This window comes from Simochromis diagramma, unplaced genomic scaffold (genome assembly GCF_900408965.1).
Source record: "Simochromis diagramma unplaced genomic scaffold, fSimDia1.1 OVJJ01000717.1, whole genome shotgun sequence".
Lineage (NCBI taxonomy): Eukaryota > Metazoa > Chordata > Actinopteri > Cichliformes > Cichlidae > Simochromis > Simochromis diagramma.
This window is the reverse complement of record NW_024387503.1, coordinates 422,411-536,113: the sequence shown is the minus strand read 5'-3', so window position 1 is coordinate 536,113 and position 113,703 is coordinate 422,411. Positions and strand designations below refer to the sequence as shown.

Genomic DNA, 113,703 nt, shown 5'->3' with positions numbered 1-113,703 from the left:
CTGGGACCAAAGTAACAAAGGTCACCATCAGTAACACACTACAACGGCAGGGAATCAAATCCCGCAGTGCCAGACGTGTTCCGCTGCTGAAGCCAGTGCATGTCCAGGCCCGCCTGAAGTTTGCCAGAGAGCACATGGATGATACAGCAGAGGATTGGGAGAATGTCATGTGGTCAGATGAAACCAAAGTAGAACTTTTTGGTATAAACTCAACTCGTCGTGTTTGGAGGAAGAAGAATACTGAGTTGCATCCCAAGAACACCATACCTACTGTGAAGCATGGGGGTGGAAACATCATGCTATGGGGCTGTTTTTCTGCCAAGGGGACAGGACGACTGATCCGTGTTAAGGACAGAATGAATGGGGCCATGTATCGTGAGATTTTGAGCCAAAACCTCCTTCCATCAGTGAGAACTTTGAAGATGAAACGAGGCTGGGTCTTCCAACATGACAATGATCCAAAACACACTGCCCGGGCAACAAAGGAGTGACTCCGTAAGAAGCATTTGAAAGTCCTGGAGTGGCCTAGCCAGTCTCCAGACCTCAACCCCATAGAAAATCTGTGGCGGGAGTTGAAAGTCCGTGTTGCTCGGCGACAGCCCCAAAACATCACTGCTCTCGAGAAGATCTGCATGGAGGAATGGGCCAAAATACCAGCTACTGTGTGTGCAAACCTGGTAAAGACCTATAGTAAACGTTTGACCTCTGTTATTGCCAACAAAGGTTATGTTACAAAGTATTGAGTTGTATTTTTGTTATTGACCAAATACTTATTTTCCACCCTGATTTACGAATAAATTCTTTACAAATCCTACCATGTGAATTCATGGATTTTTTTTTTTTTCACATTCTGTCTCTCACAGTTGAAGTGTACCTCTGGTGCAAATTACTGACCTCTGTCATCATTTTAGGTGGGGGAACTTGCACAATCGGTGGCTGACTAAATACTTTTTTGCCCCACTGTATGTAACTCACGCTAATGATAAAAATGACTCTTTTGTTATCTGTCCACTTCAAAAAGGAATGAACACTTTTATGTTTGTATTTTTGTCAGGAAAATGAAAAAATAAATAATAATAATAATAATAATAATAATAATAAAGGCAAATAAACTTCCTCTACACTTGTTTTTCTTTTTTTTGCGAGGGGCAGCACTGATGACTGTCTTCATTTTGGTCCGGCCAGAGTTTGGGCTGAATGTGAGCTGTTGTTACAGCTGACCTCTGGATTAGCTCACATGTTGTCTTGTCTCAGCAAGTTTAACGTTAACTGCTTCATGTCTATCTGAATTGAATGGATTTTAAAAAGTCAATTTTCAAAAAGGTTTTGCATTCGTCCTTGGCTAACCTCATTTCTACCTGGTTCATTCTTTTTGGAAGTAGTCAATCAGCGATAGCTAGATGAGATTGAGAAAAACTACTAACCTCAGCATTGCAGGGCAGGAAGGGGCAGGTGAAATATGTGAAATAACAAATATACCCAAGATTTTCTTTGCTTCTTTTCCCCTTTTGCCTCTTGGATGAGTCCCAGACTATGCGTGAGCCCCTGCGCATGTTTCTTGAATGTCCATTACATAATCTGGCCAATGCAGAAAGTCACCCTTCAAACTGAACAGTAAACTCTTTAACTGTCTTTTAGTACAACTGAACTCCAGGAAAGACAAAACTGGATCCACTTGGACTCTCACTAAGAATGACATTTCTCCTCATACATGAAAGCCGTTAATGTAAAAATTCACACAAGCTGATGTCTTTCGTAAACTGAAGAATGAGCCAGAGACCAAAATGGTTTTAAAAATGTCCACGTTTGCCCTCACACTGGATGCTTTAACATGAGCACAATTTTAAGAGCTGCAGGTCCTGGCACTTTGAGCAAGCTGCCATAGGAGCACATCATGGCATTCATCTTGATCCACCACCTGCTGGGACCCACTGGAACAGATTTCAACATAAGAAGCCTTTTGAAAAAACCAAAACACAAAAAGACTATATAAGATGCCTTGTGTTCAGATCCATCCAGTGTTTACTGAAAGCAACCTGTTTCTAATCAGAGAGAACTAAGAAATCATCTGATATCAGCAGTGACAGCAGAAGGTCACTTGGCAGCCTTTGCTCTATCTGTCTGTCTTCTGTGTGTCTGATTTACAGCTTTTATATAGCTGGTGGCATTTATGGAATGCTCCATTGAACATCATAACTGTAGTCCTTTTCAGCAGCGTGAAACATCTTTGGTAGCGTTTCAGCATCAACAGAAGCTTTATGTATGAGTCCTCCTTTGTAAACAAAGAATCTTTTCTCTTTCATGGTTAGCACATAACTGCAACAATAAGACAGAGAACTGCAACCACAATTCTGCATAACTGGGAATATTATCCTACACTGCAACCAGCAGCTCAGTGTTTTCCATATGACTGCTGGAGAGTTTCATGTTTACTACAGGCTCATCAGCAATTCTGACTGCGGTTGGGGATCATTTGTTTGCCATTGGCCTGTTTCCCGTAGCAACGTCCCTCAAAACCTGCTGCTGCGCAGACCATTCAAAGGAGGCAACGCGAACAAAGAGCAGAGGTGACAAGTCAGTCAAACAAAGTCACATGGTTATCTTTCCACCTCAGCAACTCACATCTGATGGAACACTTTAAACCTCCAAATAATGTATCCTCTCTTTCAGTGGCAGCAAGTAAAAAAAAAAAACCCACACAGACCTATTCACCTTCAGCACTTTGCATTTTACAAGGCTGTTAAAGGATGGAGTCACAGAGATAGCAGCGGCTCAAACTGTGGTCACGCTGAATGTTGATCTGGCCTTGTTTTTAATGGAGGGGACATGTGGACAGTTAACTCTGCCATTAGAGCAGAATGGTAATTGATTGTCCTTTGATCTCTTAAGTGCTTTGCTTTGTGTTTCTGTGCATGTGTGTGTGTTAGAGAGATTGCTGGCATACAGGCCAAGCAATGCTTCATGGAGAATGAGGAGGAAGTAGCGGCTTCACTTTTAAACACAGGCGCACCAGCGACAGATGGCATGCACTTTCACATTGATTCTGAAGAGAAAAGTAAATGTGCTGTTTGAAAAAGAACATTCAGAGTCAAGTCATACTGTAGAGCTTAACCAAGATACTGAGTTCAGCACTAATGGGATGTTGCCTTCAGAATAAAGTCCAAAATGCATTGTTTATACTGTTGTGCTAAGAGTGACAATAAGTGACAGTATAACAGTGAAAACAAATACAAAAGAAAATAGAAGTCAAGAAATAAATATTTTTTGTTTGTTGCTTATTTATTTCATGTACAAAATACATTTACTACACAAGGGAAAATATGCTTTGTACCAGATTTAGCTAGTAGCGAAATTCCACCTGTAGTCTCTGGATATGACCCCCCTGTGAGATACGGCTTAAATCTATTAACAGAGACACACGTGCACACAAGTACACAGACACAACTAATTGAAAAAATACAAATATGAAAATTTGTATCTTATATATAGAAAATTATATTCAAATTCAGCTTATTGCATAGCAGAAAGCACTTATCAGAATTAAATGAATGCCAACAAAACTACTAAACCACTAAAACCCCTTTTTTTCACTTTCCGAGGCGTTTTCAAATTACTTGAAAACATATTTCAGGCAATAATTGCTTTAATCGCTGCGTAAAAGCGGTGCTACAGTCTGCCTTTTATGGTTCCTATCAACAAAATATTTGAGTACAATACCTAAACGCTAATCAAATATAATGTTCAGAAGAAGAACTGTTTTAGAAGAACTGAAATATGAAAGCAAACAGACGCTTTGTTATAAGTGTATGTTTGGTTGGCCAGTGTTGGCTTTTCCTAGTTTCAACTGTTTCAATTAAGCTTTATTTTGAAAATACCCTGCCGGCAGCTCTCCTTGTAGATGCAGTGGGCTTGAAGTGAAGGCGTTTACAGAGGGCGGCGGATTTATGCGTGTGAGTGACAGTCTGTGCGCGTGCGTGTCTCCGGGATATTAACAGAGTTTGCGTTTGGTGGTGCTCTCACAGCCCTTTAGAAACAAGCTCTTCCACCCGGGACAGCGTCGGTAAGTGAATGCGACTGAGTGTTTGTGCGTGTAAACTGAGCTCGTGCGGCTTTCTAGCTCGAAGAACTTAAAACATCGTTTGAACTTGGCCGTTTTTTCTCAGAGCTGCAGAATAAGTGGAGTTTAAGAAGTTTGAAGGCTGTCAGCGCGATACCTTGTATCAAGACGCGATTGGAGCTAACGTTTGATATCAGTTCTTGAGCGTCGGTGCTTTAGTTATTATTGTAGCTCTTTATATAATGTATTTAAATGTGGGTGTATTTTAAACATAAAGCGGTGTGGCATTTATCACGTGAGCCTTGAAACACTGGGTCGCGCGCGGTACGTACATCCAGGTGAGCCCATCCTCTCTACAGGTGGAGGAGGCTGCTTACATTAGGCGTCACCATCCACACATCATTACAGGACGGCAATGAGGCTTGGTTTAGACAGCTAGTGAAACTAAAGACCCGAAGCTTATGTCACGGTAGACATTTTTCTTTTATGTTGCCATGTACTATGACACATAGATCGCTGCAGGGAGGCCGACACTTCTGTATGGAAGGACAGCAAAGCCAAGCTGCGTTGAAAACTCGTATACTTCTGTGTTGGTAACTTGTACATAGCCTGCTGGATGGACCTTTAGGTTTTGCACCAACCAGTACACCCCTGACTTTCATGCAGCATGTATGTGCTTACATTTAGAGAAATGGAAAAAGAAACATTTTCTCTTCTAAACAGTGTCATCCATCATTGGACTGCAGGGTAGTAACAAATGTGCTTACACACTTGGATAAATGCACATTTAGTCAAATTATATTACACACTTTAGACAAACCCACACCCACATGCATACACAGAGTAGCGTCCAAGTGTATTTTATCCTTTCCTCCTTCTTTGGCCCATAGTCTGCTGCTAGGAGTCTGCCAAAATAAATAACCTGCAGGTAATTAGGAAGGCTACTTCTGTGTTCTGTTTTCACTGTTGGAAATGGAAGTTAATCAGCAGCATTTCCACTTCACCAAACTGATGTGAGATCAGCAAACGCAGAGGGATCGTGACAACCCTGTGCTTACTCTAATAGCCACAGAGTGGACTGACTGTAGACTGAGGTGTGAATTTTGAGCTTTCCCTGTGCCAAATTTTGGTGCTTCCCTCCCTCTGTGGATCACATTTAATGTGACCTTTTGTTGATCCTTTTAAACAACAAAAGAGTTTGTCATGGCCCTGAACAGGAAGCTTTTCCCTTTGTTCATGTTGCCCTGTCTCCATATTGATGTGTAGCTTGAAGAAGGTAAGATCCATCTCAGTTTTGTTGCTGTTTTTTGGGACACTGGCTTCATAATCTTAATAATCTTCAAGTGGTGGCTCATAGCTTTTGTACATGCTTCTGTTAAACTGGCTCTAAGTCCACTTAAAAGCTCGGCCTTCAGGGCCCCTTGCCTTTAGCCTGCAAAAGAAACAATGTCCTAAAAGTATAAGGAGAAATAACTCTTGATCACTGGTGACGATACCTGGGCATGTGTAGCTAGTGATTATTATCCAGAGACTTATAGAGAGACTCATATCAATGAGTGATCACGGTGGTGATGATTAAGCCTCCGACCTGTTGGAGGACTTAATAATAATCTGTGGTGATTAGCTGTGTAACCAAGGTGTTAATGCATGGGTCCTGTCTCCACCTCAGACTGCTATTCAGGTGACTCATGTCACCATAAGATGTTAGAGTTTAACTTTTATTATTGTTGTTGGGTAATATTGTATGTGTTGAACTATTTGTTCAATTATTTGAAGAAGTCATTGTACAATTAATGCACAATATATTTCCAATTTAGATATTGGAGTGGATCTGCAAAGGCATAAATCCTCTGCATGGAGTCTATCCTGGATCTAAACTAGTCTTTTTTTCATTAGTCAAACAAATTTTAAAGATTTAGAAATCTTTTTATTTTTGTGGTCTTTTGTATTCCATGTTAATAGTGCTGACATCACTACACCAGCTATAAAAGTGTTTTGTTTTGTTTTTTTTCTTTTGAAAAATTGGAAATAGTAATAACTTTACTGCAGTGGTAACACTTTGCAAATCCATCCAGGGGAATAAAATGCACCCTTTGGTGCCGCTGCTGGCCCATGATGTAGGCCAGTGGTGTTAAACATTACATCTAGGTTAGATCTGAGTGAGTGTACAACCCAGTTTGGCCTAGATCTTACCTGGATGTGTGGACTGTGAGTTTCACAAGCCTGATCTAATGTTTGTTTTGTTTTTTTACCCATCCTCTAAGATTTCACGCAACTGTATTACACCAGTTGTTCTAAATCCATGATCCATTTGTTTTAGCTAGTGAAGTCTGTGGTGTTGTGTGTATGGGATAAACAGCATCCAGTCTGAAAACCTTAAACAATGTAAACATCATCTGTTGGAAAGGTCACAATGTTTCAACTTTTTTATTGGTAATCCTAATTTCTTAAAAAAAGTTTGTGTGATATTCATGACTAATATTAAAAAGAGAGAAACAGAATGCATGTTTGAACAGCTTTATGATGACCTATAATTATGTTTGGTTGTCACTTCACCCTCTAGTGGCCATAGTTATGTCGGAAACAAAGGAGGAAGTAAAAGCCGTGGAACTGAGTATATGTGTGGGGAAGAGTTTGGGTTGGATGGACTGATGATGATGGTCCTTTCAAGCTTTGACTCGTGACTTGTGGTCAGTCTCTGGCATAAACAGTGTTTTTATGTTCACAACCATGCCTTTCCTACTGACTTTCCAAGTTTGTGCTAATTGCAGCCTTGACTACGTTTCTGTTATTGTTATCTTGATCGTGAAATTCCTTCTTTTTCTCTTCCTTTTTTTTTTTTTTTTTTAAATCCCAAACCCATTCCCCTCCCATCAGACTTGCAGATGTTTGGGAGTGGTTATTGCAGCCTAGCGAGTTATCAGCTCAAGTTACGCAGTCTTCTCTTCTCCAATGTGGTTTACTTGTGGAACAGCTATGTTTGACTCTTGATGCTGATCAGGAGGATGGTGTGGTTTTTCTCCTCACAGCTCAGTTGGGTCATGTAGGCATTTTGGAAGGGCAGTGTACCTTGCTTTGCTCATTTTTCCTCCTCATAATAACTGAGCTCTAGCATGAGAACTAGTTTTTGCAGTGCAGCTTTATTTATTTACACAGTTAAGTGCAAATGATGACCTATGTGAACTTGCTTTTAGGCTAAGTTTTAATTTCCAAACAGCTGGTATGACTGGGCTCCAAAGGAGATGTGGTTGAGAAGAACGCTCCTCTGGGTCATTGTATGCAAGCACAAGCGCATGTGTGCTCTCAGTTACAGTGTAGTGTTCCCAGGGTCTCCACCTTCTGTGTTTCAGAGTGAGAAGCTGCTAGAGGAGGTTAGTTACATAAGCCTGTTGGGTGTTGCGTCATTGTTTTGGGGGCCCCAGTTCAGAGAGCTGGGGCTGAGACTTCAGTTGGGTCTGATGGACCACTGCCTCCCACAGATCCAACCACCCCCCCTCCATTGAAAGCAGATGCTCAATGACTCTCCTGCTGGGAGACATGGCTCAGTATTGGCAATGAAATGAGGCTCCACCTGTAGCATGGATGGACCTTATGCATTTGTCTATCAGTGTCTGTTGATTAGCTGATGTGGAAATCTGTTTCGGGTGGGCTCGGTTGCCATGACATCAAAGAGGAAAACATGCAAAACAGCAATGATTTATAGATCTACAATCCTCCAAACATCCCCACCTCTTTAGCCTCGGTACCAGTAAATCAACCTCCCAAACTCTCATAATTATTCATAAAAACGTTGTGGGTCTGAGTTGGTTTCTAGTTAAATACAGTGGTGTTTGAAAAACAAAACCAAAAGCAATACCCTCTGATTGTCCTCATCAAACGATCGGGAGTGGACGTTTTTGCTTTTTTAGTGTTTCTGTGAACTGGATCTTGGGAACAAACTGCACAGAAAACCCAAAAAGAAAAAGTCTGGAATCGTGTGTTTTTAAGTGGCTGAGTGACCTTTTGGGTCTGCACGCATATTATGTTCCACATCAGTGCTCTTTGAAAACAAGCTTGTAAGTAACCCAGAGTTTCCCTCTGCGTGCTAGAAATTCCCCAGACCTGCAAATGTAAGAGCCTCAGGTGTGTCCCAAGTAAGTGAACTGTACTGCAGAGTCTTTGGTGTCCCTCTCCTGCTTTATCTTGTAGTCTGGTTAATTTCTCTTGTCATAAAAATAAAAATCAGTTCTAAAAGCTGGCTCTCATTACAGTACCCACACCCTGTCTGTCGCCAAGTAACAAATGTAGAGTGTTGAGCAAGAAAAAATGAGCATGGCTGCCTTTATTGGGTGGAAATGTAAATGGTTTGGGAGGATGAAGTGTTAGTTGAGTCAGTTTTTAGCACATTTAGCAAATTCATGCAAAACACAAATTGACCAAAGTGCTGCAAATGTTTGATTAAAGGCATCATTTAAACCATTCTAAGAAGTTACATTGAATAACGGAGAGGGGTGGATGACCTGATCTGGAGGGCGAGGATGGTCCAGAGTTCCAGAACTGAGAATCCCAGCAGGCTGAAAGCTCGCAACTATTAAAAACTGCTGGACAGCAAAGCTAAGCCGAAAGTGTGGCTGATTTTAAAAATGGATGGATAACCTGAGGAAAGCTCCTGCAAGTGAGCATTTTTATTTTAAACATAATCATACACTTCCCAGGAAGGTAAGGAACAATGCAGAGAGAGATAAAAATGTGTCAGTGTTTGCAGTTTAATAGTCCAAAAATGATGCAGCGTGCACTCACATTAGACTGCTTTACAGTGTAATGGCAGATAGTGATGTTGTATATCTGCCCTGTTGAAACTACAGCGTCCTGAAGATCAACTACAAAAAGTGCCTCTTAGACACTTATCGTTTGTTTGTGGGAATAAAACGTTGTTAACTTGATAATATGCAGATATATTTTATCAGATAAGATGGGAGGTGCAGCAGAAAATAACCTGGTGATCTGTGTCCCTCCTCACTTCTGTTGACTGTTTACTAATGGGGGTAATAATAAAGGGACTACTGAAGCACCTTTCCTTAATATTTAGCTTTCATTTTTGCTGCCACTCAACCGTGCCGCATCACTCAATTAGGAACTTTCTAAAGTAAAACTGACTGCAACCTGCGTTCATGTCTACTAATCAGAAGTCCAGCTGTGACAGTTTGATCTGAATGCAATGCTGAAAGGTGCTTCATTGAATCAAGCATTTAAAATAAAAAAAACAACAACAAAACTGCAGGAATCTTGTCTTGATACGATGAAAGCATAAATGGCCTTCTCAAGACCATTAAAAGGAAGAATGTATTGGGCTGTTCAGGCTGGACGGTGTCTGCTTTGATCCTGACAAATCTTGAAACAACATAAATTTCATTTCACCCATTGTGTACTGGAAACTGCTGAGATGCTGTCATTAAGTGCTGTCAGGCACCGAAGCCTGTTCCTCCATATTGGCTGATGTAGGTCATGGAGACAGTGTTGCACAGGCATGTCAGTAGCTTTTGTAATAGTTCATCAGTTCATCTCTTCAAATTCATACTTTTTCTTTTGTCCACAGCATTATGACCTGTTATGTTGTGGAGAATAACCAGATATTTTCACACTTTGTTATAAATATGAAGCTATACTACTTGTTTTCATTTATGTCCGTGCAGTCACAAGAACAGAACACAATGTTAATTTGTATTTGTTCTCTGTACTTGCTCTGATATAAAGTTGAAATTTCCAGCATGCCTAGTGACTGAGTTAATGATTTGTTGTTTCAGGATCAAGTGGCATTGAGAGGTGTGGACGATAGAGGAAGAAAATTGAACTCTTAAGTATTCATCCTGTAAGTATTTAAGTTGGGTCCATTTGCACTTCTTGTAAAAAGCGACTCCTCTCTGAAACTTTGAATGTTTTGTACGATAGAAAGAAATAAGAGGACAATCATGTCCTATATTTCCTGCGATCACCCATGCATGAACCCCTGTGTGTTTGGCTGACCAGTTATTGGTAACCATTTGTCAGGGACATAATAATGTGCAGCGATAATGAGGCGAATGAACGTTGGGCCCTGGCTGTGCATACAATAGACAACTTCTCACTGGTGGCTGCTGTTATGTTATGTTTCCAATTTTCCATCAGTTGATATTTTCCTCTCAAACTCTCTTCCTTTTAATGAGCTTCCAGTTTTTGATGTAGTCTGCAACCATGTACTTTATATTAAGTAATGTTTAATCAGCACAATGTTTGTGATATAATGGGGGGAAAAAAGCTGAGATTGGTAAAGTCCTTTGAAATATTTGTATTCACATTAATTATGCTGTGTTTTTAAAGTTGCCAGAACTTTTGTTTTTACATAATTTATCTATGCAAAAATAATTCATTAAGGGTTATTTTGTGGCAATACTATATTGTGTATTCAGATTTAAAAATAAAAATAAAAAAAAATTAAAATGCCCTGGAAATGCAAATAATTGCTGTTTAATTTATAAATGCAGACAGTTTGCCGTCAGTCTGAATGTGTCTTTGTTAACGAGCACAGCTCAACTGGCTGCCAGCTCGTTATATTCTGGTTATATTCCTATAGTGCAGAGACTAAGACCAAATGTAATGGTTAAATATGAATTTCTGTCTATGTAGACAACTGCAGATGTTTGATTTTATTTTTTATTTTTGTTTTTCATAAGTAATTGCTGTCCTATCACAAACGAATTGCATGTAATTGCCAGCCTGACCCCATTTAATAGCTGGCAGTCTGTCTTACTGCAGGTTTTAGTGGCAGTATTGGTGTGTTTGACAGCCTCCTTTGCAGCTAGAAAATTAAAAAAGTGATCTCACTGGATAAAATTGATATTTGTAGATGCAAAAGGTGAAAAATTGCAGTATATATTATTAAAATACTCAACCACAGTACTGCAACATGTTAAAAGTCACAATAATGTATCGTCAGTGAAGTATTGTTATAATACTGTGTCGTATTCCTGGCTCTAATTTATTGTAAAAGACAAAATATTTTATGTTTTTTAAATATCAAAATAAAAACCAGCTCAGTTTGTTTCCCTAACATCCCTCTTCCTCACTGCTTTAGTTTACTGTTGCCACCTTGATGCTTTTGTCACTGGATAGATCCTCTTTATACCCATAAAGAAGGGTTTTACAATGTTGCTTTACAATGACAGCTTGCTCTTCTTGCACAGGAGCCGTCTTTGCCTCTCTCTGCTGTTTCTCTGCTGTTTTAATTGGATGAATGAGCAGTGAGGCAGAGCAGCATGTGATCAGTGCACATTGTGGTGGTGTGGGGAGGATGAGAACCCTTGTGCTGCGTCTAACTTTTTCTCTCAGCCATCATTTTGCATGTAAAAACAGCTGAAATCCCACCATAGCCTTTCTTCATGGTTTTGTTCATATTTGCTGCATTTAGAAAATCTGACCTGATTTGTTCTTTTGCTGGCACTTGCCGGCTTTATTTGCCATTGATTACCACTTAAGCTCTAAAGCTCCGAGAATGGTATTTGGGTCGGCCCTTTTGTTTATAGAAGTTTCTAGAAACTGACCAGATTTTATTTACACCTTGGACTACTTCAGATTTCTCTGAAATGAATAATAATAATAATAATAATAAACTTTATTTATAAAGCACATTAAAAAAAAAAACAAGGTGCTTGACAAAAAAATAAAATAAAATAGGAAAAAGGAGATGGGAGGGAAAAGAGAAAGGACCTGGCACGTATCAATCATAAAACCATGACAATCATAAAACCATGACAATCATAATACATAAAAGTAGTTAACAAAGCATAACGGATAAAAATGTATCAACGCACACCAAATATTAGCTAGGTGGAAAAGCAAGATTAATTAATAAGTCTTCAGCCGTGATTTAAGCAGTGGCATAGAGTCAGACGCCCGGATAGCAACAGGAAGATTGTTCCATAAGACTGGGGCAGCTACAGCAAATGCACGGTCGCCCCGAGACTTCAGCCGAGAACGAGGTTGCTCCAGAAGAAGTTGGGTAGCAGATCTAAGTGCTCTGACAGGAGTGTGTAACCTACGAGGAGGACAGGCCAATGTAAAGAGAGTTGCAGTAGTCCAACCTGGAAGTCACGAATGCGTGAATAAGTTTTCCAGGTCATTATGCGGAATATAGCTCTTAGCCTTAGAAATGAGGCGCAGCTGATTAAAACTAGACCTCACTACGGCAGACGCTTGCCAAATTTAAACGAGCTATCCAGTAATATGCCCAAATTACTTCCATAATCAGAAGGGGAGCTAGCAAAAGGCATCAGAGCAGCACACAATTGGTCGCGGGGGATTTTACTATCGAACACCACGATCTCAGTTTTCTTTTCGTTCAGGACAAGAGCATTACTCTTGAACCAATCTTTAACCTCACGCATGCATTCACAAAAATAGTGAAAAGACATAGCAAGATCGTCAGTAATGTTTAAATAAATCTGCATATCATCAGCATAGCAATGAAGAAATGAAGCAAGCTCATTTAATGGCCCCAATGACACAACCTGCTCAAAGACTTGTAGCACTGAGGCTCTTTTCTCATTGTTGCCTGTTTTCTCATTGCTCATTTTACTGAAGCTGAGTTAAAGGTGAAGAAGAAGAATGGGTTACTGAAAAGCTTCATATTTCTCTGCTAGTCTTTAACAACCTGGAGGAACTGGCCCTGGCAGCCTGTTCGGTTTTTATTGTTGGCTTCCGGCTGGCCTCGTGTCTGTTTCTCCCCATTGCTTTGTACCTCTGAGGGGAGCCTGGCACATACAAACAGTTCCTCCTCTGGGCAGCTGGCGTTCTCTCCTGTCCACATGGATACCTGTAGGATTTAAATCACATCAACCAGTTCGGATTTATAGTGTCTCATCCTGCTGTTGTAGCAATCATGGTTGTGAGGGTAGGCAGAGCTTATAGTTTCTTATTGGTTCTTCCAAAGCAGTTATCTAGGTAGTTTACGCTGATAATTCAATATTTTATTATTAATTAGCTAGCATCGTCACTGCCATTAATGGCCAAACTTTCTGCTGTTTATGTTGTGCGTCTTTGTAGATGTTACAAAGATTGGACCTCAGTAGCTGTTGTGTTGCCATAATAGGGTAGTATGTTGCCAAATACACACACACGGGCTTAAGTGGCCTAAATGTGACACTGAGTGCTTATATAGAGACCCTCATTGAGTCACACCAATGTTTTATTTTTATTTTTGTTGTTACAAATAATCAAATATATTACAGTTCTTTTTTTTTTTTTTTCTTAAGCGTGATCAGTGGTCCTGTAATCTAGTGTAGTTGGAGAAAAGGTCAAAGTTATTAATTGTACAATATTTTATTATGAATATCAATTTGAAAATCATTTAAAGAGAACTTTTAAAAAGTTTACAGTGTATGCTGCCAGAGGTCTTAGAAAATAAATTGCGTCAGAGTAAATGGGTAATTTTTAAATCACACACGGCAGTAAAGCGGCAGTAAAGGTTGGTGTTCCATTTTGATCACTTGTGTAGTTTTATTTGGTTAATGTTTATATATTCAGACAGCTGGAATTTGAATGCTGGCAAGTTTTAAAGGTGGGAATCTTCAGATTACAACCTTCCTTCCCACAGAAAGTGAACCTGGCTTTAACCTGAGATCTGCAGTAACAATCCAGAGTTTTTCAGAGGCTAAGAAAACACGTGTAACCCTTTAAAACCCTGTGTTTATTATCCAACCAGTCACTCATTCATTTTCTCCCACTCATCCAGTTCAAGGTTGTGGAGGGATTAGAGCCTACCTCCTTTATTGTAGGCCAAGAGATGGGCCAGACTATTGCACAGCTAAAACAGATAAACCACGCGCACTTCTATTCACTCCTACGGCCAATTTAGAATTAACAATTAACTTAACATGTGCATGCCTTTAGTCTGTGGGAGGAAGTCGGAGTACATGGATACAAGCAGGGAGGACTTGCAGACTTCACACAGTCTCTAGTCGACCAGTGGGTTTGAATCTGGAACCTTCTTGTTGCAATCTTTTGTACCACTTAGAGGCTAATTGTGGTGAATTTTCCCACACGTCTAATGAAGGGTGTAATTTTTATTATCAATCTTGACTATATACAGTATAAAATATGGGTCCTATCTAGTAAGTCATACTTGTTCCTGGGGAGCAACTCCCAGGCTGCCCTTTGTCACCCATAATTTTTATGGACAGAATTTCCTGGCATAGTCAAGTGGCATAACTCTTGTTCACGAGTGAGGTGAGAAGGGAGCGGGAGGTCGACAGATGGATTGGTGCTGCAGCTGCAGTGATGTGAACACTTTACCAGTCTGTTGTGGTGAAGAGAAAGCTGAGTGAATAAGTGAAGCTCTCGATTTACCTGATGAGCTGAAGGAGGTGGCCTGAGGGAGAGGGTCTGGGCTTCTTTGATTAGACTGCTGCCCCCGTGACCCAGCCCTGGATAAGTGGAAGAGGGTGGATGGATTCCTTCCTTCCTATCTTTTTATATTGCCTGCTGGCATGTTGTTGATATTACATTCTCATCCATATAAGGTAAAGTGCTAACGTATCAGCTAACAATAGCTAGCTTGGTTAGTAAGTCTTATTCATAAAGTGTAAAGGAAGAATACACAGAGACACATGGACTTCTTAGTGCTAACTAACACATTAATAAAACACTGGACTTCAGTCAACAGAACTGAAGTTTCTGGAGCTTTCCATACGACACAGTCAGAATAATCAACTGAAAAAAGGCTTTAACAGTGTTTGTGCACATACAGTTTAATCGTGGATGTGGCCTTTTCAGAGACTGGGTGTCTGGCTCCAGTACACCTGTGGCTATGATGATGCCTTACAGCTGGACGTTTGGAAGCTTATGGGTAATGACTCAGATTTTGAGTACCTACTGGATTCACTTCATGTTTCAGCTCTGGAGGTTGTCCACTGGTCTTGACATTCACTGTGTTTTGCAGCTTGCCTGGTTTGGTGGAGGTATACATTATTTTTCCCCTCTCTTTCTGAAACAAAACCTTTCGGTTTAAGCCTTTGGATGAAGTTGTTCTTTGAACTGGAAGAAACATTGTGGAGTTGGCCTTGTGAACCTGAATCTGTGCATATTTGAGTAGCAGAGGAGTCTTTGCTGACAGGTTTGTTACAGCTTCCTGCTGTTTGCTTAAACCATAATTTAGTCCTCGTTTTCCTGAGTTCCTTCAGTGTCCATACATACACGGACCCACCTCCAGTACAAATAAACACTCTCTCCAAATCCACCCACACGGTTCTCTCCATAAATTAGGAGTATGTGTATGTTATGTGTCTACTGTACATTCTTATTACGAAACCTTTTTTTTTTTTTTTTTTTTTTTTTGACATTCACCCATCAATTTAACTTCTCTCTCTTTCTCACATATATAAAATCTGTGTGTATGTGTGTGTGAAACTTGTAGCTCGCAGTGCTGTGTGAGATAAATATGACTCATGCCGAAACAGGACACTCTCTATGACAGCAGGCCTGAAACAAGAAAGAGGTTGCAGTTAGATCATGTCAGTTGTGTCAGTTCAAATATTTGAAATTAGTTATACTTAGTCAGAAACGAGAGACCAGACGCAGCTGAGTGAGGTCATGATGTGTGATGTTACCAGGTGCTTCCAGGTGCTCCCATCATCACCCCTCCTCCTGTCACGTCTAGGCAGTTAGGGCTGATCAGAAGTAGGTGATGACTTAAAGACGGAGTCATCACTAAGTGCCACAGGCTGACAGACAATATAATCATATGGCACATTGACGTCTGGGGAAATTTTAGATGGCACTCGTCATCAGAAAGGTTGCCTACCCCTGTTTTATAGGAAAGCATTTGTGCAGAATGCCTGAGATGGCACGGCCACGTGGCTGTATGTGTAACCTTGATGCACAATTGCAGAGCTGCTGAAGACTTCTGAACCCACCAGTGATACTTGTTTATCCATATTAATCTGATGATGCATTTCCTGCTGGTTATGTTGAAAACCAGTTAGGTTACCAAGAGCTATAAGAATCAGCAGCAGTAGTAGATTTTATTTGTTTTCCTTTCCACATCTACACACTCTCTTGTTGTTTGATTGCCCTAAACCAGTCTTTACTTGGTTTGTCAGCTTAGTCTGAGATGGTTACACCACTTTTTCACAATATTCATTCTCCCTTAATGCTCTTAAGTCAGATTTATTTGGGTTTGCTGCTCTTGTTGCTCGCTGTTTGGCTCACTTTCTGTTCCAAGCAGCAGGCAGCTGCTAAACCCTCTGTTCTCCGCCCAGTGAAAGTGGAACATTCAACCTTAACATAGACAGATGACACTGCATTGAAAACCAAACCGAAGGTCCAAATAAAAAATGTTCGTTTATGTCTGCTGATTGCTAACTTTGTAAGACTTTGATGATTACTAACACCATGCTCTTTAAACTGACAGCTACACTTATAGAAGAAGCGATATTTTGTTTTTATTTTTCACTTCTACAGATTTTATTTTATCTTTTAAAGTTCAGGATAATGTAAAAGATGCTTGTAATCATATTTAAAATTCAGTACTCTGAGGCTCTCTGGTTATTACTTTTTTCACAGCAGATCTTTTGAGTCCTTGCGTCATAAGGTGGTTTGGTGGCATCCAGAGGACCAACAACACAGGGTTTTCACTCATCCTAAGATAACGTGGGTTTAGGTTATTCTGCTGATTTTCCAAGTAGGCAACAGCTTATAAAAGTCTTCATAAAAAGTATTTGGGAATCTAAGGAAAAGCTGAAGCTTCCATAACCTTTGCTTCCATAATTGCTTTTCATAATCTGTAAAATGGTAGTAAATCTCAAAACTTCAGAAACTTCTTTGAAAGCAAACAGTCTATTCAGGTCTCACTTATTGGCTTTATGTGGTTAGCTTAGTTAGTAACTAAAGATTGAAGATTATTAAGATTCATATTTTTCATATTTTTAGACCTGCTAAACACTGCCACAACATGTAACGTAGAACCTGAATCCTGCTTGTGCCTGCGTTTGTTGCTTATGGCTGTTGGGCTGCGGCCATATGGGAAAGTAGCGGCCTCTGAGCTGTTGCTTTTTCTGGTTTATTGTTCCCCTGTTTGAGTCATCAGGGCCGCTGGAAGGAATGGAAAGGGATTCCTCCCCTTCCTATCTTTGCCGGGTGACTTGGTCTCTCCCCCCCCCCCCCCCCCATTTAATTCTCGTTCTTTGTTGGAGCTGATTAGGACAGATTCCCATTTCTGTTTATCACCAGCATGATGTCAGGCACACACTCCTGGTTGTACTTCCCCTGACTGGTTTCATAGTGATCCCTTCCCAGAAGTCTCGCTTATTTGCTAACTGTTGCTGCCTAAACAGGTCAGCACTCGTCACCGCCAAAAACCCACCCTGTTTTGATTTGTAAGCTGTGGTTACTGGTGAGCCACCATTTGATTCCACACTAGTCCGTCCAGTCCTAACCTTCTGACAGTCTGACACTGTCCTGCTTCTTTTGTTTTCTTCTGACTGGATATTTTTCCTGGAGACAATCTGTTCATAAAGAAAAACTGGAAGCAGGGGAGCTATGAAAGGTACAGCCCACTCATCATGCTCTGGCCAATCATTTACTTGTTATAGCTGCTCTCTTTTTTTTCATTTTTGTCCCATTTGAGCTGTATGATTGCTCTTGTGTGTTAATGTCCTTTGAAAGCCCGTTAGTCTAACTGGGGGCCCAAGCGGCAGGCTTTGGTGAAAGAGGGGTCTGGTTAGTGTAATGTCATTTCTGCTGCTGCCAAGTAGACATGTAGGTCAGTGGCAGTGTAGGATGATGAAGGCGAGATGGGGAGAGAAGACTGGAGTACAGCTGATAGACACAGAGGGAGCAGAGGGCCTGGAACTGTCATCGACGGGTGCTGTCAAGATAAGATGTCTGCTGTGTAAATACAGCTTCGGGGGAAAAATGCATCTTTTTATGGTCATCTCTTTGCTTTTCTTTGCAATTTTAACTTTTAATCAGACATCTTTTTTTACCCCCACTTTTTTCCTTTTTGTTTGACCCTCTAACTCCTTTATCTGCCCTCTTTGAAGCTCTTATCAGCTCTTTGACTGGCTATTTATGGCCACTTAGTGACACCTTGAAATCTTGTGCTGCAGTATAAGGTGCTCATGGAAGGTCTGGACCTAATGCACATTGCACTAGAAGCTGAAAGTAGAGACTGTGAACTGTTTAACAAGAGAAAGAAACTTTGAGTGTGCCGACTCATCTGGATGCTTACTGTGTAGTTTGAGAGAACAGAGCTGTGTTGAATGAAGGTTCAAGCTGGGCTCTGATGGGCATAAACAAGCAGCAAAATCGAGGTGAGGTTTGAAGTTTTGCCGTGTTACTGAACATGTGAATAGTACATGTCCACCCACTTAATTTTTGTAGACGGAGCATTTGGTTGCAAAATATTTGGTGTACTTTTTATTCAGTTAATGTTTTAGATGAATTCACTGGATATTATGTATTTAAAAGCTAGACGTCTAGGTTAAAATGGATTTTGAAACTTGTCACTTTTCTGGAAAATTAGCAAACATTTGGGCGATCCAGCTTTTGCTGGTTGTTCTCATTTTATTGACTTGTTATATTTGCTCATTACAAAAGTGAGACAGTGACTTTTCTTTCCTTAAAGTCTGAATGATATTCAGTCATGGAAAACAGTTGATTCTTTAGTTACTTTATTTATTTGCAGTTTATTTCTTGTGACTGTTTACACGTTATCTCCATGCAACTCGTCTCCTAAAGATTTAAACGATCATCCAGGTTTATTTAAACACATATTTTTGCTTAATGCTTTGGTTTTGTGCATAAAACCTGGTACAGGGATTCTGCAAAATGATCTATGACAAGAAGAAATGCCCTTCATCAATGTAATATAGAAGTAATGAATGCATTAGAGAATTTGTTTTTCAGCATCACATTGAGACAGGGTATTTCTTGAGCTTGGCATGGGTCAGAGCTTTGCTCTTAACAACAAGGGTAACAGGAGCAACTGAGAAATTCAACTGGCAACAACACGAAACATCTTATTTCTACAGTTGTAACATGGTAGGACATGCCCACAATACCTCACCTAAAAGGCGTCCAGAAGGCTTGATGCCCAAACCACTTCAACTGGCTCCTTTCGATGTGGAGGAGCTACTGTGCTTAAAGTCCCCCTTGAATGACTGAGCTTCTATCTGTAAGGCAGAGCCCAGCCACTCTTGGAAGGAGACTCCTTTCCGCTGCTTGTATCCGCAACCTCATTCTTTTGGTCACTATCCATAGCTCGGGACCATAGGTGAGAGTAGGAATGTTAATTTCTTTTATACTCAGCTCTTTTCACCACAACAGATCTGTTCTGCTGCCCCCATCTGTCAGTCTTGCAGACTTGTGGACAAGACCCCAAGACACCTAAAGTCCCTCATGTAGGACAGTAACTTGTCTTTGACCCAGAGTAGACACTCCACCCTCTTCCAGCTGAGAATCATGGTCTTGGATTTGATTGTGCTGATTCCAGAATCTTCCTTTAAAACAGGAGCTGCTGAGTATGCTCAGACTGCCTGCATGGCTGATCCTCATCAAAGGACATCAGCCAATGAGGGGAGCGGGTTTAATAGTACTCATAGTTCCAGTTTTTCTACATCCTGGGGCATTGTTGTGGTCTGTTTGCAACTGTTTATGGAAAAACAGGAGTGGAGTGCTTTTTGCCCTGATTTTTCTGTTTTGCTGACAGTTCAGTGTGGTCGGGGCATGTTTGCAATCAGCATTCAGTTCTGACTTAACAAGGGGCTAAATTGAAATCACATTTGCTCCCACAGTTCTCTGCTGGCTTTGGAAGAGCTAATGTTTCTCCAACTGCTTTGCTCTGCTAATTAGCTCTGGAGCAGCTGAACCCCATCGCTCTCAAAGCTCAGAGCACAATACTACAGAAGCTCAAAGCTTGGCCCTGTGCCCGCAGCTGCTTTTTATACCAGCTGAAAAAACTTTGAATTACTTTTACGGTTTACCTTTTCACACAGCCATAAACAAGCCAGAAATTCTGGAGAACGAGGTGATGTCAGGAATTAGAAAGCTACTGAGGCCTGTATTTATACTGTGGTTATGCTGCATGACCAGCACTAGATGGTGCTGTTTGCTGTAAAGCTTCAAACCACAGTGGAAGTATTTGTCTCTGATTCTGTACTCCAAAATATGTATAGTTGTTGTTGTTGTTGTTGTTGTTATTATTATTAAAAAAAAAAACAAAAGACATGTAATGTTTTCTCTGCCTACCTACTACATGAGGCTGCCTGTCACGTTGTGCGTTGCAGAGCCCCCACCCTTATCTTTGAGTCTTTGAGTTCCTTCCTTCCTCTAAGTCTGTCCAAAGAGTGGACGGACTGAAAGGAAGGTGTAATAGAAAGATGAAGGTTTCTCTGCGTCTTGAACAGACTGTTTACAGACCTAAGCTCATTACTAAGTCCATAGTTTATGTGTTTGGAGACCAGTAAGATGACCTGAGCTTTTTGTGCGAGACAGACAAAATGCAAATGCATTTGTCTGTTTAGTTTGTGTACACTGGAAGGATTACTGGCCTGACAGCTGAAATTGATCCAAGAGACCAGCAGAGGTCTATTTTAGGGAGATTGAGTGCTGTCAGAACCTCAATGTCAAAGTTCTTAAACCAGTTTTGCCAATGAGTTTATTTTTAGACACTTTCCATTAAAAGCAAGTTAATTTTATGTCCAAGGCACAAGCAAGGAAGAACAACTCCCAACTATTCCATACAGTTTTCTTGACCTCTGCAGCACTATACTGTCTGTAAGAGGAGTGGTACTATTAACTATTATTCATAGTACTATTAAGTGGGAATGTTTTGGAATCAGCAAATTCCTGCATAGATAACTGATGTTTATCAAAGTCACAAACTAATTTGGCTAATAACTCCAGATTTTCTGTCAGGTTTTTATTTATTTTTTAAAACTTAGGTCTTATCTTAGTTACCATAAGAAAAAAAGCACTTACTGCATTAATCTTTTTTTCTTCTCTTTACGCTCAAAAGAATATGTGCTTACAATTTCTCCAAGAACTACTTGGATTTGGATGTTCCAGTTAAAGTGATGAGGGTTGTAAAGATGCCCTTTCTCATAAAGACTCTAAATCTGTTCTTCTGAAGACAGACTGGTTGTTGTGAACCACATTATTCAAAGGGAACAGATTGAATTCAGTTCCTGCAAAGATTGCATCTGACCTTAAAGAAGTTTAATAGAAGCAAAGATAAACTGCAAAGCACACTCAGTAACTCTAAAATGGTAAATGGTCTTTTATTTATAAAGTTTATAAACCAGCTGCTTTGTTTTCACAGTGAGCAATGAATTCAAAATTTTATCAATAAATTTTAGAGTGTCATGACAGCAGTCCATAACCTTTTTGCTTAGGTTTTTTTTTTTTTTTTAAAAAAGAAGGGAATTCAGGTTTGGGATGGTCAAATCAGGCCTTACTACAACTATGAGCTTTTTTTAAGTTCCTAAATTCATCCCAAGTTTATAAATGCAAATTTCAATTACAGTTTTTGAGTGCAGCGTTTTCCTTTGATTTGACTTCCCACTGTCCTCGGTTTAATTGGCCTCATGACTAGTACTTGTGATTTTCATCATTTGATTGATCTGGCCTGCCGCTGTTGGACTGGGAAAGCACCGTTCTAAATTTGTCACCCACCTACCCACCTCTCGAGTTCACGCCTGCTGTAGATCTGGCCACCGCACATGCGTCCCTAAAGGAGGCTTGTAGATAGAAGGTGGGTGGGGGGTATCTGGGCCTGTCAGTCTATCTTTATGCCCCAGTAGTCCTATCCCACAAGCCTCCAGAGCGCTGACCTTCCACAAGGCTTAGAACTGTTAGACCCCAATATCCTGGAAAGACTTCTGTATCCACCAGAAACACTTACTAAGGATCATTGGCTCTTTGATTACCTACATTATTAAGGTATGTTCTCTACGGCTAGTGAGATAATGTGCTTAAGTTACTTTTTAAAAAAAAAAAAAAAAAAGATTTTAATAATGCAGCCAAATATTAGATGATTTTGAGATTGAAAAAATATGGTGTTGATAGGAAACAGACTTGCTGTTCTAAAATGTCGTTTTTAAGTGGTGTCGTTGAAATACATTTTAGATTATAATACAGAGGCTTTAATAATAAGCCGGTGTATTTGAATGTTTATGTGTATTTGAACTTTAACAGCTTTAAATTGCACCAGTCTATATATGCCTTCTTTTAACAGCGACTTGTTGCATATTTTATCTATGATTTTTGTAGAAAATATGTCGGGTGGGAGTTATTCAGTGATTTGTTTTATCTGTGTACGTTTCAAGCAAACTAATGGCCTGAGTGAGATTTGGAATCTGGGGGGCTGGTGAGCTCCTCCATGTGTGATTCATTCAGTGGTGAGTGACTGGTTGGGGAGACTACAGTTGCTCATTGTGCTGCACCTGCTCTCGCTCCGTCAGGACACACAGACAGAAATAGAGCCCTGCCTAACAGGGCAACACACACAAAACATTTTACACAAGCTTTTCCGTTTATACAAACCCCATCTTTAATTATTACTCATGACGAGCTTTAGCAGTGTTCTTGAGCCAGCTACAGTCAAACTGCCTGCAGGTGGTGTGTGAGGAAGTCTTTCTTAAAAATAATTTTCATGGAGGAAAAAAAACAAAATAAAGAAAACACCCAAACTATTTGGAATGAAATATTCAGGCTTCATATACAAACACTCCTGTATACATCATTTAGTCAGAAAACCCAGAGCAAAGGGAGTTATTTTTACCTCTGCTCCAAAAATACACGAGCCCTGGTTCACAGTCACTTAATTGGCTGAGGTCTGATCTGGTTTCCGACTTTGAGGAATAAGGGAAAGCAGAGTGGTGACGTTGTGACCGTCTTTGGTTACACATTGTCAGTGGTTGACTGTCATTTACTTTTCTCAGCTGTTTGTCGTGATGTCAGACTTTCTATGATTTCACTGGCTGAGATCCAAAGCACCTAATCCAGGGTGTGTGCGTGTGCGTGCGTATGTGTGTGAGAGAGAGTATTAATGTATGTCTTCTCTCATCTGGAGAACTTGAGGCAGTGTGATTGTCTATCATTTCCTTCCAGCGACTTGAGTTCAGGATCTGATGGCTGGTTTATCTGTCAGGATGGATAGTTAGGTCCTGTGCTGTTCTATCAGAGGACATGATAAATTTGACTTGGACCTTTATTTAAGGAACAGGACGAGCCTTTATGAAGGGTTAGTGTTGTTCACAGCTTTATTTTAGCCTGGACATCCTCTTGTCATTAGCCGGGGTTCACTAAACCACAGGAGTGATGTATTAAATAGTACTTAGAATAGCTTAAGCTTTGTTTTGTTTACTGTTCTGTCATTACAGATCAGCCTTTAACCTTGTAAGGTTCCTTCGTTTGATATACTTTGCCTTTGTCAAATCACTGGATCAGCATGACACTTGGCTTCACAGGTCATAGCTTTACCTTTCCATTGTCTGGTTAGCCATTGAATATTTTTAAGGAAAGTGATGATAAAATTGTGTAAAATGCCACTAGGAGTACACTGGCTTCCTGTGGTTTGTTTATAGCTCCTTCCGATCTTTCTGTGACTTTAAAAACTTTTTAAACACTGAATTAGCACTGTGCTAATGTGTCCATGTAACAAAGCTGTGTTGGCACAGCACAAAAAGTATCTCTACCTTTTTAATGTTTTAGTCAAACACTGGATAATCAAAATGCATAGATTGCATCTAAAGGATGGGCTTAGCACCAGTTGGTTAGTGAAGACTTACCGGGCGTTAATCCTCCTGACCAAAATTTACTAACTGACCTTCCTTCAGTATGATTGAGCCCATAAAATCATCAGGGAAGTGTTTGCTGGGCTCACAGAGTGAGGGATCCACAGACTGTACAATTCTTTTTGTAACCCAAGCAGTCGCCCCCTACTGGTCTTTATAAGAATGCTTATTGAAGGCACTTCGGCACTGGCTTCACTTTATGGAACCACGAGCTTAGTCCATGTTTGTATATTGTCTATGGTACAAAGGATTGAAATTTGGAGAAAGTCCTCTGGATTTGTGTTTATGCTTGCATTTTTTTTTAACCATGTCTCTGTAACATCTCACAAGGTGTTCTGGAATCCTGGACTTTTTGTAAGGAAGTACATAGAAAATTCAACGAGCCACAGATATTCAGAAAGAGAAAACTTAAAAAAATATATACTAAGGACAATATGCAGAATTTGGAGAGATTAGAAAGTTTTGCGGTGCTGAAAGCTTGTTGGGTTTTTTTTTTTTTTTGCCATGAAGCCACTTAGATGCATATACACCATTCTTTATGTAGCAGCCAGAGTCTTGCAGGACGCTTATTAGTCTTTGTGATCCCTTGTGGTGACTCTTGTTCATTTTTACTCCTACATGACAGCTTTTCTTTTATTTTAAAACCGCAAGCTCTGGGTCTGATATCTTATGAATGGTGATTTATGGAGCGCAAGTAATAGCATGTAGGAGGTAAAGTATTTGTCCTTGGCACTGACCTCAAATTTTGGTTTTGGATTTGTTCTCCAGCTGAAAGCATAGTCATTTGTGATTTTTGTTACAGTCGTGTGTGGTTCAAATGTTCAAATCAGATTGTGTCATTGAATCCATGTCCCATTTTGGCATGAAGTCTGCCTGGATTATCTTGAAACATTAAGTGTTAGCTGCAGCATTGAGCTGTGGTGTTGGATTTAGTAGATGAGATGTAGCTGATGTAAAGTGAGGGTGAACTAACTCTATGAGAATGTACTGCCAGCACTGTATTGACAGTCTATCCACAAGTCTATATGTTAATGAAGCTCAAGAACTCCTCTTAAACTGATGTGAATGTTGAAAAACTGGAATCATCAGGTTTGACACTAAGAGAAGACATAATTCCCTATGTTCTGTAAACTAGGGACGGATTGATCCGATATCTTTGCGATCCTGGATTGGATCAGTGAGCCCACTGATTGAGCCAGTCAGTGGGGCTTGGACTCTGTTAATTATATTTTCTGTTTACTCCAAAAGTGTGCAGGTTGCTAGCAGGGAAGCTAACACATAATGGAGGAATGCAGGAAGTTTGTAGCAAAGGTTCAGCGGAAATATTTGACATGTGCAATAACTTTTCTTTGAATGTTTGCAATAGTTTTTAACTGGACTGCAAACTGTTGTCAAGCAAGTTGATGAAAACCTTGGACACGTTTTTTAAACGTCTTCATTTAACTTTAACTTAACCCTGTTACTCTCTAACAATTTCTAATAAATTCCAGTAATGGTATATATTTGTTCGATGTATTTATTTTTTACATTCTGTTATAAAAAGTTAGATCAATTCTCTTCCTCAGAGATATAAAAATGAATGTAAACCTACTATTGGATCTGTACTTGGTATTGGCAGATACCTTTATGCTTCGTGTATCTGCCAATCTTAATGAATCTGGAAAAAGTTGGGACTTTGCATCTGTGCTTGAAATGCTTTCAAGGTAAAGCGTTGTTCTTTTTTTTTTTTTTATAAATCACCATGTAGAAGTCAAACACGGGGGCTGACTTGCCACGTCTGCTTTTGCTGGCCAAGACATGACGATCACTGTTAGGAGAGACTATTTAGCAAAATAGTTGAGTTTATTTAGGTATTTCATTGCTCTTAGCTGAGTACCTGTGCCATTGATAATGTTTATTCGGACATAGCAGAGCTGGACTACCAAGCCCATAGTTCACTGAGTTCCCAGCTCTTAACTCTGGAAATAATTGCATCTTGCCAGGCACTGATCATTGTAGCTACATTTGGTTCCCTTTACCAGTGGCAGCCTCCACTCTGCTGGCTCGCCTCACTCTGGGTCGAGACATGAGCTTTCCTCCAGTATCTCTATCCATACCCTTAAGCGTTCCCATCCTCCAGGATGACAGTTCCTGGGAAGGTGTCCGTGGCGCTTGAGGGTGGAAACAAATTCTCTGGCAAGCAGAGTTGATAAAGAATCTTGGTTCTGTAGCGCTCTCTCCTCTCACCAGATGTGCAGTGTTTATCACTCTAAAGCACACACGTGTTTATTTAAGAGCTCAAAGCTGTGTGTGCGGACGCGTGTATGCGTGTACACACGCTGACTTGGGTATAGATGTTTCCCCAGGGCTCAGTTGGAATCGGGTAGTTTAGACTTGTTTCAGCTTTGCAGGTGCATCACATGCCTCGTGGGTCACATAATCATTGAGGAGCAGATGGCTTATATAATTACATATTAATCCTAATTGCAGTTACAGGTATGGAAAGCGTGTTGTCCACTGACTGTTAATATTTTAGGTACTTAATCACGGGAGGAAATAATTCATCAAAATTTGTTGAGGTTCTTTTTTTTTTTTTTTTTTTTTTTTTTTGAGTTATGTTATTTTCTGGATAATTTATTCAAAGTAGACTTCAGATAAGCTCACATTTATTTGCAGGTATTGGATCTGCATTTGGTATTGGCAGAAAGAGAGAGCATATTTTCATATTTCTATACTGGCTTCTCTACATTGGCTCCTTGTTAAAAATCAGAATTAAATCTAAAATCCTTCCCCTCGCATATAAGGTCTTAAATAATCAGGCGTTATCTTATCTTACTGTATCACCCCAGTAGAGCACTTTGCTCTCAGACTGCTGCCGTACATTTAATTCCTATGGCATGGAAAAGTACAATGGGAGGCAGAGCCTTCAGCTTTCAGGCCCCCTTTGATAAAGCTTATAGTTAGGGCTGGTTCAGGTGACCCCAAAACCTCCCTGAGTTACACTGCAATGGATCAAGGCTCCTGGGGGCTACCCATGATGCACTGAGTATTTCTTTTTCATTCACCTTTTTATTTATTAATTTATTTGTTTGTTTGTTTGTTTGTTTGTTTAAACAAAGATAATTAAAAACCAAAATGCAGAGGAAAAAACAAACAAGATTAACAAAAATAAGGGATGACATTTTTCTAATGGCTTTATGGGAAATTAAGGTGATTAAATTATTTTCCACCTCCGTCCCTCTAAAAAAGTAATACAATATTAGAACATTAGTTAGCTCATGTTTTAGCTCTGTGTTGGGCCTAGAGTTGAGTTGCTGGAGCACTTCAGAGACAATGAAGTCTGCTTAAGACCTCTTATCTGTGTTATTCTGGGAAAGCTATGCTGAGGTGTTTGTGGGGGGTTTTCTGGGGGTTAATAGAGCACTATTGCCAGAGAAGGTCAGCGTTGCAGGATCTATTTTCAGTATAACTGTAAAGTTTCAAAGACCGTTCAGAAAGCAAGTTGATAACGAAGTTTTAAGGTCTTGTCCAGGAACGTCTTTTGAAGTTTGAGGTCTGATATATCTGACCTGAACGGCTTTTCAAAGCTCAGGCATCCCATAAAGTTTCATATTTGAGTCAGCTAGCCAACTTATGTTAACACTAGCCCTTTTAATAGGAATACATATGTTGGGCTTTTTTATTGGGTGAAAAATGTTTAGAAACGGTTCTTCAGTTCAGTCCTTTTATTTCACACAACCCACCCACCTTTAGGGAGCAGTTGTCACTTCTATACAATTTATGAATGTAACTTGCTAAGCGTGCTAGCATTGGATGATAAATTGGTACACCACCATCTGGTCTAACTATTTTCACTTCTGGATGGGGTAGACAGCCTAGCTTCAAAGTTGCATCACAATTATTATTTTTTTTTTAAATATCTGCATATGTTGAAAATACTATACCTTGTTGAAGGTTGTTCAAGTACCTCCCTTTTTAGGAAGTAAATCATAAACAGAGGGGGCATGGAGCTCTCACACTCATTGCTCATACTATGGAACTTGGATGCAAGACATTGCAATGACCTAACAATGTGACATTTTCATATTGCATAGAAATGTGTGCAGATGCTATGAAATGGCACAGCCCTACTTCTCCATAAAACTGACGTGAGGCTAATGTTAATGATGCAAAATGAGTCCAGAAACCATGATGGGACAGCAGCTGTGTCTTTCATATATATTATAAAATATAACATTTCTAGGCACTCCTGTGTTTTAGTTGAAGAGAAGACTTTAAACCTTGTTTTATCATATTTGGGTGGGTTTGGCATTTTATTTTAGATACAGAGCTGTTCTAAGAAGGGTCGGCAGACCCAGAATCACTGTGGGGTTACATTTATAAGAACAAAAAATTAGTGATCATGGAGATGGGGATATTGGCATCAGTTCATGAGTGTGAAGTTCGTCTGATGATTTAAAATGGTCCAAATTAAAGTAGTCATAAGTTCAAAAACCTCCAATAAATTCAGCATCCAGACTGGGAGAGGAACCAAACCTCTTTTAAAGTAATCGCTCTATATTGAGATCAAGTTGTCAGTGACATGTTGCAAAAACCTTCTGTCTTAACACACTATTTGAAGGTCAAAGGGCACCTAGAAGAATCTGTTTGCATCATACTGAAAACCCATCATGCCCAGTAAAAGACATTTAACAACATGGCAAATGGAGTTTTATCCTCAGCCTCCCCTCCTCTAACTCCCTTCACGTGTGCATATGAATATCTTTACCTTTCATTCGGCAGCCCCCCTATATGGAATTTATGACTGTGATGCCGGGGTTTGAGCTCTGTTATGTATCTGCAGAGACAGCATGGCCACATGCACTGGAACCGTGCACTGCTCTCTGGCCAGACAAAACGGATATCTTTCCTCGGGGATGCTATAAATCTGGACTTTATTTCTAGGAGCACTGCAAAAGAGCCCAGAGAAAGAGAGTGCCTTGGAAAAGCTCGCTCTTTTCCCTCTTTCTCCACATTCTCTGTCTTTAGAGAGGTTTTCCAACCGGGAATGTGATGCAGCCATTAGGCACTTCTCTCCTCGCAGACACGTTGTGATGCCTCTCCACACAGGGGGTCATTCTAAGTGCAAACATGTCCTATCTGGAAGTGTTTATCTAATAATGACCCCATGACTGGCTGCACATGTGAGCTTGTCCAGACTGAAACAACGTCCACCTTGAATGTGAACATCTGGGGAATGATGAGTGGTGAGGTGTGTCTCTGCTATTATGATATTAAGCACAAACTTCTTCACTCTCAGTCATGCTAAACTTCAAAAACGTAAAGTGTCTTTCTCACAGTGTTTAACGCCTTAACCTACCCATACATCCTCGCATTTTAACAACCGACTGCTTACGTACCAAATGACACTGTTTGTAGTACATATTTAAAGTATCTTGGGTAACGCAGCTTCATCTGAAATATTACTTTCATAACTTTAACAGTTAAGCTACTTTTCTTTTCATGCTAGTTACATTTCATTTGTTTTCATGGCTTAAGCTATGAATTGATTAGCTGACAATTTAGTTGTTTTCAGTTTTTATTGCTTAGGCTTTAATTGAACGCAAACTAGCAGAATGACTGCATGTGACAATTCAACTTATTTTAATACTTGCCCTTAAAGAAAACACACTCTGACCATACCAAAAGCTTTGCACTCACACTGAATGCATGCTTATTTTGGCATAAACCCATCATCCCTAAGCTTTGACCATCAGAACAACTTCTCACTTCTCTCATATAATAGATGAGTTTTGATACTTTAGTGGTTTCCTCAAAAAGCTCTCGTTCAATAGAAACACAGTTGTAGTCAGAAATTTACATACCCTCATCATGGGCGTCAATGTTTTTCTGTGTGACAGCAAAGATGTCTTAAATTTCTATGTTCACTGCCATTTGTTCCAGTTTATGGTCTCTATTCAACCATTCGTTTACGTGTTGTAGGCTGGTTTATAGTCTGCATGTGAGCATTTACAGGAGCAAACGCAAGCTCCCACAGAGTTTCTAAGGAGAGTAAATGGGAATTGTTTTCTGTGTTTCATTATAACATGGATTTAAAAAGAGTTTAAAAGAAGTAAACACAGTGAAATTAAGCTTAAACACATTGATTTTTAAATTAGGTAATCAGTAGCAGGCTTAGGTCGGCTGATTTGTTTGAAGTATTAAACAATACTCTGTTCACATTCCCCATATTTGATGAAATAGTTTTTAAAAATCCTTTTCTTTTAAAATTATTTTGTGTGCGCTTGTTTATACAGTACTGCGTCATCCTGTAATCCTGCCAAGTAAAATCTGATTATCCACCACAAAGACGAAGAAAACAAGAACAGTGCATCATTGCAGCAACCTGTAAAGTCTTGCCCATCCTTGGCACTGAAGACTCATGATTGATAATAACAGGGCAGAAGCAGTCTAGTGGTTTTGTTGAACTGATGTCATTCCTAAAGCCGATGAGTCAAAATCAAACATTACATACAAGGCAGACATCCAGATGGGAGGTAAAAGTTTTTCTTCGTCATTAGTACAGTTGCCACACACATTTAGAAATATGTGTGGGTGGTGTGTATGTGGTTTTGTTTTGTTTTCTTTTTTTCTTTTTTGGGGGGTGGGCGTGGGGGGGGGGGGGTGTTTGATATGTTGACATTAACGGCAAGACAAATGGCTAAATGCACATAATTAAAGTGGCTGGTTGACTTAAATTAAAAGTGCAAATTAAATAAATTTCCGCATGTTTTCAACAATTTATTGAGAAGTTGCTTAAAGAGGATTTTGGTTAATTATTCAAACCCTCTGACCTTAACTTCTGTAAACAGATATGAACATACAGAGACTGTAGGCAAGGACAATATTGAGTGATATTGGTGATTAATCAGATTTAAGCAGGCTTTGGTTGCACGCATTTGTAAACGCTGAATGGTGGATGGAAACGGATAACTGCCTGATGCTGTAAGCAGACCCACGGTGAGTGGATGAGACTAAAAGACGATGCTTCTGTTAACATATTCTTATAACCTTTTCAAAAGGGAAAAAAACATCCTCAGACCATTGATGGTTAAATAATTTGTTTTTCAGCACGAATCATTGCATAGTTTATCTCCAGCCTTCATACCCTGTTACTGAAAGTAGGTATTTTTGGTCATGCCATGTCAAAGCTTTGAGAGTGCATGAAAGGCCCACTGATATGTAAAAGGCTGAGGGTTAATTGAAACTTAGGACCTGAAATCTCACTTGAACAGGGAAGTTGCAGAGTGGCCTCTAGTTAAACAGCAACACTCATAATATTGTCGATGGGTGTTTCTTGCATTTTGAAATTCCCATTTATCAGCAGTTGTGATTATCAGTAGCTAAAGGTCAGCTAACCGCCAGCTTTGGCTGATAGTATTGGTGTCCTCTAGCTCCTTTATCTCCTTAGGTAAAATTCACTTCTATGCAAACTCATTCATTTTATGAATACACTGCATCAGTTGTCAGGTGTCTGTCAGTCTGCGAAACTACTGACATTGAAAGTAACACTTTGAGCGTTGCATGCAGGTAGCGCTTTCTCCACCCACTCAGCCACGGTGTGAACTGGCAGCTCTGTGATGGATGTGCGCCACTCACACGCTGAGCCAGATGAGCTCATCCTGGAGAGGGATCCAGACATGCCACCTCTACAGTTTACACACCATCGTCAGACAGTCCTGTTACATCTTAGCACACCTTTATAGTCCAAGGTGGTGGGAAAAGGCTGATTTATGTTCTTTGACAAATGTTATGATGGATGCATGTTTGTGCTTTTGATACAGTCCAATAACCTAGTTTAGATTTGCAGGAAGTTCAAAAGAGCTCCATTGAGATGAATATATTTTAAAGAAGGTGGTTTTTATTCCCCCCCCCCCCCTTGACACCTTTCAGCCACTGAATTGAGAAACTGACATTTGTGGCTGGTTCCATCCAAAAGATCTGCTTTATGTTGACTGCTGTGTGTTTGGCGCTGACAGCTTTCTCTCTGTGTGCTGCAGAAAGATAAGATGCATCACTTTTTTTCCCCCACAGTATCTTCTTAAAGGCACCATCAGGCACTGTGCCAGCCTCCCTGTAGTGCCCTCTCACTACAGTGATAAGCATGTCGTTGTCACATTGACGTATAGGTGAGGTGTGTGAGTGCAAGCACATTTGTCTTGTTCTTGGCAATCACGTAAAGCATATTCATACAATAGAAAAGAATGGGTTTCTACATGCCATGACTCACTGTGTAACATTGGTTTATGTGGGCTTGAGTCACACAAACACGTTTGATTAGTGTGTTAAAAGGAGAATTGTGGGGATATCAATAAATCAACCTAGTTCTCTTCCCTTTGCACCTCTTATTAGTTGTTCTAGGAAGAAGCAAACTGTTGGTGTAATGGTAACATTAGTCACGAGCAGACACATTTCTGTTTCCCCCATTACAGCTCACACGCTCCTTCGTTCTTTTCCTGACTTTGTTTCGCTCTTTCTTTCGTACCTTCTCTTTGCCCTTCCCAGCTTTTTTTTTTTTTTCTGCCTAGCTCCATGCTGTTCCTTTTATTTTGTCCCTGCTGAGAGATGACTGGAATTTCTCATCAGACTGAGAGGGTCATTTGAACTTTCTCGTCTTCTCTTCCTGCCCTCATTATTTCCACTCTCGTTCTCCAGACTCCGCACTATTTCTCTTCCCTCCCTTTTCTGACGCTCTGCACCGGTTTCTTTGGCATCCCACTCGAGTGTGTGAGCCAAGGGAAGGCAGTGCTCTCGTGGGACTCGCATAACTATCTCTCTCTCTCGTGCATGCACAGTTTTTTTTTTTTTTTTTTCTCTCTCTCTCTTTTTCTCTTCTCTGAGGCTCACTCTGAAGCATGCAGGACACTTTGCTCCAGTCTGCAGTAGAGAAGGGGCCTAATTTTGCTCCCTTGGCTAATGAGCTTAGCCCATGCTGAGCAGCTTTTAGACCTGCAGGTTGTTGTTATTGCGGGCACCGGTTAGTCCACATTGGTTGGTGAGAGGAGCCAGAGCAGAGGAGTGAATCTGAGAAGAGGTGTAGTGCAGCAAAAGCTTGAGCACTCCTCTGTTTGCCTGTCAGGACCACCACTGCTTATGCTGGTACTGCGGCTGGGACATCTTTCTCTCTCCCCCTCCCTCCCTCTATCCTGCTTCTCTCTAATACTACCTGACTCGCCTCTCCCTCCCTCTCTGCCTGTCCCGGAGCACTGACGGAGTACTTTTGTAGTCGCATCACTTCTCGGTCAGCTGTTCTGTCTTCCCGTGTCTTTCACTTCTTTTCTGTCTTAAACTCTCACCTGACTCTGTTGCCAAAATGTACCGGAATCCATGGATCTCGAATTACCTGAGTCACGTCAAGTTCTGCAGCCAAGGTAAGTGCAGTGACTTAGGGCTCTGCAGCTCAGATTTTGTAGCTCAGGCAGTGAGCTTGGGGACAGGTTACTCTGGTTTGGGCTGTTGGGACTCTAAGCTCGTAGAAGTTGGCAGGCAACAAACCGCAGACTCCCTTCCTCTCTGTTCACTGTCCTGCTTTCCAGCCAGCTGTCCTTGCACTGCAGCTGTAGCCTCCAAGGACACTATGTAAAGATGAGGGATTCTTAATACTGCAGGGGGCTGTTTTATGTAGGAAGCTATTTCAAGGCTCCATACCTACTTGGACGTTTAAAAAAGTGCTTTTATGGATGTGTTGTGAAGGTGTATATGGTTTTGCACTGAATTAAACAAAATTTACTGACTTTGGAACATTTGGGTCATTAGGAGTATTCAGTAGGTTTTTTTTTTCTTCTTTTTCTTCAGTCTAGATACAGAGATAGATATAGAGAAATAGAGATGGATAGAGAGATAGACACAGAGATGCTGTATGGATATGATCTGTTGCACAGCACTTAAGCACTGTGTCATAAGAGAGCAGTGAATAGCTGAGCTCAGTAAGCTGTTAAAGACGGTCTCCATGTGCAGGGAAAAAGTAGAACCTGGTAATCAGGACAAAGTAACTATTTTTAAGCAAGACATGTTGTTGCAGAAATATCTACTTTCAACATATTTTTGTACTTGACACAATTTATTTGACTAAATGTTTTCACTACACATGTCCTTCATTTATAACATCGAATTGTCAGAGAAGCTAGTAGTGTCTGATCTGTCAGTATTGTCATTTATAAAAGCTGAAAAATGAAAGGGTCATTGCATAGGTTGACCAACAGAGGGCACACTGCAACTTCACTGCTGGCAAAAACTTTGTTAAAATTTTTGCTTCAGAACTTGAGTTTCTTGTTTAAGGTCAGCTCTTTCAGATGAAATTTGTGAACTGGACAAGAACAGCATTCAGTGAAAAGCCAGCAAATATGTCGCAAAACGCCATTTCAAAACGACAACCTCCTTAAAACTTGTATCATTGACTTTAAACTGCAGAACGATGGTATTTAAAGACAAACTTTAGCAGCAATGATTGATTTCATGTCAATCATCCATCCATCCATTCGCTACCGCTTATCCTTTTCAGGGTCGCGGGGGGTGCTGGAGCCAATCCCAGCTGTCATAGGGCGAGAGGCGGGGTACACCCTGGACAGGTCGCCAGTCTGTCGCAGGGCTAACACACAAGGACAGACAACCATTCACATTCACTCACACATTCACACCTAGTGGCAATTTGGATTATCCAATTAACCTATCCCCACAAGCTGCATGTCTTTGGATGGTGGGAGGAAGCCGGAGTACCCGGAGGGAACCCACGCAGACACGGGGAGAACATGCAAACTCCACACAGAAAGACCCTGGCCTGATGGTGGAATTGAACTCAGGACCTTCTTGCTGTGCGGCAACAGTGCTAGCCACCGTGCCGTCAATCATTAATCAACAATTTTGAATTCGAAAGGTTTGAATAGAACGCAAAGCTTGGTCTAGTGCTCTAAATGTCCCAATTATTCATGTGTTTGTAATATATAAATGTCATATTGTGTATATCAGAAGCACTGGCTGACGTCCTGACAGGTACAAACACGTGAGAAGTACTGACATGTTTGTACCTGTCAGTACTCAGCATTAGAGACAATGTGGCATCACAGATTAATATTATCAGTGTTGAGGTCTACGTTACAGTTTTTGCATTATTTCCTTCACCCCTGTTTATATACCCACTGATTGGCCACTAGTTGATACCTGTGTTTGTCTGAATGCATCTCATTATATTTTCTAACTGACACCTGAGTGTTTAGATCTGCTTGTCTGTGTTAAGATGGATGTGAATCTGCAGCAGGTGGCCCTCAGTGTCAGGCTTTTATGTGAGCATACAGAATAGTCTTGTGTTGTTCGGAGGAGGATGTGCTTTGAAGCTTGTTTGAGGAGTTTAGGTTGTAGAAGTACGCTTTCATTCAACTTTGCAGCTGAACTGCTTTTATAACCACTAATACTAGTGTTTAAGACCTAATTGGCTTATTGTGGCATCCCTGTGCTTAGAACACTGTTTGGTAGCAGTGGCCTCACCTAATTTCTGTCTCTCCATCTGTTTTTTTTTTTTTTTTTTTTTTTTTCCCTCTCCCCTCAATGCCTTAATTCTTAAGCTCCTGTTAGTGTGGAGGCTTTAGTTGCAGCTTGAGCCTCCCAGCACACAGAATCGGTGGGCAACTGGAAAATTGGTGGGGGGTGCTGAGACTTAAATGTCAGGCACTTCAGGTGTGATGTAATTCATACAGATAAAGGGTGGTTACTTTTGGGCCTGCTGTAATCCCAGGAATCAAAGTTAATCCTGGATCGTAAATTAGACATATGGTCAGCCACTGATGCCTCTTTGGCTGCCACACTGGGTGTATTGTGGGTTAAGACATGGAGCTTTAGCCTCATGTTACTGTCAAGTTTATCAGAGCCTTCCCAAAGTTAACTTAGCTTCTTTGTTAACAGACAGTGTTATACAACAACCTTTGATACCATCACATAAAAGGCTTGTACACTTCAGAACCTCAATGACACTCCACTGAATCGTGAAATGATTTTATCCTCATGTTTTATCTGCATCAAGCTGCCTTTACAGCGTCATCGACACACACGGGGCACAGTGCTGAGGAATTCCTGGCGTATTCCCTTGCGGCTATAGCAGCCATAGTGTTTCTGTAGATTACAGCCAGCATCAAAGGCTGTGGGACATCTGTGATCTTTGTGGAGGTTTTTATGCCTGTGTCTGGAATGACGAATGAATTGAGGCCCTTTCTGGGAACCGTGGGGATGGTGGTGGAGGGTGGTGTCACTCCTGATGGACCACATGCCACAACATATAGAGTATATGAGGTGTAAAAGGAGTACAGGTCTGGTTTGTGAAGAATTAAGTCTGAGACTTCACAATAGCATAAGACGGCTGCCCCCAAGGGTAAGAAGGCGGGGGTTATTTTTTGCAAAAGCAGCTAGTTAAACTTTACATCTGGTTTTGTTTCACACTATAATTTAAATGGAAATTAAGATATTTTTCAGTTTTGTTATTCCTAAACATTTAAATCCACTGACCACTTACATTATAGACATCTGAAAAGCATGAATGATGCCAAGAACAAATGGGGTAACGTGGACGAGTACTGAAATCGGTGTGGTTCATAACACGCGCACACACACACTTTCATATCTTAGTGAGGACATCTAATTGGCAATGCTTTCTCTAGCTGCTTACTCTAGCCATGAAAAATTAATGTCTAACCCTTACCTTATACCTAACCATAACCCAACTGTAGCCCTGGCACTAAAACCACATTTTGAGCCTCAAAAATGCCTTCGAACAAGCCTGATTATTTTTTTTTTTTATTATTATTTCTTATCCAAATGTTAGTAAATTAACTCCTTTATTCTCATGTATTTCCAGTTTACTCATTAAATTAACAGCATTAGACATCTTTAGATTTCATCAGACTTCACCTCCTTTAACCTGGCATTCATGGCTCCATGTGGGTATCACAGTACAGAAAGATGAAATGGCGATGCAATATTGTGGATGTTTTTAAAGTAATCTTGTGGTTGCTGTGGCCGTGGTAGTCTGTATTAAGACACCCAACAATTTGTATCAATTTAGTATGGTTATGTAAAAGATAGCATTAGTTGTGGAGAAAGGGTAAATGATCACTTTCTTTCTTTATTTATGCTTCTTGAACAAGCAGTGGGATATAAGACACACGTTGGCTTTTTACCAGTAACAAAGGTTTCGATTTCACTTAAATTACAAGGAGTTGTAATTGTTAGCTCTGGATAAATGTTGTCTTTCACGTCACCTCAATTGTCTCCAACATGGCTATTAGCTGTGGTCTGTGGAGCTCAACATAGCCTTCACTTATTGAAGAGTTTTGGAACCTAACTGTGACAGTTGAGCCCAACACAGTCACATGTTTAGTTTGGCATCTGGACCAGAGCTGGAAGGCTGCCCTCCAGTACAGCAGTCTAATATTCAACACTACTTGTTTAAAGAAGGCTACATTTGTAAAGTCATCCACATGTTAAGTGATACTGCTTCGTGTATCATCAATATCGCGTATTGCTTTGTAGCTGACGTTTGGTCAATAGTGGTCATTTCATTGTGTAGAAAACTCTCTATTGCATTTATTTATAGCTTTAACTCAAAGTTGTGAGAAGCTTAATTCAGGACTGTCTCATTTTCTATTGCTAATGGAAATCTCAACAACTGTAATTTAAAAAATACTGAATAATAGGTGCATACCAAAAAAAATATACAAGATGAATTGGACATATAGCTAAGCTTTTAAAAAAAAATACTGTTTGAAAGGAGAAAACCACCGAACACAAATGCCTTACCGTTTCAAGTGTGAAGCACGGTGGAGGGAGCATCATAGTCACGAGGGAGCAATGGATTCAGCTTTTTATAGGAGAAAACCAGGATATCAGTTCTAGATCTGAATCTCGGGGAAAAAATGGAATGATGAAAACACCCAAAGAGCACAACTAAATTAAGAAAAAAAAATGGCCTAGTCCTGACCTTAATCTGTCTGAGATGATATCACAGAAATATCAAGAAATAATAGCTTCCTCAACCTTTTGCTGGTCTCAAAAATTAATGTTCAAAAGTCTGTTACTGCCAAAGATTAAGTTGCAATTAAGCTTGTATAAAATCTAAACTTCATCTATGTGTGATCAGTAAAGAGACTTTATACCTGCTTGAATGATGTTGACTTAATCTTTTTGACTCTGGTCAAAAGAAAACGCAGTCAACTCTGAATAAGATTATCATTCAAGGCTCACTGTGTTTCAGCAGCCCTATTCCATCCAGCTGAAACAATACTCAACTACCCCTAAACCCATACCCGCACACCACCTTCTCCAAATAGACCTCCTTTCTTCTCAAATGTCTCAGATGATGTTTTGCTTAAGTAGGAGGGATTGAAAGCATCAACCCAAACATCTTTAACAGGGACTAACAGATCTGGAATGGGGAAAGGAGGGGCGGGGGTTAGTTTGGGGTGGGTAGCCACTGGGGAGATGTTAGGGGTTTGGGTGGAGCAGTGGGCAAGTTTAATGGGGTGGGGGGATTTGACCTTGAGGTGAACTCGGAGGGGATGGAAGTAGGACCACATGTTTCTCCCGAAATTGCACAGCTCTGGCTACTCAGAGGTCCAAGTGCAGCCAGAACCGCACGTTTGAGGTTTAGAGCAAATAGCAAGCATAGATGTTCCCTACAGGGATGTGTTGCACAACTTGGGTTCCTCATGAGACTGTTGTGATGTTTAATACCCACTAATGCCCCATTTTGGTGGGATGGGGGGTACTGAGGCTGTATGTCTCTGTAGGCAGGTGTTTATACCACATTGTTCCCGTGTTTACCGACTTGATTTTTCTTCCTAATACACACCAGACTGTAGAAAGTTGGATTGTGTATATAATTAGGTTTTATCATACAGTATGCTTCTGATGGCTGAGGAAACTATCTGTGCTCTCTGTATTCCTGGAGGGTGCAGTGTAGAAATGCTACCCAGTGACAATGATCCCATCTGCACTGCAACTTTGATGTGTGGTGAAACTGCACTGTATACAGGCCGTCAAACGCTCTGATGTATGACCTCATGCACAACACATAGACTGATGCTTAAGAAGGAGACAGTGTGTCTGAATATAAATGCAACAATGATTTATGTGTCTGTCTGGTGTTTCTTGGGATGGAGGTGTGTGTGTGTGTGTGTGTGTGTGTGTGTGTGTGTGTGTGTGTGTGTGTTTTAACTAACATAGACTACTTATTGTGCGATATGATTCAGTGGGGCAGGTAGATTGTTTTCCACATTGTTCGTTTTCTCTGTGGAAGGCCTCTTAATTAATGTGGTCCTGTGCCAAGGAGCTGCAGAGAGAGCTCCTTCACGTTAACATGCCTAAGCTGCTCTGATCATCTGTTCATCTGAAGACACAACCCCGGGTTCAAAGTGAAATTAATGGACAGTGGAACATGAATAAATGTTACTCTTTTCTTCTGTCCACAGGAATTGGGAGTGAGAACCCCATTAAACTAAGCAATCCCAGATTGCTACAGAAGAGAGCATTGAGGTAAGATGTGCAAAAAGACCTTTAAAAAGTAAAGGTGCTACTTACAAATGTAGCAAACAGGCATCATGCTCCTGCAGGGGAGCTCAAATCCATGACTGATAGTGTTTCCTTGTGTTTGTGTCAGGTATGTCATGTGTTTCGGATCATTGTAATGCTGAACATTGAAGCCATTTCTAATCAAACACCTAGTACTTCATGGTGGATGAAATTCCTTTGTCCAACAAGCACTGGTTGAAATCCAGCCGCAAACCATGACAGACTCTGAGTTTTATAGGTAGCTGTATCGATACTGTTGTACTTCTTCCATACTGACAAAGATTTTGACCTAAAATTTCAAATTTGTATTCATCAGTTGCCGCAGGTTTTCAATCCAGTCCTTGTATAGTTTGGCATACCTCAGCCTTTCCTTCCTGTTTCCCTTCTTTAAGAGCGTTTTTTTGACAGCCATGCCTGAGGTTTCACTGAACAGTGAAGTGGATGAACCAAAGGGCCAGATGCATCGCTCAGGTCCTGTTTTAGGTCTTTGCTGAATTTATTTTCTTTTTTCTTGTTTTTAAAGGGCATACCAACGCCATGCTCGGATATGTCACGTGTTCAGCTAATAGCTCTCACCTTGTTCCTGCAAAAATGCTATTTTATGCTTGTGCTATCTTGAACATTTTCATAGATTCAGGTCACGAAATTAAAAAGAATGATGTGTTTTTGCCACAGGCTAATGGTAGCAAATTGTCTAAATAAATAATTTAAGCTCGTTCTTTAAGTTGTCTGTTATCTGTAGACCCAACACTGGTTATCCCTTAAGTTGGGTCCCATTTTATGCTCGAATGATTCTTAAGTCAGTGTTAAATGGCTCAAACAAGCATTCCTTTGCGATGGTCGTGTAGAAGGACTGGGCTGAAAATGAGTGAAAAAGCAAACCAAAGTGCAAAGAAACACTTTAAAAGCCTCGAGAACGAGTGAAGAATTTAGCTGAAGGCACAGTGCTGTATGCAGAGTAGTGACTTTGAATACTGCAGAATTGCTGATGGTAATGCACAGTGAACTGTAAGAGTTGCACCTTGTCCGTTATCAGGGGTTCCTCTCATTACAAGTCCAGCACCGTAAGTCAACCTCACAACTGGGATAATCTTTTTCCTTTTTCCATGTTTTGTTTGCTTACTCTTCCCATGCTATACAATAAAGAATAGGAACAATGACATTGCACAACACTGCTTTACTTGTTCATCAATACACGCACTTGCTGATACAGACTGCTGCACATAAACAAAGTAGCTCTGGCTCTCTTGGAGACGTTATTTTCTTTTCATTCTAGAACTAAGAAGCAACCTTCGCAGTGGTCTCTCCCGTGTCCCTCTCCTCTCTTTTCTCTCTCTTTCTATGATCAGAGCTCCACATATACACACCTGTGTTCTCTTCCTCATACATGAATCGCATTAAAAAATATTCTCTTTAATGTAAATTTCTTTATTAAGACAGTACTTCAGATGGGTGAGGAACTAACTTGTGCTCAATAATGTTGTTGGCTGTTTGTCAAATACACCATCAGGCCTCCTAATTAACACTCTAATCTGTGAAGTTTCCTTCACTACACTTATAAGACTGTTGGGCACATCGATGCCCAAAATCTGGTGCCAAAATATTTTGTTGTTTTGTTTTGAAAGCACTCTGCATGCATGGTGAGCATATCTAAAGATGAAGAAGTAGTGATGAAAAGAGATGTTCCTGTGTTGTGATGAGAAAGGATCCACCATGCACGCGTGTATCAGGGTGTTCACAACTCCGTGGTTTCTGTCCCTTACAGCAGCCACAGAGTTCAAGCGAGTTGGGTTTTCCCAGTTCTTGACTGTTTCCTCACAGCAGTAATCTGCTGCCAGCTCTTTTATAGCTATATTGCAAATTTGTGGTTTTGAATCAAATCCATAAATGACTTCAATATGTTGTTTTGGGTTTTTTTTTTTTGTGGTTTTTTTTTTTTTTTGAGAGAGAGAAATTTGCTGCATATCTGCGAGGCTCGGGGTGTTAACGGGTCAGAAATGTCTAATATCTAGATAAATATTTGGAGATGGAGAAGTTGATGAAATTTACAGTCTCACTTCCAAATGCACAGTTCGGATGATTAATTGCATACTTTTGTAGCTTCATCCGCAATCCACTGACTGATTAGATTCTTGACCACCTCTCAAACCGACCACACTTCTAGCAAATAGTTCAGTGATTTGTGTTTGATCAAATTCAGATTGATTCAGTGAGCCCCTCACTACTGCTTACAATGTAAACAAATCCAGTTTCCCACAGCTCAGCCCTGTTTCAATAAGAGTTGGTATTTTTTCTGCACCCCTCAGCTTCCAGAAAGAATTCTCCTGTGACGAAAAGGACGACCCAGCCAAAAGCGCCAAGGATATAGATGTTAGTCTCTTGGCCAATCTCCCCAAAGGTGAGTGAAGTGATTTTTATTTATTTATTTATTTTTTACTTTTTTTTTTATTATTTTTTTTATTTCTTGCTGAAAATGACTCTGACGTTGTCAATGTTCCCACAGTTTTTCAGAGTTGCTGTTGTGTAACAGCAGCTTGTTTGCCAGGTTGGAATTAAGTCAACATTTGTGTAAAACCAGTTTTTCTACAAGGCCCAGCTTTGCAAAATGTTACGTATGAACTGCTGTTATTATGCTGCACTTGTTTTCTTGACAGGGTTTATTTAATGCAAGTTCCAATAAAGATCCTGTAGTGGTTCACACTGGAATGTACACATAAGTTTGAAGACGCTTTTGATTAGCCGTTTATAAACTGACTCATGTATAAACTCTGTGGACTTTTGTAACATGGTAAGTAATCAAATCAAATGTAAACATTTTGAATATGATTTTTGATTTTTCTTCATTCACTAGAGAATACGTGTTGAATATTTGAAATATACCTTTTCTTAAAAATAAAGTACAGAGAAACGGCAGTGATCCTGGATTAGAGGAGCAGAAGTGGGTGGATGGATCCATCTTTTTATGTTGTGACAAATAATTACAATAATTACAATCAGCTGTTTCTTTGGTTGAACCCATCACTCCACAGATCAGCTTCATCCTACTCTGCATTTCTTACAATACAATGCTCTGCATTGACAAAGTCAAAACTATGTTTTTTCTTTTTTTTATGTAAATAAATGAAAGGCAGACGTTTTTGCCTTGGCTGAAGTATCTCTGAAGTGAAATGGTGAAATGTCAGAAGCTTTCCTGAGAACAATCCTTGAAACTTGGCAAACCTTTGTTTTGGAGGTTTCTGCCATTCTGCTCCATTAGATGGGGATCATTGGTGTTTGGTAATTGTTATATTGTTGTTGCTATAGATTCTGGTAAGATTTTAAATAACCAAAGTCTGGGCAGCCAGATTTAGGTGCTTCCCAGCTTTTATCGTTGATGGGTTGAGAATTTTTTTCCCCCTTTAGAAATTTTCCTGTTTTTGTGCCTTGTTGCAATCCTGTCTTATAAGATGCAGACGATCCTGTTGGTTTTTATGCTGACATTGACTTGTGTAGTCTATATATAGACGGGTGGGTGTGCTTTTGTAATTTCATTGATTCATGGGTGGACTCAAACCAGCTTGGACCACTGATAGAAGTAAGACGCCTCCGAGTTCATAAGGGCTTTTAAACCAGTGGTCTCAGGAGGGTTTATTCATGGGGTTTTTTTTTTTTTTTTTTTTTTTTTTTAAATAACATAAATTGTAAGTTGGTTTTGCTTCTACATTGTGAGATTTTCTGTGTCGATTAGTGGAAAATAGTATTCTGGAAATGATTCAGAAACATTAAACATATAACATCAATGATTTAATCAAACTAAGATTTTATGATAATATGTATATGTGAGCTCAGTGGTATGTTTTCATATTACATATTACCAAAGCATGTCTACAAATATTTCCTGTGAGCCAAAATCTATCCAAAATTTGTCATCTTAGACCAATTAAACATTTAATTAGATCTGCTTATTCTGTACTGATTTTATTGCTTATTTATTTATTTTTGTTAAGTCTCTGAATTGAGGAAACTATTTGAGGGCATTACCACAAGCACAAGTGACTTGGAAATGAACAGGTGAGATAATGATGCATCTATAAATATGCTACAGTAATAAAGATAATACTACATAGGATAATGTGTAAAGATGACTCTTCCCTTTCTTTCTGTGCTTAGAAAGGAGCGCATTGCTCGGCGCTTGGAGGGTATAGAGGGTGAAGTACATCCATCTCTGCTGCCTACCTTGGTGGCCAACCGGCTTCTGGAGGAGGACACTCCACGATACACTAGGGCCTCTGACCCCTGTGCTGGTGAGACGAGAACAGTACTACAGACTATCGTGTCTCTTTCTACACAACAAAGACATGACTTGTTTATTCTTGCACCAGTTACCGTTCAGCGTTATGGCATGGAGGGATTTGAAAGCCCAGAAATGCAGTTGATGGCTCCAGAGCGCCAGTCCAGAGCTCGATGCAGGCCTGAGCCTCAGTCCTTCATCCACACTGAGCCAGTTCACATTTCGGGTCCGACCAAAGGTGTTCCTGAGTTGGAGTCCAAGGCTGAACGCATCGCCCGCTACAAGGCAGAGCGGCGCCGGCAGCTGGCCGAACGCTACGGCATCTCTTTGGATCAGGAACCCGACTTGGACCATCACTCCCGCTACCCCCGCTCTCACAAAGAGTCGGACTGCTCAGAGAGACGTAATAGAGGGGAGCTGGTGGGAGAGGAAGGCAGAGATATCACCCTAAGTGCTTACACCAGTACCTTAGCTACTAGCCCAAGGGCAGGCCGTTCAGCTCCGCCACACGGCTACCCGGACCCAGGCTGTGATATTGGTCACACCAGGGTGGAGTTGTTCTCAGAGAGGGAGAGGCTGATGAACCTGGAGAATCAGCGCAGGGCCGCTCCGCCTGAGCCTCCATCCTCCTCTTCATACATGGATGTGACATCATCGTCCTCCTCTGCTAAGGTGCCTGCAAAAGACTACACAGTGACTGGCATACCACCCAGTTCACCCAAGCAAGGCAAGCACCCCTCCCTCTCCTCGCCTAAACATGGTGCGTCTCCTGGTGACCTATTCATTGAGCAGCAGGCCCAGAACGTCCTCAGCAGACAGGGGTGAGTGTTTTGATCTCATCTTTGTTTTTGTTGGGGGTAGATCTTTTTTTTTTTTTATTTTAATAAACCCATTTATACATAGCAATGGTAAAATACACTTTTGCTAAAGTTTTTGGGGTACTTTAACTGTTTTTGTTTTTGAAAAAAAGCAAAGATCAAATTTTACACCAAAGTGTGCAGTACTCCCTCTAACACAGCAACACTCTCAACACAACTTGGAATAAAAAAGGTCAGACGTCACTGCATTTGCAGAAACATAGATGTCTCCATGTTTTTCTGCTGGTAACTGAGACACCATTGTTAAATTGTAACAATGGTGTCACAACAAGATTAGCTTGTTGTGACTTGTGGAGGGAGGAAGACACATTGTTGTAGCAAACCGTTTTCTTTTTTTTAAGTTTGATTTGGCTGAAAATGGACAACCCTGAGTTTTCTACGTGACTCCAGATTTTTGAGGGGTTTCATATTTTACTTTATACATAAATTGTCCCTTGTTTCAGGAGGCTTTTTCTGCATTAAGCTCCCAAGATCCCCTTCACATACAAACACGGGGTTTGAACCAGAACCAGAACTTTAACAGCTGTTCACGCTGCATTGTGTTTAAAGGATGGATCCATCTCTCCATCTATTTCTGTCACTGTTGCTCTGTTCGTTCCACATGTCCAAGGTCGTTCTCTTAGCAGGACTCTTGTTTGATACAAGGTCATGCAATCCGAGCTCGTCCTGGAACAGACCAGCTCCCACAGTCACCTACAACTGGGCAGATTAGTCTGCCTGTGATGTTCTGTGCTGTATGTTTATTCTAGAGATTTCAGGTGGATGTCTTGAAGAACAAATTGGGGTATTTTTCAGATTCACAGAGGATCTCTTACTAAGTTGTGGATAGTACTTTAGCATGTGCACCAAAATGATACACTGCATTTGCCTAAGGGGAGGAATGGATAACACTGTCGTTGTGAGTCCATCCTTTAATTGTATGTTTAAATGGTGGCTAAAAGGACAAAAATGACACCCGAATATTAAAACACCTGAGCTAGCAGCTCTTTAGAGGGGACGTACTAAGAGTTGTTTCAGCTCCACAACTGTTGGAAAAGAGAGAATCAGTGTATGCACCCCTGTTTCTTGCCCAACCCAGATCATGACCAGGCTCCAGCCCTGCACTGTTCCACTGCAAACAAACATATGAAGGTGCATTCCTTGCTTCTACATCCGTCCGGGACATTATTCCCAACCCATCTGTGTTCCCCTCTGCATTGCCCCCTCTTTCTTTTCCTCAGTTTCCCTCTCAGGTTTCAAAACTTGGCCAGGTTGTATGTGTGTCCATGGTGCAGGGAGGGTGTTGTTACTGGGCAGCTCAGTGTGACTCCACAGCTACATCTCTGACCCACAGCTGGGTCTGATCAAGACCAGTGAACCCTGAGGAGAAACAAGAAAATAGGAGTGTCTCCGCTCTCCTTTTTCATTGGATGTGTGGGAGACTAACATGAAATGCTACGTTTTAGCTCTTGTAGTGAAATGTTCAGAGCAACCCAAATGTCATCATTAGCAAAAGCTTGATGCACTTTTATTCCAGCACGATCATTTTCATCTCCTTTATCAGCATTGAAACTTTCTGGAACTGGTGACAGAAAATAATCAACACAACAATTAACTGTAACGGTACTTATATAGTGCCTTTCCACAAAGTTGAGCACTCAAGCTCAACAAATGAGTTTCTACTGCAAGTCTCATGCATTCTGGACTTGGAAGAGCGTGGGATCAAGTGACCCTTCAGTTTGTAGACCCACTCTACCACCCAAGCCACAGCTCTGCAAACTAAGTGCAGAGCTGCACTGATTATCCACTAACAGTTTAGTTTAGTTTGTTATTTTTGTAGTAGTATCAAAATTCCAAGTTGTAGTGTTTACCTAAGTGCTGTACAATAAAGTGGATATCTTAAGGATTTTAACATCTTTGCTTCACAAATGGCGCTCGCTGAAGCAGTCCAACAGAATAGCCTCATCAAAGGTGTATAATCTACAATAAATCACAATACGTTTATACGCAGATGATAACTTATTATTCTTACAGAACCACAAGTGTCAGTACTGGAAGCTAGCAGTTTATTCAGTAGACTGTCTAAGGTTTCTAAATATTCAGTCAGCTGGTCAAAATTAATTCTGTTGCAACTATCGATTTGCTTAGGAGTTGAAATGTTTCCACACAGAGACATGAGGCTTGCTATAGTTGAGGAAGAGCCAAACTGATTGGTCCAGTCAGAAGACTATCTGTAATTTGTAATCTCCAGTTACTCAAGTAAAACATTTCTACCCCATGACCTGCGTCAGGTCTGTTTCCCCACTTGAATCCAAGGCTAACAGATATGACTTTGTGTTGTGTATTGAGCTGTTAAATTCAGATTCTTGTATCCCTAAAAAAAAGAGATTTGCTTCACAAACTGATTTTTGTTTCCTCCCTTCATTCTTTCTTCAGTTGATCTCTTAATGTATTTATAACTGATCAACATTTTTTCCAGTTCTGCTGAACTCTGATCTGTGCTTAGTGAAAAATTCACACTGTTTGCCTTTACTCAGCATCAGAGGGCCAGCATGACTCATCTGGCTCTGGTGGAGTGAGATGGCATTTCCCTTGAATATCTGCTTCTGCAGATAAAACCTCAGCTACAGAGGCGTACATTTAAAGAGCCCTCTCTCCAGATACACTCATTTGTTGATAACACTGATGCTATCTATAGATAGCATCTATGTAATAAGATCTGATGTAATATAACTGCACTGTCTGACCATTGGTCATAATTCAACAAGCCTTAAATATGAGACTTATTATTCATATTTTTACTGTGGCAATTAAATGTATCGTGTGGGAGTTAAACTTGTGTTCTTGGGATTGTGCTGATTGCTAAACTCAGTGTCTCTTCAGTCAGTCTTAATGTGAAGTCAGTGGAGTGTGTAATGTAGTTTTGTCTCGGCTTATATGCTTCAAGAAAAAGACCTCAACACTGAATTCAGACCCAACTGCCCAGTCAATCACGTTTCCCATTGGGTTTCTCTTGGTGCAGTGCAAAGACGAAACTTAGTACTGATTGGTTCCTCCAGACTGATGCTGAAGGCGACACCCACTCCCTCATCAACTGGCCTTCAAGGTAGACAAAGGCTGGTTGTTTCTCACCCCCAGTTATCATCTACCATGTTCCCATTCATCTGGACCAACCCTTATGAGCTGTGCTTTTTAAACAGCAGCTCATTTCAGGGCTCCAGTTTTTTAAATATTATTATTATTATTATACATTTCTGTGATGATGCTGCATTTACTCACTTAGGGTCCTGAGTTGACCGGCAGGCGAATGTTTAATAATCTCTGCTTTTGAGCTTTGGACGTCTGCTGAACAGTCATCCTCATCCTCATTGTCACCAGCTCCAGTCCCCTTGGCTTCCAACCATAACTTCATTTCTCACTCACCTTTTGCTGTGTTTAGCTTAAACCCCATTTGGTAACAGCTGTGTGATGGATCATATTATATCAACAATGACAAATGCTAGTACAGTATTGCCTTTTTAACAATTATGCTGTCGGTGACTGGATTTGTGAGTTGTGGGTGTTTTGTTTTGTTTTTGAATACTTTCTTCAAGAATCAGATCTTAGTAAGAATTTAACCATTATTGCCTGTGTGAGAGAGAGCCTGGGAATAATTCTAAACAAGTTCATATCAGGCAAAGATGTATGTTGGTTTTAATCTGGCTTGTATGGTATGTTTATGGTTTTATGAAATATTTGAGTCAGGAAGACTAAACATCTGAGCCAGTATTTATACTGGTCTTACATCCAAATATAAAATCTGCATGCTTTGTCAGTGTCCAGCCCTAATGTCAAACAAGAGGCTGAGCTCCTCCTTTAGTGCTCAAAGGCTGACACACAAAGGATCACAATCAAAGTCATCTTTCTGAGCTTCTATGAGAGCTATGCTTTGCCTATTGATGTTTTCCAAATGTTAACCAGTCCTTTGTCTCCCTGAAGAATCAGAGTTAGGGAGAGGCTTGTCAGGGAGGAGGGCCGCCAGAAGAGCCCAGAGTTCGGAAATGTTACAGAAGGCCTAGTGTACCGCAGACAATTTCAGCACCAGCCCCAGGCTTCTACACGCTACCACGCAGACCCACTAGGCCCACAGCAGGCCTACTCCCACCATCATCCACAAGTTCAGCACAGCCAGTCTGGTCCACAGGGAGGGCAAGAAGTTGGCAATTACCCCAGTTATTTGTCCATGACCTCTGGTTCTACATCCAGAACTGGGCAGCAGCAACAGCAGGTGGAAGAGGAAGAAGCTGGTGAGGCTGAGGCGGTCAAGACAGAGGGCCTTCTGAGGAGCAGAAAAGCAGTCTTGCCTTCACAGATCCGGCGCAGAGAGAGGAGCACTGAAGACCCATGGAGAGGGCGAGGTGAGGAGGAGCTGGTCGTGTACAGGATGCAAAGAGAGGCTGAGGCAGAGGAACCTGTTAGAGGGGGACTTGGAGGCAGACCTAGACGGGAGGAAGCAGAGTATACCTCCTGTCTGCAGGCGGCGGAGCGCCGACCCAGAGAGCGGGAAAACGCTGATCGTGCCCACAAAAGACCAGCTGCGACCCACATTGAGCCCAGAACATCTCACACAGAGCCAGGAAGTTCCAGCTCCACCACAGCTCTGAGCCGATCAATGTCTGATGCTGGAAATCAACAAGGACCCAATCAGAGGACCTTGCAACACCAAACCAAGGAACCCCAGGAGGTCAGAGAAGGAGAAAGTTTGAGTAATGGAGAGAGTCACCAGGACACCAGGGTGTCTGTTGCACAGCTCAGACATTCCTACATGGAGAGCACCACCACTCCTCCAACCAGCCGCAGGAATGAGCTGTAGGTGGTAAAATGCTGCATGGCCTGTACTCGCTGACGCTTATTACCTAACATCATCTGGCTACTCAACGACTAACAAGCAGCTACGTCTGGTGTGATGCTAACATCCCAAGCACAGTGGTTCATTTAATCTGTAGACATGGCATACATGCATTAATTTGCTAACACTAATCGTCCTGCAGTACGGTGTTTGTCTCTGCTTTAATGGCACTGTGAGTTGTTTGGATACTGCCTGGGGCTCGTGTGTGTGTGTGTTTAAACTGTTAAAAAATCTGCATGGGCTTGCTCATAGGCTCGATTTTAAAAACCAGAGGTGTGGTTGAATGTTCAACACTTCTGCTTTTAAACAGTTTTATTTTGCACCATGTCCCTCTCTATTTCTCCCTGACAACTCTGTATTCTCTCTTTCCTTTGGGTTTTCTGTCTGTTGATCCCTCTCCCTGAATGGCCCCTCCAGTGAAATGGAGGAGTGCAGGGCACTCACGGGCTACGAGGCCCCATGGAGAGGGGAAAGGGACAGGGGGCGCAGGCCCCGGCAGTATATCTATCCTGGGGAGAGTAGAAAGACCTCTGAGAGGTTTAGGACACAGCCCATCACTTCTGCTGAGCACCATGAAACTGATAGGTACTGCTCTGGATTCAAGAATGCACGGCTGAGTGTGAAACGCATGCATGTTAAAAGAAATCACAACTTTGTTTAATTTGGAATGCAACGAAATGTTGATTTTAGTCATGTTCGGGTGACCTGTAATCAAATAAATATTTGATTACAGGTGTATGTGTGTGTGTATATATATATATATATATATATATATATATATATATATATATATATATATTAATTAGTCTCTACCAAGGTACCATAGTCATATCAATATCATCACAGTGAAACAGGCCAGTGAGAATAATGCTCACATATACAGACCTAAACACCCTCCCTCTCCTCGATTTTCATTCTAACGAAATTTGCAAACAAGGAAGCTTAAAGGCCAAAGGTCCCTCTGATTGGGCCTTGGCAGTGGTCATCACATGTGACCACAGTGAGGACGCATGAATTGGCCTTTGTCAGTAATCAAGTCCCGAGACCATGGATCAGAGCAGACTAATGTAATGCTGTCTAATTCTCTAGCTTGGTCTGCTTTCCTCTCCATTTTTCAATTCTAACGCGAGCTGTAACATTTCCAGCATACCACAAACTACTGCTTTTCTCAGCACGCCGCTAGCCTTCCTATCTCTAACCACTCGCCACTGATTTACTCACCTTTTTTATTGTTATACATATGCTTCGAACTGATCACCTTTTTCTTTTTGTGCTTTTGAAGGTCTTGTGTGAGTTCAGACTTTGCTTCTACTGAAGGTAAGTAGTTTTTCTCACTAACCTCAGATTTAGATTTTCAGAATACAGTAACAGTAAGTAGGTATAATAATAATAATAAGTAGATATAATGCAAGGCTCATTGCATCTTATTTTCTACTCCGGTATAGATATCATACAACAAAAGTAAAGCTCATGAACTAAAATAACCACATCTAATATTTCTGTAGACGTCCATGTGGAAATGCTGAATCACATGGACATTGTTTCAGTTTCAGGGTTTTCTTGGTTAATTTTACATGAGAGCCAACTTAAACGCTACACATTGCCATGCCGCAGACTGATACAGCACAGTTTCTTTTATAATTCTTTGGATGGCTGCTGAGATCACGAGGATGGAAAAAGAATGCAGTTACATTCATGCTTTAGTTCAACTGCCTTTCCATTTATATCTGCTCTGTATCATAACTGCATAGGTTCATGTAGTAGTATCTGCAGTTCAGTGGTCAGTGACTAACTATGAAAACAGCATTACTGATTATTTACAGCTGCACTCATCTATAAGTGAACAGAATGAGTTTTCAGTGGCTTCAGTAATAGACACAAGGATGGAGGCCTGGTGACTTAAATCTGTTTTTTTTTTTAGGTCATCTTTATTTTATGGGAAGCATGATATTTTGAAGTGGAGTTTACAGAGTCATTAATGGTGCTCACAGTAGCATAACATCACTGTGGCCCCGCTTAGGGCAGAGCCAGCTCATCTGCTTCTTATAAACATGACTTGGTCGGGATGCTTTGGCGAGTATTATGTAGGCCAGAGCTCAGCACTGCAGTGTCAAAGGGATAGCTGTTTGATGATGTCATGGCATGTGTCTTGCAGAGAATAAAGCGTGTATATTCCTCACACCTGTCCATCTTTTTATAGTCTCCTGAGTGACTCCAGTGACGGGTTTAGTGGTTTGTTTGTTTTTTTCCCTGCCATTAAGCCAAATGGTGTTAATAACGATTGATAGGTATCACACAATAGTTGTCATACTTCTGTGTGTTAAATAATTAGATTATTGGGAAAGGTTTATCGAGCATAAATGTACCTATCATCTTAAGATGCTCTTCTGTTACCATTTTTATCCAAAGCTAGCTAGAGTGCTAAAGTGTTCAGTTTCTTTTAAAGTGACTTCAGTTTTTTGCATATTATAATAATGTCAGTGTTACTGCATAACATTCTTTTTTTTATTGACCTATAATTTAGTAAATATGTAGACTAAAGCAGGATCTTTAATCAGCGACTAGTGACTACAGTCATTTGAAATAACCACTGTTAGTACATTTTAAACTAGAGCAAGCTAGCTAATTAAGCTAATACTAGCTTAACGAGTTTGTTCAAATTGTCTGCCTTTGAAATGTCCTTACATGATGGCAGTTTAATGCGATATTATAAGTATAATGCTAAGGCGTTGTACATACTGTACAGGGTCAAACTAGCACTGAGTTCGCAACAAGAGACTGTGTACGGTCAATAAAACTCACAGATTCGTAGCCATGCAGAGCTGTTATTGGGGTGAAGTGGTGGGCAAAGGACTGAAGTGACAGCTATGGAAGAGGAGGATATTGTTGACTGAGGAGGAAATGAGGGTTACTTATGCAAGAAGCCTGGAATGTGTTGGTGTTCATGGAGAAATAAAGAGTCTCTGTTGTTTCTGTAAAGTTGTACCCCGTGGTTTCAAGGACATTTGTTGAAACCCTTGTTTTTATTTTGTGTACTCAAAGTGTACACTTAATAGAATGGTAAATGGCCTGTATTTGTATAGCGCTTTACTTGGTCCTAAGGACCCCAAAGCGCTTTACACTATACACAATCATCCACCCATTCACACACACACATTCACACACTGGTGATGGCAAGCTACATTGTAGCCACAGCCGCCCTGGGGCGCACTGACAGAGGCGAGGCTGCCGGACACTGGCGCCCTCTGACCACCACCAGTAGGCAACGGGTGAAGTGTCTTGCCCAAGGACACAACAAACGAGACTGTCGGAGCCGGGGCTCGAACCGGCAACCTTCTGATTACAAGACGAACTCCCAACTCTTGAGCCACGATCGCCCCACTCTTGAGCCACGATCGCCCCTCGTGTCAGAATCATTAGTGTATGAATAGAAATATATGAAAATAATCACATTACAAACCTTATTTACTCTTTCTGGCAATATAATTTGGTGTTTTAGTGTCTTTGGCAGAAATTTTAAGTAGTGGCATAAAACAATAAAATATTAAGATAAAAAAAACCAAAACGTAAAACAAAGTATAGATGATACAGAGAACTGTGAAGCAGAATTTATGTAGTTAGAGTTGGTTTCTAACTCTAACTTTTTTTTCCTTTGTTGCAGCTGATGAAGAGAAGCTAGATGAACGGGCCAAGCTGAGCGTCGCAGCTAAGCGCTCTCTCTTCAGGGTGAGTTTTGACTTCAGCCTGTTGGGCATCTTATATTGTCTGAGTACGAGCTTCCAAGCTGAGGAAAAACTTCATTCCAGTTATGGGTACGATTGCAGACTCTGGGATTAATAAAGTATTCTGATTTCAATTTCCTGTCCTTCTCTTACTTTGAGGATTTAGAAATTTTGATTGCAGATGTGAGTCACAACTGAGCCAGCCTTATTCCTGAAATGATTTGTGCCATAATTCAGCGGCTTCTGGAATCACTTTTAGCAGGAAGGAGTTGAAGAAAACCTTTTCTGTATGATTGTGTCAGGCTCTCACATTTTTGTGGAAGAATTGTGTCTCTGTCCTCTTCAGTGTTGCTTCAATCCAAAGCCTGTTCATTTCTCAGCCTGTAGAGTCTCAGATGTTGCTCTTATTTCATATGGAAGCAGTAAGGTGCAGGAAGTTTTGCTTGTTCATTTTGCGTTTAAAAAAAAAAAAAAGCAATTAAATTTTTTATTTATTTATTTAGTTGCAAGATCTGCTAAGGACCAGAGGAGGTCTGTACAGTTTGTGTAATCAGCTGTGTTCATTTCTAAAGATGACCAATGTTTACCCTAATTATCTCCATCCAGGAACTGGAGAAGAGCGTCGATGGCGGAGCTCCTAAACTGCGGTCCAGGAATGCCGCTGTGGACAGGAGACTAAGACGGACTCAAGATCGATCCAGAACTCAGCCGGTCACAACTGAGGAAGTAGTCATCGCAGCCACGTAAGGCTCTGTCACCTTGCTTGATGCTATGTAATGTGAAAGACACCTCTAACAATAACTTACTTTCTTGATAGGCAAAGAGAAAGTGTATAATTATATAGTTCTATCAGGAAGAATGACTAAATAAATGTAAGCTTGAAAATGAGCCCATGGTGAGTACAAATGTGACACAAGAAAAAAGTACGTCTGGTCCTTTTACTAAGAACCTTGTGATTTTTTTTTTTTACTCTGAAAATGTTTCACATGTGGGTTTTTATTCTCATTACTTTAATTTTTATTACTATAATGGTACTCATTTTAAAACCTTTCACAAAGAAATGTTTCTGGAGACTATCTAAAAGGAGCAAAAATGTTAATCGCTCAGTATGATGAGAATTGCATAGTTCTGGGCTATAATAGCAAAACCTCAACCCTCCTCCCCTTTTTGTCACAAGCTGTGGCCGGGGAATGACCACTAAGACTCCATCTACAGATCTGTGTGTTCCTGACAGCACATATCAGGTCAATAAATCAGAGGTGTAAAATCTTTAAGTGCATTAAAGCAAATACATGCACATCTGTTCTATTTGAAAAGTGCTCTAAAGGGAAGTTCTCCTAGATTATCAAAGCGGAACAAACTCAACTGTGCACTTGTGTGTAGGCATCCATCTGTGGAGAGACCTTGCTGTGAAGATGAAGTAAAGAATTTTTCCATACTGTAAGCACTGCTGTGAAATTCCACTCGCTTCATTATATTTGGGTCGCACTTTAGTGTAAATGTATGAAGAATAAGTAAGATCAGCAACTAAGACTTTGTATTCTAGGGTGTTACCAGTTTTTGTAGATTTAAACTTTTCTTTCTGCGTGAAATTGTTTCTTAAAGAAAGCTGTGCCTCTGACTTTTTCACTGTCCTCACATCTACATGAAACTTTAACCACCATCCTAGTCTTCATGTTTGCACCTTCCTGTCTTCTCTGTCCTCTGTGTGTGTATGACTGTGTCCCTGTCCTTGACCACTGTAGCGCCCCATCTCACGTGCCACAAATGGTGTCCGCTCACGCTGCCGTAGCACGCGTCCCTAGCCCCACCCTAGTTTACAGCACTGTCCCACCATACAGGTACACAGCAGACGTGTGTGCACGGATATGTATGCTCACATCGAAGTGCGGTGTTTGACTAACACGTTTGAGTCTTGGCTGCTATGCAGTTTTTCTTCGTTCACTGTGTTTTAAACTATAGGATTGAGTTGCTGGTAAAGTTCTAATGCACAGTTTTAAGGTTTGGTGCCCTCATGTGTGATCGGAGGAAACTACATGAATTAATTGCTAAGATAGGACGTCTGGGTTTTTAACTCACTGCTTGGTGAGCATGACTCACCCTGCATGTGTAGCAAACCTTTTTAGCTCTGTGTTGGCAACTTTTATTGGCTGTCAGAAAATGCACACAGACCCGCATCCTCTCTCTGACATGCCACTCGCTGGCTTGCATGAGCTCCCCACAAGCTTACAGAAGTCTCCGTTTTCTTCTCCCTCTTTGTCTCTTGGATGTCTTCTCCCCTCCTCAGCCTGCAGGCATCCTCACAGCAAAGTGCTGTTGCCCATGAGCAAGTGAGGGAGGCCCGGCGGGCGCAGGATACCAAGGAGATCCGGGGCCCGACGCAGACGTCATCACTAAAAGAAAAAGATACAAAGCAGAGCGAGACTCAGGAGGAGCCTGACCTCTGCACCCTCAGCCTGGCTGAAAAGATGGCGCTGTTCAACCGGCTGGCTCAGCCCCCAACCAGGGTCACCCACACAAGAGGGGACACGCGGCAGCGGAGGGCCAACGCTCGCTACCAGACACAGCCCATCACACTGGGAGATATGGAACAGGTGGGGAAGCAGCAAGGTCACTTTGTTTCTCCAGTGCTTCGGTTCACTGGGAGAAGACCTCTTAACTTTGCTTTCTTACTGTACACATTCACTCTGTTAGTGCCGCACAATACAAAGGTGGAGTATAAATGTAGTAATGATGTGTCATGACTTACTCGGTCAATCCAGTGTCTTATGCACAGAGTACGTGAATTAAAAAAAACATTTAAAGGTGGAAAAATTGAGAGAAGTTGCAATGATGACATGTTATCTGTTAGTCAGTGGGTTTGCAGGGGTTATAATTAAACTCCTGCTACTAAAGTAGAAAATCCATGAAACAAGAACTGCAGCATGCTGGTGTTTCTGCTCCAGGAGCTCTCAGACGTAGACCTCAGTGATGAGCAGGAGCTGTGTGACAGTCTGGTAGAAGACCTACAAGTAAGCTTCCTCTGAACAGTCACCGACCACCACTTGCCTGCATCAGTGGAGGCTGACACAGCGGGAGCACTCTTCTCAGAAATGACCGTCCATTTCTGTGAACAACACGCTCCGTTTTCTTTTTTTGGCTCGTCTCCACATTGGTGTGATTTCATTCTGAATGTACGTTGCATGGCCCAGCTTGTGATAAAGCTCTGAGTCATCATCCCCAGTTCAATAAAGAGGCGTGGATGGATGAAGCACACATATCAGCGAGTCTGTGGGCTTTAAAAGATGTCTCTGTGACAAAGAAGAGGGAAACCAAAAGCAGTTCAACTCCCATCTACAGCCACAGGGGTTGAAAGTTTGATTGTGGGGGAAGTATGAGAGAGAAATTTGAAGCAAAAGCGAGTTAATGGATGGATACATGTTGCAAGTTTCCTTGACAAGGCTGCTTTCTGTTGCTTGTCATTTGTTCCTCAGCAGAAGTGCCAGGTTAGTTCTCCTCTATGGATTATGAACCTAGTTGTCATAAACTGAAAGTGTTTGTCATGCGTTGTGCGTCGGCAGCTGCTGGCATGGCTTTGTGATGTGGGCTGACCATTAAGAGAGGCTGCTGTGTGATGCCCAGGAAGTGCACTGAGTCAGGCAGGCTGTGATTAGTCAGCGTTATTCTCTCGATTGTTTGTGTGTGCACTTTGCCCGAGCCGTTTCTCAGCCTCTGTAGCAAACTGACCCACTTCTTTGTCTGTCTGCATTACACAGCTTCAAAACGGCACAGGCTCTCGGTTTGGACACCACCTATCTTCCTCGTCTTCCTCTGCACTCAGAGCAGGCGGGACGGTGTCCAGTGACCACGCCGGAGACATCCACATATCCACTGCAGCCTGCGTGGAGCCCACCTATCCCAGCCAACCAGACTGCCCAGTCGGGGGGTCCCAGGGATCCTCAGATCACCATAGGCATCACATTTTGCCCCAAGGGGAAGACCAGATTGATCTGGGAGGGGGGAAGAGGAAGTTGCCATCTCCTGAGAGAGCAGTCAGGCAGACAGCACTGCCCCAGCCCCAGAGTGGAAGAGAAAGGAGAGAAGAGGAGGAAGAAGCAGAGGAGGAGCAGCTGCAGCAGCGGCCAGACAGTGCGATAGAAGAGGAAGTGCTGTGGAGCTCAGAGAGCCACAGGCTCCAGGACAGCCAGGAGCAAAGCCAGAGGAGCAGGGCCACCAGCGGAGGTAAGAAAACAGCAGGAGGAGGAGCTCAAAAGCATCAGTCTGCTTTTTATTGCCTGAACTACTCTGCTGTTTGTTCTGTCTTTACTGAAGTTTATAAACTTGCCAAGTTTACATTAAGATTTGGGGAGAATGATAACCGTAACGTGTCTATATTAACATTCAACAGCGATATGTGTTATAGACCCTGAAGAGGAGAAGAGGATGGATGAATGGCTAGATGCATATTTCCTTTTTTTAGTAACTGGAAATATTTGGATCAGAGGGTAGTGCTGTGGACTTGTAGGTTAAAGCTAGCAGTAGGTTGTTATCTTGGTTAGTAAGGTGCACCTGCAACTTAATTTGGTGTTAAATGGGAAGCTTATTTTGGTTAGCATGCAGAGTTAGTGTTTCTGGGTAGAACACTGGAGTTTAACAGAAATAAATGAAAAAAGTGAAGCTAATCAGAAGACTAAAATAGGTTTTAAAAATTTAAAGAGCAAACTCTGCTAACAGTTGGTATCGGTTTCCGTCAACAAGTTCTAATCCAACACCACTTCCTGTGTGTCTGAGTGAAAATGTTGAGTTCAGACTGTGGTTTTCAGGCTTCCTTTGTATCTGAGCACTGCAGTAACACCGGGCCGTTCACTGTCTCTGTGTCAGCATGTGGCTTGTCAGAAAATAAAAAATCAGTCAAACTGGAACTGTGGAACTTGTTTCGGGGCAGGGGGAAGGAATAGTGCGTTGACCTGAGTCTCCAGTGTGGGTTGTTTGATTACAGCTGTGGCAGAGATGTTTAAAGCTGTGAAAAGTGTCTTTGCTGCTTCTCACGAGGTGGATGGGATTATTTCGGTGAGCATGAAAGATGATTGCTGCGATGCTGCTTTGAGATGCTGAGTCTGCACTGTGACACCTCTGACTGTTATGTTAAAGGGTTTACACCCTACACAGCGATTCTTAGTTAATGTATTTTCCTCAAAAGATCATACAAGCGGTCACAGTTAATGTTTATGGAGTTGCTGCTGAGTTACTGATTTTTATTTATTTATTTATTTTCTCTCCCCCTCTCCTCTCACTATTTCCGTGTGCTCACACTCACAGACCTGCTGGAATCAACTGTGGTAACATCCAGAGCAACATCTGGCTTCCCCGAAGCAGCAGACACAGACAGCAACACACACCCAGCTGACCCGGTTCAACCTGAGCAGGGAGACGAACTGAGCGACAGGATGATGGCCCGACACATGTCCATCAGAGAGAGGTGAGCATGGAAGTGTGCTAAGATAGGATTTAATATATATTTACTGCATGTCTGACCATATTCACGTATTGCAGAATACCGTTTACCTGTTTCTCGGTAAATTAATCCTACAAGAGCAACGCAAAAGAAATCACGGTTTGCTCTGCTAGCTACATGTTTTTTGTTTTTTTTTTTATTCATTAACAATAAAAATAAGTTTAAATGTCTTTGTTTTTTTAAAGAAAAGACATGTATTTCAAGACAAAATGCCGTGGTCACTGAAAACGGGCGTCGGTGCATAAAAATGCTAAATGATTAGGACCAATGATTTCATTATTCATGAATGGTCATCAGTCGTAGCACATTTGTGATCAGCTCTTTTACTTTTAAATTAAGAATGGATAAAATGTGATGACTGAAAATTACATCATGAGGGCAAAGAGGGAGGAGTTTTTAGGGTATTAGAGGGTTTTTTTTCTTTACTGTTGAGCTTCCTGGGATGAAGTCTGGAGTATTAACAGAAGCAAAATGCTGGCTATGATAAGGAAATTATAGATTTTTTGTTTTTCTATTGAATGAGTTTCATTACATTTCATTGTTGTTATATAACAAAACTAAAGCTGAGTATTGGATTCCTGAGCAAATCCTTACATAAGTCCTGTTATGTCATACTGGGATAATTGAGCTGTTCGTGCTAGTTGACTGGCAGACATAGGACACTAATCATGCTCTAAACTGACTGATGATATAATAAAGTTGCATGTAAACTGGTGTTAAAGCCAGTGGAGTCTGTACCAGTTATTGTGCTTCTTGTAAATCTGACTCTTTGACCATGTCTTGACTAATTTGTGTCGTTCCCACGTTCAAAGCATTTCTCTGGAGCAAGGGTCTGTATCCCAGATACAGCTTGCAAGTTGGACTGAGTGCTGCTTTCATCCTGTTTTTGCATTTGCTGTGTAGCCCTGGGGGCAGAACAGGACATTTCCTCGCTGGGTCACAGAGGGGGTGCTTGTGATGGGGGGCAAGTGGGGCACAGCCAGGACCCTGACCTCTTGCATATATTGGTCCTGTCTGCCCCAGCTCACAGATGAGAGCTCAATAATTGAAGCTCTGTTCTTGCTCACGTTTAGGTTTTTAGACTTGTCGAGTACTTTAAACCTAATCCCAGTTTTCCTTATTAAAAAGATGGAAAAATTCAGGGTTGAGGTTTGAGTTGCTTTCCCAGCTCCTGTTACACTGACTGGCTTCTCTAATCAATGTTTATGTGTAATTGGATCAGAGCTGTCATTGCTCTGTCTGTACACTGTTTACTTCTGCAGCTCCTAAACGACATGCTCGCTGCCTCTGTTTAATGTCTGCTGTCTTCTCATTCATAAATGTAGAGGAGCATGGCTGCTTTTTGTTGGCTTTACTATTGTGACAGGTTGGGCTAAAAGCTCTGGGGAAGTAAGGTTTTGTGTTTCTTTGGCACATGTGGAAATAAAGAGTCTGCCTGCAGCTGCAAACTCAGTGGCTCTTCATTAAAACCACAGCGTGTAGTTGCTTTTGTGCCATCCTTAACATACAGTTTGTCATGTCATGTTTGACAAAGTGTCTCAAAATCATCTTCATAAAACTCACCTCTTAAACAAATTGCTCAAGTTTTCCATAAATGCTCTGGATTAAATTTGAAAGCCTAGCCAAAATAAGGATTTGTTGCGGTTTTTTTTGTTTTGAAAAGTGTCCTCTAACTACAAAAAACTCAACTGAAAAACATTATTTATTATTATGAGCGCTTTGAGTGCTCTTGGAGAGTAGAAAAGCACTATATAACAATCAGACCATTTACCATTTATTTGTATGCTACAGCTCATGATCCTGTCCCCTTCCCCACTCAGAGTCGCCTTGTTAAAGAAGAGTGGCGAGGAGGACTGGAGGAACAGGATCAATAAGAAGCAGGATGTGGTGAAGATTGCTGCAGCAGAGCAGAATGCTCAACTCTGGGAGGTGGAGCAGAGCTTCAAGAAGAAGGTAACCACCTGACGTGAGCACTCACTGCTGAATTAGCACTTCAGCAGAGAAGCCTGAGGTTGTCCCTTGTATCGCTCATGTTTTTGCACGTAGTCATAGCAGCATGCATTCATGACTGACTCTGCTACTTTATGTCCACAAGACCTGAATGCAGAAGTGATGCAGTGAGTTGGTTAATTTGATTTGATCGACTGTGTCGCATTATGAAAGCAAGTATTTCCTGTGTCAGCCTCTGAGATCATGCCGCTCAGTAGGTGTTCTCGATCTTCTATTGCTGACGTGTACAGAAAGAAAAATCTGATCAAAGACTGATACCCTTTAAACAATCACTTCTGTAGAACAGAGCTACAAGGAACATGGTAACAATTTTCAATATCTCTAAACAGAGAGGTCGTGTTTTTGTCTGTGTCTTTTGATCTTTTTCTCTTTTCTCTGTTCTGTCTCAAGCAGCTGTTGCATGTTTTTGTTCTTGGACTGTATCAAGAGATAATCTGCATGTCTTCCATCCTGGCAGTAGAATACATACTGTGGTGTCTGGATCAGTCACACAATACTTCATGGGGCATGCTGTTTTTATTTCCTAAATATGGAAGCCTGCGGCTGCCACTATTCAATCATGAACATTTTTTTCTTTCCTTTCCTTTCTTTTTAGGATACTAATTTTTTCATACGTCAAACCTTTAAAATCCAATTTGATTTTAGGCCGAAAATGCATAAATGCAGTGAAATTAAACGCACGCAGTTCAAATACTTGGGTAACTTTTACGTTATCCCAACATTTTAGCTTATCAGATTTCTAATAAATAGTGAAACCCTATTTATATAATAGTAATATAATCCCAAGGCTGACAATCACAAATGCAGTTTTGCGTTGTGATGAATCATTTCTGGAGTAGCAAAAGTGAAAGCACGCAGGCTATGATATTCATAGGGCCACTCTTCCTAAGCTATTCACTTAATTCTGATTCATTTAGCCCCGCTCGAATGAATGTATTACTACATGTAGCCATGTAATAAACTATACATAACTGTACTTGTGATAGTATGCCTGGTACTTGAAATGGATATCTCAAGTCTCTAAATAAGTTTTGGGGGAAGTTGACATAGAATAATCCTGCTGTTTAAGAGTTTTATTTTGCATTATGACGATAAAATATTAATAGAACAAACATGAAAATTAATCAGACATGATTTATTTTCATTTGAAGGGTGTGTGTATATAAATGTAGAATGTAAAAAACTTGAGCATCTTGGAAACAGTAGCCAGTCACTGATAAAAACTTGGAACACATGATTGAACATGAGTATTTGCAGCCTTTGACTTCCAAATTTTGAAGTTTTGCCTCATGTATGTTTTATACTTGTTATGAATATTAAAGAAGCTTAATTAAGTTGGATTTTAATCCTATTTGTTGCCTGAATGACTCACATACTGAGATGGCTTTCCCCTCCAGAGAAAAGCTGAGAGCACTTTGTAGAGTTTAACTTTTCTCTGAGAGTTGAAAAGTATTCAAACTGTCAGCTACATGTGAGTGTTGTACTAACTGAACTGTAAAATGTAGCCTCTGTGTTCAGTCATGCTAGGCCTTTGTTTCTAGTTAACTGCATGTTACATGTAAACTTTCACTCTTCTGTTTGTCTCTGTTTGCATGTCCTTTTTCTTTTTTAAAATAAAAAAATAAACCTGATTTCTTTCCTCTGCATGTTGACTGCGTTTCTGTTTTTGAAGGAAGGGTTAGGTCAGGCACAGGACACGCACCTCTCTGTTTAGACATATTCAGCTGCCGTGGCACAGCTGTTTTTGTTTCCAGCAGCTTATCAAGGTTTGCTCAGCTCGACAGCTTTACACATACATATTTTCATTTTGGGTTAGTAGTTTATTTAAGGTCAGGAAGTACTTTACCTACGTAGCTTTGATTCATCGTGTGCAATCAGACACACTGATTGAGGAGCTTTTTCTGGGGGTTTTTTGTTTTGGTTTTTTTAAAGATATGTCTTAATCAAATCAGGGAAATCTTTCAAGACCTAATCAATTTGAAGTGATGGCTGGGTCCAGGTCAAGGGGAAGGGCAGTTGATGTTTTTAATCTTGTTTCCATCCTCCAATTCATCCGAGCGAGTAGACATGATTCATCAGGTTTCCTGTTTTGAATCGAAGAAGTGCAAAACTACAGATAAAGCAGATACAGAACCGAGTCAGAGAAAAACGGCAAGTAGAGCAGAATAAAGGCTGTTTGGACAACTTTGCTTTTTGATGGATTTTGTTTCTTTTTACTTTACACATACTACAAACTTGATATTTACCTAGAAATTAACCATTCGCCCACGTGATAAATGTCATACCTGGAGTATAGAATCTGTAAAGACTCACAGGGAGCGGGAGTAATGTGCTTTGGCCTGTGTGTGAAATGAATGCTGGGAACTGTCCCTTTTTCTTTGGCTGCTCGTCTGTAGGATGATGAAGCGATGATGATGATTGACGAGTTTGCTGTGTCCGACCAGCTTTGGGTAAGGCCCGTGCAGAAACCAAACGTGTGTGCACGTATGTGTCAAATGCATTTAGTTTTCATTTTTCCATCTTTAACTTTGTTTCCTGTTGAAAACTCTTAGCCTTGGTGGAACACACAGAGCTACGTTTGTGTGTCTGTTTGTGGTGGTACTGGTGGTGGAACTCCGTGTGGGTGTGTCTTAAAGACAAATTGTATTAATAATCATTCTGATTGTTGTAATTATGCTGTGTTCCTCATCCCACCACTGCTCATCAGGTTTCAGATTTATAATTGTGTTAGAATTTCCTGTTCTGTCTTACACTATGAATCTAATTTAACTGAGTTTAAAATTTCCCATTTATCATATTGACTTTGGCACGCAACCTCTGCTTCTCTAATCGACTCACATTTATGACAAATGTTTCTTGTGGCGTAAGATTTGTCTGAAAGTTGGTCTAAAATCTCAAGAGTCAGTTTGGTGTGCTTCAATCTGCTTCCAGTTTAATCTCTGTTCCAGTGGTTCAGGGCTGTGGCTTTGCATATTAATGTGGCTGCAGGGATTTTTTTATTAATTTATTATTAATGTGTCTTGTTTGCACAATGTGTTTGTTTCATTGGTGGATACAAGTAACAAGAAAGAATATAAATGATTAAAAGTGAGGAAAACCATCAATAACCACTAACGTGGAAATTTTTAAATGGTAAAAACACAAACATGACATAATTCTTTAAATTCAGTTTATGGTACATCAGTGGAAAAAGTAAACAAAATGTCCATGAGAACCATATTGTGAATCTTTTTTTAAACCTTCACTGTGAAGTTAACCAGCTAAGCGAGCATGATTGTGCACATACAGAGTAGAGCAGGCAGCTGTACGTCTTGGGGAAACACTACTGAGGCAACAGCGTTTTGGTAATTAATGAGAACCATTCAACCAAATGAGATCAGATTGTCTTATACACAATGCTCACCCACAACACTTGAACCAGACTGAATGAATGGTAGTGGTAGATAACATACCTGACAGGTTTGAGTCTAAATAACTGCTATTGCATTTTGTTGTAATGTTACAGCAAAACAAGGTTTCTGCAAAGTAACTGAACTGCACTTTAAATTAGATTATCTCTTTTTTTATTGTTACACTCCCCTGAATATGACACAGGCTAGAATACCCTGACCTTTACTTACTAATGCAAGTCAAGCTCCTCATCAGCCCCTCCCTTGTTGGTCATCTGGAATGAAGACTTTCTGTTGCAAGTTTGGAGCCTCTAACCCCAAACTGAGATCATCCCAATGCCTCGTCTGTGACACAACTTGTTATTTCCTGAAACCCGTTGAAAAATCTCCAGAGCTGCAGAGTTCATTGTACAGTTGTTTTTGCAAAGAGTCTCACACTACATGTAACTAGAAAACTGATACATTAAAGCCTTGTTTCGCATGATGCCAGTGTTTATAAATCCCAGCGACACCCCTGCAGCTGCTATACTCCTGATCATCCCCTTCATGTGTATGTGTACATTTCCTATTTCTGTGGCTTCCATAGGAGCCAGTGTTTGCTGCTACTTTCTCTACTCCTCCTGAGCCTCCTTACAATGCAACCGAATCAGCCAGCCAGGTAGGACGTGTCAACAGGTCTTGCTGCCTTGCATTGCTTGTTGTACTTGCTCACACACCTGCTTCACTAAACTCACACATTACAAACCCTACTCTACAACTTTGCTCCTTAGCCACATCACTGTGGTTAATATGCATTATTAATGTGTTCCTTCTCAGGTTCAGAAATATTTGGACAGTGGTGGAATTTCTTTAATTTTTGCCTCTGTACACCACCATTTACATTTGAGTTTCTGAAAAACTGAGACTGTATAAAAATGTCCTTAATGGTTAATTAATGAACTGGTAATTGGTGAATTAGAGCTGAAGTCTGCACTTTTTTTGATTTAAAATCCACTGCGGTGTATGGGAGGCAAATCCATTCAGGCACTAGCACACTGATATTGATATAAGTCACACATCGTTATCAGCACAGGGCCAGCATGGCAGCCCCTGCAGCTTCTCGTGCTTGTGCAGAGCTTGGATCTTTTCTTCCGTCTTTTCATCCATAATCCTCATCTTTTCTTACCTTCCTCATCCATCCCTCTGGTTGTGAAGGCCATCAGATCTCGCAGACCCATGCAGGTGGATGAAAAACACCCCTGGAGACGAAAGGTGACCCTTTCGAAGCTATACACAGCTTTCTGGGCAATTCCTCCCCCTCCCACTCACTGCTGGCAGCCTCCACACAAACACACCAATCAAAGCTCCAGTCACGATCGGCACCATGAGTTGCAGTCTGCTATATTCAATAGACTTCTTCCATTTTACTGTCACGAGTTACTTTAAACACCCACACAGTCATGTGTCATTTCTTAATATTGTTCAAATAGAGGTGAATGACTTTAGCGCTGTGTGAGGCAAAGATTTTCTCATTTTCTCTGTGTGTACTCTTTCTGTATTTGGGCACTTTGTTGTTTATGAATGTGGGAAACATTTAAACACACAGACTGCAAAAGATGCAGTACTGTGTCCATTTTGATGGGTAGATTTTAGTGATGAGTGCAGTTTGAACAGTGTCAAACTCAAAGGCCACACTCAAAAATGAGAATCACATCTGGCATTTCCCCAAAATGTTGTTGATTTTTGTCCAGTTAAAACCCACATCCAGGCATCTTAATGGACGTGCCATTTAGCCCAACAACCTCGCTTCCTCACCTCACAGCCCTGCTGACCACAGCGTTAATCAAAAGCCTGAATATTACAGCTACTAGGAGACTGGAGGTGTTTATGAAATCATTGTCTTTACATTACAGCTTTAACAGAGCAAGTTAGCTGCACTGTACAGCCGAATCTTCTGGCATCAAGTTTCTGTGCATAAATGCCTGAAAGCTGTGAATAAACTGCAGCTTCTCTGCAGTTTTTGTCCTTCTTCATTGCCATTTGGATCCAACACGTATTTTGCGTTACAGTTCAGCAGCTTTCTGCAGCGCCTCTACGACTCCAAACCTCTGCTGGCGTGCAGAATAGAAAACTGAGTTTATATCTCAGCAAATGGATCCGTGGGTCGATGCCGAGAAGCATTCGGTCTCCCACGTCTCTGGAGACTTTCTGACCTTGTTATCAACAGTCTGTTTACTTCCATGAAAGTACAGGAAACGCTGTTTAATTTGGCGTGTGACTCCAAATGTGGTGCTTAATGATCATTGTGCAGCTTCAGCTAAGCAGGGTAAAATTTATAAATAGTCTTAAAAGATTTTGTGGCCACATGACAATTTGTAAAGGGCCATATTTGTCCTGTGGGCTTTGAGTTTGTATAGCAAGCACTTTTATGAAGGACATTTAAATAAATGCAGGGATGTGATGGGTTACCCATTCACAAAATGCTCCCTGGAATGCATCACACATTACAAATGATGCAGTAAGGCACCTGAGAAGTGTTCTCTTACACTTGACACTGACTTGTCCTCCCTCTTTTCTCAGAGGTTAGCAGAGGCAGAGATGGAGTCTCAGAGCATCGAGGCTCACATGTCCATTGAGGAGAGGAAGCAGCTGATCGTGGCCCGAGAGGAATCCTGGAAGTCCAAAGGCCACGGAGCTGCCAATGACTCGACCCAGTTCACTGTGGCTGCACGCATGGTGAAGAAAGGTCAGAGGGCAAAAACGCTCACTTTCCACTGGCATACCTGTGCTCGTTATGCACTGCTGCAGAGCAATAAAGAGTTAACGTCAGCCTCAGCTCTGTGTCCTGAATGCTTAAAAAAAAGCTTGCTCCACAGCTAGCAGCTTGGGGAGAATGACTCTCGTTTTCCCTCCATCAGGCCAGAGTAGCTGCTCCAAGGCCTTCGCTGAAGCAGAAATGATTTAATGGTTGGAGCTTTCCGCATTAGCTGTGCACTTACCCTGACGTGGCAAACGATGGACAGTTTCATTAACTATTCCTGCTTATTATTCCAGAGCTCTGTAACATACAACACATGCAAAGACACCCACACCTGTTGCTTTCTGTGTGAACCTACAAACTGATAGTACTGCATCTGCCTGTGAAACTATGAAAACAAATGAATTTGTGTTTTTACTAAAATCATAAACAGCCCTTCCCCTTCAGATTGTACCAGAGTCATCACATGTATATGTACGTCTCTGTTGCTGCAGGTCTGGCCTCCCCTGCTGCTCTTCAGAATCCTGTGCCGTCCAAACCCAAGAATGGCAACATTGCCATCTCTAAACCACAGGATGGTCAGTTGCACTTCATTTCTGTGTTTCCCTGTTAGAGCATGTCACCCTGCTTTCATGTTAACAGATGGTTTCAGGAGGGTTTTTCAGGACTTTAAGGGTTCAGCCATTGCTTAAATCCGATTTAAATTAATGACGCGACTTTGTTACCTCGTTAGCCTCTGAGCTCATGTTGCGTAGGTGCTAAATGTATACTTTTGTGTTATTCTGTTTTTGCTTTTCTTTCCAAAGACATGGAACAGATGTCTGATACTGAAGGTTTACTCTTTTTGTCTTTTTTGCCATTTATCACGCCGCTCATCCAAACCACCAATATCACCAACACTAATGTGACTCGTGTTGCTGTGAGACTTCTATTGGCTTGTAAAGCCTAATAGAACGTAGCCCAGGGGAAGGCAATCACCTGGACTACTGTGCATGAGTCTGAGGTGCTGAAGAGTTCACATTCGGAGGCCTTGGAAGTGCTTGTGACCATGTTTAGATTCACGGCATTGTGACTTTAACATTATACTCATTATTCAGTCAACAGAAGCAACATTAGTCGTGACATGTATGAGCAGAACCTCATGTCGCTTTCCTTTTCACCTAAAATCAAACACTTTGTTGGCTCTGTCGTGTGTGTGCGTGTGCAGAAATCAAGGCCATGCCAGATCTGAACCTGGAGTCAGACATGAAGCTGGATAAATTGGAGTCATTCCTGGGCAAGCTCAACAATAAAAGTGAGTCCTTCACAGACACATGAGTATTAATGGTGCCTGCTTACATGTAGGTATGGAAGCTGATAGCTGCAGAAACTATCTTTTCTTGATGTCATTAGACGATACAAGTGATATCAAACTATTTTCTACAAAAGCAACATTTGACATGGAGCTGCTGCAAAACTGTTCTTTTTAAACATTGAAGAACCAGGTAAACTTTGATCTTTTCACTCGGACGTTTCTGAGTGGGCTTGTGTGACAATCTGATCCATATTCATCCCGTGCAGGTCAGCATGCAACCTGTAATAGAAGACAGTAGGCCACAGCTAAACCATGTACTGCGGACTGTGTCCATAGCATCATGTTAGACACCTAAGATAAATGAAAGTCAATTTGTGTAATTATGTGTTAGATAAAGCCCTCACACAGAATGGTTGGTTGTTATTAGTGGGGCTTGTTAAAACACCAGTTAAAAGTCACAAAGAAAGTGAATAATTTCCATTTTCTGTATTTTTGTGGTTTTTAAAGAGTCTCCTCTTTCTGTCTGTCCTCAGTGTCTGGACTGCCAGAAGCAACCATCACAGTGACGGAAAAGAAGGTAAAGGAAGTGATGACCCTCGAAGACGAAACTTTTTCCAAGTTCTACCGCCAAGTGGAGGAACTTCCTTCCGTCACCAACAAGTTGGAGATGGATGACGACTTTGATGCCATCTTCGGTCCCCAGGTGCCAAAGTAAGCTCTCGATGCCTGATGTGGTTTTGACTCATCACTGAGGGTGAGCCTTGTTCCTGTTAACTGTGACCCTTTACCGCTGACCTCTCTGCAGGCTGACCTCAGAGATGGTACAGCACAAGCGGGCGGTGCGCCCAGCACGTAACGTCCAGTCATCCAGGAACCCTCTAAAGATGCTGGCTGCCAGGGAGGACATCAGACACGAGTACACGGAGCAGAGGCTCAACATCGGCCTGCTGGAGAGCAAAAGGATGAAGGCTGAGAAGAGTGAGTGAGGATGGATGAGGAGCAGCTGTTTAAAATAATATACAGTCTCCTTGACGATGCTCTATTTGTCCAAGCACCAACAGGTTGTTGTAATTTATCATTCCTGCGGTTGTTGCCAGGCGCATTGGACACTGCCGTTCCTACTTTACCCTGCATGTCAAACTGTGCCGTGTTGTGGGAGGCTGGTGAAATTGACAGATGCACAAAGAGGCCAAAAATCTCTTCTCTCTTCTTCCCTGTGATGTGTGCATTCATGTTATCAGCAAATGCAAATATCTTGCCCCTTATATTGACAGAGAGATGTATTGACCAATTGAGTCAGTGTTTCTATGGAAAAAGAGGGCAATATAGCATCAGTCTCATATAGAAAGGCTCACTTGTATCATGCACTCTAAAAGCTTCTCCACTTGCTTTGAATGAACCCACGCACACTGCTTTGGGATGTGAGCAGACCTGCATGCGTGTCCCTTTCCTGTTATTGTGCTGAGCAGTCCTCGGAAAAGTCAGCTTTGTTTACGAGCTACACGTGCACAGCAGCTTGTTTTGACTGTGAAGACAAGAACCCACACTCTTTGATGTGTAACTTCCTCCTTCACCTCCTCTCATAGCATTAAACCTTTAGTACCTGCTGTAGTGAGACGCAGTAGAGCTTTGTGGTCATGACTATGTGTACTGGGTGGATGTGTCTTTGCTGTATAAGAATGCAGAGTAATAAATTAAAATTGTTGTGTGTATTTCTTGCAGTCTAATGTCAGTTCTCTGTGCTCTGCTCTTTTTCCTGCAGTGAATAAGAACTCTGGTTTCTCTGAAGTGGCTCTCGCCGGTCTGGCCAGCAAGGAGAACTTCAGCAGTGTCAACCTGCGCAGCGTCAACATCTCAGAGCAGATGTCCAACAACAGCGCTGTGCCTTACAAGAAACTAATGCTGTTGCAGGTCAAAGGTCAGTTAAAGATACTGGAAACACTGCACTAAATGTACAGAAACACCTACCCTCACAACAGGAATACTTCTACTTTTCTTTTTATTCAGTCCACTGCACCATATTTGCATACTTTTGTTAAAAGCGAGGACAATAGTTCTTTGGTTTTTGCAGTTTTTCAGAAATTCTTTGATTAATGTGCTGTGATTCTGCAATGTTTTAATTCAGGTTCACATTTTAGGCTTAGCACTCATGCAGGTTTATTTCCATTAATCCCACATTTAAATCTAGCAGCATCTTGCTAAGATGCTAAACTCTGTGCTGCCTGCTGAATGTTATTTGGCCAAAGGAAAAATAATAAAATACAATAAAAACAGTGCAGCTAGTGTAAAGTGGAAAAAAATTCCAGGCAATAATTTGTAGTACCGAATAACAAGTTAATAAACTGTGTGTGCTCAGTATTTTTAAATTGCAGTCAGTGAGTCTGTAGCAGCTGCTACAATTAATCGTTTAAGGAACGGAAAAACAAAAACCAGTTCACACAACGCACTGGAGGATGCTTCTTCAAGGGTGTCCTTTCCAGAGGACCGGAGGATATCTAAAACTGGAGATGAGAGCATGTCTGTGCATCTCCTCCTTATGTCTGTTGGTGACAGCTGTGGTTCCAAATCATTCTCACCAGGGTGCCTCACACTGCCCCAGGCTGATCCACTCCTCTAAAGCCTGCTGTCTGTAATGCAGAGTAAATCCTCAACACTGGGGTTACTGTTTTGTTTGGAGGTTAGCTGTCCCAACCTGATGGTTGGTAGATGGTAGAAGCCAAAAGCGTCCTAAAATCATAAAACTCTAACAAATATTTGTTTTGCTGCCCTTATTTATTTGCAAAAGGAAAATTAGAAGTTAATGTAGATAACATACTTGGTGAAGTGGTGAGACTCGCAGATGCTTGCCCTGTTACTGCAAGTACAATAATGTGACGATCTGACTACCTGTCTGTGTGAAACCAGGCCGCCGGCACATCCAGACCCGACTGGTGGAGCCGCGAGCATCCTCCCTGAATAGCGGCGACTGTTTCCTGCTCATCACGCCACAACACTGCTTCATCTGGATCGGAGAGTTTGCCAATGTTATTGAGAAGAGCAAGGTGGGTTACGACTCAGAGCGCTGCAAAGCAGTGATTACAAAACGGCTTATTGTTGGTATGCTTAGATTTGAGTACAGTATACTTACTGTTTGGGAATTTAGGGCCCTCTAAGAACTGAAATCATGTGGTATAAGAGTCTCACTGCTGCATGTGGGACGGGCTTCAAGTGCAGGATGTAAACAGTGTTAGGAGGAAGCTACAGTGGCATAGCTCAGGAAGGTGTGTTCTGATGACCTTTTAGCTGAATAAACTAGTGACCTAAATCTGACACAAAGGACTGTTGTGAGCCAGTGTCCACAGCTTTCATGGGGTTGTTCTAGTTCACTTCATAAACTTTGGTACTTTATATTCTAACAGTTATTTCGTGTGTTAATACAAGATATTTTACATTGAAATAAGTGAAAAACATCTGCCAATGGAACAAGTGAAAATCCTCTAGTTTTTCTCTCGTTTCAAGATTCACCGAGTGAACAAGTTCCTATATCTTACTGGAATGTTGCTTTGTAGCGGATTTTTGTCTTATTTTAAGTGTAATGAGATAAATTTTGACTAGAAATGAGACAAATATACTTGGTAAGATGGAAGTGTTTCTACTTTTTTTTTTATGGTGTGTGTGTGTCTGTCTTTCAGGCTTCAGAGTTGGCCAATTTCATCCAGAGCAAAAGAGATTTGGGTTGTCGAGCCAACTATGTCCAAGTCATTGAAGAGGGCATTAACACAAACCATGCTGTCAAGGAGTTCTGGAAGATCCTGGGGGGGCAGTCGAGTTATCAGTGTAAGGATTCAAATGTGAAAAACTCCAAGAAACTGTTTCAATAAAATGAAATCCAATGCCTCCATGTTTGCTCTTGCAGCTGCAGGAACGCCAGATGAAGATGAGCTGTACGAGGGCGCCATTGTGGAGACCAACTGCATTTATCGCCTGATGGATGACAAACTGGTCCCAGATGATGATTTTTGGGCCAAGATGCCTCGCTGTTGTCTGCTCAATCCGAAGGAGGTGAGACAAATTAAGTTAAAACTGTTGCAAACTGTAAATCCATCTCAAATCTAAAATAAAGTTTTAAAATCATATGCCAGCATGTAAGATTTAAAATGACTTTTGGCTCCCTCTAGTGGTGATATAAATGCTCTGGAGAAAACACCACGTTCTGTTTTCTGCAGGTTCTGGTTTTTGACTTTGGCAGTGAGATGTACATTTGGCACGGGAAGGAAGTGACTTTGGCGCAGAGGAAGGTGGCTTTCCAGCTGGCGAAGCACTTGTGGAATGGCACCTTTGACTATACAAACTGTGACATCAACCCACTGGACCCAGGAGAGTGTAACACACTCATACCCAAGTATGGAAACGCATACTACAGCTTAGATGCATGGTTATGTACAGATATTGAGAATGTCAATCACAGGAAGTCTGCATACACATGGTGTTTTTGCCCTTTGTGCAGAGAGCTTTAAAGAGATGGTCATGTTTTCTCTTTTACTTTCTGGTCTAAGTAACGCCTCAGAAATTAACTGACATTGCAGGAGTGTGTTTCAGGCATCTTCATTGGTTTTAATAATAATGCATCATCTATACACTGTGTCCGCTTCACATGTAGAAAAGGCCAGGGTCGCCCTGACTGGGCAGTGTTTGGCAGACTGACTCAACACAATGAGACCACCCTGTTCAAAGAAAAGTTCCTGGACTGGAGCGACTCCAGGAAAACTCCCAGTCCTACAAAAAACAGCAGCGATCACAGTACTGATCAAAAGGTATCAGCAAACACTTTATTCTACCTACGTCCTCATTTTTTGTTTTTGTGGGAGTAACATGCTTCAGCAGATTCAGCACAATTATTTCTTTCTTCTACTTCAATCCTCACCAGGAGCAGCCCACCCGTGATCAGCCCAGTGCGTGCAATGCCTCGCTGATGCTGACCCTCCATCAGACACCCGTCTGCACCATTCTGGATGGCTTCAATGTGGGCCGGGGCTACGGCCTGGTGGAGGCAGAGGAGTGGCGCAGCTACGAGATCAGCACTCTGGCAGTGGAGGTCTGGCACATCCTGGAGTTCGACTACAGCCGCCTGCCGCGCCAGAGCATTGGCCAGTTCCACGAGGGTGACACCTATGTAGTGAAGTGGAAATACATGGTCAGCACTGCTGGTGCGTACTGAGCACATAGATTACACCTTCATGTAAACCTTGTAATTTTGCAGTAGTTGATGAACTGCATTCCTAAAGGACCACTTTAGTCAAAGCAGACTTGTTTGTGTAGATTGTGTCCAATCTACCACTTGTGCAGGGATGTGTTTAGAAGAGTCAATCATTCAAACCGGCCAGCAGATGGAGTGGTGGAGACAGTATATCAGTCATGTTTGTTATAATTTCTTCATTTGTATGCAGAGTTTGCACATAATGTTTTGCTTTTTCCACTGCTAACAGTTGTCTTATTGAGTGAGTTGTAGTATTGACTACAATACTGATACATTTATTTCCAGTTTACCTAAACCACAGAACCACAGGATCCTTGATTTTATGTCTGTTACTGCAGATCTAGGCCAATTTAACCACATAGCACATCCTCTCTGACTCACTCAGAGTACTTCCAAGAACACCAAAGTACACCTTTGGGGAGGACTGTTGGTGAAATCAGTTATGTACCACGCAGCCAAATGTCTGCAGATTCAGTGAAGCTGGCTCAGCTCCTGCCGCTGCTCTTGACTTGTGAAGCAGGATACCACAAACTCCAGTTTTATGTTACAGATTAAACAAACTAAATGCTTGTTAGAATACAAGAGGGGGAGAGTACAAGGAGGAAAGAAAGAGTTGGTTTCACCACTGCTGTGATCAGTTTTAGACAGCCACAAAAAAGCAGTGGGTATGCTGGGCCTGTCTGCTGTGTTTTAATTGAGTAGTGCTGTGTCTGGTGCCATGGTGGTACACTACTGTTTTCCCAATACTCAAATGCTGTTCTGTCAATTCTGTAATACTACTTGTATATTATTACTAATATTATCCTGTAAGCTACATCCAAAATTCCACACTAACATGGTTAGCATGTGAGAATGGTATGAGATTTAGTTTGTTTATAGGGACCTTTTTCAGAATATAAGCAGTAGCAAAGGTGATGGTCTTAATCTCTCATACAATCAGTCTGTGCTTTGTAGGTGGGTCTAACTATGGTCTATACTCAATTCCAAGATCAGAAGAATTATGTGACAGTCGGTCTGTGATATCTTCGGCTTTGATCAAATGTCTATAAATCAGTCTCACTGCTGCGCAGCCTTCTTGAAATACCTCAGAAGCATATTTGAGTGGTTATGTTGAAGCAGCATCTAAATGAACTCTAATTTAAACGTCCACCAAGACATAAAAACCAGATGTATAAAATCACCAGTCACATCTGATTAAAGGCTGCTTGGCTGCCTTTGCCTCAGAACAGGGTTTTAAGAAGCTTTGTTCTCCTGGAAGTTGTACTTCCAGCAGTATCATTGCTGTTGTGGAATTCCCCCCAGATGTCGATTCACGAGCACCAGGTCTCTGTCAAAGAGTTTTGGAAAAGGGCACAGACTAAAAAATCGATACAGAAACAGACATTTAAATTTGACTTGTTATTCTGTTACATAATCTGCTATATTCTTTGTGGTTATTGCCTAGCAACATTGAAAAGATTGAGACCACACATTACCCAAATGACCTAAAATTGGACTCTGCAGAAAACTTGCCAAGTTCGAAGCATATCAGACATTTATCGATTTATTAGAGAGCTCATTTGTTCATTGAGTCACACACCAGCTTCATGCCTGCAGATACAAAAACCTCTCATCAGCTCAGAGATGACAATCATTTCGGATCTTCATAACTTGAACAGGATTTTTTTTTTAATTCATACCGTAGATGGATCTACTAAAATTCTCAGGCGAGTTTGAATCCTGATGACTTTAACCTCAAGGTCAGAGGACCTAGGATTTTCACATTTATATCACAGGTGCATCTACTAGGACACTGAGGAGCAGCATGTATGTTCATGAATCGTGGTTTTGTGGCCGTGTGCAGACACAGACCTCAGATGAATGTCTCCCTTACAGTTGGGAAGAGACAGAACCCGGAGCAGCTGAAGACGACAGGAGCGGGGAAGGAAAAGTGCTGCTACTTCTTCTGGCAGGGCCGCAACTCCACCGTCAGCGAGAAGGGAACATCAGCACTCATGACGGTGGAGCTGGATGAAGAGCGTGGAGCACAGGTACAACAAGAGTGTCTGAAAGACCAAGTTTGCATGGAATAGAAATTTGTTTCCTGCCTTTCTTAGTCTACAGTTTCATTTTGTGGGAGTATGATTGCTTTGACATCTTTTTTTTTTTTTTTTTTTTTTTTTCTTCTATAGGTTCAAGTCCAGCAGGGAAAGGAGCCTCCATGTTTTCTGCAGTGCTTCAAGGGAGGGATGGTCATCCACTCAGGAAAGAGGGAAGAGGAGGAGGAAAATTCGCAGAGTAAGCCTACTACAGTGGACAGCTTTTAACTTCTTTGTTTTAAACACCTCCAAATAACTTGGCTATCTCGTTCACTTCCGTTCATCTGCCCTCTTTGTCTCAGATGATTGGCGTCTGTACTGTGTGCGTGGGGAGGTGGAGGTAGAGGGCCATCTGCTGGAGGTCGCCTGTCACTGCAGCAGCCTGCGCTCAAGAGTCTCCATGGTGCTGCTGAGCATCAGCCAGGCCCTCATCTACCTGTGGCATGGCTGCAAGTCTCAGGTGCACACGCGGGAGGTGGCGCGCACTGCTGCCAATAAGATCAAAGAACAGTGAGTGCAAACCTCTGTTTTCCACTTGTCAGGAGTTCAGTTGTGACCCCGTAGTCTGACACTCTCTGTTTTTTTGCAGTTGTCCTCTGGAAGCCGGCCTTCACAGCAGCAGCAAGGTCACCATCCAGGAATGTGATGAGGGAGCAGAGCCCACGGGCTTCTGGGAAGCCCTCGGGAGGCGGGACAGGAAAGCCTACGACTGCATGCTGCAAGGTGGGAACACTTGTCAAAATTCTCCTTTCCAAGTAAAAGTCCTGCATTCACAATTGTAGAGAAAGTACTTCAGTAATTTCAGGCATTTCTGAATAGTATCACTAGTAAATATGATATTCTAAGCTTAAGCTGTGGTGGTCAGTGTTCAAAGCAGGATTTTAAATCACACTTTAGCATAAAATAATGCAGAATAGCATTATAATATATAATGCTTTTTCAACTCATGACGACAGAGATTAGATTTTCAGTCTTTTAAGCCCAAAATTTGTTCCTGATTACCTCTAAGGGACCTCTAAAACATCAGTAAATAAATTATTAAAGGCAAAAATGCTGATTTTGTTTCGTCAGAAATATCCTTCTCCTGGAATTACTGAGCACATGAACTCAATATTCATCTTCACTGAACTAGTAAATATCATATCTGTTCAGAGGTTATTCCCCTGAAAGATATTTTTAGTGTTTTTAATTAACCGATGGCTTTTATTACTTAGTACGACCAAAAAAAAAAAAGAGTCGTTTCAGCAGTCAAGTGCAAATCTTGATCTGTAGCAGTTTTAATACTTAGAAAAGTATAAACGACATAATAATGTGCACAGATGATACGGATCCAGATCTGGGAAGCTTTGGGAAGAATTTAATTTGTGTAAGAGAGCAGAATTATTTTACATCAAACCTCCAAAAATGCATGTGATTCTGTAATAATAAAAACTGGAAGTCATCTTTTTTTGATGTTAAGAAAATATCACAAGCTAAACACTTAATGCAGATCCATGGACTTATTTTTTTCATCTGTGCCTGCAAGTCCAAACACTGCAGCCTCACATAATATTGTTTCTTTATTGTCCTGTTCTGATGGAGAATACGGATAATATTGTTAAATATGACATTTATTGTGGCCATGAAATCATCTTCTTGTCACATGATACCATAAAATGGTAACAAAATGGCAACGGCACTCTGACTGCTATTAAGTATCAAGATTAGATTCTTGCGCTGGTGCAGGTAGTCCTGGGCATCATGTGGTGAGAGTAAGCAGGCAGTTCCTGGAGGATAAAGGAATTGACACCATTGACTGGCCCCCACGCTCGCCTGACCTAAATCCAATAGAACATCTGTGGGATGTTATGTTGTGGTCTATCTGACGCCACCAGGTTGAACTCAGGCTGTCCAGGAGCTCAGTGAGAGCCTGGGCCAGATCTGGGAGGAGATCCCCCAGGACACCATCCATTGTCTTATTAGTCACATGCTCCAACGTTGTCAGGCATGCATACTAGCATGTAGGAGTCATACAAACTACTGAGTGCCATTTTTGAGTTGTTTTCAGGCTGTCTTTGATTTCAGCTGTATGTAGTTTGATATTGTAATTTTCGTTTCCATCAAAGGATGTGGCATCCTTTTGTTCCTAATACGTAACCTAGGTTATATCGGGATATGATCAAATCTGATGTGATTTCAAATTCCTTTTATCCATTTATTTTTTGACCAATATATTTGTTAAAAAAAAATTTCAAATGCAAAAACCATTGAATGTATCCAGCTATTTAAAAAAAACCCACACGAATTACTGTGATTTCACAGCTGTTCATATAATTCAGATTTTAGATTGTGGTAGAAAAAACATATTTAAGCTCTGTTTATTAGTACAGTATACAACAAAAACACAGCACTTAAGTAACTGTACGTATTAATTCTTTTTTAACTTTTTTTCAGCTGTAAATTTGTCATTTCGTTGTCTGTTTCTCCCTCTGACCCTCAGATCCAGGCAGATTTAATTTCACACCTCGTCTGTACCAGCTGAGCAGCAGCTCAGGAGAGTTTGCAGCTGTGGAATTTCTCTATCCCGCCAGAGATCCCAAGCAGGTCAACTCCATGCCCTTCCTACAGGAGGACCTGTATGCAGCTTCCCAACCAGGTACAGTAGACACATACGGTGTCTGCACTCATTTTGAAGCAGCTTTAATCTCTTAACACAAGTCCAGAGTTTTCTTGAAACAGGTTTTCAGGCTGAACAACAGCTTTCTACATGTATTTGTCTATTGAGGGATGTGACAATTAACTTGTGCTCAGGATTTTAAGTTTGCTGATGTCATCAGCTGCATCCAGAGTGCTACAAGTAAGGGTCGCACTTTGGACATGGTTGATAAAGTATTTTTAATATGAAAACAGCTTTAGAAATTCAGCTAAACTCAGCAGAGAAAACCAAATATTTTTAATAATTGAAAAAGAAGTAGAATCTCAAAGGGCTGTGTGATTAAGGATTAAATGTTTGTAATGTCTGCCAGAATCACTTCCCTATAACTTAAAGTTACTTCCATAACTCCAGTTCTCAGAATGAGATGCATGAGATCCCTCACTATGGGGTGCGACTCCTTGCATGGTTCAAATAAACCATTTATCTCCTTTAATTGGCTGCTGATTGGTTGGTGACCACAATAACAAACTACCATTAAGTAGCTTGCACTACTATGCAGTCGTTATTCAGGGTAAGCACTTCTTTTGTCTTTTTTGTATCTTTTTTCCTGTCGTCCTCCCCTCACCCCCAGTTGGTTACAGCAGATGGCTGTTCCCCTGTGAGCCTGATTCTGACAGAAGTTTCTTCCTGTTAAAAGGGAGTTTTTCCTTCCTACTGTTGCGAAGTGCTTGCTCAAAGGAGGTTGTCTTCTTGTTGGGGTTCTCTCTGTATTATTGCTGTTTGTTTTTGCCAGAAAAGCTTATCTCAGTAGTAGCAGTAAGGGCACAGACCTCAGCATTGCTTGAGGCTACACTTGGAGCAGAAGCGTCCCATCACTGGAGACTTTTCAAGCAAAACAAGCAGCCCTGGTGTCTTTACTCCAACGCACAGTTGAGCCCAGAGGAAAGAGGGTTCAGTCACTGCTAGCTGGAGTGATAACAAGGAGGACTGTATGTGATGCCTGGCATTTTAAACTACCTTTCATGCATCTGTCTGTAGAGAGTTAAGCTAACTAGCCTGTTTAGCCCTCGGTTGGGAGATGATCCAAAACAAGAAGAGCTGTTTGAATAATAACAGCGTAGTGGGGCACGCCATTAAAGGCTAGTTGGTGGATGGTTCTGTCCAACATGGTCATTGCAATCACCAGCCAATCAAGAGTTGCATGAGGACATAAATGCTTGTGAAGGGATACAGATTGAGGCACATCCCATAATGAGACATTGAAATGAATGCTAGGAATGACAACTTTAGTGTGTGCTGAGAGTTTTCACCAGAACCAGCAGGAAGGACTTCTGTCTAGGTTTTCAACTGTTAGGACAAATCCATCAGTCATGTCCAGCGCTGCACTGAACAAAAATGACCAGTTAACTGAACACTTTGAACAATCTGACAATGATGCATACCAGATGTGATCGTCTTTTTTTTTTTTTTCTTTTCACCTATTTATCAGCCCTGTTCCTGGTGGACAACCACCATGAGGTGTACCTGTGGCAGGGCTGGTGGCCTCAGGACAGTGAAAGCACTGGCTCGGCCCGAATCCGCTGGGACTCGGACAGGAAGTGTGCCATGGAGACTGTTCTGCAGTACTGCAGAGGTATTCCACTTTCTTCCTAATAAATATACAACCCATCCAGTAGTTGTGGACACTTTTGCTAAACCAACCCCAGGATCTTGGAACCCAGATAAATAAATGAAATCTTGGTTGTTAATGAAGGATGTTTGCTTGTTTTAAAATGCATTTCTTGCTTTTTCTCCTCAGAAAAGAATGAGAAGAAGCCTCCCAAAGCATATTTGATCCACGCTGGTCTGGAGCCACTCACCTTCACAAACATGTTCCCCAGCTGGGAGCACAGAGAGGACATCGCTGAGATCACTGAGAGGGTGCGTACTAATATCAACATATGAAGCAAATAGTGCACAAGTCAAAGACTCGCATACAGGTCCGTCTGGATATCAGCTCAAAAAAATTATGTTGTATTGTTTTGGTTTCTAGGAGGCAGAAATTTATCATCAGATTATTCTGGTGGAGGATGTGTTGGCCCAGCTCTGTAAGACCACATATCCACTGGCCGATCTCCTAGCTCGGCCGCTGCCTGAGGGAGTGGATCCCCTCCGCCTGGAGGTCTACTTGTCTGATGAGGACTTCCAGGTAAGAATGTCCAGTGTGAAGAGCCCGTGATTTATTTTAAAGGTTGCTTCATTTTAGAACTGATAAATGACTTGTCAAAAAGTCTCTAAGAAAACATTTTCCAACTAAGCTGACAACAATCTTTTTTTGTTGGTCTGTGTTGGCTTGTGAGTTAGTTGGCTTATTTCAGTCAGAAGAACAACAGCCTCGGGTCGATTTAGGTCACCACCATGAATCAAATTACTTGCTGATGTCAGCCCTCCACTTTTAAATTTGGCCAGAAGGGCTTTATTAGCTCTAGCTTCCCTCCAGCTAATGATGGTCAGCATTAATTTACCTGGTAACTTGGGCATTACGAGCTAACCGCTCTGAAGCCACATAAGTTTGTGTCCTCATAGAGTTTCTCTGGACTCTGTTGTGCCGGTCACAACATAGATTGACTACATCGACTGTAGTCTAGTTTTAGAATACTAAATGTTAGTATTCACTACTGTAAAACACTGCAAGAGAGCACAAGACAGGCACTTAGGGAAGGAGCTGCCTTTTAATTTTCCAGAAAATCTGTCATAGGAGGTGAGGAAGCACCAGGAAGGAACCTCAGTTTGTTTGTTTTTAAGTTGTTTTAAGTTCATTCATACATAGGCAACAAAAGGTAGTACAACCTCTACTGAAGTGCTGCATACAGTACATTAAGTAGTTGCTTGTTGTGGTGAACCAAGACAGGATCGCCTCCTAATTTTGCAGCTCAGTCAGCACTTCAGGGAAATTGTCTTTCAAGTCATTGGTTTGGTTTAATGACCCAGAATGTTAGCAACCTTCCCCAGAGCATGAGTACTGCTGTTGCACCTTTTGATTCTCCATCTTATCCTCTCTGTTTGTCTTTTCCTTACCTGTGACTCTCAGCTGAGGTCATGCCTCTTTGCAGCCAGCGTGTAGTTTGACTATTTTCAAACAGCTGGACAGTGTATGAGTCAAACGTTACTTCTCACTTCTGTTTGTTTTTTAAGGATTTTTCTCTTGTTTATTCCTCCTTTCATTCCTTCTGACTCTCCAACTTCTTCCATTTGTTTTTAATGGTGTCATGTCTCGCTCCTTTTGTCCCTTCATGAACTTACCTATTTCACTGATTCCACCCTCCAGGGTGTGGGGGCTTATGGGAAGGTGAGTTGTCTGATTTGGGATGTTCACTCCTTGTTCAGCATTGTCACCCATTTTCTCTCCTTTCTAACACCGTGTTTCTACTATAGCATGTTTGGTTACAGGCTGTTCACTCACAACTCACACGCGTGTGAACTGAATCCTGGAGATGTGCCTGGAGATGTGAGCACTTTGGAAACTCGAATGTGTCTTTAAAGTCACTGATGCATGAATGTGTTCAGATGTTTGTCACTCACAGTGCAGGCTACAGGACTGAGTACTTTGAGTTTGCGATCAGTGTGTGCAGCAGAGCGTCGTGTCTGTTTGATTCTGAGTGTGACTGATCCCACAGAGAGCCCTGGAGATGAGCAAAGAGGAGTTCGGCACTCTGCCCGGCTGGAAGCAGATGAACTTGAAGAAAGCCAAAGGACTTTTCTGAATGATGAAAAACTGGGCGCTGCTGATGTCATCAGAAAACTCAGACTCCAAGGGTGGGGCTGCCTGGATGTGTGGGGAAAAGATACTCCAGTGTTTTGGTTGTAGGAGAGGATTGTGAGTGGATGCATGTTTTAATGGCAGTCATGTAAATTCCCACTCTGTTAATGTATGTACTTGTGTACTTTGAGCAGGAGCACCTTACACTGTCAGCCTTGCAGCCATGTTGGTGTCGGCAGGTCTGTCAGCCTGCTGAACTCCCTCCACATGATACTCTCTGCTATGTATGTCTGTGCATTAAAAATAAATTATATTTATATTACATCCATGTAGAATGTTTTTTTTTTTTAAAAAAAAGAAAAATCTCAACAAATATTGAAACCCTAACAAAATAAAGTGTATAATAAATGTTGCAGAGGTTTGTGTCTCATGTTCCAGCTGTACAGATCACCATTTGCTGTTTACTGATCAAATGAAGCTCTTGATATGAATGACGGTGTCATTACTGTGGGACAGATACAGACCTGATTAAAGGCAAACAAAGAATGATGGTGAAATGTTTGATTTTTAATTCTTTCAGTGTATAGTGCCTTGCTTTGTGTACAGTTTATATACAGATCCTAGTCTGCATTTTGGAGACTGTTTTGTGATATAAAGATGTATTCTAGAAATAAACCTGGAAAGTTTGATATCTGAACATTCTGGGTTTTTTCATTTTTCTTTCATCGTTTTCAGCTGACCAAACAGACACACTACATACACTCCAGTTTCCTGTCAAACTCTTGTGTGTTTTTGGAGTGATCCTCAACTCACGCGGCTGATGTCGCAGTGGCCATGTCCTTCTTTGATAGTGAAAATGATTTGTCTCGCGTAAACATTAAAGTTCTGATTTATCCATTTGTCTGTGTAAGATCTGACCTACTCCCATGAGGTCCACTGACATCACAGGGAGAGCTCGTTCACTTTTGTGTGGTGATGGTGGTTTTTGGATTTAAAGCCGGGCATCGATTCATGCCTGTATCTGGGCCCAGCACGAACCAGCGGTCATGTGAGGAGTATCTGCTCTATGGAGCTTCTCACCTGCTGGGTGCAGCTTGGCTCCATGCTTACTCTGAAGCTCACAGCCTCTCTGTTTCAACAAAGAGGACCTACCTTCATGCATAAATGAGTAAACTGTGATTTTAAAAAAATAAATAAATAAAAGCATTTTAGCTGAGAAGTCAGTTTAGTTCTAACTAGTTTCCATCGTTTGATTGTTATAGTGAACTGATTTCATTACAGTGATTACCACTTATTGCTTGTTAAAAAAAGAATTAAAAAAAGATCAAATTACTATGATCTTTGGAAATTACTTTTTCACAGGACTGCGTATAGTCTGTGTCGGGTGAAGCCTGATCCAGCTGCCATAGGATGAACGATGGGGAACACACTGGACAGGTTTCCAATGTGACACAGGGCTAACACAGAGACAACCATTCACAGGTCACCTACTGATGGGATGGTCGGTGGTTCGATCCTTGGCTCCTCCAGTCTGCATGTCAAGTATCCTTGGGCAAGATACTAACCCCAAGTTGCTCTCCGATGGATCCATCGGAGTGTGAATGTAGTTAGAAAGCACTAAGTACAGAGAAAATGCTTGTGAGAATGGGTGTGATTGTGGCATGTTGTATAGAGCGCTTTGAGTACTCCGGGAGAGTAGAAAAGTGCTATATAAGAATCAGTCCATTTACCATTTACACCTATCTGCAATGTAAAAGCACCAAGTTCACTAAATACACATCTATGGGAGGAAGCCAGAGAGAACACAGACAAAACCCAGCCAGTAGGTGGATTTGAACCAAGGACCCACTTCCGCCATCATTAAATAGTAAATTTCAAAAGGAATCTCCAAAAGTTGATTCTGTTCATCTGGACGTAGCGTTTTGTGGGAGAAACGTTTTGGTGTTTGCTCTGTGTTGTAGCGTCCTGATGACACCCAGTTTGTGCTCCAGTGGATGATGAGAGTCAAACCTTAGATACTGATCCGTATGTGTAGGTTTACAGTACACGTCAGCTTTTAGATGTCCCCCATTACTGACCTCCCAGCCCATTGTTCCTTCAGTGGGCTGGTTTCAGTCATTATGCAAATGTACTGTTTAGAAGATTGGGGAAACCTGCAGTCAGCTGAGACTGAAGAAGTCACTTGGATGAGTGACGAAACGTTTCTCCCACAAAACGCTACGTCCAGATGAACAGAATCAACTTTTGGAGATTTACTTACCTGGATGATTGAGCATGCATCAAGACGTTTCAAAAGGAATATTTTCAAAGAAAAATGAATTGTTTCTGTTAAATATTGTTGTTTATTAACTGACCTCTGGTGTCATGTCTTCTTTCAGAAGAGGTCTCAAAAGTGTTATGCATACCAAGCTAAGACTCTTAAATCAGAACTCAGAGTGGTGTTGGACTGTGTGAGACCAGAGTGTCAACCCTTCTGAATCAACCAGCAGAGGGCAGTGAAATACAAGTTTCTATGAGTACAGAAACTCTTGGGTCTGCAGACTTGGATGTGCTCAAATATTATAGAAAGGAGTTAAAGAAGAGGTTCCCAAAGTTTTAAAGCCAGCATGTGACTCGTCCAGTCATTTGTCTGATCAGAGGACGGCAATTGAAGTTATTATTTCTTCTTTCAGACAGTTTTTCTGCCATTTTATATTTTTCTAACAACAGATTGAGGCGTTCCTGACGCTCTTTGGCCTCAGCTGTAGCTGAAGGTTCAGTCAGCAGTCACAGTTTGAGTTTAAATGGAAGCAAAGTGGTCTTGTACTACATCATGTAATGTGCTTGCATATAGCTCTAGTCTTACTGAGCAGTTTTTTCCTACACCTGAGTGCTTTCTATCTAACTTTCCTGCTCTGATGAACACATCAGAGAGCAGCCAAGGATCAAATCACCAACCTTCAGTTTAGCAAGTGACCTGCTCTACCTCCCGAGCCACAGCCAGCCCTAAATTAGTGTTGTCACCTTAGTTTCTGTTAATATTATTAAAGAGGGCTGAGACTGACCGAGGACGCTGATGCTAAAGATTCTGAAGGTTTAGGATTCTGAGGCAATACTTTGTTTGCAGTCTGGTGATGCTACTTTCACCTAAATAGAGCTGCTTACACAATGACAACTCGACACAGAGGTTGTCATTGTGTAAGCATAGATTATGTCATGCGCACAATGGAAGTTTATTAGAAACAGGAGGGAAAAAATTATGCATTATATCTTTTGTAACTCTTATCCAGTTCAGGGTCATTTTTTTTGGGGGGGGGGGGGGCTTATCCTGCCACAGAGGGCGACCTGGAAAGGTTCTAGCCTGTCACAGAGAGAGATGATTTAGAGTTGTCAAACGCTATGTCGTTCTACACAGGGACCAGATGGGGGACTCAAACCCAGGACCTGCTTTCTGTGGGTGGTGCAGCACTAACCGCACCACTCTCATGCCAAACTAAGTCTTTGCGTTTCTTTTCAGGCTTTTACTTTTTTCAGCTTCCAAAGACAAATTAAGAGGAAACGTTCCAAAACTACGAAGATGATAATCCTCAGCACAGCATTGTTCAGAAGAAAAAGATCAGATTTATGTCTTTAAATGAAGTCAGGGGCACGTCTGTCAGAGGCTCCCGTCACTTTTGGTCTGTATGGTCTCCATATGGCAGCTTTATGGACCCCTCTATGCCCACCTACACCGAGTCGCAGGTGAAAGCTACAATCAGCCGTCCAACCTGTCAAACATTGCTGCCTAATTTTCCAGGCTGTCCTCCAACTCTACACATAAACACACACACACATAAACACACACACACACACACACTAAGAGCTCTCAGATGTTCTCAATATCAGCTGTTGGCCTGTGTGGAGGAACAAGAGCAATTAGAGGGGAATTTCATGCAATCACAGTAGAACAATATACACAGCAGGTTTCCACCCATCCAACTGTTGCTCAAATGTGTTACTCAATGTTTTAACAGCCTGCCTAGAAACAGCAACAAGAGCGAGGAGAAGAAGAAGAAGCTGCCGCCTTCTCCGAAAAGATTGGCAAGGCTCTGCGTGCTTCTCGCTGGTTTTCATCTGCTCGCCCTCTCTTGCATGCTAAGTTGCTGGATGCTGAATCGCTGTGTTACACATGCCTGCTCTGAACTCCTCTGGCCTGCGAGGAGTTTGATGTGGCGACCCGGTGCATATCCACCCACCCGCTCCTCCACATCCCTCCCCTCTGTGTCTCCTGGAAGACAGTGGGATGCTGCTGTGCACCCTGCAGGTGTGTGTGTGTGTGTGTGCACGAGGGTGTTGTATCTTGTTTTTTGACTCCGAGCCCAGTTTCTGAGCTTAGCTCCACCAGCTTTTCTTTGCATACGACCCCTTTACAGAATGCAAGACATGAATGCAGCACACTCAGATGCTCCTGTTGTACTGTGGAAAAATGAGTGCAGTGTCAGTGTTTGAAACTCCTCCTGTATTTTCTCTTTTCTGATTGGCCAAATATTTAGACTTTTCTTGCCTCCTGATGATTTTATGCACTAGAACATTTTCCCAACTTACATCATCATTCATCAGCTTCCTGTGACGTGTGTTAAATGTTTTTATTTGGACTGAAATGTTCCAAAAGCCCCGTTAAACATTTATGTGTCACAGTAAACTCAATAAAAAAAAACCCTGCTGCTAAGTCTGGGGATTTTGAGCACATTTCATAGACAGCGTTTTACCCAGAGGACAATGCTGTCTTACAGTGCTGGGAAAAAGCATTCCTTCAAATTTTAATATTAATCCAAAATAGCCTGAGTAAATAGAAAATGTATTTTCTAAATGATGATTTAAACTATCACAAAAAGTTACATTTATTGAGTCAACAGAAAAGAAGTGATTAATGACAATTAATTTATGTTTTAAGGTGGGCCAATGTCTGTTTCGCAGCAGTGTAGATAGAGTAAGCTTGTGTGCTTGTTTCAGACAAGAAATATCTGTTAAAAAAAACTGTTGTTTTCAACTTCATGCATCTCTGCAGTTACAAAGAAAATATTACTTTCATAAAATAATGCGCTCAAATGTTGTGCCAGCTTTTAAATGAGCCTACATTTTGCTAATTGTCCGAGATGCAGATCTGCAGCTACATCCGTGCAGTTCCTCAGGTGGCCACTTGGCCCTGGCTCTAAATGCAAGTCAGTCTCCAGACTGCAGGATACACATGCAGGATTTATTTAAATAAACTCCAGCGTTGAAAAGACAGTAATAATAAAACCGTGGTGGAAGCCAGAAACCCACCATGGTGGTAGTGTTGACTTTTTTAAATGTGGAATTGCAAAATCAATGGGTGCTACTTCCATTTTTTATATACAGTCTGCAGTCATGACCTGAAACCTGTTGCGGTTCAAGCACAGAAAAGGCAGAAATGTAGAGCTCTCTCTAATAGACTTGCAAAGCAATGGAGGCTCTGTTTGGGGTTCATCATAATGTAGTCTGTCATTAGGAGCTGGTTTGCTTCCCTTTTAGGCCGCTTTGAAGAAGGTCCACAGGTTGGGTCCTGGGTCCAATTCCAGTCTCTCCAGCCTGGATATACAATTCAGGGGAATATTATTTTCAAGCATGTGAAAGCCAGTCGGATTTGTAAAATGTGCCCTAAAATCCACAAATATGTGTTCAGATGTAGACTGTGATAGAAAAGAAAACATTTGATTAGATGATGAGAGAAACATTTGCTGAGAAAAACATATTCAATGAAAGCACCGGAAGGCATTTCATTAGGAGAGAGTGTTGCTCCATGCCGCCACATTAAAAATATGAAAAACTCTTAATCCACAGAAAGTGACTGTGCCTGTTTAAAAGCGGCACCGGGTAAAGGTGAAACTGTAATGTTTGTGATTAATTATTAGATTATGCAGAGGGTAATTAAAATATCAGTCAATATTTACTGGGCCATATGCCATGGGCGCTTTTGCAGCCATGACTCGCCTGTGAATTGTAATAGCCCAAACAGGAGGTGAAAAGCACCCTTTGGCGGGTATCTCCCTAATGCTCTTACCCATCTGTCGATGCTCAGCCCGCTGCCGCGTTAACATAATGTTTTGTTTATGATAACGGTGTTAATTCAACACAGGCTTAGGTGCAAAGTGGCAACGGTTGAGCTTTACCGCCATTTATTCCACAATATTTGCATTTGGCAGGGAGCCTACACCGCGCCACTCCTCCCCTCTCCTCCTCCTCTCCTGCATCCACAGAAGATGACAAGCAGCAAACAATGAGAGTCCAAACCGGGCTTAGCACATATTCTTCTGCATGCTGCACAGCGTTTCTATTTATGTGTGGATTACTACTTGCTCTGAGCATCACAGCACATATGTGTTCCTCCTCTCATCTCCTCTCTTGTTTTTCCTTTCCTTGCCTTTCCTTTCCTCATTCCTCCCCTCTCTGTCTTTGGGTTGGAAAAAAACCCCTAAGCCCGACACTTCCTGTCCAAACTCTAAGAAAGCCACTTCAAAGAGTGTGAGCCGAGATGATTTATGGGAAATGAGTTTCAGACAGGAGACTTTTTCTCTCTTTTCTCGTGCCCTGGACTCTTAGCGGTAAGCTCTGCTTGTTAACCCAGATTTAGATCTCTACCCTGATGGAGCCCATAAAAGTGCTGTGGATTTATATAATGTGGAGCGTAGCCACGTGCCTCAGGTCGCCCTCACTCACTGCGTCTCTTCCCTGTCTCCTGACCAGACCTGGACAATCTCTTTTAAAGGCTTGGATTGAGGCTCTGTACTACCTGAGGCTCCACAGCTGGAGGAGAAGAAAGAAGGGGACCGCACACCACATTATGAGATCTACAGGAGTTTAGACTTCATTCCACAGGTTTGGACTTCCTCTGCACACGTTCCGAGTAATAGATGGGACATCAGACAGACATATGTGGGTAATAATAAGCTTTTTTTTTCAGTTTGATGGTGAAAATCTTTCTAAAAAAGAAGAGACTTGACAAGTTTTATTCTGAAATACTCACCGCTCCCCCACTGCACACTTTATAGTATTAATGAAAGAGTAAAATGGAACAATATCAGCTACTTGGAAGATGAATTGAAGAGACTGACAAAACAGAATCGGGCCTAAATACACGTCACAATTTCCTGGAGGAAGTGTCTGAACAAGGACTTTACATAACTCAAGTCCTTCATTTGAAGATTCCCCCATTTGGTTTTCTTGTTTACAAAATTACTGTTTGCATTTACTGTCACCATAAGTCATTATTTACATCAGGAGTTCACAAAGTTTTCAAGAACATCTGGGTGTAAATGCCCACATCAACATTATAAGTGTTTTTTAGTGAGTTTATGCTAGGTAGGATGTGACCATATATTCTGCGATACATTATGCTCTATTTGGTTACATTTTTTCAATTCAGTTTTCTCTATATAGTGCCAAATCTCAACAGCAGTTGCCTCAAGGCGCTTTATATTGTAATGTAAAGACCTTAGGATAATACAGACAAAACTTAAATGGTCAGATGACCCTCCTAATAGCAAGCACTTTGGTGACAGTGGGAAGGAAAAACTCCCTTTTAACAGGAAGAAGCCTCCAGCAGAACCAGGCTCAGGGGTAGCCATCTGGCACAACCATCTGGGGGTGAGGGGTACTTTTTGGGAGCCATGTTGATATATTAAGTTATGAATTAACTGTGATTAACAGGGTTGCACAAAAAGTTATTAAATTTTGATATTTTTTCCCCTTAACAAATGAAATCATGATTTAAAAACTGAAATTTGTATTTCTTGGGTTATTTTTGTCTAATATTACAATTATTTTGATGATCTGAAACATTCAAGTGTGAGAAATTACCAAGGCGGTAGCGTATTATCAGCCCCTGAATCACAATGGTCATATCCCGCAAGTGGAATATCAGCCACAGTGCAATCAAGGAATCAAGCAGATCCCCACCTAATCACAGCAGGGCAGGGAAACCAGGTGATTACCCTCTCCGTCAGAGGATAGACTTTAAAGTTCTGATGCTGGTCTATAAAGCTCTGAATGGTTTAGGACCAAAATACATCAGTGACCTCCTGACCCAGTATGAACCTTCCAGATCCCTCAGGTCACCTGGATCCGGTCTTTTATCAGTTCCCAGAGTCAGAACCAGACACGGAGAAGCTGCATTCAGCTTTTATGCTCCTTATATCTGGAACAAACTCCCAGAAAGCCTCAGATCAGCTGAAACACTCAGTTTATTTAAATCCAGGTTGAAGACTCACCTATTCTCAGCTGCATTTGAATAAAGCACCAAATCCACACTTTTAAGCTTAAATTTCAAAACTTACATTTAACTACTGATTTTATCTACTGTTCTGATTTTATCTGTTTTGATTTTATATACTGTTTTGTTTGTTTGTTTGTTTGTTAATTAGTTAGTTTGTTTGTTTGCTTGTTTTAATCAATTTTAAATCATGCTTTTTATTTGTTTTTGTTTCTAATGTCTCTGTAAAGCACTTTGAATCACCTTGTTGTTGAATTGTGCTATACAAATAAACTTGCCTTGCCTTTGCTTGCTGTCCCACCTCTCAGCGTCACCAACTCGGTACTCCAAAGTAGTTCCTTAGAGGAGTCACTGAGTGGTTATGATACCATTTCACAATGTGCAGATTGGTTTCTCCAATCAGCAATCTTTTGCTCTGAAGAACCACGTCCTTCTTTCTTTAATTCAGCATTTCCCATCTGTTGCCACAAACAGTAACAGTGTAATGAAGTCCCTGTTGAAGTTGACACTTGTGCACCAGTTGACTGAGGCCAGGCAGGGGGCAAGATTGCCAATTTCTTCCACATTTGGTGGCTCAGTGGTCAGAGTGGGACACCGTCAGAGCCCATATTCATTGGTAGCTACTGGGACACTTGGCTGGTTTGTACCAAAACACATGGTTCTTATATCGCACTTTTCTGCTCTACAATACGCCTCATTCACTTAGGTCCTTTTTAACTCTACACCTCAGAGCTTTAGCTTACACTCGCACATCGATGGATGCAACTTGGGGCTCAGTTTCCTGCCCAAGGATACTTTGGCATGCACACTGGAGCAGCCAGGGATTGACCTCTACCAACCTGTATCTCCACTACTGCCAACCAACTTCTACATAAAAACCTCTACTTTCTGACCACCAGCACATGTATAACAGTACCTAGGTGATTTGTTCGTGTCACATTCTGTGGTATATAGATTTGGCTGCTCTACTGCTGTTATAACAAGTCATGGATGACTCATTTGCACTCCTCGTGCTCTACGTTATATATCAAAATTCAAAAATCAGTTTTTGGATAGAATAAAGGTTGATGACTGGCTGACTCCAGATTTAACCCAAAAAAACAACTTACGTGGTGCTTGGTGAGATGTTGGCATTCATTTCCCTCTTATGTGGCTCCAGCTTGTGTATGCTACATCCTGTGTATAATTTCTTTTCCCTCTGCAATTGATGGCTCAAAGCACAGGTCTAGGTCAACTTATTCCCTTCACCAGGGTAAAGAAGTGTAGCTGCTGCGTGAAGAATCTGCCAATCAATCAAAAGTATCTTTTTAAAGCTGCTCCCCTACCACGCTCTTCATCATTACGTGTATTCGTGTGTGCGCTTTTCCAAGTGTTCAGCACACCTTCAAATCGAAAGCCTTTGGACCGGAGTCAAGAGACTGCCCTCCCACCACCACCACCACTTGGCATCATTAGAGATCTGATCCTCTAATCAACACCAACAAACACACTCCCATCCTCCTCCTGCTCCTCCATCCTGTGGCCCAGCCCCGGGCCTGGCAGCCTGCTGTGGAGAGCAGACGAGATATTGGTTGAAGGGGCGGGGGTGGGTGCTGCTAACCAGGTGGGTGATGATGAAGGCAGAGCTGGCTGCATGCTGGGTGGTGGTAGTTTAGTGAAGGGGAGTTCGCTAAAATTCCAGCTCAGTTCCACTGACATACACAATGGCTGTGCCTGCTTTCTGTTCAGCAGCTCGCTGCACAAGTTATTTTCTGCTACACTTGTAAGCCAGAGGTGGATTTTTGGATTTACGGAGCAGGAAGAGGTTGCTTGTGTCATAAAGAAAACACGTACTGGTCAGAATTTCTTTCTTTTTTGAAGGGAAGGGGGGAGGGTGTCAGGTGTGTAATTTGAGACAAACAGGGACCCAAACACAAACACAAAGCAGTGTAACCAAGAGGAGCGAGTGACTCAGCCTCAGGACTCGCTGCCTCAGTGTTGGGCTCTCCAAACCCCAAAGCTGGGGAAACAAAAACACCTCACTTTTCTCTTTAGTTCATCTCCAAATGTTGAAGTGTGTAATCCCTGTCCAAGTCCTCAGCCACGCTGCAGAGTGATGAGGAGACAAGCTGAACGCTCTGAGCCCCCTAACAGCACATTTCCATCACTGTTATGGCACAGTTCAATCTCAGGTGACTAAGAGACTCATTTAATATCCCACCTCCTCTCTCTCTCACACACACACACGCAAACACACACATACAGCTGCTATCTGGAGAGCGCGAGAGCTGCAGTGTGCAAACATCTGGCTGATGTCTGAAGCGTAATTAGCATTTAATAAAAGAGGCTAATAAGGACTTACTTTGAGTAGTGAACAGCTGAACAAAATCAGTCAGAGGAGGACATCGACAGGCTGGCGGTCTGATCTGACTGATAAAATGTTTGACCTACAAGCTGCTCCAAACTTTCTCTGTCAAGGGACTCAAAATAAAATGTTATGTGTTGGCAGAAAGAATGCAGTCCGCAATGCAGGGTTCATATCATTCTCTGGATGACTTTAGCCATGCTGCTGGCAGTTGATTGGTCAGCCACTTCTACTCCAAGGATATGTCGTCCCTCAGCTTTGCCACCAACAGGTTGGCGTTTGTGGTAATGTTGTGTTAAACCTTGTGTCTTATGAAGTCTGTACACTTCTTTTAAGCACTTGCTCAGCAGGCCTTTATTTACCCCAAAAATAAAGGCCTTTGAAAATAACTTTGCCATAAATCACACAATGAAACCGGAAGATAATTAACATGTTTTTTTAAATGTTAAAAAAGGGTTAAGTCTTTGTCCATGGAGTGGACACTACACGGTCAGCCTATTACTGTAAATGTAAACTGTACTTTAGTACCATTTATGAAATTTAGGCGTTACTGTTGTTTCTGTTATAGCCTCACAGTCAGAACAGTTAAACCATTTATCTCTGATGGCCTAGTTGAAGATCGTGGCTAAGAAGCTCCACTGTGATGACCGTAAGTGGTGAAGAAAACAGAAGGTGCATCGTTTCAATTTAAATAAAATTGAAATTTAAAAGGCCAAAATTTTCCTGAAAAGACAGGTTAATGACATAACTGTTGAGTTAGTGGGTGAATGTGAGTTTTAGACAGACTTTTTCCTGTACCAGAGAGCTTTATGTGAACTTTTTGGTGATATGACTACAGAAAAAACAAAGTGACTGACTTGGTGAACTATTTAGAGTTAGTATTCCAGGACAAACGTAGTAACCTAATTCCTTTTTCAGCCATTGTGTGGATACAGTTCCTTAATTGAACCCTGTGCTTTCTCACTTATTTGGGACAATCCAGATTTTCAGTTTAACAGCAACACTTCACTTTACAACATGGGAGCAGAAAGGAATCTCACGTCTTCATCACATCTTTCTTTTTTTTTTTTTTTTTTTTTTTTTTTTTTTAATGACATCAGAAACAACAGTATGCGACATTACGTGATGGCAGAGCTTCAGTTCATCCTTTGTCTTTTTTTTTTTTTTTTTTTTTAATTTTTTTTATTTATTTATTTTTTTAATAAATAGGACAGGGGGAATGAATGAGAGAAAGAGGGGGAGAGAAAGAAAGAAAACCAAAGGGGAGAAGAGACGGTGAGAAGGGGGGGGAAGAGAGAGAAAAAAAAAAGAAAAAAAAAACAAAACAAAAAAAAACTCCTGGGTCACCTGTATGGAGAAAAAAAAACAAAAACAAACAAAAAAACAAACAAACAGAGGAGACAGCAAACAACAAAGAGCAACATAATAATAGAGAAAACAAAGCACCATCACAATAAACTAGCTAGTCATAGATATCAATAGTTACTAAATAATAAACGATATTGTGCAGCACGCAAGATAGACAGCGCACAGTGTGCTTTGAGGCAGCAGCCAAGAAAGCTTTAGTCCGCGTCTGTGAATACCCATGTGTACACCTGTGTGCATACCTGTGTGGATCAGCATGCTTGCATTCCAAAGGTTTCTCCATGTAATGATCTGCTAGGGAGTGTGGGGGGGCCACAGCCCCGTCCTCCAGGGTGTGAAGCGGGTATGGAGGAGATCAAAACTCCAGACATCCAGAGGCCCCCAGAACACAAGAGACCATGGAAGACCAACAGAGGGGCAGCCGCGCCACTGTTCCAGTAAGAGCTGAGGAGAGTCCCAGATGAGGGCTCGCCCAGCAGCCGCGGAGCAGAAGCCAGGGGGAGTTGCAGTGACGCGCCCGTGAGCTCCGCCGGCCCCCAGCTGTGCCTGAGTGACCGAGCCCCAGGCCGAGAGGCCGGGGGCACCCCATCTCCAAAGGGGCCCGAGCGAGCCCCAGGCCCCAGGCCCCGACAAGCGGCCGCCAAGGAGTGAGCCGGTGTGTACCCAGACGCCCACCCCCAGACACAAAGAACCACCAACACACCGACACCTGAGGGAGTCCGCCACCGGCAGGGGAAGTGGTGGTGGGTGGAGATAGGCCTCCATACCTTGGAGGGCCTGAGGTGTCCCCAGAGAGGTGGCGTCTGATACCCAACCTGACATATAGACACAGACATACAGGCACACACAGACACAAACATCCATTCCCACCCTCATGCTCTCATATGCACTCACTCCACACTCAACCAACGTGGAGACAGACATAAAGAGACGCTGTACACACAATCACACTCCCCAAGCATACTCTACAAACCGGGTCTAGGTACCCTTGCCCCTGGAGGGGGGAATTGCACCCAGACCCAGGTGGTGTTACCCTTTTCCCTGCGGTGGGGAGAGGCAGACCACCCCGACTCCACAGCAGCAGGGAGGCCCCACACCCCAGACCGCAGTCGGACGGCCAACTCCTCCTACTAGCCCTCCCGCTCCAGCAGGCCGCAGAGAATGGGGGTGGGAGAAGACTCCAAACCTCCCTCCACCCGCTCATTGTAGTGTTGATGCATATGTGTTCTAAGGTGCAATTAAAACCCAGGAGGGCATGGAGCTACCTGCCAAGGAGCAGCAGGTAAGCACATAGTCCCTCCTGCTAGCCCTCAATGACTAAGTGTATTTAAAATTGAGAGGTGGGCAACGACGTCAGGGGTGAGGTATACACCCTGATGGTAATTTGGACTCCGTGATTGTGCCCACCCCCAAGATCCTATATGTATGTGTAATGAGAGTGTGAATAATGTGAATGTCTAAGTTGTGGGATAAAATTGAGGCAGAGGCAGCCAGAAGGGGACAGAGGGGGGGGTAGCCTCCTCTGCACCCTGGTGACATACCCCTACTCCAAGGCCCTGCATGTGTGGGTGGTTGTGGAGGAGCGGGAAGAGGGAGGCAGCTGGAGATGGGGAGGGAAGGAAGGGAGGGGCAGGTAACCCCTCCCTGGGGCCAGCTCCCCCGCTGACCCCAGTAGGCACTCCCACCCTCCGCGACCCGCCAGGGAAAGGGGGCCCAGGCCCATCAGACCGGGGCCCAGTGCAGTAGCGCCCCCCGGCTCCACAGAGCCCTGGACAGTCCACCCAACCCCACCACAGAGATCACATCTTTCATGATAAAAGTTCATGTCAGCCTCTAATCTGTTCCAGAGATTTGGATTAGACAGCCGAAATATTCTCTACCACCTTACAGTGAGCTATGAGTGTGTTCACCCGTGGCTTGAAACAACTCAAAAGCTTTCCTCTATCTCATCATTTGTGCTTCCTCAGTGAGACAACCGCAATTAGTCTTCCAACCAAACAAGCTAAACCCACACTCACTGCTTCAGCCATTGCCAAGAAAATAATACTTATTATTAGAAAATTAAGCAATCACTTAGCATTAATCACTGGTTGAATAATACCAATTGAAGAAATATTAGTGAAAAGAGTATCTGCCTCCTTAAAAAATTTATTACGTTTGATTTGGCCGACTGTGCTTAGTTTGCACGTACGGGCCCAGCCGTGGGTCTGGTGGGCTTGTTTTCACCCCCTCCCTGATTTCTCTCTAGCCCCACCCCTTTCTGGTTGCTTTCCTCTGCCTCGCCTCTGTGACCGCAACTACTGCAGGAGATGTAACCGCCGGTCATAATTCATCGGTTACTTTCTGTCTCTCTGGAGATTCCCGGGTGGATGCTCTGGGCTGCCCTCTTTCTTCTGCTGGTGGGGGCGGGCTAGAGACTCCTCTGGGTGCCGGATCTGTGGGTCTGTGGGAGGATGGGGGGTCAATGACTCTGCCTCTTCTTTACTATCTCTCAACAGGTTGGTTTGACCTCACCTGTCTCGCTTCTTTTAATCCACAGCACTAGTGCACTGACACATACGAGTCATAACTATACTGATGCAGAGCAGAATACGACTCACTGTAAGTGGTGAGGGTAGGCTGGGATGGTGGTAGGACTATCTGCGACTGGCTCGTTTTCTCCTGTTCCACCTGCCATCAATTTTAATGCAACTCACTAAACCACTTATAGGTGGGGCTCACACCAATCAGGCATGAGGAAAATGTACTTAATTAACTTTAAGAATTTATAGATGTCCCCAATCAGGAAGCTGGATAACATACATGATTTAAATATATATTTATCCAATTTTTTAAAAAACTAAAAAACAGCTTTTGGGTTGGTCCGGCTTGGTGTGAGTCCTGGGGGTGGGGGCTGCGTCGACCGCCCGGGCGGGGCTGGATTAATGCAGGATATGTCAGGGGAGACTGCCAGATCCTGCCAGTTCTTTCTGACTTGGCACTCTGGCTCCCCACCCTTCCCTTCCCTTCCCTTTTCCTTGATCTGCCTCCCATGTTGTCATGGGCTGGGTCTGTGACCCAGTGTTTGAGTTCTTATATATTTTGGTATTCATTTGTGCCCTAGTTTAGTTCATCTAGTTAATTTCGAGGTTGCTGTTTAGTCCTTTGTTTCTTAGTTGTTTGTATCATCTCCTCCTGTATTCAGGCTCCCTGGTCCGTGCGTCTACCTGTCATACGTCATGTCTGTGTGGTTATGTTCAGTTCAGGTCACGTCTAATCCCCATGTTTCCTGTTTTACTTTGAAAGTCTGTGTCTAATGTCAGTGTATGTAGTTTCACTTTCCCTGTCCTGTCATTAGGTTCATGTGTATCAGCTGTTCCCCCTCATGTGTTTCCACTTCCCTTGATCATCCCTTATGTGTATTTAGTCTCTGCGTTTCATTCATTCAGTCTGTGTCGCGTCGTCTGTGTTCCCACCTCCATGTTTTCACGGTCAGTCTTTGCGGTTATCACCATAGTCTCTGAGTCTTCTTAGTTTGTCACAGTACTAGTTTTCCCAGTTTAGTTATAGTCTAGTTTAGTCACGCTATCCCTGCTTTGTTTGTACACTTTGTCTTCAGCCATAATAAAGGCTCGCTTTCTGTTAAGTTCACTCCCGTCTACTCACTTGTGTACGCACCTGGGTCCATCACACACACCACCACACGGCCTGTCTCCACAGACCGTGACACATGTATTGTGTTGGCCTGTGTGATGCATTCCCTCCGTGCCCACTGTCCCGTCCCTTCACCCAGCTCACTGGGTTGGGGTGAGTGCCTCTCGCTTCCACGATTGGTCGGGGTCTGAGGCCTTTGGGGGTGGGCTGTGGCGCCTGGGTCGTGCTGGCCGGGTCTGTTCGGTGTCCCTCAGCTTCTGCAGTGTTCTGGGTCCTTACTACATCTGTGATGCTGTGCTGGTGGACACTAGCTCTCCGTGCAGACTTTCATACATGTTTCTCACACAGCACACTGATGTTCTCGGCTTATTGGTCTTTACTATTGTTTTCCAGACTAGGGATTCTGGGCTCATGAGTTCTCATCATCAACGCTCTTTGTTATAATGTTTGTGTTCCAGTGACTCGGGTGATCTTGATGGGGCTGGTGATGCTTGAATGTTTGGTTTTTGGGTCTCATCAGGGTGCACCTTTAATGGTGCGGTTATTATGACATACTGACACAACCTCACAAATGTGCAGCTTCTCTGTCTCGGGTCCATACATACAGCTAATGGACTCAGGGGATAATCTGCAGGTGGACAGTGCAGCTGTCACAAACAGATAAACAATATGACTGTGTATTTAAAAACTAATTCAGTGACTGTGCAGCTGCCAAATGAAATCTTTAAATCCATAACTGCTCTACAGAGTTTATTCCATCATGTTCTGATTAAACTAGCAATCACACGCTATTTAATGCTACCATACTGCCAATAAAAACAATCATATTTATAGTCTGGCATCAAATGACATCTCACCTTTCAGTTTGTGCGTGCATTGCAATCCCCTGAAACACATACTGTAAGTCCATTGCAAACCTGATCCTGTCCACTTCCATGTTGTCCCCAGGGACCTCATCCCTGTTCTTTGTGTTGAGCTCAGCGTGCTACCTGGCCTGCTGTGTTCAGTGTGTGTCTGTGTCCTTTCCACAGCCTGATCACTGCTGTGATTTATCCTCAGTTATAAGGGCCAGAACACATAAATGTATATTTAAAACTTATAAACTCCTACCATACATAAAATGATTAAAGTCCCTGTTTTGGTTAACTCCCTGCCCACCTACCACAAATGGGTTTGATTTGTCAGTGCAAACTAGATCCAGGTGATGTTCCACGCTCTCTTCCAGGGCGGCAGTCGATCAAAAACAGGACATGTTTGAGTTTAATCAGCTCTGCGACAAACCTGGACACGCCTTAGACTTAGAAGTGTAGTTTCCCAGCGCACTGTACTGAGCCATTTTCGACCTGAACTCAATGTTGCAGCTTAGAGTTGTTTTATTACCACCTAGTAAGCACTAATTCAGCCAGGGATGCAGAATGATGCAAGCCAAAGCAATCCGCTGAGTGTGGGTAGCTTTCATCGCATTTCCATTCACCAGATAGCTGTGATCCTGCGCTGTCAGCTTTAAAAAGCTTATCAGCAGGGAAAGCACAGCAGCAGCGTTGGACTTGAGCGACTTCGAATTAAGATGTTACTTATTTTAATTGTACTGAATGTTTTTTCTCGAAGCAGTTAATTTGTTCCCTGAAAAGCAGGATTGCTTCTCTTAGGCTTCCAAATTTTAGGTTGACTTGATATTCCTGACATTTTTTACCATTTTAAAATCTCAAAGCAGGAATATTTTATCCAGAAACACATTAAACTCTGCTGGTGTTAGACTTTTAAACCTGCAAGAGTTTTTTTATGTCTCGTTTTCAAAAAGTCTGTTAACGATGGATACATTTTTTCAGCTCATTATTTTGATTGTCAGGATTACAGCTTTACTGTTTTGGTTCATGCCTCTTCTAATTTCCATAAATATCCCATATTTAATGATATTAATGATTTATATGAATATCACAATATTAATATTGATAATATCTAACATCCTGCTTTTAAGATTAGGCTTTAAACATTCCTATAATTAGAGGTGGATCAGGTGACCCTGACTCCTCCCTTATGCCGGGACTCCACCACTCTGCATTTAATCATTGGTTATTATTTTTCTCTGGCTCTTTTCCAGCTTCCACAGCCCATCGCTCCCAACTGCTCATGGCAGATAGCTGCCCCTCTCTGAGCCTAGTCCTCTCAGAGGTTTCTTCCTGTTAAAGGGAGTTTTTCCTTCCCACTGTTGCCAAGTGGTTGCTTATAGAGCAGGGGTGTCCAACTCCAGGCCCCGAGGGCCAGTGTCCTGCAGGTTTTAGATGGGTCCTTGATCCAACACATCTGATTTAAATGGTTAAATTACCTCATCAACATGTCTTGAAGTTCTCCAGAGACCTGGTAATGAACTAATTATTTGATTCAGGCCCAGGGTGAGATCTCAAACCTGCAGGACATCGGCCCTCGAGGCCTGGAGTTGGACATAGAGGGTAATCTGATTGTTGGGGTTGTCACTCTATGGTTATATTTGGTGTTTTTAAAATAAAATTGAATCAAATTGAAATTGAAATTGAAGAACATCAAGCCCCTGAAATCAAAAGGCAGCTGTTTTTGGATTCTTTTCAGGAATTTTAAGAAACTATACCAGAGCTTATTTTTAAATATGTCATATATTTGACTTTATTTTACCAGTGAAGCACTGAAACATCGCTCAAGTCTGTTAAATGTCCAAGCATGAAACCGTTTTCATGTTATCTTGTTTTTAAAAAAAAGAAATTTCTTTATTAATCATTGAACTACTGCATCAAATACTGTCCTTCTTTGAGATGCACTGTCATCGCAGTGTCCTGAAATGTTGTGGTTATATTATGGGACTCTTCCCGTTTATAATTCAAAGCCACACAGATTTAGTTGCCCTTAGAAAAGTGTCAGAATACACTGTGCATCACAGTTTGTTGTGTAGGGGGCTGCATAGCTGCAGACCAGTCAGGGTGCCCATGTTGACCCCCTTCTTCCACAAAAAATGACCAACAATGTGCATGCGAGCATCAGGACAGGACCACAGAGCAATAAAAGAAGGTATCCTTGTCTGATGAATCACACTTTCTTTCTTCTTTTTCTGGTGTGTTGCTTACTGGAGAACACCCGGCCTCAGGATGCACTGCAGGAAGAAGATAGTTGGCAGAGGCAGCGTGATGCTTTGGGCGATTTTGGGAAACCTTGGGTCCTGCCATCTATGTTACTTTGACACGTACCACTTGCCGAAGCATTGTTGCAAATCATGTACACCCTTTCATGGAAACAGTACTCACTGATGGCTGTGGCATCTTCCAGCAGGATAATGCAGCCTGTCGCAAAACAAAAAGGGTTCAGAATTGGTTTGAGAAGCACAACAATGAGTTTGAAGTGTGGACTTGGCTCCAAATTCCCCAGATCTCAACCCAATCGAGTAACTGTGGGACTGTGCTGGACAAACATGGAGACCCCACCTCACAACTTACAGGACTTAAAGGATCTGTCGCAAACATCTTGGTGCAGATACCACAGCACACCTTCGGGGTCTAGTGGAGTCCATGCCTCGATGGGCCAGGGCTGCTTTGGCAACAAAAGGGGAACCAACAAAATATTAGGCATAGGGCATCATGTTGTGTCTAACTAGAAGACTGGCCAAAGAGCACATACTCCGTCGATGTGAGTGCTCCCTTGTGCTGTTTCAAAGACAAACAGACAAAAGCACAACACGTGATGATCACATCCAGGGCTTACTATAAAGACAGTTTTTAAAATCTAAGCTTTACAATTTTTTTTTCATTTGCATCTGTAAAACTTTACTTCAAGTCTGAGCTGAACACATGCATGTACAAGTCCAATTTTATAACATCACAGCTAGCTTGGAAGCCAGTCGTAATCCAGAAAGCAACTTAAATAAACTCCCAGCAACACATCCACCTACTGATACCATATCGGACAGATTATTGTTCAAAGCAAAGTATTTTTAAATGTTTTAAAAGATGTCTGGAGGGGATCTTTAATGCGCGCCGCTCACCTCAGTCTAAATGGAGACATCCTGTTTCACAGGAAGGTGTCACTCACAAATTATACAGCTCGCAGTAATCAGGAATCGGGCCAGCACCAGCATCCTCCAGAACAGATCTTCTTTTTTTTCCCGTTTTTTTTTTTTTTGAATCTTACTCTTTCTGTAAAACAGTGTGTATACGTGTGTTTTGACACCTTCTACTAATTCATGCATTTGTTATTAGAGCTATCCATCAGTGTGTAATTAGACGTTTGCCCTGAGAAAGATCTGATGATACATCGTATACCATAAATACTATGCTGTCATGTTATGAAGGGAATAAGTCACGGGGATACATTTCCACAAACATGTCAGTCAGTAGAAAAGCTGTTTAATGAAAGATGACAGAGAGAACTCCTCAGGCAAAAGAAGCAATAGCATACCCAAATTAACATAAGCATCATTCCAGTTGTCAAGCTCGCTCCCCACTTTACTGGTATTTTTAAGTCAGGATAAACCTGAGGAATGGAACAACCATTAAAACAAACACTGATTCTGTTTTCTCTGGCACCGGGCTGCATTTCACAGGGAGGGAGAAGAAAAAGAGAAGAGAAAAGAGGGGGAAAGAAAACAACCACGGCTGCTTTTCTGGCAGGAGCATGAGATGCGGTGGTAGAGAGCCGAGAGCGGCGTCTCGTGCCAGCACATCCACATGTCATTTCTGTTTAGACACACCTTGGAGAATGTGACCTCTTTCCAAGCCTGGCCTGGCAAGGGGTCCGCGGTGATGGGAAGGCAGAGCCCCGGATTGTGGTGAACCTGTGCCAGACAGCTGCCTCCCACCATGTGAATACATGCGTGTGCGCACTCATGACTCACTACATGCAAGGTATGTGTGCACTGCAACTTTGCAGCTCAGTGACGTTGGTTCTGGCACGCCAGCCGCTCACTGGCTCCACCGCTCGTCTGTGATCTGTTGGTTGGCCCCGTTGGTGTCGCCACCACAATCTCAGCCCAAAAATCCCTCCTCCGTGCCAACGTACACTAGGTTTCAGCTTTTACTGAGCTTGTTGGGGGCAGAGTTGGCGAGAGCGAACACAGCACATAGATCACGGCTGTAGGGGTACAATAACAGGTGGCCGAACCCTCCCTTGCATCGGCTACTACGGTGTATCAAGGTGGACACAAGGACCAGCCGACCTCAAAGTTGATGGGTAATTTATTTATCGTGACTTCATAGAAATCTGATCAGTTTGACTTGCTGATGAAAAAAAAAAAAAATCAACATTTTATTGCTGTGTCTACAGAGCTTACTTAAATAGTAAAATAACAATACATTAATATTGCTGTTACACAATGTAAATCCTTATATGAAAAGACCCTGTTCTGAACTGGGCCTCATTTACTCTACGTCTTAAAAAATGGATAAGTCAGACCTGAGCAGTTTCTTTTTTCGCAGACTTTGTGCTCGTCTCTCTCAAGCTGAATTCCGACCCACTCCTAATCAGTTTCTGTCTCTTTTTCGCCTTCATCTTCTTCTTTAAACCTTCACTCATTTGCACCTTATTAACTTACTCTTTGATTCTGTCTCCACTGTTGCATCCCGAGTTTCTCCCTCTCAGCCCTTCTTTCACTGTCTGAGATCATGAAACTACTCTTTTTTTTCTTTTTAAGTCTCGCACGGCATCGAGAAGTCCCGGTATAGTGTGATTAGGAGCCAAAAAGTTAATATGCTTTAAAGTTAATTTGAAACAGGTCAGCAGCAATAACAGGTCTAATCAACTGAATGGATAAAATAATGATGTGCCAAAATAAGTCACCGAAGCGCTCAGGAATACAATCGTTCCCAAAAGAACATCGTGTTTAATAGGAACTGAAACTAGTGATTGAGACCATAAACTCATCAGGAAAGTGTTTACTGAGATCATGAATCAAAAGAGACACGAGCTTTTCCCACAGACTTCTAAACATCCAGACATCTTTCACAGTACTCATAATTAGAAAGAATCCAGGATACTGCACTTCCTCACTGGTGTCACTTATACATCTTTGGGATGTTATAGACAGGAGATATTCCCAATATGGTCGAATCAGGGACATATTATAATATTAGGAACAAGTCAGTGTAGCACATCCATGGACAGAGCCTGATCAGTGCTTTGTTTATGGCTTATTTATAGTGAGTCACAAATAGATTACGAGTTTTACAATTTTACTACCGTTTACATTCGCTGCCCCCATCTTGGATTGAATTCTTAACTCGGGATTGGTGGGTTTTCTTTTGGCTTTCCGAGTACAAATTCCTAGTTGAAGGGGCTTGAAAATTCTGACCAGGAACTGGAACAAACCAATAGTTCAGAACTGGGAGAACAGAACCCCGACCAATCAGAATAAAGATTAAGGCCGGCGTAACTAGAGAGTGACCCAGAGGGAGAGAAGCTAAAATGGCATGTTTTAAATTTAAATGGAAAGGCCTAGACCAAAGAACAGTATAAGGCAGGATTATTCTGAACTGGGAATCATGCAAAGCTACTCTAGCTGTTCTAAAATCAGGCTCTGTTTGACATGCAAAATAAACCCTTTGACGGGAGGCTGTCATATAAGGAATTAATATATGATTGAAAGCCACACAGGGGAGAAAAAGCTTTAAAAAAAAAAAAAAGAAACCATTAGTGAGCTGAAGAACAAAGGAGCTAACAGAGAAGGACAATGTTTTCCCCAATTTGTTCAGTACTGCTTCCATAGTATTAATGTGTTTGTGTATTTTACTGCTGTCTGTTAACTGGAAAGCAGTTTGCTCGACTCTGTCGTACTTTTTAAATAAAGTTGGATTGGATAATTTAGGTAGTAATAGGGCCTTTTTATGAATACAAACACTTTTGTAGAGTTTGAGATTTCACCCTGATGCCAATGGTAATATTCCTAAGGGGAAGCGTGTCACACATTACCCGTCACAATAGTGGATTTAAGGCGGCAGCTTAGCAGCGAGGGGGCACCCAGGTTGTGTCGAGGCTGTGTGGAGACAGGGAGGGGGGGGGATGTGGAGGGGTTGAGTAGACAGGCATGCAAAAAGACACTCACCTGTGTACGGCAGGGATAAGCAAGCCGACAGCCACACAAAGCACAGACACAGCAGAATCCTACTCCCTGCTCGCCATTTGGCCTCCGGCAGTGAGGGGTAACTGAATTACAGCAGCAGCAAAAAAGCTAATCTCACTTCCTCTGTGGGGGTCGCGCGCGTGTGCACTTGTACGCCTGTCAGTGGGGTGTCGCGAGCGTTCATTTGTGGGTCCACGCGCATTCGTTCAGACTCAGCATGCACTTTGGAAAGCGTGTCATCCCAACAGTGAGAGTGTATGTTTACTAGATGAAGATGAAGGCCCACATCCAACTGTCCTGCAGGCACCAGAAGGTGAGCCGTAACAGAGGTGAGGAGCGTGCGAGCATGCTTATATGTGTGTGACAACTCGAGTATGCATGAAGCTTGTTTACATCGTCTGAGCATGTGTCCACTTGTTAAAGACACCCCGCCCCCATCACTCAACTTGAGAAGCTATCGTCTAACATCAGGCAGATACAACCAGTATTTGCAAAGCCTCCGCAGACTCCCAGGAAACAGATGGAAAACCTGAAAAACGGATTAAAATAGTGATTTCGAGCAGGCTCTGTTTGCTTTGAGCCGACTAACATACTCTTGTTGTTGGCTGTTAAGTTCACAAGTTGAATGTTTTTTGGCAGGCAGGAGCAAAAAAGCAATGATAGAGTGTACAGTTACACCAGCTGACACAGCTGATAACACCAACATGACGCACCTGTTTAATGAGTTATTTTGTTACAGCGAGCGCTGAAAACAAAGTACAGCAGAGGTTGATGAGAACAGAATGTTAATAAGAATCAATTTTCTTAAAAGCTTATCCAGCTTAGGTAAACTGGTGAGTCTACATTGAGTGTAGCTAAGGATGTGAGAGTGTGGGGCCATGTGTCTTGATTTCTTAGATCCGTGACGGGCTGGTGACTTGTCGCAGGTGTACTCTGCCTCTCGCTCTGTGACAACAGGGACAGACTCCAGCCACCCACACTCTAAGCTGGATAAGCTTTTAAGAAAATTGATTCTGCTTTTGTACTGTGGGTGGAAACTCATACAAGCACAGGCAGAAGTTACAATCTTCCCAACCTGATGAATGGCGTTAATTTAGCTAATCAAGCACCAAAGTAACCTTTGTTAGCCTCATGGACATTTCTTTAAAAAAGCCTTCAAAATCAGTAGGACTCATTCTCAAAGGACTACAACTCCCTCTTGCATAGTCTCATGGTTAATGGGTATGGAGCTGAAGTTTTAAAAATTACAAAAATTTGTGCATAACACATCCCACACCTGTGTGATTTAGCAACAGCATGGGGCCGTTTTGAATGGAGAAACAGATAATGGTGTCCATCCGTCTCTTCCACTTATCCTCGTCAGGGTCGCAGGGGGACTGGATCCTACCCCAGCTACCATAGAGCGAGAGGCAGGATACATTCTGGACAGGTCGCCAGTCTGTCACGGGGCTGACACATAGAGACAGACAACCAGTCGCACCTATTACCAACTATCCCCACTAACTGCATGTATTTGGACTGTGGGAGGAAGCCAGAGTACCCGGAGAGAACCCACACAAACACGGGGAGAACATGCAACCTCCACACAGAAAGGCCCCACCAGGTGGTGGAATCAAACTCAGGACCTTCTTGCTGTGAGGCAGCAGTGGTCATAATCGCACTGCGCCAAATAATGATGTATTGTTTCTTTGGTGTTAAGTTTATTTTGGGGGCAATTTCCCTTTATTCGACTGTTTGGTAATGAAGAGCAGACAGGAATGAGAGGGAGAGAGCAGTAGAAGACACAGAGCCCAGCACCACACTTTAGACTCAAAGCTTGGCTGCTGTACTTCAGCCATGTGGCACATGGACACCTACTCAACCAGTGAGCTAAAGTTGCATCCTGTTAAACGCATTTAAACATTAATTATAAAGGGGAAAAGAAGGGAAACGTAAGAGTCCACCAGGGTTTAAACCTTAATGAATTACTGCTACTTTTGTACCGAGGCCTTGCTAATGTATCTCCTGCCGAATAATTAACTAGGAAATAAATAAAAGCCTTAATAATCCAATCCAGTGAAAGTTTGTTCATAGTTAAGAAGTCTACTCATTCCAGTGCTAAACATCCTGCCCAGTATTTAAACAGCACTTTGAAACCACTCTATGTACTTATATTTACCTCTACTAACACCCATTTTAGAGCCAGCAGCACAGTCTTATGTACTAACCCAGCGGACCCCAACTCTGGGCCATGGACCGGTACTGGGCCGCGAGAGTTGAGGCTCGGGTGTGAAATTTATGGTTTTTAGGGTTTTCATCGTTATTTTTAAATCATTTTTATCATTAACTTGGTTTCCTTGGGTCTTTTCCTGTGTGTTATGAATAAACTTTTTTTTTTTTTGGTACCAGTACTGGTTTTATTTTGTTGTATTTATCTGCGACACCTTAAAGGCCGGTCCGTGAAAATAATGTCGGACACAAACCGATCCGTGGCGCAAAAAATGTTGGGGACTAACCTGTACCTATACACAGACTTGTATTATTGTAGGATCTTTACCCTACAATGTAAAGTGGCTTGAGGCAACTTTGCTGTGATTTGTTGTCACTAAAATTGAATTGAATGCATCGGTCTGAGCAATGACAGCAGAAACAGGAGAACTAAACCTGGATGGCTTTAGATAGAAAACATGTTGTTTTGCAATTTGCACAACCAGTTCTCCAATGCAGCACATTGGAGAACTGGTTGTCTTAGTGCACACAGAAACCTGAATGGTTATCATGTCCTGGTGTCAGATAAAACACAAAGTGGATAGAAATACATTTTCATCCAATCTGCAGTTTCAGGTTGAGGCCAGCACAGTTTCACTATCAGCTTTTCTCAGAAATAAGAAAGAAGTAAGCCAAACAGTATTTTGTATTGGTATAGAAATGAGAAGAAGAAAAAGAAAAACACCTAGACATCTGAACCAAACAAAACGTTCCCCTGAAATATATTTATCATTTGAGGTCCAGCTACAGTCTCAACCACTAATTCTCTCAATCATCTTCACCTTTTGGGGCTCTCTGTAACACACATGAACGTAAATAAATAAATTCTACTGCGCCTTAGTCACCGTCGGTCAGCGGGATTGAACTGACTCACAGAGGTGAACGAGTTACACGTCACTCAGAGTAACGTTATGTTTTCTCTGGGTGTATCACAAAACAGAACTAAAACAGAACAATACGCCTGAGGCATGACTGGCTGACTAAAAACTTTGCATCCTTCCACTGGTGTGTAGCTGCACGCTGGATACCTTTCATCACCCTTTCTCGGGCATCCAGTCTAGGAGCCATGACAGCCAGTTGTGTTGCAGTTTCCCCGTCTTCCTCCAACAGCATGTTCAGAACCGGCGGACCGGGTTAGGCTGGAGCCCAGGTTCTCTTCCAAGAGCCTGAAAAGCATAGCGTGAGTGTGCGCCGTTCCACTACAATCCTTGCGGTAGTTTTATCTTGTGTGATGTGGTTGCGATGCGGAGGTGGAACACAGAGAGCCCGTGTTTGTCTATGCTTGAATGCTTTCTTGTGCGTGTTTACATTTGTGTGAACATTCTAACATGTGATGTTTGCTGCTAAATGTCAGCAGCTGGCGGATTGCAGACAGCAGCGAACACCACCTGCACTCCAAACCATCTAACTGGCAGGGATACAGTTGGCCAATGATTTGATGCCGACTGACGAAAATTACACTGTTGTAGCACAAATGTGACAAGGACTAGTTACAGGTTACTTCTGAATAAATAAATGAAAAAAAAATACAACAAGTTAAAGTCAGTTTACTCTAGCGGGGAGCTGACGCCCCAGTTTGTAGCCTGCATTAGAACTTTGAGGGTTAGTGTTTGATGCTTTGCCTCTTTTTTCCAAGTACGTACGGTGGCCCTGAAAGGTCAAATGCACTGCAACTTAAGAAAACAGCAGCAAATAGAAAAATGCTTCACACAAAATAGAGTGGAAGTTGAATAAAACACAATAGAAATTAAAAACAAAATGCCACAAAAGCTCACAAAGACTGTAAAGTGATTGACCAGCTGAGAAAGTGACAAGCTAATAGTAAACAGCTGACTGCAAACACGTATCTTCAGTATTTTACACAACACAGATGACTCAGTGCAATCCTCTGCATGTTCTGGTTTTTGTCACTCACGCAGCTGTTCTGTCAAAAACACGCATCCCCTGTGTTTTGTGAGTTTTTTCCTACTTCTGTTTTGTTTTTTGTGCTTTTGCAGCATTTTTTTAGAAAGTTGCAGTTTATTTGACCTCTCCTACATCAGCTGGATGCACTCGGAGGGGCCAAAACGTTAAGCTCTGTCCCAAGGCCAAACAACAAAAGTACAAAAAGAAAAAACAGTCCCTCTTTTTGATTTTTTAAACTGAAAGGTGAATCTTTGTCGGGGGAAACGTCGCATCATGATTTAATGCTGGGCCAAAAGTGCTGCAAAGTCTTCCTGGAGGTGAGCTTGTATTTATGAACCCGCTGGGTAGATTTTTTTTTTTTTTTTTTTGTAATGCCACACACACACACATTGCGTTTACACTGGCTACCATCCCACACTATCCCATGTGTTTTACCTTATCCATATCCAGATACAGATCTCTTGGAGAACAGGGGGCTGGATCTGAGTCTACATAAACAGGGCTCAGATTCACTGAACTGAACAATTAAACAGTCTGCAGAGGTAATAATATAGCGAGACTCAACTACAGCTTGTTGCAGACTCTTAAACAGCATCGTGGGGCTATGGTGAATCCTTGTTTGTCCTACTGTGCTATATGCAGGCTAATATGCCATAAAGCCTAAAAGGTGAAATAATCTGAGAATTGTTTTAAAAGCAATAAATTAAACATCAGTTTGCACATATGAGTTTTAATTTTTGCTACATCTGACATTTTGGGCCAATTAATTAAATGGGGGTTATAAAAAAAAAAATCACACTAATCATGTAGACGTCTCAAACAGGGTTAAGCAGTAAAAATGCCCATGAGCCCTCAGCACTGTGAGCCTCTAATGGGAAACAAAAGGGCCACATTCACTTACTGTTGAAAGCAGTTTCCTTGCCTGGGTTTTCATGCATAGAAAACACAGACGTTGACCTCCAGTCTCCTCATCAGCAGGATCAGACCGCTTATCATATGCTTCCACCTGAGTCATGCTTGTTTGCACTGCTGGTCATTTGGACAGAGTCACAGATCTCCAATCTGTTCGACCCATTCTCAGGCCAGAAGGTGAAACTAATGCTTGCGGATCAACACTACATGTTTCTCAGAATTAATTTCATGTGCATGAGAGGCTGTGGCAGATATTATTTAACAACTATGATTTCAGACTTTAGAAGACACCAAATAATAATAATGGTGCATCTACTGTATATGAATTTAATAAAGAGCATCCTCAAAACTGAGTGTAAATATTGGGTAAACTGTGTGATGGAATGTATCTGAAATGACACAAATACACGCTGGAAGGATGTATTTGTGTCATTTTTATTTGTCTCCATGCTATAGATGTAGTGTTTCCATTCAGTTTTGTGTACCATGTCATTCTTAGCAGCAACTGCTTTTCACAACATACAAATAGTTACCAAGAGCTGCTTTATATTTTCTTCTGATTCTCATATTAAATCTTACAATTTAATTTTATTCATTTCTCCTTTTTTAAGATAAAACAGTTTTTACATTCGCACTTCCCTTCTCGCCGGTTGATAGTGGGCTTGGAGTGCCGCTCACAGCCTCCTGTGCGTTTCAAACAGCCAGACTGAAGGCAGTGAAATCACCAGAGGAAGAGAGAGCTAAATCCTGCACGATAAAAACGTCCTCTTAATCTTACCTTGAAAGCCACGACAGAGGGGAGCCTCCCCTCGGAAGGAAAAACAGGCGGATTATTTCCATTTGAAAGAACATGCCAAATTACACAAACGTGTTTTCAGACGCTCTTTTCAAAAGTGGCAACAGATGGAGGCCGGTCGGCGTTGCGAGCGGGTTGGAGTTGACGGTCTGCCGCCGCTGCGTTTCCTGTGTGTTCTGGAGTTTATCAGCACACACAGGTAGCCCATGAATCCATTATACAGAGCACAGATCTTATTCAGACGCACTCTAAAAAGAAACGCCTGCCCAGGTGTGTGCTGTCTTTCAGATTTTTTTTCTTCCTGTTTTGAATGCAGACTATCAAGTTAAAATGTAGCAGCTGCTGCATAACTTATCTCTACAGGAGTTTGGAACAAAGTGCACCGAGTGATTAGACGACTGAGGAAGGAAGTTGGGAGCTAGGTGAGTGCTGCAGGAGATAAATGGAAGCTGGAGGTTTATTTTAGCTGTTGTCAGATGGCCAAAACATGGGAATCTGAGAGCTCGGGTGCAATACTGACTGAGAACAGTGCTGTTTCCTTTTTCTCTTCTTTTTTTAAACTGACAAATCCTCCAAATGCTTGGACACCCCTAGGTGTAGATTTTTAAAGCAAAAAGGAATAAATACAAGGTCTGCAGCAAACACACACCAAGGGTACTGTGATGTTGGGTTTTCTGTGAAGTGTTTATCAGACAAAATCCAGCCATAGAAAAAGAACAACACAGCACTGTACTGAAATTGTTATAATACATATTTACCAATGAAAGCATTATGATGTTGACATTGTCTATACATAGGCTAGAGTGTCTCTTACAAAGTGAGAGACACAGATCAGATTATTACACTGAAGAAACTCAATTCATCTGTCTTTTAATCAGTACATGTTAATGTTTAACATTCACACTCCACATTAGAAAGCAACCTAGGGTTCAGTGTCTTGCCCAAAGAAACTCGCACACGCAGACTGGAGCAACTATTCGTAAATAGCAGATACTCTGTACCTCCCGAGCCCAACAGGCATGAACAGGCAGCCTCACTGAGGCTTCTCCACATACCCAGACCTGTTTGTAAAACAGTAACCAGCACTTTTAAGCCATTTACATTTATGTATATCTAGAATTCTCATTTGTTTATATGGTGAACTTCATTGTCAGACTGTTATAAATATTGCTTCTCTGTTCCTGATGTCAGCATCATAAACCCAGTGATGGCACTAGTCAAACATGAAGCTAATTAGCCCAACTATGACTGAAAATGTAGAGAAAAAGACCACCAGGGGAGGACACAAACACTGAAATGTTTGCTTGGGCTCTAAAACCCCATGGAAATACTTTGTCTGCCAAAATCCACAGGATGTGACGACTGAGCTTGTTCCCCGTTGCATTCCCTCGACATCTGTCCTCCACTTCCAGTGACAACAGTTAGCATAAATAAGTTTGTTCCAAACGTTAGCAACAAAGCAGCTGAAATCATTAACAGCAGTGGTCGTTTGAGGTTAGGCAGAGCTCCTTTAAATTAATTTTAGACAGGTCCTAAATGTTCTTACTCGTGTTACTTCAACTACATATCTACATCTTTATACACTCTTCCTCACAGCAAGACAGTCCTGGGTTTTAATCCTACTTGGACTGTTTTGATGCGGCGCTCTGTGTGGGTTTTGCATGTTCTCCCTGTGCCTGCATGGCATGAAGATGTGCATGCTATGTTAGTATTTATATATATCAATACAAAGCTGGCGGGGCAAAGGAAACAGGAAAACCAGCACAAAGAGACTTTAAAGTGGTCGCCACGGCAATTCTACTTTAGAAATATGAACAAGTAGAAACAGAAGCTGCAGTCTGACTCCTTCAGCAGGTAACAGTTTGTTACCTGCTGAAGTTCAGAGTCTGCCTGCTGCAGTTTTGATGTCTATTTCTATAACAAGTTTAGCCTTAAGACCTTGTAAAAATCTGAACTTGAACTTGCTAATACCCATGGACACTCAGGGGACAGTGAGGGACACGGCAAAAGCTTCAGCGGCATTTGTTTCTGGAAATAGCAGAAGGTGGACTTTGAGATTTGCCCTTAGATCACTATTTGGCGCTAGAAGCCAAGAAACCAGGTAAAATTTCTATGTAATAACTTTTCCATGTAGACCCTCTTGGTCCATCAGTGCTGCACAGTGGAACCTCTACTCCTGTGTCAGCTGAACCTTCCTGCAGCTCCTCTGCAGTCATATTCAGGGTTTTCCACCTTTCTGCCAAGCAGATACAAACTTTCTTGCTGTTCCAAAGATTATATCTTCACTCCTACATTTCCCTTCACTACTTGCACTACATATCAAAAAATCTGGAAATGTCTGTGAACATCACGTAGTCAGCCAAGAAAGTGCAATTGAAAAGAAGGGTTGGCTTCTGCAACACGAAAATGATCCAAAGCAGGCTTTGAAATGCACCATCAACTACTCCCACAACAACACAAGCTGAAGTATCTGGAATGACCTCCACAGTCCTCTGACTTGAATATCACGAAAAGAAAAACAAATAGCTAAAGATCTTAACCATAATGTATTTGTGAGTCTACCTAAAATAAGTTGAAGCTGAAAAATAATCCATCAAAAACTAAGACGAACTGGTGGTTCACCAGTCAGGACAAGATGCTGAAACCTCAATTGCCCACTATGCATCCATCGAAGTGTGTGTGTTTGTAAAAGCACTTGGGTATAGAAAAAAGTGCTTGTATGAATATGAACTTGTAGTAAAAAGTGTGTAGAAAAGTACCATTTACCATTTAAATTAGACTTAGCAGGGGTTCCCACCAACAACCAGACACGTTCAGGGGCTTTTTCTATTGTAAAGATTACAGACAGAAGTATTCTTCACTTCAATGAAGACCTCATCCGTGCTTCACATCTGTGCTTATTTGATCTTTGGGCATGTGACTTCCTCTTTGTGATGAACTCTGCTTCCCATCATTGTTCAAGCCAACTTTTCCACCACTAAGTATTCTACCTTTGCATGGTGTCATCATAGTCTACACACTGCTGGCTTGTTGGAAGACTGCAATTGTAACTCTGTAGCCTTTGTGTGGGTTGATTCCCCACAGTTCTGCTCTCTCTGCTACACACACACCTACACAAATGGATACTAACATGAGACCTATAAGTAATGAGAAATAAAATGACTTTAGGGAAAACATTTTATATATATATATTTCATATGTGTGTATGTGTGTATATATATATATATATAAATGGTAAAGCCCTCATAATACTGTATCACCCCAATGGAGCCCTTCGCTTTCAGACTGCAGGCTTACTTGATCAAGCTTATAGTTTGGACTGAATCAGGTGACCCTGAACTCTCCTTTAGCGATGCTGCAATAGGCCTAGGCTTCCTGTAATGCACTGAGTGTTTCT

General features: G+C 41.8%; 1 protein-coding gene and 1 long non-coding RNA gene across 17 annotated transcripts; one reads left to right on the top strand and one right to left on the bottom strand.

Annotated features, from left to right (window-relative positions):
* The first annotated feature begins 3,961 nt into the window (after positions 1 to 3,961).
* On the top strand, positions 3,962 to 82,478 carry svila (supervillin a). Of its 16 annotated transcripts, none has more exons than XM_040018767.1 (43): positions 3,962 to 4,060; positions 39,333 to 39,396; positions 41,739 to 41,830; positions 43,419 to 43,482; positions 43,582 to 43,715; positions 43,794 to 44,523; positions 47,582 to 47,665; positions 48,538 to 49,407; positions 49,865 to 50,032; positions 50,730 to 50,764; positions 53,109 to 53,173; positions 53,776 to 53,912; positions 54,915 to 55,010; positions 55,457 to 55,763; positions 56,115 to 56,180; positions 56,925 to 57,390; positions 58,468 to 58,627; positions 60,484 to 60,616; positions 63,070 to 63,123; positions 64,649 to 64,720; positions 65,257 to 65,313; positions 66,622 to 66,787; positions 67,294 to 67,377; positions 68,007 to 68,093; positions 68,627 to 68,804; positions 68,899 to 69,071; positions 69,856 to 70,011; positions 70,998 to 71,134; positions 71,765 to 71,909; positions 71,989 to 72,134; positions 72,299 to 72,474; positions 72,733 to 72,886; positions 73,000 to 73,279; positions 75,205 to 75,359; positions 75,501 to 75,606; positions 75,710 to 75,917; positions 75,997 to 76,130; positions 77,887 to 78,042; positions 79,532 to 79,675; positions 79,841 to 79,962; positions 80,075 to 80,230; positions 81,350 to 81,370; positions 81,699 to 82,478. In XM_040018767.1, the coding sequence occupies exons 4-43, from the start codon at positions 43,475 to 43,477 to the stop codon at positions 81,783 to 81,785; spliced, it is 6,813 nt and encodes a 2,270-aa protein (XP_039874701.1). In that variant the 5' UTR covers positions 3,962 to 4,060; positions 39,333 to 39,396; positions 41,739 to 41,830; positions 43,419 to 43,474; the 3' UTR covers positions 81,786 to 82,478. The 16 variants fall into 16 exon arrangements, with proteins under 16 accessions (XP_039874701.1, XP_039874690.1, XP_039874688.1 ...); XM_040018756.1 differs by lacking the exon at positions 3,962 to 4,060 and adding an exon at positions 16,992 to 18,378; XM_040018754.1 differs by lacking the exon at positions 3,962 to 4,060 and adding an exon at positions 30,635 to 33,251.
* Positions 82,479 to 100,099: 17,621 nt separating this feature from the next.
* Positions 100,100 to 100,881, bottom strand: LOC120725756. The gene is made up of 3 exons (XR_005694204.1): positions 100,833 to 100,881; positions 100,587 to 100,679; positions 100,100 to 100,492 (listed from the first exon to the last, which is right to left on the bottom strand). It is a non-coding gene; the product is annotated as an uncharacterized LOC120725756 (long non-coding RNA).
* Between the last annotated feature and the right edge of the window lie 12,822 nt (positions 100,882 to 113,703).

Bases quoted from the DNA above. Each gene is read 5' to 3' on its own strand.
- svila (XM_040018754.1), top strand. From the start codon at position 33,194: ATGTACCGGAATCCATGGATCTCGAATTACCTGAGTCACGTCAAGTTC. The intron at 65,314-66,621 runs GTGACCCTTTCG...CTCTTTTCTCAG, and splicing joins AACACCCCTGGAGACGAAAG to AGGTTAGCAGAGGCAGAGAT. The intron at 70,012-70,997 runs GTCAGTTAAAGA...GTGTGAAACCAG, and splicing joins AATGCTGTTGCAGGTCAAAG to GCCGCCGGCACATCCAGACC.